We start from the raw sequence: 141,002 nt of genomic DNA on the forward strand, positions 1-141,002 counted from the left end.
CATGTTATATATGATGGTGTTGGATCTAGGCTCTGACTGCATGCATGTTTTGTCACTGCCCACTTTTTTTGCACAATCCAGTCATACATTATTTTACACCGAAACATCCTTTTTTCTTATCCATACTTAAAACTGACACATTATAAAAGAAAAATGAATTCCATTTCACATGAAATAAAATGAAACAAATATCTGAATAGCACAATAAAGTCAGAATATTTGACTCGCACCTCCGGGGTTGGGGTTCAAATCCTGCCTCTTCCATGTGTGCAGAATTTGCATGTTCTCCGTGTGCTTCGTGGGTTTCCTCCAGGTACTCTGGTTTCCTTCCCCAGTCCAAAGACATGATTGGCATGCCCAAAGTGTCTGTAGTGTATGAATGGGTGTGTGAATGTGTGTGTGATTGTGCCCTGCGATGGATTGGCAGACCATCCAGGGTGTCCCCCGCCTTGTGCCCCATGCTCCCTGGGATAGGCTCAAGGATCCCCACAACCCAGTAATGATATGCGATACAAAAAATGGATGGATGGAACATGCAAATTCCGGGCAACAGCGGGAATCAAACCCTCAACCCTGGAAGTGTGAGACAAAAGTGCTGTAAACCGTAATCAACAAGATTAAAGCAAAAAAAAAAAAGGCTTGAAATATTTCACTTTATGTGTAAAGAATAAAGTTGAATCCTGGACATTTTCTGAAATTTTGAAATCCCGGCCGGACGCTGTTTTAAGGTCTGAAAAAGAGGACATGTCCGGGAAAAAGAGGACGTATGGTCACCCTAACAAAAGCATTTCAGAGAACAAATTGTGTTCATTTCTACGAAATTAACTTTGCACAAAATTTATTTGCGCTTGCACCAGGGGGTTGATCATGTGAGCCACGACTGATAAGAGAGAACCAGAACTATAATCAAGCAGCTGTCTCTACTGTTATGTCAAAAGATTCATTTCTCTGGATTTAAATGGAAAAATGTAATCCTGATAGTATTCCCATTTTTTACAAAATGTTCCTGTAATCTGATTACTTTGTTTTTTGATATAACTGTCACATATTATATATATATATATATATATATATATATATATATATATATATATATATACACACACACACGTACAAACACCAACATTTATGATCACAAACACATGACCAGAGAAACAAACAGACCCAGCCACACACACACACACACACGCACACACACACACACACACACACACAATCTGGAGGTAATCCAGCAGGGAAAGTGTTGTCTTGGCTGGATCTAAACTGTAAAGCAGGCAGTCAAAACAGAAGTCTGATTAGCCGCTAATTGCTGCTGGCTCCATTAGGGGGTTAATGACCTCAATGTGCAAAAACAGAACGTGCAAAGCAAGAGTCGTGCCTAGGTACACTTTCACTGCCAGACACAATTTAGGATACCACATCAGATATGATCCAATTGAGCACCGAGGAGACGAGGACGACCTGCAAACGCCCCTTGACACTCTGCACACACACACACACACACACACACACACACACCAAGCGCCTCCTTTAAGATTCAGTGGGGGCAAGGCGATGGCACTCGATCCATCTGCTCCACATTGTCATTTGCATTTCATGCCTCCCGGCTTTTTTTTGAAGTGGCAATACTTTGATGCAGTCAGAGGGACACATTATCATTATTTCAATTTCCGTGCCAGAGCAGTGTGGTGTGGCGTGGTGAAGCCGGAAAGAGTCAGCGTGACACGAGGCTAGCGTCGAAAGATGCAGCCAGAAAAAAACAGCAACCAAAGAAATAGAAGAGATCTAGTTATAGTTTATATTAAAGGTGCCATTTGTAATGTTTAAAAGTGTTCCTAGAGCTATTATAATTATATTATATAATATAAAGATACCTTGCCAAAAAACCCCTGTAGTTTGCAGTATTGCAATATAATGTGTGTTCTTAGTTGATTTTTTCATTTCAGGTTCCCGCTTACACTTTTCTGACCCTGAATTAGCTCCACCCCCATCCTGCTCAGCTCTGCCCCCTTTTTACTGAAAATCACTCACAAAGTTATTTCACAAGTTGAAAGAGGAGCTTGTCAGCAGAGGGTGCTAAGCATCACCAATGGCTTCTTTAAAGCATTATTCCATTCAGGTCAAGTAAATAAATAATTCCTTTTTGCCCTGACCAGTTCAAAGGTCAAACAATCAGGCTCATATGATTGCTTTTAAAATGTTATAGTACCAAATCAACTAAAAGTGCAATAAAATTTCATACTTCTTTCCACCCACACCCTCTGACCTTGACCCCTGTTATGAAGATGGAAAGCTGAGATGAACATGACAATGGTAACAAACTGCAAGATTTAATACAATACAATAAATGCTCACTTGTTTTAGCACCCAAAGGTCTGAATCCAATATCAATAACTTTCTATTTCATCAGTTATGAAAAACGAATACAATTTGGTCAAATTACATTTCTCAAATAGAAATATAATTACCACAATCTAATCACTAATATAAATCAAAACATTCTGTACTTACTATATAATTGAATCCATAGTGATCATTATGTATAATGAATAACGGACTTTAATTAACACTCTAATTAAGACAATTACAGGTGTTAGTCATTAAGCAATAAAAATATTTAACACTGTGCGGGTCTTATGATTGAACTAAAATGTCTAAAATGTTGTGATTTTCACGTATACTTGAAATCCATACTAGAATTTTCTGAAATAACTCAAACAAAATGTCTGTTTAAAAAAAAAAAAAATTTAAATGGCATGATGCACAAATTCGCAAAGCAAATATACACACACATCTCAACCACTACACCACAATCACCCGAGCCTGCTCGAGTCTCATCTGCTGTAACCTCCATCTAGTGCCCTTCAATTAGTCTACTAAAACTATACATGTACTACCATGATAATATGCAGAACTTTTTAATCTTTTGCAGTTTGCTTTTTAATTTCTGCGAGGCTCATTTTGAAATCTATATGAGGGAAAAACAGGTCTTAAGGTCATGTATCTTGTTGATTTCAAGTCATATTTCTATCAATTCCATTCTGTCTTCGTCTCTTTCCAATTTATTTTGAGATCATCAATGAGCACGACAGCGCTGTTGTTGGCTCGTACTTATTAACTTAACCCACATTCTGTAAAAGAAAATTTATCCTTGAATTATTGACATGCCGCTTGTCTCTGTTTCTTTCACTCCAATATTATGTTATCATTTACATTATCAATTACAGCGTGTCTTACTGGAACAAATCTAAGGACAGAGCAATTTATTCAAAAAGTTGTCATGGCTGTAGTCTTTGAGCATGGAAATAGTTGCAAACTGAAGATTGAGGTTCCTAATATTTCTCATAATCCACAACTGAGTGAGCTCAAGGCACACTGCTTCTAACAGTCGTGCCAAGTGAAATACTATACCCTGACCTGCTGAAAAAGAGAGAGGTGTTAAGAGAAAAGCAAACTGGCTGAGAGAAATAGAACGAAGTAGAGATTTAATAGGACAGGCAAGGAGCTTCTGGCTAAAGCCACTCTTCAGAAGCACTCTGAGGCAGCCCTCTATGTCTCCCTCCTGCATAAATCCACTCCTCCAAGATAAGCCTGGCTGACCTTGCACACCGAGCCCCCACAGTGTACCCACTGGCAAACTACTGCCCTGCTGCTGGGGTCTAAAGGCCGTCCGGTGCCCTTCCAGGGCTCATGTGGTCCGCAAGCTACGGAACTGAAGCTGACAGTCCTGTCTGGATGAAAGAGGGGCTGGAGAGAGCAGCACTGAGGAGAGAGGAGAGGAGCCTGCTGGCTCAAATTCAGATTCATTTCATGCTCACTGAGAGAAAAACACAGAGAGCGAGAGAGAGAATCTGAGAGTTTCTGCAGTGATCCACTATAATCCATTGTAATTGTCAAACAATTTATGATCATTTTGTTTTCTTATTTCGGGGCCTGACATAACCACATTCTCAACAAAAGGTACTTCACCTTTGCTTGTCACTGAGGTTTGACCGTCATGTATCTTAAACATGAAACATGATCGTTTAGGTTAGCTTAGCACATTCACCTCGCACCTCCGGGGTTGGCGGTTCGAATCATGTCTCCGCCCTGTGTGCGTGGAGTTTGCATGTTCTCCCTGTTCGGGGGTTTCCTCTGGGTACGCCAGTTTCCTCTCCCAGTCCAAAGACATGTGCTGTAGATTGATTGGCATTTCCAAATTGACCGTTGTTTGTGATTGTGCCCTGTGATGGGTTGACACACCGTCCAGGGTGTCTCCCACCTTGTGTCCTGAGTTTCCTGGGATAGGATACTGCAACCCTGTGTAGGATAAATGGTATAGAAGATGGATGGTTGTGATTATCATAATCTTTTCCTATCTGCAGTAATTTGTACTCGAGGTATATTCAGAGTTCTGTCAAATTTAGCTGAGTAGGAGAATAGGGTAAATGCATAAAGACTTCATTAAATTGGAATCAGGACATAACGGTAATGTTATTCCATATCAAAAGTTTTTTTTCTAGCATGCAGCTAGAAAGAAAAGCACCAGGGGGAAAAATAATCCTGTGGAAAAGAAATATACAGTATGTCAACCGAATTCCAGCAGGAATAGAAGATGAGACACTGGCACATATAAAAATGACAATCCATTTGAGCTGAATTTGAATATCGTTCATTTCATTCCAAAAAACTTGACTCATTTAAGTGTGCGCAAGTCGACGTCACCACTACTTCAATTGTGACACATAGCAAGGCAGCTTGCTCTCTCTTTCAACCCCTTCAAAGTGCTCAGGATTAACCCACTGTCCTTCTCTTTAGCTCTAGTGTTAACATTAAGGATGGTCATAATTCTACACCACCTTCTGGACAGAAGGGCGGCTGCATCCACAGCCAAGTTTAGCTAGACAACAATCGCCATCATCGAGATCCACACAGTCCCTACTTTCCACCTGAGAAAATGAACCACCTTTGCATTAGTGATCAGAATCACATAGGAGATTGTTATTAATGTGTTTTTTTTTTTTTTTTTTTGCCTGTTTATATGTACCTCTAAATCCAGTCATCTAAAAGATGTATGTATGAAATGACTACAGGGACATGCTTTGGGGTTCAGTTGTTGTCAAGAACACACTGTTTGCTGATGAACAGCGTGACTGAGAATGAGGTACACAAATGTGCCCTAGAACTCAGTCAAAGCCGACATTTGGAAAGAAAAAGAGAGACACCCATGGGCCAAATCTCAGCACTGCATGGATGGAGGACTGCTCAGTGGCTATTGTGTGTCAGAGCTGTGGACCATGCCGGGAGGAATAGAGAAATAAAAACCTAGTGCAAAATAATCCTTGAAAGGAAGTCTTTATGGGCATTTAAAAACTTTTCCATAACCCTTAAAGCAATGGGAACAGCCTCATTCAAAAAATGAGCAGAAAGTGAGGAATCCTTACATTTCTTGTTTGTCTCAGCTGTTGGTCTTGATTATGGAGTTTGCACGTGTGCAGAGAATAGATGGTAGACAGCTCCCTTTCTGAACATTCATGTCATGTCCCAACACCAGGACATTTTACATGGAAACAGGGACGTTCAGAAAAAACAGACAGTTTGACTTCCAGCAAAGATGAACTAACCCATTTACTTCTTATATGGCACCAAAAAACAGTTCGTTGTTTTTGTTTTTTTTTAACTTGTTCTTACTTTTAAAGATTACAGCATCATCCTTTAGCAATAAACATTCTACGCGTAAGGAATAATTGACTCCGGTCTGTTGAATTATTAGAAAATAATGCACACCCTGAAGGGATAATACACCTCAGGTCTTATACCACTTATACCACAGTTATCACACCTCAAGACATTGCTCAGATGTTTTAGTTCAAGACATTTGTCAGATTTTTGTTCTCAAAATGCTTGTGTGTGGAACTAATTTATTACACATCCCATCTCAAGCCTCCATGGCTAATTCCAAAACGTCATTTTAGAGCTAGTAACGGAGGCTTGAGTCATTGACATGCAGTTATTGGAGAGAGAGAGAGCGAGAGAGAGACAGGGAGGGAGGGAGAGAGAGAGAGAGAGTCCTAATCTTTCTAGGCTATAAAGCAGGAATTTCCAATAGACATAAGGTGACCATACACACTTCCCTGTATCAGTGAAGCTAAAAGAGACTTAACAGGGTTTTTTTTCTGTTTCATGGTGAAAATTAAACAAAGAACATATAAGTAAATAAATATCAATAGGTTGACTTGTTCACGGGGTTTTTCATGTTTTACTACTGCAGAAAATACAACGAATAAAGAAATAATTATTTATATTGAACTATTGTTCACTGGTTTTCTGTCTCATTACTGCAATCACACATGCTCTCTCTCTCTCTCTCTCTCTCTAATAACTGCATATCAATGGCTCAAGCCTCTGATTCGCCTCGTGGCCGCATTACCACCTCGTGTGTGCTTTATTTTGCTAATAATTCAACAGTCTGGCTTTCTTACTTATATCTGGAAAATCGAAATTGTCTGTCATTTTGTTTGTTGTTATATGTGTGTGCTGTGGTGGAAAGTAGGCTAACTTTTCAGTTATTTCAGTTAACTCTAAAGTGACGTAGAACAGAAATGTGGTCCAGACCTGACTGGAACTACTTTAATTGCACACCTCAGAACATCTGTCAGTCAGGTTGAATCGAGAATTCAACAACACTGTGGTATAAAATTAAAACAAACTTGTCTTTATTAATAGAGACTTAGATAGGGATACTTATAGACCAACTTTAATCCATAACTCGTTCTGAACCAGGGCACATGACTGATCTAATGCTGCACAGCTCTTCACTCAGTGCCAAGCCTTCATCCTGCTTTCCCTCTATTGGACACAAGGCTGCAAAGAAAGAATGTAAAAAATAAGACTTTTTTTGACTGAAAAAGGAATCATTGTCCATAAATTCACAACTGTAATGGTTCTATTATTCAGAGGCAAGAATGAGCTTGCCTTATAGCTACAGTGGTAAGTGTTAATTAAGGAGGCTGAATACAATGCAGTGCAACTGGATCCTTATTTAATGCCGCCTGGCAACTCTAAATAGGGAGAAAATGAAATTCTCTCTCGGCCCCCAACTCCTCGCTACAGCCACTTTCCTGTTTATGGAGCCCCAATTACAAAAAAAAATATATAAAAATCACATAGCTGTTTCCAGCTGTAAATGTATTATTCTGCATATGCAATGATTGTTTTGGAGCAAATGGGATATCTCTATATAAGCGGTGGATGTAATCATATGGAGACATTTTTTATGCTTTTAAATTTGTCTGTTAGCACTAATGAAATGCAAGATTACCAAATCAAACTCAAGAAATACGCATAAGTGGTGTAAAGGGTAGTTTTGACATGTAATTTAAAGGCTGGTTAAATTTACAGCCAAATGAATCATTCATATGCATCTGGAAAACATACTGGTGGCCCATAAACACTCAAAACAGAGTAAACAAATCATTTTGAGTTACTTTATACATAACTAGTGTTATTATATTTAACATAGGGAGTGTGGTTAAATGTTTAACACACATATAGTCTAGTATATGTTTATAATCATTGTACAAGTATATTGACGTAAAATTGACATCTCCCACTGTTATATGTAAGGAATAAAACAGTCCCAGACATGCTGTTGTAGGAAAATGATCACAGTGACTTAGGGGTTAGCATGTTTGCTTTGCATCTCTGGGGTTTGGGGGTTCGAAACCCACCTTAGCTCTGTGTGCTTTTCTCCCTGTGCTTTGGGGGTTTCCTCAGGGTACTGCAGTTTCTTTCCCCGGTCCAAAGACATGCACTGTAGGTATCTCTAAATTCTGTAGTGTGGGTTGGTACCCCGTCTAGAATGTCTGGGATAAGCTCCAGGCTCCCCATAACCCGGTGTAGGATAAGTGGTATGGAAAATGGATGGATGGGTGGTGTTGCACCCTGACGCAAAGCAGATATACTAGTACCACCCTGAAGTTTATTATTTTCAAACAACAGTGCATCCCAAGTGTTTGATTCCTCTTGGACAACAGCTACATTATTATTTTTATTATTATTATATATTTTTATTTATTAAAGAATGACACATCATGTGTTTCAACCATTCAAAACAAGTTAGTTCCTGTTTTCCCTGACACTATAACAGCTATAAAAAAATTAAAAAAACCTCTTGTTCCCTCACTTTTTCTTAAAGTTAATATGACAAAATAAAAACCCGCTGCTTGTTACCAAGAAACTACAAAGTGCAACATTATTCATCATAACAATTTCTTATGGTCAAAAACTGCGTAACCTCTCACTGTTATAAAACATTGAAACTGGAGACTCCTTCCATGAATGTTAAAATCTTTGCAAAACAATTTTTTTTTTACCTTATTAATGATCATATGTACTTAAATAACATTTGTTTTTTGTTTTTTTAACTCTATTATTAAGAATGTGGCAATCCTAAAAGTGGTGGCTTTACTCTCTTCAAAATGACATGAATAGAAAATAAATAAAAAATAAGGTATATGATATAGAATAACTTAAGGAAAAGATATGTATTTAAAGAAATAGTCTAAAATTTATTCACCTCAGATGCTGTTGTGTAAGTAATCTGCAGAGACACAAAGATTTGGATGCTTCAGATTAGCTTGTAGTATAAAGCCACATAATAACACAAAGCAGCCAAAAGTCATGTGTTAAAGCAACTGGTGAAAATAGCCAAAGATTTCACCTGACTCAACAACATAACCTAGCAAATTTTAGTTAAAAAGTTTGAGGTAATGACAAGCATGATTTAGCTCCTAAAATGCATGTGTTAAACTCCAGGTGCAGGATGAGGCCTCAGTCTACCTGCTCTGTGTGATAATGGAGAGATATTGACTGCTCGAAGGATAAGGAGTTTATTGAGATGGAAAATGGCCACAAGTTAAGCATCGAGGCTAAGTAAATGAAATAAAGGGCAATCGCATCTTATTAAATGAGACTCGTTCCTCTCAGCGAGGCAAAGTAATTATAAAGTTCATTACTGTAATGAGTTAGGCCATTCTGGAGGAACAAGCCGGGGCCAAAGAGGAGAGAAAAGCTACCATTGATCAAACCGTCAGATCAGTCAAACTCGCAGAAAGCCGCTACAATGCCTCGGGCAGTGCAGTTTTGAGAATGAGCAGAGCGAGAACATGACATCATTTTGCATTTTCTGTTTAATCGACCCAAGCGTAGACTTTCAATCAGTGAAGACCATCAACTCTATGGCCTTCAACTATAGTTTGGATAAAGTAAATACACAAAAATATAGCTTTTGAAAAACCTCCACAAAAATACAGCGCTTTTATTTATTTATTTTTTATTTCTTCTTAATAAAATCTGTATCCAGCGGGGAAAACCTGATTAGACTAGATACTACACACTGATACCAACTGAATTATATCCAAAAATGTCTGCTGAAATGCAAGTAATTGTGTTTGGGGGGAAAAAACAGATAAAATGTTAAATACATTTTTTAAAATTCTTTCATATATCTCCAGGTATATTATATGAATAGACACCTCACAGGTAAATAAAGATTGAAATATATTCCAGCTATTCAAATATCAAGCTAATTTGTGTTGAAAACGGTGTGTGTCCATCAGGTAGTTAGACGACATCTTTTTAGTTTGTGCAAATGACCTCTGAAATGACTCTTGGATTGTGCTGTAGGTCTGGCAGGGACACAAGACTCCCTGAACAAATACACAGAGCAGCTGTTATGACAGTTATAGAGAGCAGCGAGGCTGGTGATCGACACCGAATCGATATGACTGACTCTCTCTCCTCTCCTGCCTAGTGATGACTGTTTTGCATCCTGGTCTGAGAGAAAAGGAAGGCAGAGAAGAAAAGTAATTCAATAAAAAAGACATATACTTAAAAAAAACCCCAGAAAGCTCTAGGAGATCATTTCTAAAAGGTGAAAAAATGGAATTAAACAAAACACCACCAAAAATCATGTAACACTTTTTATGAAGCCAAAATTCATAGATGATCACATCTGTGCGTATAATGCTTTGTAAGTTGGTAATGATCCTTGTGAGTAATTACAGACTCCAATAATGCTTCATAAAGCTTGAATACTGCTACTACCGATAAACTTACACTCACCAAACACTTTATTAGGAAGACCCCATAAAGCACATGCACAGTGTACACAGAATGGTATGAAAAACAAAAAAACATTCACTACAGCGACTCTGCTTACAGAAATGCCTTATTGATAAGAGAGGTCAGAGGAAGCTAACGTTGGCCAGGTTAAAGTTGACAGGAAGGCTACAGGAACTCAACTAAGCACTCTTCACAACTCTTCGTGGTGAGCAGAAAAGCATCTCAGAATGCACAACATATTAAACAAGGTGATGTTTTTCTAATCTTCAGCTGTCCAGTTTTGGTCAGTGGGTACTCACTGTAGCCTCAGATTCCTGTTCTGAGGAGTGGAACATGATGTGGTCTTCTGCTTGTGTAGCCCATCTGCCTCACGGTAGGATATGATTTGTGTTCTAAGATGCTTTTCTGTTTTTCAAAGTCACTGAGAGCATACTTTTTTCTTATTCTGCAACAGTAATATTTATTAACAATTACAAAACCATTAGAAACATCAATGAGTGCTTCAAGTAACGTGAACGATGTGTTAAATTATTCCTCATTATAAGTTGTAAGACACTATAACTTTATTTTTTGCAATGTAATATGGAAACACTTTATTCCAATTAATTCCAAAATCACGTGCAGATATTACAGTCATTATTGAAGTCTGACAATTAATGTCGAAATAATAAGGGCACATTACAATAAATATTATTGTACAATATATACAATATTATACATATATATATATATTTATATGTGTGTGTGTATAAATATATGTATATATATTAATACATACACACACACACACACACATATATATATATATATATATATATATATATATATATATATATATATATATATATATATATATAGATAGATAGATAGATAGATAGATAGATGGATAGATAGATATGTGATGGGTGGTGTCACATAAATGACAAATAAACTACATGTTGTTTGCATGTGTGTCCTTGTAATTTCTGGAAGCACTCAATGATGGCATTTTAAATATTTTAAATGAAATTGAATTTAAATTTTAAATGAAATGCTTTTATAATAGTTAAGAAATATTACAGTTACTTTAGAATCATTCACAGGGCATTATTATCCATAAATCATTATAACTGTATGTATGTATATGATTCTTTATAAATTTGAAATGATTCCCTGTAAACATGTTTATAAACGTTAAGAATGTCGCATAAAGCTTTAATACGCTGCTTATTTAAAAAATAAATAAATAAATAAGCTATTCAATATAATGCCATGTGGTGTAATAATACCTTGTGAATAATTATAAAGCAACTGTAATATCAATTAACATTTATAAAAACCATTACAAAAGAATTAGAGATGTTTTGTTCTAATAGATACACATATGTAGCACCTACTTATCCCTGGAGGAAAAGGAAGCTCAGTGCTTCTTTTTTGTTTGTTTACAATTTGTTTACAATATTATTCCAATTGTTACTATATATTACAGTTGCTTTATAATTATTCACTAGTTATTAATTAGTCAGAACACTATATATATATCATCATTATAATGAATAGTGACACTTGCGTTACCTGATTATAAGTTATCAAGAAATTATTTATAGCATATTAAGCACAGATAGAATTATTTATGTACATATATGGGCTTCATAGAAAGAGTTACCACAAACACTTTTTGGATGAGATGTATTACTAATCCTTCTCACCTAAAAATGCTCTGTCTGCTCTGAGCGAGGCAGAAAAAAGAAAGCAGAAAGACAGAATGGATGTAAGACTAAAGCTAGTGGGCCGGGGCAAGTGGGTCCCGCTGGGTGATAATCTGATCAGCGTTATGGAAACAATCAAAATAATTCCCTTAAATTAGCCTGACGCGGCACCCTGCCAACCAGGAGATTGGAAAGCGATCGCAGAGAGACCCATCCTAATAAGAGCGCTAACTGTGCAACCAGGGCAGAAAATTGGGTGCCTAACAGAGGAGGATTCCTTATTGGCAAACACACGGTGCTCAAATTAGCCACTGTAAATACAGGGGGTGGTATAACAAAGACCCCCAAAAGAGCTTCAAAAACCCATTGTCTTATTTGGCCTAATTCAGTTTGTAGCAGAAATAATTTTGTGTAATGTGACACTTTTCATTCATTAGCTGTAACAAGAAAACTGGAACAAGCTACTTTGTGAAAAATTTATATAGGCACTCAATTATACACATATGCAGTTATATACAAATTACTTTAGATTAGAAAAATGAATCATGGAAAAATTATGCATAAGAAATCGGAGACTCTGATTTGAGGAAGGTTTAAGATATTCAACTTTAGCATGCCGCTGGGAAAAGCCTAGCGCTAACATTACTATAGAGCTTACACCTTAGCAGCATAATGTATTAAATGTGACAAGCAGTTAACATTTTCACAAGTCAAAGCAGTTTGGAATATATTTGTCCAACTACAGAAGAAGTTCCACCTTAGCATATTTACCAAAACAATAGCTTGTTAACTGGACCTTTTTTTTTTATTATTAAAGAATCTGTTTGTTTGTTTTCCCCTCATAACATGATTTACTTCACTTTTTCTTGTACATGCAATCAGCAAGGAGAAGCTGAACATCTGTAATACACACTTGTTAGATTACTTAACATCATGGTTAGCTTATTAACGGAATTATTCAAATTTGTATCCATATTTGGCAGTTTTTCTGGGGCTATATTATATATATATATATATATATATATATATATATATATATATATATATATATATATATATATATAATTATATATAATATTATATCTATCTATATATCTATAGAGAGAGAGAGAGAGAGAGAGAGAGAGAGAGAGAGAAAGAGAGAGATAGAGAGAGAGAGAGATACAGTACTGTGCAAAAGTTTTAGGCACATGCAAAGAAATGCTGTAGAGCAAATATGTCTTCAAAAATAATGAAATTAAATGTTTCTACATTAACATTATAACAAAATAATAACCATTTACACTGATCATCCTGTGAAAAAGTTTACACCCCTTGCTGGCTCTTAATGTATCATGTTGCCTTCTTGAGCATCAGTGAATGATTGAACCTTTTGTTATAGTTGTGTACGAGTCCCTCAGTCATCCTCAGTGTGAAAAAATGGATTTCACCATCATATAGCCGGTGTTGGAAAGGGGTCAAATATGCAGAGGATGCTGGAAAAGCAAAGAATGTGCAGGACCTCGATGATTTTTCTGAAGAACAGTGTATGTGTGTGCGTGTGTGTGTGTGTGCATGTGCGTGTGTGTGGTCAGGTCAGAATATATCATCACTGTGATTGCAACTCATGGTGAAGTGAAGGAAAAGTAAAAGCTGATGTGATTATAATAATAAAAGATGACGATGACACAGGCCTGGAGATGATATCCTGGACATCCTTCCCCTTCTATCCCACTGGAAGCAGGATAAATGTGCATGTTAACGAAGTCGCTTTCTGCCAAGCACTAGGATCAGCAATTGGAGCTTAAATGTGTGGGGATCCCCACTGCATTTTGGCCTAGCCTGTTAAGCTTGATTTGACAGCGCTATAGCATCAACACTGTAATTTTCATTAGGCCGGCCCAGCCTTAGCTTAACACCATAGCCAGCTAGCAATTTAGAGTTTACAATTCAACCTAATGTGAGGAGGTTTGCCATGAACCATTTGTCATTTGCTGTTTGTCAGCACACACGCTCACCGCTGACTGGCAATGAACGAGCGAGGGAGTGTAGAAAAAAGACATAATCCACTTTTCGCTCACGCAGCCAGCTTCTTTACATGCGCAAAACAAAAACAACTGCATGGGAGAGCGAAGGCTAATTTAATAGGATTTAATTCAGAGAGAGGGAGTAGTGAGGGGAGCTAGAAGCGAGGCAATTGAAGGCAGAGTCTTTTTCATGTATGGCAGGAATACCTCACAAATTACAGAAGGAGGGACACAATGATGCTGATGATTACCTTTGAGGGCCACAAAACAAATCGGGCCTTTTCACATTCAAGGCCATGGTGTGTCTAATCAAATGAAGGCAAAAGCCAGTAATCCGAGCATTAGAGGAGAAAATGAACCGCTGCTGTCACCCATCCAGATTCACACGAGAGCATGAGGGGTACATGGAAGAACAAAAAAAAAACCTTGTACACACACACACACGCGTTTGTCATATTCTTGTGAGGGTCAACCATTGACATAGTGCAATAAGAATATATATATATATATATATATATATATATATATATATATATATATATATATATATATATATAAAGACAACCCTATATAGCTTCTTTCTTTTTTTGGTGTTTTATGATGAAAAAATACTATCATAATTCCAAATTCATTCGTAAATCCAACGTTAACGATTTCAGTATGCAATTGGTTCAAATAAACATTACTTCTTTTCTCTTTCTTCTAACTTTGTGAGTACTTGCAAAATAATATTAAATTTAATCCAGAAAAGTGAGTAAAATATACAGTATGAGTTTTGGCTAAATATTTACATGAATTCATTTAGCACAGATCTTAAAGCATTTATGTAATTCTAATAATCTGCTTTTTATGGTGTTAAAATCACAGATTTGTTTCTGTCATATTTACTGAACCATTGAATCAGTTTTTTTTTTAGTGCTGGCATGTAGATGGTGGTGCAGAGAGTAGCATTGCCGAATCGCAGCTCCAGGCTCCCTGGTTTGATCTTGAGATCGAGTTACTGTCATAGAGATTCACACGTTCTCCTCATGCCTGTGTGGGTTTCTGCCAGGTTTTCCAGTTTCCTTCCACCTCCCAAATACATACCTGTAGGTAAATTCTTCATTCGAAATTTCCCCGAGGTGTGAAATGAGTATGTAAATCTGCGTGTGCATCCCATTCATTGTGTACTCCAGCCTCATGCCCAGTGTTCCCGGGATAGTCTCCAGATTCATCCTGACCCCTGACCAGGATAAAGCTGTTACTGAAGATGAGTAAATGAATGAATGAATGAATGAATGAATACACTTGGTGTGTAAATGACGTATCTCAAATATGACTAATTAAAATACAGATTAATAATATTAATCAAGTGATGTCACATGATGAACTAAAAGGAGATGAAACAGAGGGAATGATGGCATTGTGTTGCATCCAGCCTCAAACTGAGCTTTACTATGAACAATGACAATATTAGAAGATACTCTAACCAAGCAAACAAAATCCAACAACAGCCCTTGGTTAAATGTGTTCAATTTTTCCATGACATCAGGATGCATGCAGTAATATATAGAATATAGTGGCAACATGATGTAGGCCTTAAACTTAATGTCGCACAAACAGGTGCTACGGGAATGTTTCCCTGGTCTCTGCTTGGCAGATAATGGAGGCTGTTTGGCTGTCCTTTCTTGTTGTGTATCAGCCGTGTCTGATTCAGGAGCCTGAGCTCTGGTTCAGAGGGGCAGATTAGGTCATCAGTTACCTGCAGTGCAACCATTGTGTCCCGGCGCTAGCTGCCTGCTTTGGGAGTCGTTCAATGTGATACGTGGCTAATATCTACACAGGGACACAATGGGCTTGGCTGCCTCTGCCAGAGCATTTGTCTTTGTACATGGGTCTTTTTGTTCACTGCTCCCATGCAGTGCCGAGGAACCTATCCGGCAAATTCGCTGTACAGTTATTATATTTTACTTCGGCACCCACTTTTCATAGTGACAGTTCTCTGAGAAAGAGAGAGCATTGTGGGAATCACATAACGCCCCAAATTGCCCACAGGAGCAAGAATAAACAATATACCACCTGCTCAGGAGACTAAAACACCTTTTTCCCTGCTTGGGAGTGTGCTACAATACAACATGGGAATAATCAGAATGAAAATGTTGTACAGAAAGATGGTTACTCCTCTAAACTCCAGGTCTCTTACGCCACATGTTCAATGGAAGCAGCCGAGATCACAGCATTTGAATAATACCAGCTGAAGGCACCTTTTTTACTAGCAGAAGGGATTAAAATTCCGAAATGTGTAAACGTCTTTAAGAGGCTGGCGCTCGGTGATAAAGCATGACATTCGTCTCTGAGGGAGAGAGAGAGAGAGAGTAAGAGGCATATGAGATGAGCGGAGAAGAAACACACAGACTTTGGCAAATGTGGTCTCTTCAGGATCTTCTGGGCTGGGCTATACCTTCACTTTGACTGCTTGCCCTTTTTCAGCAGCTGGTAAGCCTTCAATTAAATGACGGCTACCTTTTTCAAGTTAGTAATCCTCTTAGCACAGAGCCTACCCTTTTGCCATGTACGGTTTCAGTGCCTGGCAAGACAGTGCACAAACTCAGTGAGCAGAATTATACCACTCCATGCTGCTGACTTCAGCAGCCTTAGCACCGATAAACACATCACACACATATAAACACACCCTTTCACTATGTTCACACTAGGAAGTAACTGGCAACCATTCATTTTCTATGAATATGTGTGACACTGAAAGTGTGGTCAAACATTCCTTGCGTTCCCTACTCAAAACTTAAAAAAGAAAATTCCCATTTACTGTCTGACGCACAAAGATAAAAGAAAAAAAGCTTAAAACCGTGGTTTCATCATTTCCTGTCATATTCAATCACTCATTAAATGTGCATAGAGAAATTACTAAATCAAATAAAGCTTTGAAGGAAGTAGCAGAAATCTTTGGTGCCTCTGGTGAGTGATTGCTACTACAGTTAACTGTGTTGATTGGTTATATGATTAGCTTGGCTAATATGCCAACGAAGCCGATATGACATCTAGCTACTACCATTTCTCATCGAGATGCTGGATACAGGTGACAACACATCCACAAGCGGCAAAATAAATGTGACTTGTCACTTGTTAAAGTGAACATAGGGTTGCGTTACTTCCTCTGAATGACCTGATGGTGACCAGACAGAAATGTCATCATTAATGTCACAGTATATCATCACTAACCCATCATCACCATCATCAACAGACTCCAGGCCACTCTGTAATATAAATGAAACAAGATGTAATAAGGTCTTGGTGAGGAAAATAATCGAGTGGACCTCAGGATCTGGTCATGTGACAATAAGACATTCAGCTGCCCATTTTCAGACTGTACCACTCTCACCCTCTTGATGCTGTTTCAATGCTCTTCTGTCTCCACTCCAGAGAAAAAGAGGGCAGCTTAAGACTAAATTTCAGCTTGTGTGATTGGACAGTTCTGTAGACCTTTCCCTTTGCGCCAAATTGCCCTTCCAATTTCCACCCCTCTACAATTTAGCCAATCTGAGTGAGGAAAATTGCCATTGTTAAATATTTCATTTCCTTCCGTGTGAATTTGGTTCTATCAACATCTCAAGTTCATTACATCTAAGGAAATGGGTGGACCGTAAAAATTACATCAAGGCTATATATGCAACTCGATGTTCTTGGACATAATAGGGTTGTATCCATTATAGTAAAGAGTTCTTGCAAGTGTATAGCAAACCCTTTTCAGTTGGGTCTTGGTCACCTGGTCTAGGTATAGTCATGATTACAGCTCTCATTCACTTCAGATATGTCCTGGTGATCATGTCAAAATTGCCAACTGTCCACTGTTATAATGGTGCTCCAAACTCGGGCAGAAAGTCACTTCCTATGACAGCAGTCACAGATTTGCGATTCATCTGCTAACCTAAAAGGTGGCCAGTATTCTGGCTTTTTGTAACCCTGGTGCTACAGTATCCTGACAACCTGCACTGAAATCACAGCATGATTCCTAATACTTTTGACTTCATAAATAATTGCTAGCTTGGCCTGCTCCTGTCAGAGAAACTGGACGTTACTTTGCATGTCATCCTAATGATCACTCTGCCAAACAGGGTCGGCAAAAACACAGTGTATGCAGACTAAAATCACTGCAATATTGGCTTGGTCAAAATGGGCTAAACCACAGGGCAGGAGCGAGGGGAGGGAAGAGGGTCTCCGCATGAGAGAGCTTTGTCACATCAAGTCACAGAGCGTGGAGGAGCTGACACACGCTATAATCAAACATATTTACCTCCACACACACACACACACACACACACACACACACACACACACACGTATTGGCCCACGGCTTTCAACACTCCGGCAGCTTAGAGTCTGGGAACAATAACACTGGACACACAATACAAACACTCACATCTCAATGTTCAGCGTAAATACAGCGAGAGGTGGAGAGGAGGAAAAAGAGGGAGGGAGGGGGAAAAAGTGAGTGAAAGAGCATAAATAACAGAGGCCAGTGACCCATGTTTGGTGTGGCAGTGGAAGAAGAGGAGATGGAGATCTGCAGTAGTGACACCTTCCCAAACTCTCTTCCTATTGTTCAGTTAGGAAAGACCTTGGGAATTGTTCAAATGATTCTTCAACTTTTTCCTATTTTACACAGTCAGTACAGTCGATCTTTTTTGAATGCCACAGTCTAATAGACTCATTAGAGTGAACAGTGCAATTGGGAATACACTGGGAAGGACATGAAAATTTGATAGAACATAATGTAAATTGGTAATGGTGAATCACGGGAACAAGATAAGCCAGAATCTGACATTATTTCAGTTTCATGTGCATGAAGACAGGTTAAACTGGGATTCAGTGATTTACAGGACAGCTTTCTGGCTCCTTTGATTCTTTTTCAATAAAGTACGATTATATTAACACTCTGCAATCCATCCATCTTCTATACCGCTTATCCTACAGGGTCGCGGGGAACCTGGAGCTTATCCCAGGGAGCATGGGGCACAAGGCACCCTGGATGGCATGTCAATCCATTGCAGGGTATGATCACATACACATTCACACACATTCATACACTATGGACACTTTGGATATGCCAATCAGCCCACCATCCATGTCTTCGGACTGGATGAGGAAACCAGAGTCCCCAAAAGAAACCCCCGCATGCAAGCTCCGCACACAATGGCAGGAATCAAACCCCCAGCCCTGGAGGTGTTTCAAAAGCATTTCAAAGTAGTTTTCATCCTGTTTGTCCAACAGATGGGTCAAGACTGGCACGCTTAATGTGCAAACACACAAATCACTAAAAGCTAAACAGTGCTACATACATAAACATATGCAAGTGATCAAATCCAATTATTTATAATCAATACTGAATTATACTGTACTGTGCTATACTGCATACAGAGTCCAGACCGGCACAAGGCTTTAATTGAGTATTTGTTCTTTAATCTCTGAAAAAAGGTTTCAGTTTAAATTGCATCTGTAGCAAGCATTCACATTTCTATACTGAATTGACCAGAACATACCGAGGGAGAGACAATAAGAGGATAAAGAGAGGCCAAGTTTCTGTTTATTCAGTTAAAATGTATGGGTATAATATCAACTTGGAATAATGAAAATGCTATAAAGTTCTATTACAATGGTAGAGGTATCTATAGCAGAATAAAATTAAAGCATGGTAAGGTATAAAACTATAGCTGAATCTGAATATCCCTACAACCGTACTATACAGATGGCGAAAGGCATTACGCCAAAGGAGTAGTATGTCCGAATTTTCAGTATTCATAAAACAGTAGGCGTGAAATACCCAGGTGTCGTACTGCTCCTGCTGAGATTCTGCAGTATGGAACCAATGGACACTGCGCTCATAAGACAAAGGGACTGCCACAGTCAGAACCAAAAATGGTGGAAGGCATCAGGTCACCTCTTTTTAAGTGTAACTGCTACAGGTATTAAACGCTGTTCATTAAAATTAAATGACGTCATAGGTCACATGACAATGCCAACTTGGCAGATGTACAGTAGTCCGGATTGTATGGCCAAGCAGTAGGTACTGAATAGAATGCAGTACGTACTGTCACAGTACCTGATTTCGGACGCAGCCAATAAAATTATTTAGCTGGAATATAGTAAAGAGTTCAACTAGAAGGCTCAGGAGAAAAGCACACTTTGGTATTCATGGTGTTTCTGTAGGATATGAAATAGATGGGAATGGGAAAGGACAGAGGTGAGTTCCATTGTGTCAGGTTGCAGCCCCATTGTTCATGCAGAACCATCTTTCTTTGAGATACGGAATATGAGAAACACTGTCAGTGTTTAAATATCCCTACTTCAGACCGCTGCAACATTCCAACCTGCTACAATAAAACATGGCACTGTTATTTACAATCTGTGCACGGCTGCACCAATTAGCAGCAATTAACACCAGGCATGGAGCACCTGCAGCTTGTTTTTCAGTGAGCGCCGGGCCAATGTTGGTGGAGCACATGGTGAGAAATCCCTCCCGGCTATACCCGTCTTTCTCTTAAACATCTCAGCATGATCAGTGCAAGGAGCAAGGACTGGAGGTGTGTTTGTTCTACATGCCAATGACCAGAACAACCTGCAACAACGGGTAAAACAGCTGCGAAGGAGAGAGAGAGAGAGAGAGAGAGAAAGAGAGAGAGAGAGAGAGAGAGAGAGAAGGAAGGCATGGGAGAAGAGGTGAAGTGGATAAGATGAGAAGGAGAACAGATGAAAGAAACAGCTGTATACAAATGACAGGCGCATGTCACATGCAGACACCTGCTGGGAGAGGTCCGTGTGCGGTCATTGAGCAGCTTCAAAAGCACCGGAGTCAGCCGCAATGCACAAAGAGACTCGAACACTGTTCTCTGTCCTCTCCCTCTCTATCTATTTTTCTCTATATATATACAACATGCTGCCTACATACTGGCACTTGGTACAGTGTGGGGAAAAAATGCTGAAGGATCTGCAATATGAAACTCACTTCTGCACCAACAGGAAAATCCCTGCATTTTATGGACACCAGTATTGGGTAGAGTACAGGAAAGGAATGAGATATTGGATAAGAATAGGAAAAAGGTCATTTTAGTGTTGAAAAACGTTTTAGGAAACATGGGCATATCAAGTGACCTACATGTTTAGATAAGACTTCTGAAGCTTATGTGTATAGAACCCGAACAAGAATAGACACTACAGGCTGAAGGGATGAACAATCCAGTCTGTGCACTTTTACATCTCTATGTGGGAGCTAGATCACCTATTGTAATTAAGAAAGTGGTCCAGTTTCGCCAATGATGCCATAAAACGTGAAACACAACTGAAAGGACTGGAGTTAAGCATCAAGCATTGGGATGGGGAAAAAACAACAACAAAAACAACAACAAATCAAATACATTTAGAAAAGTTGAAATTGCAGCTTTCTGAAGTTAGCATTGAAAAGTTTACACGTTAAAACGTCACTTTATGATAAAGAAAACAACTCTTCACATAAACATGATTTAAATATTCTCAGTGATTCCCATCCTTCACATCACATGGAAATTCTCTATAGTTCACTATTGTTTTACTCTGTTACTATTATAATTATAATGTGGTACTTTACTGTCGCATCTTCTGGTAAACGATGTGGTGTTTATATCACCTGTTATAACATTTCAGTTCAGTTTTATCTGCACAACAGTCTTAGACATTCTGACTGCAGATTTATAGAAATCTACAGTGCCCTCCACTAATATTGGCGCCCTTGGTAAATATGAGCAAAGAAGGCTGTGAAAAATTGCTGTCTTTGTTGTTTAACCTTTTGATCTTTTGTTTTAAAAAAATTACAAAAATACTCTGCTCTCGTGGATATCAAACAATTGCAAACACCACGCAGGTTTATCAAAAAAAAAAAAAAACAACCTAATCTTTGTTAAATATAGGTGTGCAACAATTATTGGCATACCTATGAATTCATTTGACAAAAATATATTTGAAGTATATTCCCATAGATATTTAACATTTTTTTAGTACACCTGGGTGACTAGGAACAGGAACTTGTTCAACCATAACTTCCTGTTTCACAGGGGTATAAATATGAGGTAACACATAGGCCAAATTCTCTTAGTCATTCATAACAATGGGTAAGACCAAGGAATACAGCTGTGATGTGCGGCAAAATGTTGTTGAGCTTCACAGATTGGGAAGTGGCTATAAGAAAATAGAAAAGCATTGAAAATGCCCATTTTCACCATCAGGGCAATAATTAAGAAGTTCCAGTCAAGTGGAAATGTTATGAATCAACCTGGAATTGGACGTGTGTCTATATTGTCTCAACGCACTGTGAAGATGATGGTTCGCGTGGCCAAAAAATCTGCAAGGATCACAGCTGGAGAATGTCAGAAGTTAGTTGCATCTTGGGGTCAGAAAGTCTCCAAAACTACAATCTGAAGTCATCTACATCACCACAAGTTGCTTGGAAGGGATTCGAGAAAAAAGCCTCTACTCTCATCCAAAAACAAACTCAAGAGTCTTCAGTTTGGCAGACACTACTGGAATTTAAAATGGGATCGGGGTCTACGGTCAGATGAAACCAAAATAGACTTTTTTGGCAATAAACACCAGAGGTGGATTTGGCGCACACAGAGAGGTAGCCATATGGAAAAGTACCTCATGCCCACAGTTAAAGATGGTGGTGGCTCTTTAATGTTTTGGGGCTGTTTTTCTGCCAGAGGACCTGGACAATTTGTTTGGATACATGGCATCATGGGCTCTATCAAATATATCCAAAGCCTGACTGCCTCTGCCAGAAAGCTTAAAATGGGCTGTGGTTGGATCTTCCAGCAGGACAATAATCCAAAACCTACATCAAAATTTAATGAGTCTTTATTGGTCACATATACAGTAGAGCACAGTGAAACTGTTTTCTTCGCATACCCCAGCCTGTCAGGAAGCTGGGGTCAGAGCGCAGGGTCAGCCATCAACACAAAAATGGTTTACAGACCACAAAATCAAGGTCATTCCATGGCCATCCCAGTCCCCTGACTTGGGGAGAGTCCACCAGCATGGACCTTGAAATTTAAAGGTTCTGAAGATAGAGATTCTGTATGGAGGAATGGTCTCAGATCCCTTGCCATGTATTCTCCATCCTCATCAGGCATTATAGGAGAAGACTCAGAGCTGACTCGATTATTAGTATTATTATTAAAAACTCCACTGTGTGACATCTCTTAGAGGAACCTTAATGTGTAATATAAGGTATTGTAACCATACGTCATCATTTATACATCCCACAATCAATTGTATACAGTAATCTTACAATAAATCTGTTCAAACTGTTTACTAGAGGGATGACCTAGTGACCATAATAGTAGTAAAAATTATCACAGACATACCTTAGTAACGATTTTATGGCCAGGTTATTTATGGACAAGTATGGTTTTCTTTCATTCAAAATATTTTTTCATGAAGATAATTTTTAAAAAGATTCCTGAATAATACATGCTATATAGGAACATAGCGTATAGGAATAATGCATCCCTCCAAATGTAGGAGGTGATCTTAATAGAAGTTCACTATGTACCATTCAGCCTCTTTAATCTCATCACATTCGGCTGACCACGGCAAACAGGAAGACAGTCTAAAGCATGAGAGAGGGGCTGTTATTCTGAGGGGCACCACCACGGCAGAAGGAATTGTATTTGCTGTCTTGTGTCTCAGCACCAAGCAGTTTTGGATGTAATTCCCTCACCTGGAGTGTGGCTGGGTGGGGGGTATTTACCGGGGTTGTTGGGGTGTTGAGGGGGTGTCTGAGAGCTGAAGTGGGTGCGGGTGGTGTGGCTAAGAAGGGGGTGAGTGTTACCAGGAGAAGGAATCGCACCTTCACGACACCCCATAGTAATTACACACTCGAGTGGCTGGACTGTGGAGGAAATTGAAGGCCTGAGCAGGAGCCCAGCTGCCTTGCTCTCCCTCCCCATCAACGTGCCCGTGATTGAGGCTGCTTACACACACACACACACCCACACACACACACACACACCCTCCACTTCCCTCAATCCTCAGAGGAAATGCCGCTTTGTGTCCTGGTAATGAGATTCTCACACACCAACCTTATTTACCATCCCAGACAGGGGAGCAGCGAGCAGACGAGAACAGAGGAGGAGAAGAGAGGAGAGGGAGTAGTGCACTGCACAACTTTACCTCTCAATTACAGAGACACTAATCAAACCAGCTCCAGAAGTGTGCCTCTGCGGTCTCATGTCTAAAGTACAGCAAATGGAAAAAGAAGTTATTTCATAAAATACTAAGAAATATATAAATAAATATAAGAATTTAAGGTCTCAGTGTGGAGCTGCATAGACAGACTCTTACTGCAATGACTCATAACTTGACCACATTGTCATCTATGTCAGTGGCTGAGCACAGGATAGCCTAGCTTGAACAAAACTACGCTGTCCCAGCTAACATTATTTGAACATTCAGTAATGTGCTTGATGGGTTCTAAGAAGGTTAGGCTGAAATTTTACCATCATGTTGTTCTAAAAACTCTGGATGTAATACAGTTTCAAGAGTTCTTTGGATGGTTGTTTCAAAGTTTCTAAAAGGGCTCTACTTGGAAACATTTATGAAAGACAAACTCTGTTGTAGGGTTCAACATAGAAACTTTAAGGACTCCCTAAGAGGTTTTGCTTTCAGAAAACATTCCAAGTAAAACCTGTTTGATCACTAAAACCACTGACTATCCAAAGAACTCTTCAATATATTACTATATAAGACTATATTACATCTGATGTATTTAGAACACTGAAGGTTAGGTTCCCCATACAACGTTCTTGCATTGTACTAAAAACATCCCAAACCCCTCTTTTTAAAGATTGTATTGCATCCAGTGTTTTTAGAACATTGCAAGAACATTCCTTCAATGTTCTGAAAACATGGGATGTAATGGAGTGTTTTCAAAAGGGGTTCATCAAGAGTTGTTTGGATGGTTGGATTCTAGCTTTCTAAATGGGATAACATTCAACGTGGAACTTTTTATGAAAGGCAACCCCTGTTTTTAAGGTTCTGCTTAGAACTCCTAAGGGCTTCCCCAGAGGGACAAACTGAAGAAACATTTTAGAAGCATTTGTAACAGTTCTGATATGTTTGCATCTGAACGTTCTTAGAGTTAAAAGATATATTATTAAATTGTATGAACAGCCCATCCTTGTGGTATTTACCACTTTGAAAACTGAAATGTTGCTGTTTCCCAGTGACTTTCCAGAAAGTTCTCAGGAAATTCAGTTTGCGGTCAACATTAAGTGTACTTAGAATGCAATTTTTGTCTTTTTACCAACGTATCTGGGAAATAAGGTTGAAATTCCCAACCATTTTGTCTTGTTTCTGCTGTCTCTCTGCCTTTAAACTGTACATCCAGTAGAACACTTAGCAGCTTTTGTGCTAGCTAGCTAGATCATTAGTCATTAGCTAGCATTCATGCTAGGTGTTTGTCTTTCTGATTCCTACAGTGTTCTCACTAACAGTGTTCTTAAACAACAGTGAGTGTATCTTTTGTTAGCCTAGAGCTAAAAAATTTCAGCAACCTTACGGCGATATTACAGGAACATGCTTAAAACTCAACAGAAAGTTCACGAAAGCTACTGCTGGCATGTCACATTCTTGCTTTTTTTTCCATTTGGAGTGTATCTGTGATGAAATGTGTTTCTTCAAACTTTTTTGTCTTCACACAAGGTGAGTAAGGCAGCTCGCTCGGCCTGCCTGCCATTAACATGGTGACCAGCAGGCCTTCTCTACCGGCACAGTGTGAACACACACTTGTCACGGCAGCCTGGGAACGCACACAATTAAACACGTCAGCATGTGGTAACTGCCCCAGGCCAGCCGGGACATGGCTCACACTGCCGCCACGCTGCCCCTGGACACCCCTCTGTGTGAGAGTGTGTGTGTGGGTGTGTGTGGATGCACATTCAAGAAGAGTTGATGATTAAGCTAGTCTGCGCAATATACAAAACAAAGCTTGCCTGTGACCCCAATTTACACCACACCACTCCAAGACCCTGCAAGTCAAAAGTAATGGATGTACCAAGAAACCGTCAGCATCTGCATGACCCATATTTCTGACATCCCAGTTAATATTTTCACATCTATAGTGATAGAACTCTGTCAACTCTCAAGCTATAAGCCACAAGTTAGTCTGAGCGATTCAACATCCGACACCCACATGTCTGCTCGGCAACACGTGTTGTTTTTGTTTGTGATAGGCAGAGGCAGAATTACCACGATAATGTGCAAAAAAAAAAGTCAATTAAATTAACTGTGAAAGGCTATTTATTTTGACCTGAGGATACATTTCTTCTCCATTCTAAGAAATTATAGAGAAAGTAGCACAGTCCTTATATTGGCAAGAGAACAAAGAACGAGGCATTGGGTGAAGTTGTGCTTGCATCATACTGCCATCATGTGGGAAGACAAGGTAGCAAAGTGCTGCACCACTCTGTTGGCATCATCTAAACGGAAAAATATCCATGACGAGCGCCATAACCACTGCTGACATATATATATTTTTTTAACTATCATGTCACAGACTATCATAGGCCAAAATATTTTGTGTAGTAATATGAACTAATGCTGTAAAAGGGCTGTTGGATAGAAAAGCACAAGTATTAGTGTTTGCTGTTTTTGGCAGTCTCATAGTAATTTGGCTTCATGGGTCTCGAAGTGGAGTAGATGTATACTGTGTTAAAATGTGTTCAAATGTTTTTGTATCATATCAACAGCACTTTCTCATTTTATTAAAAATATAATTGACAAAATAGTTCCCGTAAGAACATCAATACTAGTTGATTGTGGTGTATAAATAAAAAATGACCAAATAAAAAGCAACAACAGACAGACAGACAGACAGACAGACAGACAGATAGACAGATAGACAGATAGATAGATAGATAGATAGATAGATAGATAGATAGACCCTGCTGTATTTATGTCATGAACACCTGGGTGTCTGTGATTGTATGCATGTATGCAGTGATTTGTTTGTATATGGTTGTTATTTGATTGTGTTTTTTATTTCTTTTATTCTGTTATTTTACTATTGTTTACAATTTTTTTCATGTATTATGTTTAAATGCATTACAGTGGAGGAGATCACAATCAACTAGTATCAAACTTATTATAGTTACTATAACTATTTTAGACAACTGGAATCTGACTGCGGGGGACACGGTGGCTTAGTGGTTAGCGGTTAGCACATTTGCCTCACACCTCTGGGGTTAGGGGTTCAAATCCTACCTCTACCTCTATGTTCTCCCTATGTTTTGGGGATTCCTCCCTCAGTCCAAAGATATGCGTTGTAGTCTGATTGGCATTTCCAAATTGTCCATACTGTGTGAATGCAGCCCATCCAGGATGTCCCCCGCCTTGCTCCCCGTCACCCTGTGTAGGATACGTGGTAAAGAAAATGGATGGCAGCTAAAGATACTTTTTATAAAAATGAGGCAAAGTGCTACCAATATAATACAAAACATTTTGTGTAACTTGCATGGGCTCTCTTGGTAAAAGGTTCCAATACAAAAAAAAAAAGCTGTAACAGCTCCAATTAATATGCTGATACACACTTGCCTATTGAGCATAACATTTAAATGTTTTATTTATGTTCATGTAATAATTCTGTGCTATGATATACACTGAAAGGAGTCTTAAGTCTGTTCTAGGTGACTAAATGTGGTCAGGGAAAAAAAAATCAACTGACAAAGCTTCTGGAGTGAGTGACAAAATGTCATGAATATTAAAACACCAGTGGGCAAGATGTTCAGAAAGACCTGGCTGATTGAAAACCATCATACACACAGTTCTTGGTTTTTGCTGCGAATCTCTAATGAACACACACATATGCAAACACACACATACAGAGTCATGGCTGCACACCGACACATGCTCGTCTGTACTGTTGGGGTTTACAAGGAATATCTTAAATGTGATTAATTAAATCCTTCAAATAAATGGAAGTACAGTATGGCACGGTAGAACGTTTTCTATCACAAGCACACAGAACTAATCCCACGGCACTGACCGTGCAGTCATACAGGGAGGAAAAACGCCTGGCTTGTAGAGTCTTGTTATCCGTCTACCTGCTGGCTGGAGAACTGGCAGAACAGAGTGAGAAAGGCTTATGTTGCCTCTCTCCTGATGGGCTGCTCTTCAGTCAGTCACACACACACTGCTCAGGATATCCTGCAGCTCCAACTGAGTCACACGTGCGTCCCACAGCGTCCTCATCAGCTTCCAAACCCTGGGTCTTAACTAAGAGAGAGCAAGAACATACACTCAAACACCCCCCCCCACACACACACACACAGTTATATATTCAGCATGTTCTATAAAGGTTCTAGCTAAATGTGATCAAATTATAAACATGTGTCGTGGAAATTAGACAGCACTCGCAGACTCGTCCTCTGAAGGTAAAAAGGTTTATTACAGAAAGATGGTTAATACAGGATAGAATAAAGCAAGATAGAATAATGAGAACCCTCTGAAGTGCTTGTGCTGAACCACTACTATATATATGAAAAGCAGCGCATGACACACTTCTGTGTACCGATAAGAAGCGGTTTGAGGCAGTTCAAACAGGCTTTGTTTTATGGTCTTGGAAGATGTGCAGATGAACATTGAACAGAAGAACATGTTTGTGTCTCTGTAGGCAGATAAACATTCTGTACTGATCTCAGTGACACTGACATGGCATTCTTAGGTGTTATCCTCAGATAAACAGAAAAAGAACAAAACTATTACAAAGAAAAAATGAGTAATTTCCCTCACATTTCCCCCATTTTATCATTACAAAATATTATAACTAAAATTAACAGAGAAATTACTAGGCTGTGAATACATCAGAACTTCAGAATCTTTTCACGGTACATCTGAATTCATCATGAAACAGACATGAAGGCGCTACAGCTGTTTTTGCAGATATAAAGTATCCTGTTGTCAAGCAAGCTTATTTTAGGGTGAAATGAGAATCGTCCTGGTCAAATGCATATTTACAATAGACGTGAAATGTATGTCAATGGGTCATCATCGTCAGTGTCAATGGCAGAATCTAGTTCCAAGTCAGGTTTAAGATACAGCTCAGGTTGGTCTTCGTAAGGGTCTTAGTCACTTTTTGTGGACGTTTTAATTAGCATCAGTGTTTGGTCATCAGTCATTGCTCTTAATGAGCGGAGAAAACACCCCCGCATGCAGGAAATTACACATGGAGCCATGATTAAGACAAGTAGAATGACAGTGACTATAGGAACACAAATGGTCAGTATCCATGACCTCCAGCCCCCAAAAACAGAGTTCAACCAATCAAGCCCCATCTCGCTAGTCTGCGGAGGGTTGCGTATCACAAACCGCATGCGTTCAATGATAGAATAACCATTATGTGTCTGCGTGACGAGGGGACGGGTGACGTGTGGGTAGCACTATTGGCAATGACAAAAGGCGATACAGAACGGTTTACAGAGGTGGCCAATATCTTGGCATAGGGGCTTTTAACTACTAATTGTCATACAATCTGAAGCAATAGTCTACTAAAGAACTTCACGGGCTTATGTGGGACCTATAGAAATCACGTCACCTTAGGCATTTTCGTCCTCCTACTTTGCAGATGTCTTCCAATGTCCAGGGTCTGTGAACTAGCATAGGGCATCCTTCTCTGGCCACTTCTAGCATTGGGGCATTTACCACGGCATGCACTGTCCCTTCTCTGTCCAATTTTGTTGGTCTGAAGCCCTCAGGCAGCAATGTTGTTGATCCCTTCACTTGGGATCTCGGATGTAACGCCACTGGTGAAGATGGACGGCTGGAACATAGTTCGGTGGGGGTTGGTGGCTCAGTTCTGACAGCTTCGGATGGAGTGGCATAGGCTGGGCTGCTTCATTGTGAGGAGGTGCCTCTGAAACTGCAGGTACCTCCCTCCTTACTGGCTGTGGGCGTCGCGGTGGGGCGGAGTCCAGGTTGGGATCGGCTTTCTGCAATTTAGCACAGTGAGAAACAGATGAGGGCCCTGCCTGACATTTTTTCTCTCTTTTTTGTGCCTCTCTATGCCATTCATCAAATGCCTTCCAGTCTGCTAAAAACTGCACTTCGCTCTTTGTTTTAGGGGTCTCTCTCTCTCTCCTTTGTCTCTAAATTAAGTTTCAGTTGTTCTAACTGTCTGAGACTAAAACTACCTTTTTCAGGGAAAGCACATTTTTTAACCCATACATCATATTGGTTCAAACATCCTTCCCCATAATTCACACGCATAAATGTGATATTAGGATCAACATATGAGCACCCCGTACATACCATAGCATGTGTCACAGGATGTGTTTTGCTACATTTTCCCCATATATATATTTTTTTTTCTTTATAACCATCTATAATTACATAACTTTCAAAGTCCATCTTTTTTTTTTTAATTATTTTTTATTTTTTATTTTTTATCTCAGTAAAATTTACCTGTGTGTTAAATTTGCCAAATATATCATGTACCGCTGATATGATGCAATGAGTCAGTTGGGCATGCCACTTGATAATAACCCGCCACAAAAATACTGCGCCTCTTGTGCTTCTTATTAAGTACTCTCTTTATTTATTTATTGCTCGAACCGGACTCTTTCCATTAGCAAATATTTTTACTGTTATTATCTCTCTCTCTATAGATACCCGTCGGTATATATCTTAGTTTTGAAGCTGTGATCTAAGAAACACCAATATCTCTGCCATCCCAGAGGCGAAGTTCCTGGAACTTCTTATAAGAAATTGCAGCATGTAATACTTCTCTCAACATAATACACCCATTTCTTATATCATTGACTCCCTTCCATACAGACAGTAATACACAATGACTTTATAAAATTCTAATTCATTGACTCCCTTCCATAGAGACAGCAATACACAAAAACTTCATAAAATTCTAATTCTAAATTCTTGATGATTCCTACCAGTCAGTGCTAAGGCTGCATCTGTCTTTCGCTCTGCACAACAAAGAGCAAACCGCCTGCGTGTCAACGCGGGCTTCAGGGTGAAACTTTTCCACGGGCGTCCTCCAGTTTGCTTGTTGTCCAGAAAAGCTGAAAAGACTTGTGCAGCCCAGCCAGGAGACTCCAAATTGTCGTGGAAATTAGACAACACTCGCAGACTCATCCTCTGAAGGTAAAAAGGTTTATTACAGAAAGATGGTTAATACTGGATAGAATAAAGCAGGATAGAATAATGAGAGCGCTCTGAAGTGCTTGTGCTGAACCACTACTATATATATGAAACGCAGAGCATGACACACTTCTGTGTACTGATAAGAAGCGGTTTGAGGCAGTTCAAACAGGCTTTGTTTTACGGTCTTGGAAGATGTGCAGACAAACCTTAAACAGAAGAACATGTTTGTGTCGCTGTAAGCAGATAAACATTCAGTACTGATCTCAGTGATATTACATGGCCTTCTTAGGCGTTATCCTCAGATGAACAGAAAAAGAACAAGAACAAGAACAAAACTATTAAAAAGTAAAAATTAGTAATTTCCCTCACACATGTTTATAATTCCTTTTAGTGTAATTTAAAATGAAATATGTATCAATAACATGCTGGACATGCTGTTATAAATGTTGATTATTTTCCAATAACAGCATGCCACAAAGTGTTTTATTCCTCTTACACCACTGCATTTTTTTAAATTAAAGAACATCACATCATATTTTTATCCATTTATAGTTATATTTAATGTTATGAAATGTCCACAAAAAAAAGCCTGTTATAACTTACATTAAAGCAGCTCCCAAACTAACCTCTCATTTCTCTCTCTCTCTCTCTCTCTCTCTCTCTCTTACTCACTCACTCACTCAAAAACTATGCAACTTGCCATGTTACTAGGAACCCTAAGAAAAAACCTCTCCATCACATTATGATTACAGCTTTACATCTGACTGTTACAGGATTGACACTGGAGACTCCTTCCAAAAAGGATAAACAAACATCCACTCTTAGAAAGCTTCACCATATCAATGACTGCACACATGGTTTTTAAAGTAAAATCTGTTTATGTGAAGCGTCTGCCATACAAGTCCACGTGTTGCCTATTACTATAGAAATGATAGTAAGTATGAGTACATTGGTATATCTGGGATTTGCCTTGCTGCCAGAACAAACAACGCTGTGGTATAAATACTAATATGAAATGTATAATTAAGACGCATCATGATTTTGACCTAGCCACAAAGTAAGACCTTTTACTGCTTCAAGTTCTTCTTCAGCAGAAATGTGACTTATGAAACAGCGCTGTGTGGTATGGAAATGAGGTTTACTGCACTCTGAGCATGTTAATGATGCTAATCCTGGGATTACTGGCACATTTTCAAGGTGCAATTACATCACCGAGTGTTTGGGATCACCACAACCAGAGATTCTGCTTCGGGGTAATCCTGTCACATTCATTATCAGGCCAGGTGGAGAAGCTGCTGTGAAATGATGCTGAATTAAACAGCTTTGTATTTCACAAAATGGATGTAGATCAACCTCAGATTTTGCTGGTTCCAAGAACATCAAACATTACAGGCCGTATGTTACAAAGCATATGGGTGTTGCCTCAAGCAAATTACCATTATCCATATAATTTGGGTAGAAGGATTTTTAACCAGTCTACCGTTTAATCCCAGTATACTCTACATACATTATTGACAGTGGTGAAAAGAGTACAAAACACTAACCATAAATGATGTGTAGGAGTAATAATTCACTTGAGTAAACATAAAACTGGTCAAGAAAATGACTCAAGTAGGAGTAAATAAGTTGTCTGGTGGAAAAAAACTACTCAAGTAATTACTACACAAAAGATAATGCTCTATATCTGAGGAACACATTTCGGAACAATTATGTTAACTAACTAGCTGTGCTGAAATCAACACCACATCCATTATCAAGGTAATATTAGCAGGCAAGTTACCCCTTAGACAAATGCTGTTGAGGTTTCTGTAGCTTGCTAGGTTCATTAGCTAGCTAGATCACATTAATGCATACATGTTTCTAGCTGAATCTAACAAAGATGCCCTTACACATTATCCTGAGGGTTTCATAGGCTGTAGCAGCATTTAGAGACATTTAACACAACAGGCAATCACTAACAAACATCAAAGCGACATCCTGGGATGGAGGTTGAGCTGCAGTAATACTTTACAGTAACAGTACATGAATACTTATTTAAATATGTACTAATGACGAGTTAAGGCATGTACTAATCGCAAACTAATAAAGAGCTGAGTCTTATGAATTCATGCGTGAATAACGATCACCTTAATTTTGTTGCTTAATGTATTAATTAACACGTAGGGCAAAAGAGCAGTGTCCCGGACCCTAACCACCCTGAGCATGTACTAGTACTACAGTGGGATTTGAAGAGAAATGGATGGAGAATTATGCAAAACGGGTTGAGATGAAATTATTGGTGTTTATTATTAGTGTCTTTTTATGTTTGTAAGGAGGATCAGTGTAAACTAATATTTTAACTAAATGAAATATTTTTGCATGGTTTTCTTTGTTAGTAAATAAGACCTTTTAGCTGTACTCATGTTCAGCACACGTCAATCGAAGAGGGCTTTGGCTGAATGCACGTTGTGATTATGTCACATGAGGCGTCTTGGCCCAAATCTGCTGGTAATTCTGAAAAATTGCAAGTTCCTCCGAATATTGCGGAGTTCACTTGATTTTGTGTTCATTTCCGCGATCACAAAATCCTGGAGGGACTGGTTAAGGTTAGCTCTTCATTAGTTTGTGACTGGTATATGCCTTAACTCATCATTAGTTTATATTTAAATAAGTATTAATTCAGGTATTAGTGCATGATTATTCATGTACCGTTATTGTACAGTATTAACTGAACTGCTGATATCACCACTGGTTTATGCAGGTCATTATAACACCATTTCATTTGCTCGATTAAAAATAATTTGACACAGGGATTGTCTCCACAGTCTCAGACATTGCTACTTCCGATTAAGCATTTGGCACCTGAAGTGTAGAGTTTCCGCAGGAAACTGCTTTATTCTAATTGGCTCTAGACATTTGTACATACATTGGCTTATGTCTTCCAGGTTAACTGTATTTATTTACTTTGTTACTGAGATCAAATAAACACATGTAGTGAAGCTAAATATATAATTTTAAAAAACTCCTGTGAAAAAACTCTAAGTACTATGATTTAATTATACCCACGTGAACCATGTATTCAAGCCCTGTAATGAGAGTACATGCAGTTTGCTATTCTTGTGTCTACACCTCTGATATTTATACACATTATTATCCTAGCACACCTTCACAAGAGAAATGAAAATGATTGAATGGACAAAATAGAGTCACTGAAGTGTTTTCTAAAAGCTATAGCAACACTATACAACACAGCAGCACTATAAGGGCAAAAAATACACACATGAATATGCAAAAGGATTGGCACTATCAGTCTATTTAACGTGCTAATCACCTTTCTGTTGAATTAACAGCTGTTATACACAGGGCTGGCCTTGTCATGTGGTGTTGTACAAACACAAAGTGCAGCCAGAACAGTGTGTTTATAAATGTCTCTGGCACATTTCAAGTCTGATTGAATTTGATCATATTAATACAATAGACTCAAGTTACTTAATGGCATCCCCACCATTATAAATATAATAGCTCGCAATAGAAACTGATCCAAATGCTTTCTAAAAATATCATTTAAGCCCTATTCACAGTGTTTGGTTTCTCAGGGTGGCATCTGTAATAAAATGTCTCTACTAAGAAATATAACATTAAATCCCTCACATAAACTAACATGGCATAAAACAGCTTCTGGCAGGTTTATTTCCCTATGTTTCATATTTGTGTCACATATGGATATATGATCATTTTGTTGATGGTTTCTGATAGTCATCCTTTTTGTTCCTATCACTTTTCAAAACAAAGGCAGACGTCTTATTGATGCATTTGGGTCTTAAAGGAGTTCAATAAATGATTTATATGGGGTGAAGGAACAAAACGATGCCCAAATGACTGCTTTTAAATAACAGTATAGAGCATTAGAGTTTGCTCTTGCCTCCTGATGTTGCATTTTCAATCCTTAATACTCTGCATATAATAATTTACAATAATAATTCAACAGAAAAATCGTAAAGACCAAACTGCGGTATAAATCAAATGTTTATTAATCACTAGAAATATAAGGTTTTCGAAGATGAATAAAGTCATTTTAAAGTTGCAAATTCATCTGTGATGTGCTCATACAAACAAATTGAAGGAAAACAAAAGAACCTGTGTGTAAAATGTGGCCAGATAACATATAAACACACATACACCAAACCTCAATGTGTTATTTTGTGTTGTATTTAAATTTTGGTAATGCTTTTCAGGTTTAGTGCTAGAAAATAAATAGATTTCCAGATATGACTGGCCTGGGTAAAGGATGTGTCGTTATTTTACCGCCTGCTTGAAAACTTACTTACTGATGTGTTCTACATATAAACATAGTGCTTGACTCTGATTGAGTGAAAGGTGGTGTTGATTAATTCAAATCATAGGTCTATATTAAGGCACTCGTAATAGTATGTTGTCATCTCAACATATTGTAACAACAGTCATTCACAAGGACTTGCATGGCAGACACTTCACATGCTGTAACAGAAGACTCATAATAAACATTTTTAAAAAGAAAAACATATATAAACATATAACGGGTGATATGGTGAAGATTTGTGCAAGGAGATGTCTACTTAACTTTCCAATTTCTCAGTAACATGACAAGCAGGTTGGGTGTTTTTTTTTGTCCCAAAAGTCTCCATACATAGGGATATTAACACTTTTTAGCAAAAGGTCTTCCAAAGATTTCCATACTTAGTTTATTTTATTTATTTATTTATTTATTGTTTCAGATAGCCTTTAAGAGTGCCTTTGGCAAAAGAAGAATGTATTGAAATCATTCTCATGGCTGGACCCGGGAAGCTGTCACAAAGTTCTGATGGACTTGAAAATGCCAAGCACATCACACATGACACTGCTGCCAAATTTATTAACAAATTCAAACAGACTGGGAGTGTTGCGGACCGACCGAGAAGTACATGTCCATGAACATCCATTGACAAAGGCACAACCGACATGGTGCTGGCAAACATAGTCCCCTATGTATGACTTTTCTTATGCATGACTTTCGGGACACCCTGTAGAGCGGTGTAGGAACTATAAATGGATATGAAATATCACATGTCCTTCATTAATAAAATTTTAAACTGAAATCCTTGGCATAAGAAGAACAAAACACTTCTGGACATGCTGTTATTGGAAAATTTGTGGTAGGAACAGCCCTCCTCTTCACATCACACCATCTCAGTGTTGATTATTTTCGAGTAACAGCATGGGTTTTCAGGATGTATAACATAACACAACTTTGCTTGCTGAGAAATCCAGCTTGGTCTGACCAGCTACCAGCTGCCAAAACACGGATCAAGTTGGTCAAACTGGGAAAACCTTTTTGACAGCTGGTAAGTGCTGGTGGAAAGGAAACTATATCTCGCTACATCTTGGGCAAGTTACTTTAAAGAAAATAACACAGCAGTAAGGCAACTTGAAAATCTCAAGCGTTTAGTGATCAAGTAATAAATAAGCTGGAAAATATCTTACCAACTGGCAAGGTTGCTCTACTAACTTGACCAGCTACTAAATAGACCAGCTACTAAATTGACCAGCTACCACACTGACTAGCTACTAAACTGACTAGCTACTAACTTGACCAGCTACTAACTTGACCAGCTACCAACTTGACCAGCTATCAACTTGACCAGCTATCAACTTCACCAGCTACTAACTTGACCAGCTACTAACTTGACCAGCTATCAACTTGACCAGCTATCAACTTGACCAGCTTGGCCTGTATTATGGTAGCAGGGTACTATCTCAGATCTTATACTATCTTATACTGACAGGATTCTAGTTTTTGTATTACATGTATTACATTACATTTGACTTGTAAAGACTATAAGCCACGCCACTCATGTCTAATATTTCGTTAGTGCAACAGGGGTTTGGGATGTAGCCCGTTAAATAGCGTAAGCGGAAGTGGGCGTGGCTTACGTTTAGTTATTTCGATGCAGGCTAGTCTATGTTAGCTAGCTACGTGACTTGGCTAGCTATCCAAATCTAACATTAGTAACACTGTCATGGTAACAAATGCTATATAAAAAAATTAACATTAATTAGATATATTGATAAAAGCAGAGTCAACACAACAACTACGACCAGAGAGTGATATAACAGACTTTCAAGGTAGGACCCGGCTAGGTAAACTAGCCTAACACTTAGCTAGCTAGCGTTTTAGGTATATAGTTTTATTTAATTTTATTAACGCCAAGAACATTTAACGGTCATTTAATTTCGGATATATCTAAGTCATAACCCGATGTACTCCTTAACATAAAAGTAACACTCTAGCTCATTTATTAGCACAGCATTTATCCTAGTTAGCTTTGTAGCTCACGTTGCTCCAGCAAGCTAGCACTATGCAGGTTAAAAAGTGTTTATCTTGATAATAGGTTTTTTATTCATTTTTATTATTACTACGGTTATTTTATTTGCCTATTACATGTCTATGCAGCAACTCGTAGTCCAAAATACATTTCTTTTCAGCGACAATAAAGTATACTTTAAAGTTAGGTATGATAGCTAACTTTTAGCATGCATGCTAAATAACAGCCAAGGAGAGGGCGGAAAGTTGAAGAAACCTCTGGAAAGAAGGCGACTGTTCTGCCAGAACTCATTACACAGCAGCCAGGAGCTGTATTCGTTCCCAGCTCATTTCTCTTTCACTTCAGAAAGTTAACTTCAGCAAAGCAGGTTGTTTTGTGTGTGTGTAAGTTTAAGTCACTAATAATTGAATGTGTTTCCTGTTCTTGTGGCTGGCAGCACCATGGAGGAGCAAGAAAATACCATGATAGATGTGACTGTGAAAACTCTGGACTCTCAGAGCAGAAGCTATACTGTGAGATCACAGGTGAGAGAACTGCTGCTTTCTTTAACACTGTTTTATCAGAGGAAGTCAGTTAGGCTTTATTGTCTTTCCTGTAATCACAGACAGATACAACGTTAATGGTGCTACACAATATTAGACGAGAGTACAAGTAACACCGTGGTTTCTCCAGGGAGCCATGAAGCAGAGAAGGGTGTGTGCGATGTTGTAGTTACTGTTGTGAAAACCACACGGTCATCAAACATATTCTGTGTATTTATGGGTTATTTTACATATTAGCCTGTTTGTCTGGCCGTTTGAATTTGAATGTGTTTCATCCAAACCTCAGCAACTCAAAACACAAATAGATCGATAAATAACGTCAAATTGTCAAAATGTGTCCTGTCTGTGAAAGCTTTAGGGGCAAAAAGCACTAGGGTTGTAATATGTATAGGAAATATTATCGTACATACTTAAATAATCTGTTTGAAATAAATCTCTAGGCTAGTGATGGCCTCTGTGGAATTTATTTTACTGTTAAAGGTGCATTAGGTTAGTTTTGTGAAAAATATGTCTTTAATGGTTAAATGGGTGGAGCTGAATAAGGTTTGAATGATTTTTTTTTTTTAACTCATTGAACCAGCCTCCATTTCTACCCATGTACACAAAGCTCCACTCCTAAATCTTATGGTGGTTCAGGTAGAGTTCGTATTGGTAAAGACTGTCATGACATCATTTTCACTGCAAGCGTGCAAATACAGCATACAATGACAATAAACGTGATTTAAACGAAAGCTTTTTAAGCAACTCGCACCAGTTTCCCCTGCCCCTTGCAGACACTGGAGCATTATGGATATAAACACAAATTTGTGCTCATGTATCACTGTTGTGCTTCCATGCTGCACAAGTATCTTCTTCACTGCGTTTGATATAAAATGCTCCCATGCATTAGAGGACTTGGGTTCCACACTTTATTTCCGCTGTCACTTGATTACACCTCTGTCTGATGGTGACTGTAGTCATGTTGGGAATAAAAGGTAAAGCTGACGTAAACCGTAAACGGAAGAAATTCATTAACGATGACTCTGGGTATTCTGCTAAAGCTTGCGGCGTCACATTACGTACGTTTGACGTCATGTCCCATCGCCTGGGAAACGGTTTATACTTCCGGTGAGTAAAAAACCGCTGGTGCTCCATTTGAGATGATAATACCCTTCTAAAATTCACACACTAGACGATAGAGTGCATAGTGTAAGAATATAGTACGTCATTTGGGGGACAACTTATCTGAACTCTCCAGTGTGTGTTTTCAGAACAGAAGTAACGCAGTGAGTAAACGTACCCCGTGCTGCGCACAGACCAACTAATTGATAATTGTTTTTTTTTTTCTTGAAGACAATTGGGTTTGAAATCAAAACATGAATATGAGACGATGGATCAGAATTTCAGTTTTTATTTCCTGATATTTACATCTAGATATGTTAAACAACTTAAAACAACTTATTTGTTAAGTTACACCTTTTCATTTTACTCCATAGATCACTGTGAAGGAGTTTAAAGAGCACATATCACCCTCAGTGGGAATACCTGTTGACAAACAGAGGCTGATCTACCAGGGAAGAGTGCTTCAGGATGAGAAAACTCTGGCAGAATACAGTAAGTGCATTCAGAGTTTGCATTGACAGGCCTGTTTAGAGTTAGTTTTTTTCACAGTTTGTCTTTAAGGGGTGTCCCAGATGTTGACAGCAAAAATGAACCAAATTTGACAGACTAACCTTGTTTGACTCCATTGCTAGTGATGCTACTGACATTAGAATATATTTGTGTACAGGATATTCAGTTTTCCTTTTTATCTTTGCTAAATCATCCGTTTTCATAGCTGGTGAATAAAAGCTCACTTGTTTTTTCATAGATTTTTATATGCAACACTGCTGTTCTGCTGACACTTAGCAAACCTACATTTTGTGATCGATATTTGTGTGTGGACACCTGACCAGCACACCTATGTGTTTGTTGAAAATCCCATTCCAGATTTCTTCTCCGTTTGCTGTTATAAAAAAAATAAAAATAAACCTCCGCTCTTCTGGGAGGACTTTCCACTAGATTTTGGAGCATGGCTGTGGGGAGGCTGTGGGGATTTGTGTCTATTCAGCCACAAGAGCTTTAATAAAGTCAGGCACAGATGTTGCCTGGGTTGCATTTGGCATGCCAGTTCATCCCAAGGTTGTTCAGTGGGGTTGAGGTCTGTGCAGGACACTTGAGTTCTTCCACTCCAACCTTGGCAAACAATGTTTTTATAAACCTCACTTTGTGCACAGGGGCATTGTCATACTGGAACAGGTTTAGGACAAAGACATCCTATATAATTGTGTGCTTCCAAATTTGTAGCAGCAGTTTGGGTAAGAACCACATATGGGTGAGATGGTCAGGTGTCCACATACTTTTGGCCATAGTGTGTTTTTGGCATATTGCCCACCACCACTGACAGCCAGGGTACACACCTTTTCTTTTTACTTTAAAAAAAATAATAATTTATGATATGCATACTGGAGCTCTTAGGACTGATTGATATAATGCAGATCTGTAAAGATGCTCTTATTTTCTTTCAGGTAACATTTTTTTTTTACTGTGAATATCGTGTATTTGCATCATGTATAAATAATGCATCAGTGAATGATGCAAATATCAGTCCTATACCGATGTACAATATCGGATGCACTTTTGTTTATAAACTCTTCTTAACTGCCAAAGCACACCTAACTCGTTGTTTATTTGCATTCTAGCATCAGGATTTTCTCCTAATGAAGTTTTGATAATATACAAAACAATAGCATTCTTTTTAAGATTTATTTGTAATGGCATGCACGGAAGCTAGCAGGTAGCTGTTGATTACTCAGGACAAATCTTCGTTTTCTTTTGAGCGTGAAATTTGTTATGAAAGCAGAACGCTTAACTCTCTGTCCCTGTGTTTGCAGATGTAAATGGTAAAGTCATTCACCTGGTGGAGCGAGCTCCACCCCAGACGACTCCGTCAGGATCAGGTTCGGGGGGAGTACCCGTGACTTCAGGAGGCTCACAGACCGGAAACACCACAACTCCTCAGGCCATGGCTCACGGAGCCACACATGATCGCAATGCTAATAGCTATGTTATGCTTGGTACCCTTAATCTCCCAGTGAACATCATGGACCCCCAGCAAATTCAGGCACGGACATGGGCTTTCTTTATTGGTCAAACGTAAAGATGTCTATTGTCTTTGTATATAATACGCACCATGTTCTACACACTGGAATGACTGCCTGTGAATAACCTCAGAAAAAATTGCCACGTTTGCTGTAGACATTTTAGTGTCTGAAACGTAATTATGCTGATGAAATTTTAATGTCGTTTGCGTATATCTTTCCTCAGATGTCTATCCAGCAGATAATGGCAGGCCTCGGGGAGGGTGTTAGGAATACACGAGTCAGCAGCAGTAATGGGGTATGAGTGTCATTTTAGACATTTTAAAATCACAAAGTCTTTATTGAAAGTATTGAACATAATGATGTGTATACCTTTCTCTGCTAGAACAATGGCTCAGCAAATGTGAATGTTGATATGGATCAGACCCTGCAGAGCGAGCCCAGGCTGCGACTGCTCCTGGCTGAAAATTTGTTGCGAGACACCATTACCCTGATTCAGAGACTGGAGGTACTGGAAGCACATTTCACATCATGCTCAGTGAATGAATAACTAGTTACCGATTTGTATTATGTCCTAGTTATTAAATTAATGTAGTTGAACAAATCCCCTAGGTTTGCAAGGTTGAGAATAGCTGACTTGTCAACTCGCACTCATTATCTGGTCTTACTGAGCTTATAGGGTCAGCCCATGGATGCGTCCTCAGCGCAGGAGTCTGCACCTCCTCCTTCTTCCTCCGCCTCTACACCTTCTCCTTCTGTCCATCCTATGGATACATCCCCACCGCCAACCAGCTCACCTCCATCATCCTCTACCTCCACTCAGACTGATAATGCACCTCCTCCTCCTCCTTCAGGCCCCAAGTAAGGATAGACACTGAAAAAGAATTGGTCAAAATGTGAAAAATATCTCTTGCACTCTTAGTTCACTTAGTTGTGTCTATTGCACAAATAGTTATTTCGAAATAGCCCTATTATTCCTAGTAATCGTTCTTAAGGTATTGGTTGCAAGTAAAAGTATATTGAATGAGTGTGTATTAATTCTTTCTTTTTTCAGTGCAGCAATTTCCTATTTTTTATTATGCATATTATCAAAGAAGTGTCCTACAAAGCCTCATGTATCACCCTCCTGTGGTTCCTTCCATCATTTGACCAACAATGTAATGTTAAAATGATCTTTCACTGCTGATGTACAGTAAACAAGCAAACTATATTTAAGGACTCTTTCAGATGTATGAACTTAAAATTGAGGACGTGCAATGAGACAAAAAATAGCATGAAACTATAGCATGATTAGGTTTGCTAACAAACTGGCAGCAAAACAATAGGGTTATATTTTTTTTTGTTAAGTGATACTTTAATTTAAAGTTTATGAAATAAATTTAGTTAAAGTGCACCTGTTATGCATTTTCAAATATTACATTTCATGTAGTGTGTTCTAGAGCTGTTTGTGAATGTAAAAAACTCTGCAAAGTTTCAAAAATCAAAGCACACGACAAACAGAGCCCCGCCTTCAGTCTTCACCGGCTCCTCGCGTAGTACAGATGGAGCTGAAACTTTTTAGGGTAGTGGGCGTTCCTGTTTGACACATGCTGACAGCAGTAGACCAATCACAACAGACTGTGACATCTGACCAATCAGAGCAGAGTATGCTCTTTGAAAGGAGGAGTTTAGAATGAATCATTTAGAACGGATCATTGAACGAGTCGTTTGTGACGTGGGGGTGGGGGGGTGCTGCAATTTACATTATGAGCAAATGAAAGTGTTTTTTGACCTTGGATGCATGTACATCTATTGTATGAGACCTTTAAAACAAAATTAGGCACGTTTCAAAACCATAGTAGGTGTGCTTTTAAGGCTGAAAAATAGGAAGAATCTGAATTTGTAATTGTGCTTAACAGATACTAATTGCTCATCCCTACTTGAGATGACATTTTTTTTGGGTGAGTTGATAATTTCCTGCTAGAAATTTCAGTTCTAGTTAGTATCTAGGTTGCTGTCTTTTCCAGACTTTTGGTTCTAGCTCCTGTGAGGGTATCTGAAATACTATAATCTCGTAGTGTTGTTTGAATTGTATATTCAATTTCCCATCAGCCACCCCAGCCCTGCAGTACTGGTCGAGATGTTAGGTGAGCTGAGAAGAGTAGAAGAGAGGCTCCAGCCGTTCATCCAGAGAGCTCACTCCATCCTGGAGGCAGCCACCACTGCCGATTACAACAATAATGTATGCAAGTGGTCGTCATGATCATCCAGTACACGATTAAAAGACTTTTTTAATTGGCCTATTAGATTATTAATTAAATTTACATCTGTTTTATGTTTGTCACATATAAGTTTTTATAATTTTTCTATATGAATAGATCAATAGTTTATATCAAAGCTCTTCACATCCTGGTATAATTATGAATATCCACAGTACATGCTGAAAATGGTGGTTGAGCTTACAGCAGTATTACAAGTTTGAGCAAAAATATAAAACATACTCTATCAATTATCTTATTATTATTATTATAATTTTATTTATTTATTTTATTATTATTGGGTCAGGGATGTGCTAAAGGGATATTTTTTCAGTGCCAGTTCCTTCCCATAAATAAACATTATTATCACTCGTATAACTGTCTTGCTGATTTCATTAATTAAGAAATGGTTTCTTTGCAGACACAGGAGAGAGAGGAGGACCAGCATGTTCTAAACCTGGTGGGAGAAGCTCTTCGGCTTTTAGGAAACGCTCTAGTTGCCCTGAGCGATCTGCGCTGTAATCTATCGAGTGCACCTCCCCGTCACCTGCATGTGATCCGGCCCATGTCTCACTACACTTCCTCTGTTCTGCCACCAGGTGGAGTGCCTCACATGCCTATACAGGTAAGTAAGTGTTCACACATGTTTTATAAACAAGAGGCAAAGCCTCCCCCAGGATTCTAATAACCACTGAGAGAAGTTAATGACTGAACAGGTGAAAGTGCTGCTGTTTGAAAGGAGTGATTGAGTGTTGCTACAAAAGTTGACATATCTGTACCACTGCTGTAGCATAATTCTGTCATAAACAAATACTATTGTGTATCAAGTTATTTAGTTTTTGTTGCCATATGCATATACCTCATACAAAATCTAAAAATAAATTGAAGCAGAATGTATACAGTATTGATTTTGAGGCCAGTGTGGTACTGGTTAGCTTTCAGAGCTTTACTTGCTGTATGCTGTATGTTTAGACAGGTTTTCTGTGTTCTACTTATAACAAAGTCAGTAGTGAGATGTCCAATCAAATATAAAAAGTAAACTTTCCCTTGATATCTGGAGAAACCTTGATGCGTAGCGTGTGTTTTATAATGAAGCATAAATCATCATCCTTTGTGTTTGAGTATAATTTGCCATTATATTAATGAATATAATTGCTTGACTCTATATTCTTATAGGTTAATTTGGGGACCACAGTGACCATGTCAACTAACGGCAGACCACAAGCTGAGAGTCATCCTCAACCTGCTGACCAATCAGAGCAACAAGGGCAGGGACAAACGCCCACCCCACAGCCAGGTATGGCCAATCAGCAGACTGGACAGCCAGGGCCCAGAGTGATACGCATAAGCCATCAAACCATGGAGCCAGTGGTGATGATGCAGATTAACATTGATGGTGGGTCTTTCGTGTGAGTGGGCATGTAGGTCTGTGTATGTACATGCACATATGTGCATGCCTGCACATGCATTACACAACACACACACACGTCCAACTTTAAAATATACATGTAAATTTGTGTTTCAGATAATGGAAGTAATGCCCATGCCCCTGGACAACAGAATGCTGCTGGTACTGGACAGTCCGGTAAGAGATGAACACTTTTTTTTTTTTTTTTTTTTCTTCCCCTCACAGCTGCATAAGTTTTTAATTAGCCAGTAATCACAATAAGGGTTTGTTTGCAAACAGTGCAGATTTTGTCTGTTCTTCTTGTATTTCCATCCCAGGCACCACTCCTATACAGATACCTGGTTTACCTCCAGAATTCATGCAAGCCATTGTAAATCAAGTTACTCAACAAGCTATGGCCATGGCGAGTGCTGCTGCTGCTGGTCAACACGGACAACAAATCCCAAGCCCTGCCGGCACAGGTCTTACCCCTGCTGGCACAGGTCCCGCCCCTGACTCTACAGGTCCCGCCCCTGACTCTACAGGTCCCGCCCCTGACTCTACAGGTCCCGCCCCTGACTCTACAGGTCCCAGCCCTTCCGCCACAGGTCCCAGCACAAGTCCCACGCCTGCTACCACAGGTCCTGCCCCTACCGGCACAGGTCCTGTACCGGCCGGCACAGGTCCCCCCCCTGCCGGCACAAGCCACGCCACAGCTGGTGCAGGCCCTACTCGTCCTCCTTTTCCTCCTCACCCACATCAAGCTAGGTTTGTATTCACCTTACCTTCCTTTCGTCACCGCATGGCAAATCCTCCCTTCACCACCAGAGGAACCACCATCAATATGCGAACTGCTCTTCCTCCTACCATGGGTCAGCATCCAGGCCAGGTTAGCACATTAACATTGAGTGTATCATAGAGAACAGTTACAAACCTGTAGTAACCATCAAAGAGGCTCTAAAATATAGAACATTTCTACTAGTTTACGTTTATAGTTCATATGCCAGTTAATTCTTTTTGTATGTATATTTCTTTCTTTCTTGCAGGCTACACCCATGAATCCAGCTGCTATTAATCAAATGATTAGTGGAATGATGGGACAGCTCTTGATGGGGGTTTCAAGCCAGATGAGTATGTTTTTCAATATGTACAGTTCCATACTTTCAAAATTAACTTAATGCAGATAACTTTTGCAATATGGATTAATACCTTTTTTTTTTTTCTACAGACAGTGATGGCACTACCTTCTCCTCATCCTCCTCGTCCTCTTCCTCCTCCTCCTCCTCCTCTTCCTCTCAGACATTCACGTTTTCCACCTCACCTTCCTCTTCCTCTTCATCTAATTCCTCATCCTCAACCTTTCCCCCAACATCTGAATCTACCACCAGTGCCTCAGGACCCACACACTCCACAAGCACCAATGCAAGCAATGCTCCCCAGCCTGGACCACCCCCTGCACCTGCTCAGGGGCCTCCCTTAATAGGCAACTTGGACCAACTTCTAGGCTCTGTCCTCGGAGGGGTGGCAGCTGCTGGCCAGGCTCCAGGAGCAAATCCTTCTGTTACTATGGCAATGCCAGGAATACCGGCCTTTATTCAGGGAGTCACTGACTTCATACAGGTCAGAAATCAGTTCAGTACTAAACACGTTTACCTAAGTAGTTCTTAGTAGATGATCTCTGACTATTTGGTGACCAACCGCATCAACAAAAGCAAGTTAAATTTGCATTTGGAGCATTCAGATGCTCTTATCCAGAATGACTCCATCAGAGAGCATATCTTCGTGCTAGTAAAATAGGTTAGGGTCTAACAATCCCATCAAACCAAGATAGCTATGGAGCTTCCACTGCACAACCTGTGCCATAATCTGATCTGTTATCATGGACCAAATGTTGAATGTGATTTTTAAATGTGCATATTCAGGTGGCTTCTATATGGTAATTTACGTGTATCTCTTTGTCAGGCCTCACAACAGAGCCATGTTCAGCCCCCGACAGCTCAACCATCAGGCCCCACTCCTACTCCTACAACTGCTGAACCACAATCAGAGCCTCCAGGAGGCGCGGCATCTGAAGAAGTCCTGGACCCAGAGCTGTTCACTGGGATAGTGCAGGGCGTCCTTTCCACTATGATGGGCTCTCTAGGTGCCACTCAGAACAACACTGAGAGCATTGCTCAGTTCATTCAGAGACTCTCCCAGACCAGCAACATTTTCACCCCCAGCACAGGAGAAGCCATGGGTGAGAGTTTGTCAAGCTGACAGTTTGCTTCTCGCACTACTTCGAGTGCCAGTTGTAGTTGCTGTTCTGCCATAATAAATATCAGATTTTTTTCAGTGATTGAGGCACAGTGGCTTAGTGGTTAGCATGTTTGCCTCGCACCTCCGTGGTTTGGGGTTCGAATCCAGCCTCCGGGTACTCTGGTTTCCTTCCCCCAAGTCCAAAGACGCGCGTTGTACACAGATCGATATTTCCAAATTGTCCGTAGAGTGTGTGTGAATGTGTTCGATCATGCCCTGTGATGGGTTGGTACCCTGCCTTGTGCCCTTAGTCTCCAGGCTTCCCTGCAACCCTGTGTAGGATAAGCGGAATGGAAAATGGATGGATGGTATGATTGAGATAATGATAGCTAATCCTTATATATCTTAGTTGGATGTATCAGAATTATTTTTGACTTTCATACATAGATTATCCCGTTTTAATAAATAGAACACAAACTGCATGTTGTGTCTTTTGCTCAATCTTTTTTTATTATTATTAAAATATACAGCACTCTAAGCCTAAACTCTATCCGTCTGTGGCATAAAAGCGAATATAGAGGTAAAAATTTGGGCGAGGATTAAAAAAAAACAAACTCTTGCCCCAAAACTCACTTTATAACGGACGCCTAAGAACACTTGTTATATTCCGTTACCATGCGTTTCAAATATACAGCTATATAATGCAAATTCAAAACTACACGATGAGATGGAGATGAGCGAATGTATTAACCAGTACTCATCTTATGATGTTTTTGAGCCACTGGTGTGATAGGTTTATAAAAAAAAAAAAAAAAAAAGGTATTCTGGTTGCATTTTTATGGAGAGTTTGTGTTATCCATGTGGAGTCAGACTCATACAGCTACATCAGTACCACATGACCACAAATTCTTCCCTCTATCTCTGAATGGACAGATTTCAAGCTTTAATGAATGCTTCAAAGATTTTGTCATTTAAGCATTCTCTAAAAAAAAAGGAAACATTTACTGAATGTCCAATAGTTAAATATGTTTCTAGTCAATAGGCTTTCCATTCACACAGTACTACATCACTTGAGAATTTCTTTTATAGAAGGCTAACTGTGTGTGGTGTGTGTGTATCTGTGTGTAGGTTTCTTTGGGGACCTGTTGACTCTTGTGTGCCAGAACTTCTCCATGGTGGACATGGTGCTGCTGCTCCACGGTCAGTCTCAACCACTAAGCCGTATCCAGCCCCAGCTAGCCCAGTTCTTCTCAGAACACTTTCTGCAGGGCAGAGAGCCCACTGAAGCCAACATAGCAGTAAGTCCCACCTTTCATCAGCAATATATCACAACGATTTCTGTCAGTACATTTCTTCACTCTTATTGTTCATTCTTCTCGTCCTTCTCTCAACCAAAGGCAGCTGCAGGTAATCTAATTGGGGAACTAGATGAATACATCACGGAGAGTTTCGTAAGTGAATCAGAGCAGTTCTGAATGTTACTGTACATGGACTCTTAAAATATTTATTTTGCCTGTCTTTTGTTCTTATCTCGGACTCTTTATCTCTCAGTCATCAGTTACAGTACGGGACGGGCTGGACATCACACAGACGAACCGAGCATTTCTAAGGCAGCAACTTATTGACATCGCCACGCACATTCTTCGATGCACCGGTATGTCTAGCAGCACTTAACGTACACTACTTATACAGTTCAGTTCTGTAGGTTGAATACGCCAATTCGAGTGAAATACTTAAAGTTGCAGATGTTTCAAAGTCATCCCAGAACTTCAACATTGAAAATGTGCCTCTGCCTCACAGAGGAGCTTCACAAAAGCCAAAGTTAGAATACAGAGAGATCAAAAAAGAATCTAACAATGAATAGCACAATTGTAAAACTCTTATTTCCAGCTACACAGAAAAATCAGGAATACTCCTGCTCAGTTGTCACCAAAGCCTGCAATCACACTGACATTGCCCAGCCTAGGTTTAAACCAAAATATTTAGCATCTCATACATTTTATATATATATATATATATATATATATATATATATATATATATATATATATATTTTAAAAATACACACACACACACATTTATACCATGGTCTGTCTGACTACTCGATTCTGATTGGCTAGAAGGTGTGGGTTCAAACCGTGTATACCATGCCGTAATTCACACACGCACAGTCTCTTTCTCCAGTCACTTGTCAGTGCAAGTGACAATGGTATAAGCGGGATAATCCACGGCTAGGTATGTGTTACACGTTTATTAATGCACTCTGCCGAGGCAACCACCCTCGGCTTTGCGTCGGGTGATTCTTTGCTCTGCGTTGTTCATTAAAATCGTGTAACACATACCTGGCCATGGATTATCCCTTACTTATTCATTTGGCAGATGCTTTTATCCAAAGTGATTTCTAGGGCAGAATATAATCCGAGGAGAGATCAGAGCAGTTGAGAATTAAGGTTTTGCTCGAGGGCCTAACAAAGACTCTCTGGCTGTCCTAGATTTGAACTCCCAAGTATAAAGAATAAACACTAGTACAGAGTCTTAGCCTTAACCTTAACTATTACAGATAAGAAACATGAATAATCTAAACATTGGAATGCAGATCCTTTGCTGTGATGTACGTATGCTTATGTGTTGGTTATGTTTAACTTCTTGTTAGATCACACTTTTGGACCACACTTGCTGCAGCTGTGTAACCGTGCACTATTCGAGTGTTTGGCCCTCAATCTGTACTGCCTGAGAGGAGAGCAGGGTGCCCTTACTGCAGTCATCAACAACCGCATTGTTCGTACTATGAAGTCTCTCTTCCACAAACAGTATATTTCCTTCAGTTTTATTACAATTGTACTAAACACCCTTTCACTCCCTCACCAGAGGACCATGTCAGCTGAAGTGAACCCCAGTGTAGTGAACTGGTTGACCAGTATGATGACTATGAGACTGCAGGTCATTCTGGAGCACATCCCAGTCACAGAGGCGCAAATCCTGCATTACGTTGTCCACGCTCGGGTGACTGTCTTATAACGCCAATACGCGCAATCATTTGTACTTGTACATGCACATAAAGCTGATATCCTGAAGCATCTTGACCTTTGTGTAAATGGAATACCCATTGTAGTATACCAAATAGCAAATACTATATTTATTTATTTATTTTTATTTTGTACCAAAAATTACATGTAGTAAGATGATGATGATGATAATGATAATAATAATAATAATAATACATTGCTGTTTTACAACATTAACCTTATTAGATTTTCTAGTGCAATATACTACCATATGACACGTGTTCATTTAAAAGTAATAATAAGAAAAAGCTATGCACAATCGATAAGGCAAAGTTTGAGTTTTGTTATCAACAACATTTGAACATGGAATTTCACATTAGAGTGAAGAAGCAAGAGAGGCACACGAGTCAGAAAGTCATCCTATGGAGGTATGTATATTTATACAGGTGGATAAATGTAAAAATGTTGTCTATGCACAAAACTTTATGATCAATATGACCAAACTGTGGTTTCTGATTACTTGAAATATAAGCTGTAACCTCTGTTTTCATCCTCAGATGGATGACACTCTCTCTCCCACTCCAGCTACCACTGCAGAGGAGGCCATGGTAAGCTCCCAGGAGGAAGGGGCAGTTGGAGGAGGTTCAGCTGGAGAGATGGGGGAAGCAGCAGGTGGAGAGGAGCCTGGAGAAGAAGCTGAGGCCTGGGCAGCTGCTTTACCTCCTGTAAGCCCTCCGTCCTGCTCTTTATTCAGTTCGTGTGATAAAAAGCATGAAAAAGCTTCCTTATTCTATTGCAGGAGTGGGTGCCCATCATCAGACAGGATATAAACAGCCAGAGGAAGATGAAGGCCCAGCCTCCTCTATCTGATGCATATCTGCAAGGGATGCCTGCAAAGCGCAGAAAGGTAACTTTTTTTTTTTTATTCCCATTATTTTTTTGTATGACTTCTCTCTCTCTTTCTCTCTCTCTCTCTCTCTCTCTCTCTCACTCTTACTCTTACTTCCCCCACCCTCTAATTTCACAACCATGCATGAAAAGCTTACTGATGTTTTGGTGTAAACAGTCCTGATAAGCTCCCTCATTTATGCATACACACACCAAACTAGGTAAATTGTGCTGTATTTTAGTATGTCCTTGTTAAAAATAGTTTTATATATATATATATATATATATATATATATATATATATATATATATATATATATATATAGAGAGAGAGAGAGAGAGAGAGAGAGAGAGAGAGAGAGAGAGAGAGAGAGATAGTCTCTCAGTTTAGATTCCCTAAAAATATTGTATGTTTTTGTGTGTTCAACAGACGGCACAGAGCGACGGTCCCAGGCTCACACTCTCTGAGGCAGTGAGCCAAGCGGCGAGATCAGTTGGTGTCGCACCCGTCACATCACCCAGTGCCTTACAGGAAGACCTTGAGAGACCAGAACTACAGGAGGCTTATGCACAACAGGTACAGTGCATAGTAATGGAAGTACTAGTCACGCTAGATTAGTGTCTTTAGAGTAAAGTTGAGGAGAAAGACAGATCCATGTCTCTGTATATTTTGTTTTGATCTGTTTTAAGTTTGTTTACATAAGTGACTCATTTTGATCACGAGTCTTTTCCTGTAAATTTGAATTTCGTCAACATTGATCTGAATTGATAAAGATTACCCAGGTGGTAAATGGTCGACACTTATATAGCGCCTTTTAAACTTGGAGGTTCTACAAAGCGCTTTACACATTCTCTCTCTCACACACACACATTCTCTCTCTCACGCACACATGCGCACACACACACACACACACACACACACACACACCAATGACAGCAGAGCTACCATGCAAGGCACTAGCCTGTCATCGGGAGCAACTTGGGGTTCACTGTCTTGCCCAAGAACACTTCGGCATGTGGAGTCATGTTGGCTGGGATTGAACCGCCAACCCTACGATTAGTGGACAACCCGCTCTACCACCTGAGCCACAGCTGCCATTATATCGTGCTGCAATACAATGCATTTGTTTGTGAAGAGTGTTTAAGTGCTTAGCAAATACAAAATCCAATTTTTTTTAAGCGAAGTCTTCAGAAATCTGAAAATGTAAAATGTTAATTTCTTGCTGCGTTCTCTGAAATTCATCTCCCACTTTCCTCATCAGATATATGTTCTGTTTTTCATGGAAAGTTTACTTCCCTGGAATGATGTTGATTTGTAATAACAGATTTGGTGCTAACAGACTTAACAGAACTCATTTTTAGCATTTGATTGAAACGGAAGCATCTGTTTAATCATTTATTCTTTACATTCTTAGATGAAAAACGACATCAAACAACAAGTAAGCGAGGACCCCAATTTCAGCTCTCGAAGGTTTCCCAACACACACACGGTCTTCTCACCAGACTCATAACCTGCATATACATCTCCTCCATGGCCCTCCTTCGTCTGCAGCATGTGTATGCTCTTTCTGCTTTCTTTTTAATTATCTGAGTTTAACAAAAGACCTAGAATTTTGAAACTATCAGAAGATTTTATGCTGTCTTATTGCTTACGACTCTAGTATTAAATTATTCGACAAGACTGCATTACGGATTGTCCAAGAGCCGAGTCTGTGACCGTTTTTCTCCGGTTTGTGGAAAGGACGCGCAGCTGGAACTTGGAGAGAAGACTGGGTAAAAGAGGACGATAATGTTAATGTTGAATGAATCCTTACCTTCTCTGTTTGCCAAGATCGTGATCAGGTATATAAACAGACATATCATTTAATTATGCTGAGTATATTACTGATATTTAAGTATAACTTGCTCCCATGTTTAATCTCTTAAAATATTCAAAAAATCGTGATATTGTTACAAAGGTAATTCCATGCAAATGGTAACCTTGAAGTCCCGGGGGGGGGGGATCAAATAAAACCAGCAGGAATGTCTAAAATGACCATTTCTGTTTGAAGGTGATATGTCCATTATTTAATGAGAGAGATCAAACCCCCATTACACATTATAACTTGTAGTTTTCCTGCTCAGTGTCCTCAGTAAGGCCGAGGTTAAATCCAGGCTGGAGGAGATTCTGATTTAATTCTTTATTCATTTTCTTTGTGTCATAGTAAACCATGCATCCAGCTGCTCTCTGTTAGTCAGTGAAGGGCTGATTCAAACCTCTCCCATCCATAGCACATGCTTTAACTTTACTAACGTGTGTGTATATACCAAATCAAGAAATATTTTTACGACTATAATTAATGTTTATTCAAGTCTTTTTAATACATGTACAATTTTCCTGTTGAAGTCTTTAACATTCACAGCATTTAAGTGCACTGCGTCTTCAATAAAATAAATAAATAAATAAATAAATAAACCTCATCAGGATTTAACTATATTCACAATAACATTTTCACGGATATGAGGTCAATATCAGTTCATATGTCAAATCTATAACGCTGGAATAACACACACCCCCCCCCCTTTTTTTCTCTTTTTTTCCTCTTTTTTACTTTTCAGTTGCCTGCTGTGTAATTCAGAGGGAAAAAGTCATATTGAGTTTTGACATTATGAATGTAAAATGCCTAAAATTAAACCGCTTTGAAACATAAACGCAATGTTGCTATTCATTTGAAGTGTGGAAATGTCTGTGGTGAAAGAATGTATTTTTGTCTTGGGGGTTATTTTATGTGGTCTGTAAAAAAAAATGTTTAATATATATATATATATAAATTAAATACAAGAAAACATGAGAGAGAAAATATAAAAAAAAAATATATATATACACACCATATAGGCAAAACTATGTGGACACCTGAACATCACTCCCATATGTGCTTGTTGAACAGCCCATTTTAGTCCCCATATTATTGCTGTTATAATAACCTCCACCCTTTTGGGAAGATTTCCACTAGATTTTAGGGTGTGGCTGTGGGGATTTGTGTTCATTCAGCCACAGGTGCATGGTCAGGTGAGGTCAGGCACTGATGTTGCGTGAGAAGACCCTGGTTTGCTGTCAGCGTTCCAGTTCATCCCAAAGGTGTTCGGTGGGGTTGAGGTCAGGGCTCTGTGCAGGACACTCGAATTCTTCCACTCTAACCTTTTGCAAACCATGTCTTTATAAACCTCACTTATTGCACAGGGGCAGCATCATGCTGGAACAGGTTTGGGCGTCTTTTTTTTCATTTCATTTTATTGCTATAGCATACAGAGACATTCTATACAGTTGCGTCCTTTCAATCGTGTGGCAAAAGTTTGGGGAAGAACCACATATGGGTGTGATGGTCAAGTGTCCACATACTTTTGGCCATGTAGTGTGTATCTAAAAAAAAAGTTTCCATTATATACAGTATATAGTTTACTATAATAGTTCAAGCACAGCTGTTGGAATACTGGAATGATATTTGAAAAAGTAAGTAAAAGTGTGAATAAAAGTCCTTTGGAGTCACTGATGATGTACTATTTAGCCGAATCAATACAAAAAAAAAAAAGAATAGTCAGAATATAAATAAGTAGTCAGACGAGTCATTGTTCAAAATGAGTGTAATTCAGAAGTGACTGATACACACAAAGTAATCGAAGAATAAATTTGTAAGACATTTTATTGCTTCTCTGTTCAGAGTGGACACTACATTATGTATAATACTATACAGGTAAACATAGAAGTCTCCCAAAACTGACTACTATACACATTTTAAAACCGCAGTGAAGCAGTGTGTGCAGCCTGATATGACATTACATATAGCTAATGTATTTTAAACAGCAGTTGGCAGTATACGTGTATCACAACTCATAATTAATTCTGAGGTTTTTTTTTTTTTTTTTTTTACCCCACAGCTTATTAGGCATTCCTATAGTTCTACCTATAAAAAGCTCATTTCCTCCTCCCTGATGGCAATAAACATTACTTCATAGAAAGCACAGTAGACACATTCAGCAGTCATCTGTGTTTATCTGGTTGGGTAAGATCTCCGTGCGGTGGCTCAGCCGTATCCAAATGAATGACGTAACAGTTCCTGGTCGTGTCCTGTTCAGAGTGCAACCACGTGGCCACTGATGGTGTGTCTCTGGGCTGAGGTCAAATACCTGCGTGCTAACTTAGCCAAGTAAATCAGCAGTTTCCACTTTCAATTATCACAAAAGACATAAAAACAACCTTGTTTTTCCATTTGGTTTTAGTTTACAAAGAAATAAAGTGTACTATACTTTCATTAATGGTTATTATTAGTTTGGTGTTTCACTAGTTTATCAGGTCAGTCCAGTTTAACACCTCCTTTCTTGGTGTGTGTCTTTTTACAGAGTGTCCATACCACAACACTATTTGTCTAACGCACACTTTTCCAAGTTTGTAATTATTATTGTAATAGTTTTTAGCTACTTAATCTTAACCTAATTCACTGATATGCCTTACGACTTACAAAATATTTTTCAGTTAAACATAGTTAAGCATATTAATTACGAGTTACATTTCCAACAATATAATGTAAGCCTAATGCAAAAACAATAGCTACTCAGTATTCAGTTTAACCACACTAAAAAATCCATTTAGTTGTTTTTTTTTTTGGGGGGGGTGGTTGGCGACAGTTCATGTAAAATATCAGCATAGGAGTCAAGCACTGTAAAATAGCAATTTGCTCTGTGATTATAAAATACTGAGCAGCAGCTTACTTATATGTACAAACTGAAAACAAGAACCTTCTTAAAGGAACGCATGAGGATTTAAACGAGGTTCTTTCAGATTCCTATATCTGTATGTTAACCAAACACCCAGAATCTGAAATGACAAAAAGAAATAAATTGTTGAAATAAAGCATAAAATATTATGTGGTTAGAAACTTGTAATAAACAATGAGGCAAAATATGAATAAAAAAAAAGTTATTTCCTATTCAAATCACACTTGATTAATGGAAAAGCAATGCACATGTTATACAGTAATAAGCATGTAAACTAAAACCCATTATTTGAAAGGCCATGCATGCAGAATAACAAGGATGCCGTGACTCACCTCTGTGAAACTGAAGAACAAACTCGTTCCTCCCACAAAGTGCAGTACATCATCAGCATACACCTGAATTTTTCCTGAACAAGGCTCGCAATTTTGAGCTAAAATACAGTTCTGTAGGCAAAGGAAGGCAAATAACACTAAAGCAATATAGTGAGAAAAGCACATAATACCAAAAAAAAAAAAGTATTGTACCACAGTGCTGCTGAATCCTCAATTCTGATTGGTTAGAAGATTGATTCATTTTCTATAACAGCAGCTCTGACAATAGTTCCAGCTGCAAGGTTTATATTAATGTGCTCGGTCTAAATACATTCTTGGCGCTATAGTAACAGCTTACACAGGGACTTGTATGGCACATGTTCCACATAAACGGATTTAAAAAATGTGTGTAGTCATTGATATGGTGAGGTTTTCAGTGAGGAGACTTTTAGTTAGCATTTCCAGTTTCAGCACTTTGGTACATACGGGGATAAATTTGTAACTTTCAGTTTTCTTGACTTTATGCTTTAAGGCATTTCAGTAACATAGTCATGTTAATAGAGAGAAAAAAGAGAGACTAGTGAGGGAATGGCTGCTGTAATGTACAGTAAGCGATAACCGGAGTGAACTTGTTTCAAAACTTTTAACATAACTGTAAACGGACACTGTGTCGATTGCTGGTGCTGTGGTATATGAACTTTGCAGTTCATGTCAGATTACGCCACATCACAAGATCACGTCATTAATGATTTCCCTGCCCTGTTTTATTCCTTACTGAACCATTTATTACGATGCATGTGAATGTACAGTACTGTGCAAAAGTTTTAGGCACCCTATTTATTTTAGTACAAACTTATAGTTTTAATGTTTTTATTTTATGACTTCTACATTATCGGGTCCGTATAAAATCATTTTAGATTCCCAAACATTTGTTTTCCAGCAGAAAATTAAATGTTACAGAACATTTTTTGTATGTTATTAAAGAAAGCAGTATATTACGTAAGAGACACTTTTCAGACAAAAAAAAAAAACACAATGAAGGCTGCTGGATTTTGCTGCAGAAATAAGAAGCGATTGTGACAATCGAAGTGTCCAGACGAACCGTAGTTGGTTTTGCAAGATGCTCAATAAAACTTACAGCTCATTTCCATATAAAACTGCATTAATTGTACCTGAGACTACTTTTTTTTTTTTTTTTTAAAAAGCCAAGAGGTGTCGCACCAAATATTGCTTTTGTTTCATTTACTACTGTTTACTGTTCTTTACAGTATTTATTTTAATGGAGAAACATTTAATTTCATTATTTTTGAAGGCATCTTTGAAGACTCTTGCACAGTACTGTATGTGCTACGATAAGCAAACTTATTTAATTTAAAATATAATTTTAAGCACATATATCCAAAAAAATGTAAACAATTACAAAATGTAAAAAGCCAACTTGATGCACATTATGGCAGCAGCTTCCTCAAGCTGACTTTATAAATAAAACCAGGCTACACCTACAGCTTCGCATGTTCCATTGTAGATGACCTCAGAGAAACCACAGCAGTCCAAGGATTTCTCCAATTCCATCTGCACGGCCTCAGACTTATTCCATCCGATCTCCATGAGTAATTTCTGCAGGAGAAGACACCTTGTAAAGTACTTTAATGCCCAAAATGTGGAAATGTAGAAGATAGAGCTGTATTAAATCAGTCAGACAAAAAAAACATCGAGATTGAAGCTCGAAAAGTAATCCAGCCATCAGTTTACCTGTTGATCCTTATTGATAGCCAGGCTTGCGCATGATATTGAGAACTGCACAATGAACACCATGAGAAGGATAACCATGTACTGTCTAAAGTTAAGGATGTTCACACTTATAAAAGCCACACAAATGAACTAGATTGGATACCATTAACATTAACCTTGTGAAAGACTCAATATAAACATCCATACATTTTCTGTACCGTTTATCCTACACAGGGTCACGGGGATCCTGGAGCCCATCCCAGGAGACTCGGGGCACAAGGTGAGGGACACCCTGGACGGTGTGCCAACCCATCGCAGGGCACAATCACACACACATTCACACACTACGAACAATTTGGAAATGCCAATCAGCCTACAACGCATGTCTTTGGACTGGGGGAGAAAACCGGAGTACTCAGAGGAAACCCCCAAAGCACGAGGAGAACATGCAGACTCCAAGCGGGATTGGAGCCCCCAAATCTGGAGATGAGAGGCATACATGCTAACCAAAAGCCACCGTGGCCCCCTGTGAAAAATGTGGAAGTTTTTATAAGGGTGTGTGATAGAAGATGAAGACGGTAAGGTTGGGTAAAAATTCTTTTAAAAGGAGCAGATTCTGAAGGATACAAAGAACAAGAGGACTTGGTGATGCTTCATAGCGCCACACAGACCCAGCATTGCTACGAAGAAGAGAAAAACACCCACTGCGATGATGGCAGCGACCACACGAAAGCTGGAGAACAAATCGACCCATTTTCCCCAGGCTGCTCCTGCTATTAACAGCAAACTCACCAACTGCATAGGGTTACAGAGACACCATCACTTTTATTATTATTATTATTATTATTATTATCTTTCTTCTTCTTCCTCTTATTATTATTATTATTATTAGTCATCAAAGTTTATCGATAATTTGTACATTATGTCAAGACATGCTTCTGGTGAAATGACACGCAACATTATAAGGCACAAAATATACAACACACACACACGAATATGATTTTAAAAAAGAAAGTATGATTAAAAATAGAATAAAAGTTAAAAAAGAATACAATATACCAATTACAATAAGTGGAAATAAGGCAAAGTGTTGCCATGTACTCAAGTATGGCATAAAATAACTGCTTTAAACTGCTGAACCTCACTTCACACAAGCAATACTTGTTTATTAATTATTATTTTATCTTCAGCATCAGTACATTAAATGGGCATGAATGCATATTCTAGCATAAATCATCATCATCATAAAAAAAATACTACAATACATGGGAAGTCCAAAGATCTATCAGAAACACGTATAAAGTCCATATCTAGGCAGCTCCTAGAAACCTGGATGCCTTTCAAATTCAATCCAAAAACGCACCTCATAAGTAAACAACACCTTTCCAGAAAAGCATGTTATTTGCGCATTTAATACTTACCATATAAAGAATGTTCAACGCTAAAAGAGTATATTTCGAACAAACAAATCCACCACACGCCATTTTAAAAGTGTAGTTCTGCTGTTTCTGTTGAGCTCCTGCTGTTGTTCCAGGTAAAGAGAACGGAGAAAAGCGAAAGGTAACTTACTGCGCTTTACCCATGGCGCACCTGCGCAGACGGAGCGTGATGATTGGTCACTTCCTCAACGTTATGCAAATAACCATAGCTCAAAAGGTGCATTACTTATGGGTGGGGGTTTCGGGCAACCATTGTCAGTAGAAATGACGTTGTAAATATATATTTACAACGTCATTACAACGATTTAGATCATAACATCTTGCTGAAGTACATCACATTATTGTTATTTAGTGTGGCGTCTACTAATGACAGGGCTTAATTAATAACTGTTAATAACTAGTTAAGTACACTGAATTAATAATAATAATAATAATAATAATAATAATAATAATAATAATAATAATAACGATTTCTACCAGGTTTGCCAGATCGTGTCAGACAAATTGGTAAAACCATAAATATTCTGCATTGGTAGCAAAAATAACCTTGTGCTTTTCTCAGTTTATGGTGGTTTGTAGTCAGTTTGGATTCAAAACCTCTATTCAAAGCCGGCAACCCTGATAAACAAACAAACAAACAAACAAACAAACAAATACTGTTAAAAAAAAACCTAACAGTGTATAAAGAGCTGACGAGGTTTTTAATTAGAGGATGTACTTTAAACTTATTATGAATTTTTAATGTTTACATTTTTAAAATGTAGCTTTAAAAAAATGTAATCAATTAAAGCAATGTTCTTACAATCCCAGTATAATGAACAAACGTATATTTAAATAATATGTCTTTATGAAGCGAAAAGAGAACTCCTGCTGATAAATCTGGGAGTCTGGGATGAATTTTCTAGACTTCGGTGGCCTAAACCACTACAACAGAGGATCTCCACTGCATAGCTATTTTATAATATTACTTAATCTATTTTTTTATGGCGCAACTACGTTTATATTACAAATAAGTGCCATTTTCGTATATATTTGAATGCAAAAAGTATCACCAGTGAACGCTGCAATTGGTTATTTACAGCTGAAAGTGGCACGATACACCCCTCTTTAGTGTACACATGGTACAGCCCACTTGACAGCTTTGGTAAAGCCCGCACGCTGCAGCTGCACTTCTTGCATATTGTCTGATATTCACTAGAGACCGCTAAGGCCACTACAGCAAAGTTATTTATGTAGGATTTTCAGATTGAAACGGCCGAGTTAACTTTATATCAATATGTCTGTTATAAAGAAAGGAGATTTGACCAACACTGAAAAGGAGCTACTGGAGGTTATTGCTGCAGGTAACAGCTAGCTAACGGTTAGCATGCTAGCCAGCTAATTTAGTTTTAATTGATTGGATGCTAATAACATTTTTAATCAGATATATGATATATGGCGGCAGTTTGTTTGATTTCACACGAATAGTTATTAAAACGTGCTGCAGTTTGTTAACTCATTGATATATTATTTCAAATGCTTCCAATGTTTAACCAACAGTGAGATTAAGAATTAGCCAGTGAGCTATTCCAGCTAGGCAGCAACCTGTTGTTGACCCCTTTAGTGATAGTTGAGATTTGTGCTCTATTAACACCTTAATAAAATATAAGGAATGAGACAGCATTGAAACAAAGGCTTGTTTGGTTTGTCAGTCATGGTGATGATTGGATGTACATCATTGTTAAACATGTGTATATATTTTATATCTATATTAAAAGTAGAAATACATGGCATGTTTAATTCCATGTAATAATGTTTAACAGCACTGGCATGTGAAGTAAGTAATGTGGCTGAACTGTTCTGTGTAGGAAATGTACAGGAAGCCTCAAGACTGCTGGGCTCTAAAGATGTCAGAGTCAACTGCCTGGATGAGGTAAGTGCACCGATTACACCTTTCTATTTAAAACATGTTTTTGTGGTTTAATAATAAAGAAGGAGAAGAAGAAATACCCAAATGAAACCAAGTGTTGACAGTTTTGTCCTGGTGTAATAATCAATCCCATCATGTCAGTCGAAGACCGAGGCGGATCGTTGCATCGTCCAACCGGCCAAAATCAGATGTCAGGGACACTTGGCTTCCACAGCAGCTGTTGTCCTAAATCAGATTGATTGCTTCGTCTATATTTGTTTGTGGCAGTTTCTTGTTCAAAAGTGCACCTTAAGGCTTTAAGCATTATGGGTTTTTTCATTTATTTCACTTATTTACTGTGCTTGCCGATATATTTTTTACTAATCGTTCTCTCAATACATCTCTTGCATCTCTTAATGAGTCCGTGTATTTTGGATTGATTAATATCAAACCCGCTGTGTTTTTTTGGGGGGAATCTTTCCTCAGTATGGCATGACTCCTCTCATGCATGCTGCGTATAAGGGCAAGGCAGACATGTGTAAGCTGCTGCTGCAACACGGCGCAGACGTCAACTGCAATGAGCACGAGCACGGCTACACCGCTCTCATGTTCGCAGGACTGTCGGGTAGGTCTCGGCACACGCTAGGATATTCAGTCCTTTACTTTTATGACTGTTACTTCAATCCCAGGTCAACATCATACGCTTTGGAAGTTTGTCATTTTAACATTGCTGCTTTCTTGTCACTCGTTTGTGTTTCAGGGAAAACAGATATCACCTGGATGATGTTAGACGCTGGAGCAGAGACGGATGTGGTGAACTCTGTGGGCAGAACAGCAGCACAAATGGCTGCTTTTGTAGGTGAGCTCACAAAACCATTAATATTGCTCAAAGCTGATAACTTTATACATCGACTAAGTTATTTATTTATTTATTTATTTATTTATTTATTTATTTAACTTCAGACCCATGTTTTCCATAGGCACATTTGAGAAGCTGGTGCTGCTTAGGGAGGTACTAAAATGTTTTAAATACTAATCATTAGAGATGCACCGGTGTATCGGCCGATAAAGGCTATTTTTCCCGCTATAGGCCGATAGTTTAAAAGCATCCGATGATCAGGGCCAATTATACCCCAACCCCCCCAAAAATATATTAGGACTATATTTTGATAGTTTGATGTTCAATTATGAAGTAGAAATGCTTTTGTTAGTGGTGAGTGAATGTGAAGCCAAACGGGAGGTTTTATAGAATTAAGTCAATTAATTCTGTTAAAATTAATTAATAACATTTAATAAGTTAAGAAATCTTACTTTAATCTTCAGAATTTAGTTAATGTGTGAATGTTAATGTGAGCAATGTGTTTTCTGTTTGAGACCAGTTACTGTGAAACAACTTGTTGAAATGGAGAGAATAAAGTTTTTATTTGCATTTCTTTCAGAATTGTGGAATTAATTATTATTCATTTAAAAGAAGGAATAAAAGGCAAAACTATCGTATCGGTATCGACCGATATCACTCTGAATAATCGGTTATCGGTATCGGCTGACAAATTTAGTATCTGTGCAGCTTTACTAATTATTACAGAGTATTCTAATGAACAGCCTAAAAATGACTGACTGTCAGTTATTTTTGCAAGTACATGTTTGAGCCTGCAGCTAAATCCTACAGTATCTACACAAGCACAAAGATATTTCCATAGACAACAATTGCATGCAAGATGAAATGTTTTTATAACTTGCAGCAAGGGTTAGACGTTTACAGTTCTAACCGTTACACATTGGTTAAACTTGATGCGACTGAGCAGTAAAACCTCTAAAAACAGTACATTCTATACTTTAAAGCCTGTATTTAATTGCAAATTATCTAACAAACATTGTGAAACATACCTTACACTGATGGAAAGTAGGTCATAACACTATAAACTAACACGTGAAATGTGTTATGATTTCACGCATGTGTGCTGAAGGGGAAATGAACTCTCCGGAGCACTATATAATATATCATTTCTGCAGGTTTGGTCCTCCATGTTTTTCTGTTGTTGTGTGTTGTTATGGTGCTTTCTTTTCTTTCTTCTTTTCTTTTATAGACATTTTTAAAGTGCGTGTGTGAGGTCATATCATACATCATCTATGCTTAGTGGTCACAGTGAATAAAGGGGAATAGTAGCACTGTTTTATGGCATTGTTTAATGCAATGCCTTTGACGAGTGCAAATATTGCTAATCGGCACTGCTTAAATAGAATTGCAGCGTGATGTTACTACTTTTAGCTCTTTATTCTATGTTTTATGGTTGCAGCGTGTAAGCATAAAGCAGTATAGATCCTAGTCACTGTTTTGCAGTTTCCACTAACAGTTGTAATAAGCTGAGAATGTCTTTTTATTTATTTATTTATTTTTTTATTTTTTAATCACAAAATGATTCGATGTTGGCTGTCGGCTCTGGCATGTTTTCTGTGAAAATGGTTTTGTACAGAAGCTATATAAGAAGCTTATTTATTGTACGGCGAGATGAAGAGACTATAGGAGTGTTCTCTCGTTGTCTGTTCTCTCTCCAGGGCAGCATGACTGTGTGACCGTTATCAATAACTTCTTCTCCCGGAAGAGACTTGACTACTACACAAAACCCCAGGGCTTGGAGAAGGAGCCAAAACTGCCTCCTAAACTGGCTGGACCTTTACACAAAATTATCATGAGCACAAATCTTAATCCTGTCAAGGTAGTTATTAATGAAATATATGCTTTGATTCACATACATCATGACTTGGCTCTTGATTTGATCATGTTTAGAAAACCATTTTATGTTGAACTGTGCACATCATTTAGTTTATTGAAAGCTGTTTTTGCACTGGTTGACGTGACTGCCAAGGTCTTGTCTTAAACATGCTCTCCTCCTCCTTCAGATGGTGATGCTGGTGAAGGAAAATCCTCTACTCATGGATGCAGAGGCTCTTGAGAAATGTCGTAAAGTGATGGAGCTGATCTGCGAGAAGTGCGTAAAGCAGCAGGACATGAACGAGGTGCTGGCCATGAAGATGCACTACATCAGTTGTGTCCTGCAGAAATGTGGCTCTTTCCTCAAAGACCGGGAGGATAAACTGGACGGCCTCCTTAAGAGGTACAGTATTTTAGTTGCTTTAGGGCTTTACTGACTCCAGTAAACAAAATGCGTTGGTCACTGATCGTTGATCTTGGATCTTGTCAAAATGGGTGCTGATTTGTTATTTTAGCTCTAAATATTAACCACAGAATTGTGGAAATCGGATTGTACCTCAACAATAATAATGGCGCAATGCTGATGTTGAACAGTGAACTGTTTTAAGACCCAGCTCACGTTTCCACCAGCTTTGCAGTTGAACCGTTACATTATATAATTGGTAGTTTACTAATGAATGGTGTAAAAAGTATTTATTTATATGTAATATACACATTTACATCCTTCAGAATCAGTTCATAGCATTAAAATGGCTACTTTGGTTTATTTTATTGTTTCTGACAATAATTTTAGCACACTGTCTATACCTCTGTGACTAATGGTCATGTCTTGCTTGAGTTGCCATGGTGACAGAATTGATGCTCAGATGTCCTTGGAACTGAACTGCACCTTGCCAGTGGAAAAGGTTTCATAAACCTCTCTTTAAACATATCTTTTTCTTTTCAGTCTACTAAAGGGACGAGACAGTGACTGCTTCCCGGTGTTCCAGGAAAAATTTATTCGGGAATGCATCCGGAAATTTCCTTACTGCGACGCTACTTTACTCCAGCAGCTTGTCAGAAGTATAGCTCCTGTGGAAATAGTAAGTAATAGCGATGATTCTGCTTCTGAGAATAGCTTGAAATTGAATTGCAGACTGTTATTCTAATTCAACGTTTTTCTCCCTCAATACGTTATATTTAACCATATGGACCTTTCATACAACTGAAACAAAAGCAAATGGAATGATGTGGGATATATGCATATAAAATAAACAGCTTGTGATTTAAAAAAAAATTCTTTCCCTACCTCTATGGAGAGACAATTTAAAGTGGTGCATGTTGTGTTTTGGTGCAACACTACAGTAGATGGTTATCATGATGGGTGCAGTAAAATAATACAAAAAAAAAAGAAAAAGTATTTTTACACTATTTTTCCCCCAGGGCAATGACCCCACAGCTTTGTCAGTGCTCACCCAAGCCATCACAGGACAGGTGGGCTTCATGGATGCTGAGTTCTGCACCACGTGTGGGGAGAAGGGGGCAGAGAAGAGGTGCTCCATCTGCAAAATGGTAACATTATTGTTCCTTCTGCTCAATCCATGTTGAGTATTGGTGTCAGAAGGCAGGTTTTCAGCTTGGGCATTTAATGTGGAAAAAGTGTAGCACTCTGAGATGTTAGATAGTGTAGGCAGTTGTCAAGAAGATTTTACAAACATTGACAACACGTTTTCCTGCTTGTTGGGTAAGGGAAAAAAATTATATAGTGTCATATTCTGTAAATTCCATTATTTAAAATAATTTTTATCAGAGTCATGTGGTGAGAAATAAGCTGCTGGAGACAAAATTAACATTTTATCATATTATGGGTCTAAATTAAGGTGACCAAGAGAGACATAAAACTACAAAACTTCCACAACACAAACCACACCCCCAACAACGCGAGAAAATTGAAAGAAACAACAACGGAAATGTTTCCTCACGTGATTAGACAAGGTGGAAATTCAGTTTCTACTGCCGTACAGAAAAACTGCAACAGGAACTGATGTATTGATCTGAAATACATGAATGATTGTTAAGCTGCAGCACATCTAGCTGTGGGGGTTGAGAAGTAGTTGGCCGTTATTTTTCTTCATTATTAAACGTGTTGGATACGTCACGATAGTAATAAGGTCTTATTTCTGTAAATCATGTAAAGCTTTTAAGATGTGGGCGTGATCGCTTTCTGTATCATTTGTTTAAATGCACTTTAAACAGCAACAGCATTTAATGCACTTCAATGGGAATTAAATTTTAAACACACCTCGTATTTAAACCCTCCAGAAAGTCATCAGGCACACCTTAAGCTTAACTTTATTCTGTTATTAACAATTTGATAGTCCAATAATTCCTCTGTAAGGAAACATTTCTACTACTGTTTTCCTAAATTCTATTGTATGGTTTAGATTTGATTGTTATTATGTTGTGTTGTCAGATTTTGTTTTGTGATAATAGTATAGTGTTTAAATTTTATATATATAATATATATACACACAAATATGGCTAATAATGGGTCACTGATGTATCTCAGGTTATTTACTGTAACCAAGATTGCCAGAAGCTGCACTGGTTCACCCACAAGAAGATCTGCAAGAAACTCCAGGAGCAGAGGCAGAAGCATGAGGCTGAATCAGCCAAGCGACTAGAGAAACAGGCCAAAGGTATTCTCCGCCTGTGGCTTTTAATATGTTCCTTTGATTTAACCACTTCAAGGCAGAGCCCTGCCAGTACTTTTGCTGTCACATTATAAAAAATCTATATGAAAAGCATACGACTCCAGTACAAGTGCCAGCCATTATTATTATTATTATTATTATTATTATTATTATGATGATGATGATGATCTGGGCTTGTATTTTCTACAGAATCCGAGGAGAAGAAAGCACTGGAAGAGACGAGTAGCAGCATGGAAAATCTTTCTCTCGAGCAGAGTGAAGTTAGCAGCACATCAGATGTTCAAATAGAAACCAAGAGCACCGACCCCATTCAGATAACTTCAGACTGAGTCATGCGGGTTAAACAGAGGCGACATTTAGCCCTGAATCATTTCCATTAATCACCGTCACACCCTGCCTCAGCCAGAACACTCTGACGTCCACGTTGTCCAAAATCTGGGGACCTTCTGAAGGTTACTGTCAGAGGAGGAGTTTTTGGAGAATGAGATCTGATGGAAAAGCTAACAGAGCTTTCAACACATGCACAGGCTTTCCTTCAACATGCGACACATTTTACTGTACTGTTTGTTCTTTTATAGCTAGCGTTATGTGATCATGTATCAAAATTAGATTTGGTATAGAGAGCATATATTTATGACCGTAAGTCTTAAGTTAAACCTTATGTTGCTATGTGATGTTGCATAGAGGATAAAGATGTTGAAGCCTATGCCTTAAATGATGTTGGCAAGTCTGTAGTTGTGACTGGGGATGAAAATCATTAATACAGTCTACAGCAGACTTAAGAATACGTCACTCTGAGTTGGTGTCTGCTTTTTTAGGAACCTCATAAGAAATAAAGTCCATTTGAAATGGAGTCACATATTTGAATGTTAAAATTTAGTGTGCCAACTTCCCATAACTAAGATGCAGGGAAACAGGTAACACACTGACCTGAATAATGAATTAAAACTGCTTATTTGCGTTTACTAGGTTTGAGATGGAGGTAAAGAAACCACACTTGGAAGTCGAGTGTATTATCTGAATTTGACAGTAAGGATCTTGGCTGCAATTGAACTCTGCTCCTCCAGGGGTTGCTGCTGAGCTCTTCTCACGCTGCTCCAGTCCAGAGTAGAGAACTGCATGATGGATCTCTGCATGGCCCTGCGCTCACAGAGGTCCTTGATCTCATCAAATGGGCATCTGAAAATACCAAAATACCTTGCTTTATCTCTGCATAAAGAGAATGGTGCAGCAGCGCTTTATTCCCTTAGTCTGTCCAGCTGTGTCACCTCATCTGTATGCTCTCTCTTAGATCACTAAGTAGCCGAGCTGAGTCTCTGCACGATTCTTCTCCATTGCATTCTGCATCTTTGAGTCCAGCATTTGCTGTCTCCACTACATCTCCATTGGATTCCCCATTAATATGGTGAGTGAGAAAAGAAGCTCTTGTGCTTCTCGGAGCCAACAGTGAAACCTGACTGTTATCCCTTATATCTGAGTGTGTTTTTTTATTTATTTATTTATTCCCTTCTCACCATTGTAACTGTGCTAGTAATGTTCCCTTGTGACATCAGAATCACACACAATATTAACTCCTACAGGGAATAATGAAAATACAGCACCAAACAACAAATTAGCACCAGAATCAATCATCACAAATAATTGCCTATAAAAATATTCAAATGTTTCATATTGTGTGTTCAGGGTGGAGACCTCCCCTTTATGTCTTTGCCGTAGATGTACTTACTTTGTGCGTTTTGTTTTGGAGCTCCACTGACCTGGAATAAATGGCAAAGGAGTTAAGTGCATCAGGAAAGGATACATGAACATTACTTCAGTTACAGACAATCGCACAGTATACAGTAAAATATGACTTTAGTCACGTCAGTGTCCATGTCCGTAATATTGCGACTTGGTATGAGGCAGATACAACCTGTATTTTTCAATGTTAATAAACATTTGAACCAAACGCATTCACGGTCATGTATACGGTGGAAGTCTCGGGACAGTGTAGCATTATGGGACTAATGCTGTTTTATTCAAAGGTGATTCAGTCACTGAGGTGCCATTTATGTCCCACTGATATTACATTTATAATTACATTCATAAAGTAAAGCTCAAACACATTTTAAAACACGGGTCAAGTGTCCTTCACAACAACACACAATGTACATATTTCAGATATATAACCAAAAACAATAAAACCTAGCTATAGCCCATTTTTGCCTGTTCCAGCCCATGATAACACTTCATTGTAACGTTGCATGAATCTATTTAACATCACGTGCTTGAAATGTAATTTTTCATAACTCATGCATTGTAGGTTACGAAAAACGTACATTTTACATCGTTCAACCTTTAGCTGAACATTTTCACGTTACATTTTGAACAGGAAGGCGAGTCATCCAGATTTCCTGAAGATCATGGGAAGAAAAAAAAGTCTGTCTCTCTTTTTTCATTATTTTCAATGATACTGTGATATTTACTGATTGGTCACCTTGCACGTACATCCTTGTTAACCAACTTATAGACTGAAATTAAATTATTCAGTTCAAAAATATTCATTGTAAGTAAATCAATAGAATGTTCCTAATGTCCTCGCGCCATTAGCATGGATATTACTCGACTCAAATTTGGTGTATTTGATCATTCTACGCTAATAAATGCAACCCTGTTGCTTATTTAACAGTAAAAGGTTGCATAGAAAATATATATTGCCTGATATTGGTTAACACATTTATTTTTAAATAGTTAAATGCATGTTTTCATAGATTCAGTGAAAATTTTAAAGAATGGTTCATTTTTAAAAGCTATAAGGGGTAAATGGCAACAGGAAAAAATGGAGCCAGCCATATTAATGACCTACAAGAGGGATGCACTTTGTATATAATTACTGATTTGTCAGCCTAAACCCTATCTGTAAGTGGAGGGAGAATACTATAATAGTGCTAATGTTATACATCTTATTTGGATGATGGATCATTCTCAGCACAATACTTACACTAACACAGTAGTTTGTGTTCCTGGTACAATTGTGTCAGGCAACAATTTTCATTAAAGGTGCCAATAATTCTGGAGTTGACTGTACACATACAGTCATATTCACACTTTGTGATGGATATGCTACGTGTTATTTATTTATTTTATTCTGTAGTGTTTCAGTACAGTTTTAATACCTCGCTGTGTCTCTTGAGTCATTGTCTTTTCCGCCAGTGCTCGTCTGCCGAAGGCGAGTCTGTCATGAATTGTCTGTCTCTCAGGACTGAAGAGTTTAAAGGCACGTCTCCTGTCCTCCTGTCTCACCTCTATCAATGGATTACATCGTTCACTCACCAGCTGGTCAAATAGTTATTAAAACAATTCCTAAACATGATGTATGCAATATGTATGTTGGCCAAAAGTATGTGGACGCCTGACCAACCATACCCATGTGCTTGTTGAACATCCCGTTCCAGATTTTGTTATAATAACCTCCACTCTTCTGGGAAGGCTTTCCATTAGAATTTGGAGCTTGGCTGTGGGGTTTTGTGTTCATTCAGCCTCAAGAGCATTAGTGAGGTCAGGTGCTGATGTTGGGGGAGGAGGCCTGGGGGTCAGTCAACATTCCAGTTCATCCCAAAGGTGTTAAATGGGGTTGAGGTCAGGGCTCTGTGCACGACACTCCAGTTCTTCCACTCCAGCCTTGGCACACCATGCCTTCATGGAGCTCGCTTTGTGCACATGGGCATTGTTGTGCCGGAACAGGTTTGGGCCTCTTCGCTCACGTGAAGGGAAATTGTAATGCTACAGCATACAAAGACATCCTTTACAATTGTGTGCTTGCAACAGTTTGTGGAAGAACCACATATGAATGTGATGTTCAGGTGTCCACATACTTTTGGCCATATAGTGTAGCTGAAAAGTCAGTACTCAATTACCTTTTCTGTCTAATAATTGAACAGATGGCAAGCGATGGACTGTGTATTCCCAATACAGGGGGTCTTGTGTAAAGGGATTCAGGAACAAATCTGAAATGTTGCAACATTGTAATATTACTCATCACTTCATTTATGTAGATTTTAGGAGTGGTTGCATACAAAATGTTTATTCATTTATAGGATAGGGAGCCATCCATAACACACATTCCCACACTCATTTACACCTAGGGGCGGTTTAACATAGGCAGTCCACCTACTGGCATGTTCTAGTGAGGAAACCAGAGAACCCAGACTAAACCCACACAGAGAACATTGTGAAACCCGAGCTCAAGATTGAACCAGGGACCCTGGAGCTGTGAGGCAGTAACACTACCTGCTGCACCACTGTGCTGCCCCAAAATGTTAACACAAAACTAAAAAAATCCTTTTGAAAATAACTTGGAGACTAGTTATGTAGGAAACATGTAGCTTGGATCAATTTTGTGTCAAGTTTATGGGGACTCACTGAGTGTTTGGAGTTGCTGCATGTTTCTCAGTTCAGCCACGGTTTCTTCCAGATTAAACAGGTGGTTATTGTGAAGCTGCAGCACTCGCAGACAGCTCAAGTGCCTCAGAGCCCCTGTAGGTGCACAGATAAACAGACAGACAGACAGGCAGACTTTATTAGTTGCTAGTTCTTTAGGTACATTTAGCTTAGTCTGTAGTCAAGCTCATTTTATCTGCTCTTTATAGGTGTATAGTTGCTGAATCTAGCCCAGTTATTTCTACACACAGTGTGTCAATCCCACTCTACTCCCTTTATCAATGATCAATGGAAGAGCACCATCATTGGACCACTGCTTACCAGATATTATATGGGTGGTGAATCAATCTCAATTCAGCAGTGACCCTGACATGGCAGTGTGTGTGTGGCACTGGATTCAGTGTACCAGATTCGGCAGTGTTGCTCAGATTTTTAAAGTCATCAGTGTCACGGTTGGGTTGGGAAACAACCACAAATATCTGGCTAGTAGCAGTGCTGTGGTCAGAAACCAACAGATCATTGGCTAATTGAAGATTAACACTAGGGTGACCATACGTCCTCTTTTTCTCGGACATGTCCTCTTTTTAGGACCTTAAAAAAGCGTCCGGCCGGCATTTCTAAATTTGAGAATTTAGTTTCATTGTGATGCGTTTATGGTCTAATACTGAATCATGTGTGCGCAAATTTGCGTTTCTTTAACCCCTATCTGTAATTCCCGCCTTCTTGCTCACCAATTGGTCGAATATAAAAGTCTTGCAGCAACTATTTGCCAAATTCCTGCCTCTCAACCATTAGCCTACTCTCAGAGGACGAGTGAAGGTCCTGAGTCGAAAAAATGCCCATGGCCAATAAGGTCATTTTTAATTTCATGGTATCACATTGCTTCGTATTACATGGTCATTCAAATGTGTAAATGATGGCAGAAGGTTCACTTGTGGCCTCTAATATTTAATTTTATTCCATGGACATTCAAAAGAATGTAGGAAAAAATGTAAAACGTTGGCAGAGTGAAACCAATTTTATATATATTTATGTGATGCTAATAGTGTGTCTTTTTCAGTGTATTAAAGTCTGTATTCAACAATAACTCTGTTTTGAACACTATTAAGGACCCCAACACACGCCCCCCCCCCCCCCCCCACCACACACACACACAAACAAACAACAATAACAACAACAACAAACAACGTGCTCTTTTCGGAAAACCAGAATATGGTCACCCTAATTAACACACTACCACAGACTGTGTTGAGGAAACGATCAGCTTCAATCTCTAATTGTGCACTTAGAAAATGACCAACAAGGATGGACCTGCTAGGAAGATAGCCAGTATGTGTACAAAGTAAAAAATTATTTTAAAAAACTAGCAAACACAGTAACATTGCTGTGCCTTATACACTCACAAATGTCACTGCTGCTGCTGTGCTAAAAAATGATCCACCACCAAAATAATGAGCTGATCCTTTGATGGGCCTTTAACATTATAGATGGGTTAGAGGAGAGCTGACACATTATCATCAGATGGACTACAGTAAAGAATGTACATAATAAAAATATCATATTAATGCAACATTTTCATGTATTGCTAAAAAGTATTCTGTGTGAAATGATGATGCTACCAGAAACAGTCATTCCTTCCCAGTTAGCACTTAGATCCTGGTTGTCATGGATCTGGAATCCCGGGAACACTGGGCAAGAGGCAGAAATACACCGTGTACAGCACTACACCATTCACTCACACCTAGGGGCAACTTAGTGTAGCCAATCCACCTAGCTCTCTGTTTTTGGATAGTAGGAGGAAACTGAAACACCTGGAGAAACCCCAAGACATGGGAAAAACATGCAAAATTCAACACAGATACCTAACTGAGCTTAGGATCAAAGCAGGGAACCAGGGCATTCACGTGTAGAATGTTATGCTTGAGAAATACCTGTGATTGAGCTGATCTCATTGTTTTGGAGGTACAGCTCTGCTAAACAGCAGTGAAACACAGGTCCATGAATGAGCCTGATCTGGGAAGAGAGAAATTAGATTTGAATGCCCTTCAGGAAAAGTATAATTATACAAAAACATGACATGTGTTGTGTGGAATCTAATCTTCAACTGAATTATTGACATTACGAATATCACGAACCCCACCCTGTTATTATTAAGCCAGATGTATCTCAGTTGGGTGAATCTGGACAAATCTGGAACATCTGTGAGCTGCCTGCGAGAGGAATAAAACAATATTACAAAGTTGAAGCTAATATTCCACTGATGTTCAATGTTGAACCTAGTCATGACCTTAGAAATCAGGGTTTCTCCAGGGTGGTCTTGCTGGTTAACATTTCTACTTGGAATCATTTCTATGTCTCTTTATGTGACTTTATGTTTTCAGTGTACTAGATTGTAAACGTTTTTTTTGTTGTTGTTGTTGTTTTTTGTTGTTTTTTTTTAAAAGAGTGTATACTGTCATGGTTTTCAAAAACATACACATCTGACAGAAGTATTACCTTCTTGCAAGATAAAGTTCGCTGACATGGACACGTTTTAAGCTGTGCAGTGGGTCACTGTTTTCCTGCAAAATATGAGGCTGACATGCCAAATGAAAATGAACTTTAAAAACATTTTGACTAAAAAAAGGATAGGTTATTAAAAGAAGATTGAACGCTACCTGGCTGCGTGACTCCATGTCTCACTCTGCCAACCTGTTGCCAAGACACACCATGCACATGGTAACAATGTTGAGTGTGTTCACAATGAGACATTCTAGCGTGAGTAACTTGACTATTAAGGCTGAAATTTCTGCTCGTAAGTGGACCATTAAACCCAGAGTTGGACCTGAATAAGAATAACGCCACTATCCGGTCCCTCCAGGATTTTGCGACTCAAGCGAACGCTGCAATATTCGCAGGATATTGCTCTTTTTAAAAATACAGAAGATTTTCCACAGATTTGGGCCAAGATGCGTCATGTGACATCATCACAACGCGCATTTAGTCAAAGTCCTTTTCGATTCATGTTTGTCAAACATGAGTACAGCTAAAAGGTCTCATTTACCAACAAACATCACTGCGAAAAGCCATTTAAAACAATTTCATGTAATTTCAAAAATTTATGCAAAAAAAGCACAAAAAAACTCAGCAAATGACATCGCAAATTTTTTAAAAAGCAGCAGCAAAATCAAGCATTTTTGGCTGCAACAATCACAAAAAAAACCTGTATCTATTCAATGCTCCAAATACAGGTTTCTGTATCCGTAATTGAATCAGTATCGGAATCTGTATCTGTGTTGTGCTCAAAATATTTGTATCTGTGGCTGTATCTTTATCTGTTTGTGCTCCAGATGTATTTGCATTTGTTTTTTTTTTATTATCTAAACTTGAAGTGGGCATGGCCTGAGAGGGAGAGGGGTGTCTACGTCCCCCAGGAAACACTGGAAAACACTGGAAAAAATCCCAGAAGCACTGTCAGCATGGTGTGTGCATTCTGGCTCTGACAGTTCCTCGACCTCAGCTACATCACTCGAGTCCATACTTGCTCTCATCTACAGATGTGCGCAAATTTAGTTGTTTCCATGTTTTCCTAAATATATACAAACTAGCAGCTGCATTTAAACCACAATAATCCTGACCAGGCAGTTACTAAGGATGAATGAATGGATGCTGTATGTCCACAGTACTTGACTCCATGGCACCCACACGAACATAAAAACCTCCCGCTCACATCATTTTTGTTGTTCTGTGAACCTTTTTGGCAAGCTTTTCAAAAAATAAGTGCACCTCCTATCCGTATCAGTATTTGTTTAGATCACGTTATCTGTTCATTATGAATAATGTCTGTAACTAGTCAGGTACATATTTATTTACAGTTTACACAATATTACTGCTGTTTGTTTTTGAGGTACTCAGGGATTCATTCACAATGAGATTTTATTGCCACAAGAGGGTGCACATTCCCCTCAAATACTAGTTGATTGCCACCACTCTTACAAAGATGATGATATACAGTACACAATATATACAGACGTGGACAAATTTGTTGGTACCCTTACAGTTCACTGAAACAGTGCTTTATTCCTCCTTAAAAGTGATTAAATTATAAAGCATTATTTATACCTGCATGCCTTTGGTATGTTATAGAGTAAAGCAAATAACGTGAAAAGAAATAAACGATTGCTTATAATACAAAGACATTCTAAAATGGCCTGGATAAATTTGTTGGTACCTCTAGAAAAGATGATAAATAATTGGATGATATAAATAATGATATTTCAAACCAACTTTTTTCTTAAATTAGTCTTCAATCTTGTAATCAGTCATTCAGCCTATTTAAATGGAGAAAAGTAGACACGCTGTTGGTTGGTATCATCGTGTGTACCAGACTTAACATGGATCAGAAAAAGCAAAGGAGAGAGTTGTCTGAGGAGATCAGAAAGACAGTTATAGACAAACATGTTAAAGGTAAAGGCTATAAGACCATCTCCAAGCCGCTTGATGTTCTACAGTTGCAAATATTATTAAGAAGTTTAAGGTCCATGGGACTGTAGCCAACCTCCCTGGACACGTTTGCAAGAGGAAAATCAACCCCAGATTGAACAGAAGGATAGTGCGAATGGTAGACAAAGAGCCAAGGAAAACTTCCAAAGAGATACAAGCTGAACTCCAAGGTGAAGGCACATCAGTTTATGATTGCACCCTCTGTCGCTTTCTGAGCAACAGTGGGCTCAATGGCAGAAGTCCCAGGAGGACTCCACTGTTGAAAGAAAAACATAAAAAAGCAAGACTGGAATTTGCTAAGATGCATATTGACAAGCCTCAATGCTTCTGGAAAATGTCCTTTGAACAGATGAGACAAAACTGGAGCTTTCTGGGAAGTCACATCAGCTCTGTGTCCACACACGAAAAAATTAAGCTTTCAAAGAAAAGAACACCATACCTACTGTGAAACATGGAGGAGGCTCGGTTATGTTTTGAGGCTGCTTGCTGCATCTGGCACGGGGTGCCTTGAATCTCTGCAGGACCCAATGAAATCTCAAGACTATCAAGAAATTCTGGAGCGAAACCTACTACATGGTATTCGAAAGCTCTGTCTCAGTTGCAGGTCATGGGTCCTCCAACAGGAAAATGAACCAAAACACACGGCTAAAAGCACCCAAGAACTAAACATTGGACTGTTTTAGAGTGGCCTTCTATGAGCCCTGATTTGAATCCCAATCGAACATCTTTGGAAAGAGCTGAAACATGCAGTCTGGAGAAGGCACCCTTCAAACCTGAGACAAGTGGAGCAGTTTGCTCAGGAAGAGTGGGCCAAACTACCTGTTGACAGGTGCAGAAGTCTCACTGAGAGCGACAGAAATCACTTGTTTGCAGTGATTGCCTCTAAAGGTTGTACAAAAAAATATTACATTATGGGTACCATCAATTTTGTCCATGCCATTTTCATTTGTTTAATTAAGTAAAATATTCTGTATTTTAATAACGTAAAGTCTGATTTTTATTAAATATGGAATAAACAATGATGGATGCTAATTACTTTTCTCAGATTTAAGTTATTCCAGAGAAAATTGTAGGTTCTTCTTTTTTTGTGGAAGGGTACCAACAAATTTATCCACGTCTGTAGATTGTACCCCAATACCGATGTTTCTATATTCATTTCCTCTGTCCTATCATTCTCTCAAAACCAACTGTTGTCCATTTACTGTGCTATTATCTGTGCTCCAGTCAGTATATAGTGAATCGCTATTAAAAAATGAAAAAACATGCCCACAATCATACATCATATACCGAACAATCCAGCTAAATTTGACTCAGATGCACCCTTACTGTCAAATGAGTTGAACATGTTCTTGTGAGAAGTTCGCCCTCTAAAATGTTCTTCAAGGAAATAAGTCCATGCTGGACCTCACACATTGTGTTGTTTTATTTATTTTTTTTCCATTCATTTTGACCTTCAGGAAAATCAAAACAAATGCAAAGCAGCCACAGTGTGTTCTTCATGAGAATGCCTAAACGCCAAAGAAGCCACATTGCATTGAACGTACACTCCTTGCTGATGATTTTTTTTTAACCTAAGGTTGGGCTGCTAATACTATAGGATTATTAGATTGGTCATGCTGTGTATGCAGAGGAACACACAGGGCGTGCTAAGCAGAGTCCAAACTGAGGCTACTTCCATTAAGCCTGTTTCTTTTCACTTGCGTGTCCCTTTTACCCTGCAGAAAGTTTCTGACAGTCCAGCTGTTAGTCATTCATTGAAAATCTGGTCTCAAATAAGTTTACTTCTTAATCTCAGACATATTTCCGTTTTTAGCTCCTATTGCCCTGAATTTCGTATTTTCTCCTTCTTTAAGTAAGAAGTGCTTTGGACACTGGAAAGACCTTGGCCTGTCTAAGATGTCAGGCATTTATCAGTGGAAAGTTTGCCACTTTTGAGGAGCTCCAGGAAAGTTTTTAAACTTTCCCAAATCTTGTGTTACTTTTATATTAGACTTTTATATTATTCAGACCTGAGCGATATGTCTGAGTTCCTCTTCTTGCTCTTGAAGTGTCTTGTTAAAAGGAGCAATTTCAAAACTTATTAAAAATAAGCAAAACGGTTTCTACTGAGTCTTCATGGTCACTCTGGGAAAAGGATCTGAATATGGCATTACAAGAGAATGTGTTGGACTCTGTTATACTGTAGGTAGGGCATGAACTATATTAGGAGTTCCCGTGTTATCCTGTTCGTCATTGCAGATACGGTGCCAGTCAGAGATTTCTGAACACCTGGAGTTGCTTAGCAGTTGCATGAGTTAAAAAAAAAAAGAGGCACAGAATGATAATTAAATGTAGAATAAATATTAAATGAATGCGTAAATATTTTAAATGATAGGACATGGAAGGCTTTATTTGAATGCATAGACAATGCACACAGTTCTCATATTCACTTGCATCTTTGAATTACTCAGCTTTTCTAATATAATATTTTAAATGAGCTCATGGATTGTGGATCAAAAGATTTTGGCATTGAATATTACCGAATATTACGGAAATACAGTCTTCAATGTATCACTTGCCGTTTTATTAAAGTTGAATTACTCCTGGTGTCAAAGGTTTAAAAGGCACATTATGACAATGATATACAGAAACAAAGTATTAAACAAGAGTTCCATCATATACCTAAATCTTTAGGACTTCAATTTTAGGATTTAATACCTGGAAAGCTCTAAGCTCTAATGGGACTCTAAATAAGTGCTTTACTAAATGCAGGTGGATTAAAGACTCATAGACAGTGCACACCCTTTTCTTGTTCATTCATCTACTACTTAGATTTACTCAGACAGCATTGTACATGAGCCTTAGTGTCAAAATATAGTTTTAGCAGTGAATTTTACTTCACTCTTAAGGAATCACCTTTAGCTTCATGGCGTGCTTGGAGGCTAGCTAATTTCATGCCTCTCTCAATTCTCCATACAAACTCAGTCCACTGAAGATTCAGATCATGTCACGAAAACATCCATATTTTTCATGTTTATAAAACAGTGGACTTCCACACCAGTGCACTAGGTAACGAAAGCTTTTCTGTTTTATCATTTGAGTCTTGCAGCACTTTTATAACTGTAAGCTCGATTAAAAGCTGCCACACGTGTAAGTTGCTTCGGATTTAAGTAAATGTGCTATGTTAGTGCCTTTACAGAGCTCCGTGTTAACAGTTTTCCTGAACGATATAATGTACATATTTCTCCTAATCCCTTAATAGTGCTTCCTGGTGTGTTGTAAACCAACATTCTTTAAGTAATCCACAGAGATGTACGTGCTCTCAGGTCGCATTTAGCCAGGAGGCTTGTTCTTTTGGACTGGAAGTCAGACCGGCAGTGGGTGGGTGAGCTACTGCATTCTCTTTCACTTGAAAAGGCAAAATTCACATTGAGGGGAGCTTCTGTATATTTCAATAAGGTATACAATTTGTTCTACATCTATTTTAAGGAGTTGGCAAAGATCCATCCTCAATTGTGCTTTACCCTGCACCTCCACTTAATTATTTATTTATTTTTAAAAAACTTTCTTAGTATATAGACTTGTGATGCACTGACACCCCATTCAGGGTGTATTACCGCCTCAGACCCAGTGTTTCCGGATGGGCTCCGGATCCACGTCAACCCTGATAAAGCACTTACTGATGATGAATGAATGAATGAAAGAAGGAAGTTGCTTGTCACTAGGACTACTTCTGTAAATTTAGTATGGATCCTTTCTCTGGAAAACTGAATGTAATGAACCTTTAAAGCTCATTCCTATCTACAATAGCTTGCATACGTATTCACCCTCTTGAACTTTTCCGTGCTACCACCATTAAAATGGACTTACACTCTTAAATATAAAAGTTCCAAAAATTTGTTTTTCAGCCTGATGCCATAGGGGAACCCTTTTAAGTTACACAAAGAACCATTTACTCTCAAGTTCCTTAGAGAGCCATCTATTTACTTGTGCTTTAAAGAACCCAGAAATGGTTCTTCACAGCAGTGCCACAAGGAACCATTTTATCATAAGTTCACTTAAAAAAAAATAAAAATAAAATTAATAATAAAAAAACTTAGTTAGTGCTTTAAGGAACCAAAGTAAGGTTCTTAAAAGAGTGATGCCAGGAGAACCTTAAAGGGTTCACTTTAACCTGTTAAGGATGTTAAGAACCAATAAACTGCCCTGAGGAACCAATAAGGAAACATAAAGAACTTCTTTCATGTCCAAAGAACCATATAGCTCAACTCAAGAACCCTATACTATGAAAAATGTATAGGGTTCTTTGCAGAACCTATGGTGCTGTAAAGAACCATTGAAGAACCTTTATTTTTAAGAGTGTTGTTGGGAATTTTATCTTTTGATTTATACAACGTGCCTAACATTTGAGAATGCAAAAATATTTTAATTGTGACACAAAGGTTAATTAATTGCACAAATATTAACCCACATTTGGTTACAAAAAAACCCACACCCATGACAACTCAGGTAGAGAACTTGCTGATATTAATAATGTGTATTAGAGGTTGGAAACCACTAAAATGTGCAGGGCCAGGGTTAGGAACCTGTGTCCTGGGTCAGTACAGTAGGTAAAACCACCTTTGGCTGCAATTACAGCTAAAGTCTTCTGGGATATTTCTCTAGCAGCTTTGCACATCTGGATCCTGATAATTACAAGGCACCATGCACTACCACTATCCATCCCAGGAGAAAATTACATACTAAAAACACAAAAGAGGTCCCCTTAAGGGTGCCACCCAAGAGAGAAGCACTGGTATTTAGTAGTTTAGTACTTCAGTACAATACCATAATGCTAATTGGAGAGTAAGGTAAAATAACCCCCAGATATGCTGGATATCTGAAGTGTGTTTATATGCGCCGTGATTTTATTTTACGCCACAATTTGCTGCTCCCATACATGACCTAGTTTTTACCGATTACGTCAAATAACCCAGTCACATCAGGCCAGATGTTACGGACGCGTCCAAAACCGCGCACGGTAGGTATCTCATGGTGGCGTTTTGTTTAGACGTCCTCTGAATTTCGGTTTAAGGCGTGGCCTGGATTCACCTCAGCGCGAGGAGCGCCGGAATCCGAGTGGGCGTGGCTGCGCGCGCAATACGTCGAGCCGTTATTCACCTGAGCCGTCGGGTATATAAAGTCCAAGACATGCCGGGGAAACGGTCAACTCCGGTCGGACTGCAGCTTCATCATCGTCATCCTCCTCCTCCTCATCAGCATCACTGGCATCTTGTCCAAGCGCGCGGCTGAATTCCTTTTTCCTAGAGCCATGCGCGTGCACAAGGATGAATCGCGCAACCTCTTGTTTTTGTTGTGCTTTTTGATGAAGACCAGTGCTGCTATAAAGAACGACGCTACGGAGATTGTGTATCCCCACATGGCGGAGGATCCCAGAGAAGAACCCGCGGATGAAGCGGCTCTGAATCGCGCGCGCGGTGGAGGTAGGGGGTCCGAGAGCGCGGCACGGGATCGAGCCGGTGAGTGCACGCGCGTCTCATCAGTGTGCTCTTCACGCACTCCTTAGGGCAGTGGTTCTCAAAGTGGGGGCAAAGCATAGCTAGGGAGGTCCGTGATTTATTAATTCTTTTTTGTTGCAATATGTATTATTGTACATGTATAGGCTATATTTTGTAAAATGTATTATATTTAGGGGTCCAAGCACCAAAATCAACTAAGACCTAATGTCTTCTATCAGAGGAAAGTTCAGGACTAAAAAGCTCTATAATGTTCAAGACACAAATCTACACTGAAGGTGTCTGTGGAATTTATTTTACAGTTAAAGGGGCCCCTGTCTATGGAAAGTTTGAGAACCACTGCCTTAAGGTACATAAGTAGAAAAGAAACTGTTCCTGACCTTGAAGTGGTGTAGATCATGAACAGTGACTAAGTCAGTATAAGTCATTTTAGTTATACGCCCAGCTGGTTACTGGAGTTGTATAAGTGCAACAACGCAAAACAAATACAACCAATGTCAACTTCAATTTAAATGAAATTTATATGATACAAACAGTTTGGAATCCACATTTTTTTGACGCAGTGTAACTGTTGGGATGACTTCAATAAATAACTGTTCGTATTTGCCTGTGTATCTAATGTCTGAACAGTTACATAACAGGAATAAAATAAATATGTGATGAGATTATGATTATAAAAGGTCCAAGGAATTTTTTTTTGGATGGGGTCCCTGGCTGCAGAGTTTGTGAACCTCTGTTTTAGGGTGCTTAGATTAAAAGAAAGGTAAAAAGAATGGAAGGAAAAACTACTTTGCTTAATTTAATTAGGAATACACAACACCAACACTTGTAATTATAATTATAATTATTATAATTAAGGTCTCACTCAGACAGTAAGGAGAAAGAATATATATACATACATAAATAATATATAAGAATATATATATAACATAAACAAAATATATAATAACTTTTTCTTCGTCCGAAATACTTAGATTGTAGTAAAGATTTGCTCTACATCATTAATCAGGGATAAGAAGTTAAGAGAGTCCAACAGTTACTTATGAACTAAAAAAAAAAAATAACCCTCCTGTTATTATGAAGCAACCTTCACTCATTTCCAATCACAACATTCAGTTTCCCCAACCACTTTTAAAGTTTGCCCATGTTGTCAGATATAAGGTGACAATCTCAGTGAGGTTCTGAAAGAGTGAATAAGTGTATATGGATGACACACTCTTTTGGCACGCACCCATGTTGACCGGCAAAGATGAGAGAATTCAGACCACAATACTTGCTGACTGAATCCTGTCAGACTGTGTGAATGGTGCTGCATCTCAGTTGCTCACAACGTCTCCGGTCAGAACCGTGTTGATCTTGAATCCCTGCTACCTGAAGCCGGGAGAAAAAAAAAAGACTCTCCTCTCCATTCATCATTCGCTGTCATAGAGAAGGGGGCTCATTGTTGCTGAGGTGTGTGTGCTTGGTGAAAGCAGCTTGGCTTGGGTTGCACTGTCAGGTGGTGTAGCCCGAAGGTAGAGGAATGTTCGTGGTATCAGCAGCGGCGCTGATCCAACAACGGATTAGACGTTTAGACAACATCCTTCTGTGTGTGTAACCATTTCATTATATGCTATAGAAAGGCATGTAGGTGGAGTAGTGATGTAAAGTGTAATTGTGCAATAAATACATTAAACTTTGTTCATAAGCATGCAACCACTTTATGTGTATAGGGGTAAATAAACAGCATATGTTTATTCAGATAGGGAACTGCTTGTTGTCATTGTGTGATTCATCTACAGCTATTCATAATATTGCATTATGAAGGACTTCATTTGTCATACAATCTGTAGGTATAAAATATCTAAAAAAAAAAAAATGCTACTCATTGTCTAATTCCAGATCCAGGTCCAATGGGCTGCAGAGAACTGCGCTCCACGAAGTACATCTCGGACGGCCAGTGCACCAGCATCAACCCCATTAAAGAGCTGGTGTGTGCAGGAGAGTGCCTCGCTGCCCAAGTGCTCCCCAACTGGATAGGAGGATATGGTAAAAAGCCGAGGAGCCGACGGGGCAGCCAGGACTGGCGCTGCGTTAATGACAAGACCCGCACCGAACGCATTCAGCTGCAGTGCCAGGATGGCAGCACCAGGACCTACAAGATCACAGTGGTGACTGGCTGCAAGTGCAAACGTTACCTGAAACAGCACAATGAATCAGCAAACAAGTCTGAGAGCATTACTCAACGTCAGCAGATCCACAAGCCCAAAAGCAAGCGGAAGCACCGGAATAGCAAGGTGAACGGGAATTGGCACGAGTCGGAGTCCTGAGGCTCTGAATGAATATTTAAAAAATAAAGACTCTGGACTACCTGTGAAAAAAGGACCGCAGAGAGCTCAGGAGCAGTGGACAATGATTATAAGGATAAAAAGATTGAATGGAAATTGATGGCTATTCCAGATGAAATGGCTTCAGACCAAACTCAGCCTTCAGCAAAGTGCCACACAATCACTGCTCGTGCTTCCTATACAATCCATAACGACTTTATGCCAGAGATTGGCATTTCAGTATATCGAAAATATCATCTGACCATGACCATCTCTCTGTGAGAAATCATATCACTGGCTGTAATATGCATCAAAAGCCAGATGACTCTGAATATCTCATGTTTGAGAACAATATAGCTGTGTAAATAAACTAAATACAGTCTCTGTGTGTAAATACATTGCATTTACATATGTAACTGCAAGATATTTAGTTATTGTTAGCAAGTATACACTGATGTAATATATTCTGTATTGATGTTCTCATCATGTGGTTCATCTAATCCTTCATATACATGTAATTTTATGCAGGCATTATATTGCACTATTTCATATGATGGCAATTTCACTGTTTTGACGTAAAAGTATTAAATGGTCATAATTTCGAAACACCTCTTTTTTTTTTGTCTGTTTTCTTTGGTCTCCTTTCCTTTTAATGTCTTAAAGCAGCATCCACACATTGTCAGTTTGTAATACATTAACTGTTGTCACTATGCATACCAGATCAAGATCATACACACTTAACTCGTTATACATTAATCTGAATGCGGCTTGTTATATATTTTCATACATCTTCTAGTTATTGAGAATTGACCAGCTATGTTTTCCTAAATACTTGTAGTGTTTGTGTATACTAGTAATCTATGGACTTTCACTCATAACTCAATTAGCTCTGATCCAAAATGGGACCACAATGTGTTATATTTCTGACAGTATCCTTCACATACAGGTTTTTGAAAGGGGGCAACATGGGGGAAAGAGCACACTAAGCACCATGTTATATCTGATCATTATTCACATAATAACATTACAGTGTTGGCTTCACAGTTGCTCTATAATTCATGATACTCAGGAGATTTGAGACAAATACCCTAAACATACATAATGATATCATTTATTAAGTTTATATGGGGTAACAGTGGCTTAGTGGTTTGTATGTTTGCCTCACACCTACAGGGTTGGGGGCCTCTGCCCCATGTGTGCGGAGCTTGCCTGTTCGCCCCGTGCTTTGGGGGTTTCCTGAACACTGACTGGCATATCCAAATTGTCTCTAGTGTGTGAATGTATGTGCGATGGGTTGGCACCCTGCCCAGTGTGTCCCCCACTTTGTGCCCTTGGATATTTACATTTACTTTTTATAGCAGACACGACTTACATTTATCTCATTTATACAACAGTGCAATTGAGGGTTACAACAGTGGTGGCTTGAACTCCTGACCAGTAACCCAGAGCCTTCAACCACTGAGCCACTACTGCTCCCCTGCAACCCTGTGTATGATAAGTGGTATAGAACACGGATGGATGGCTGGATGGATGGATGGCTGGATGGATGGATGGAAGTTTATATGATTTATCAGGAGTAATAGACCTCTGGGGTGGCAGATGCCACTCTGTGCCACCCATGTAGCCACGCCCCTTTGTTAATAACCACTTTGTAGCCAATTAGCACACTTCTTTTTCTCCGGCCTTTCCTCAAACCATTTCATTTCCATACTTGATTTTATTTGTATCATTTTATTTCTGTTTTATTCTTATTTCTTTTTGCTCAGTCTTTTATTGATTGTTGTCTTTTTTTTTTTTTTTTTTACATTTCTTATGTCTTCTGTAAAGCACTTTGTAATCATTGTTAAGCTAATAAATAAAGCTTTACTTACTTACGCCCCTTTAATTATTAATAGCACCGTAACTTTAATAGTCCTCTATCCAACTAATACACGGTTTGAGGACTAAGAGAACGTATTATTATTATTATTATTATTATTATTCCATTCCATTAAAATGGAATGCCGTGGCCTGAGGCGTTATAATCAGCTTCAGTGCTGATACCATGCTAAAGCTAAAGTAGCGCAGGCGTCTAAGTAAAGGCTGAATCCCAAATGGCGTCTTACTATCTTTATAGTGCACTACATAGGCTGTAGAAGCCATTATTTCATAGCCTCCGAAGTGAACAATTATAGGAGGTTCAGAGTTATTTGGAAGTCAGTGTTGTCCGTTCTTGTTATTTAGCGCTATTTAGAGTTTCTTTGCAGGCTGTATGATCTGGCTAACGGACTAGCCTCGAATCAAAGACGGGGACAGCGCCGGCCTGGCGATCCGGGGCTTTTCCTGAAATTCGAATCCGACCACCGCGAGGGAATGCTGGGGCGCGACGCCGTTCAGTTCCCGGTGGCTGTGGTTCTGCCGGCCGCTGGTTGCGGTGAAAGGACAGGGCTGTCGACCCCCAAACAGTTCTGCACTTTTCTCAACAGACCACTCATCAGCTTCACCATCGAAACTTTTGAAAGGTATCCGAACCGCAAACTATTATTTCTCATTCATACTCTGTCAGTGGAACATGGCGGTGGAGTGAATTGCTTTACAGATCCAGTGAACGCCCTGCATGTGTGAAACCGGTGATACATACAGCTAGATGAGGTTTCTAATGCCGGCGTCTCATGTCACGTTCAAAGAGTATGCCTATGAAACGAAAAGCACTGGTGTGTGTTTTGTTGTAATTGATACAAGCGCAATGCATTCTGGGTTATGTAGTCTCTACAGTCTTTCAGTTGAAGTCCACAAGAAGGAATGACTAAATATGGGTTAAGCACCCAGTCTTTCAAGATTCAAAAAGACATTAATGTAAGGTTTCATTCAGATTATTTGCTTTTAACAAGACCACAAGTGTCGCTCCGCCCATAACTGGTCTCATTGGTTAGTGGCAATGTAATGACCTTGACACCTGACCCTAACCCTTAACTTTTATGGCACATGTAGCCCTGCCAAAAGTGCAGCTCCACCCCAAAAACTTGGATTATTTTGTACAGGATCTGAACACAACAGTACCACCAATGGCCGTACACAGAATGGTATGAAGAAGGGTATGGTATGGTAAATACACAGAATGGTATGAAGAAGCAAAACTGAGGCTGATTTCTTTCTAGGCCAGATTGTAGATTCATTGACAAGTGATTGATTGACATGACTAATAAAACTCATTATCAATGGTGATTGAGAAGTTACACTTTAACGCTGGACACTTGATTTTCTTCTTTTCTTCTAACAGAATCCCGTGGGTTGAAAGCATCGTCGTTGTAGTTGCCAAGGAGAGCCATGAGCTCATGCTGCAAATCATCCATCAGTTTCAACATGCAAAAGTGAAAGTGGTTGAAGGGGGAACCACGAGACATAGATCCATCTTCAACGGTCTTCAGGCATTCAGCGAGAGTGCAGAGGGTCCCGTACTTCCCAGACCAAAGGTGGTCATCATCCACGATGTCGTGCGTCCGTTCGTAGAGGAGGACTTTCTACTCAAAATTACACTGGCAGCCAAAGAGCAAGGGGTTAGAACATTCTACATGCACAAATTTCCAACTGTGTGGCTCCTCATTTACTGTTACACATACACTCACTGGCCACTTCAATAGGAACATCTGTTCACCTCTGTATTCATGCACTTATTCAATCTGTCAATCATGTGGCATCAGCACAATGCATGAGATCATGCAGATACAGTGCATCCGGAAAGTATTCACAGCACTTCACTTTTTCCACATTTTGTTATGTTACAGCCTTATTCCAAAATGAATTAAATTCATTATTTTCCTCAAAATTCTACAAACAATACCCCATAATGTCAACATGAAAGAAGTTTGTTTGAAATCTTTGCAAATTTATTAAAAATAAAAAACAAAAAAAAGCACATGTACATAAGTATTCACAGCCTTTGCTCAATACTTTGTTGAAGCACCTTTGGCACCAATTACAGCCTCAAGTCTTTTTGAGTATGATGCTACAAGCTTGGCACACCTATTTTTGGGACAGTTTCTCCCATTCTTCTTTGCAGGACCTCTCAAGCTCCATCAGGTGCACAGCCTTTTTCAGATGTCTCCAGAGATATTCAATCGGGTTCAAGTCTGGGCTCTTTCTGGGCCACTCAAGGACATTCACAGAGTTGTCCAGTAGCCACTCCTTTGTTATCTTGACTGTGTGCTTAGGGTCGTTGTCCTGTTGGAAGATGAATCTTCGCCCCAGTCTGAGGTCCAGAGCACTCTGGAGCAGGTTTTCATCACAGATGTCTCTGTACATTGCTGCATTCATCTTTCCCTCGATCCTGACTAGTCTCCCAGTTCCTGCCGCTGAAAAACATCCCCACAGCATGATGCTGCCACCACCATGCTTCACTGTAGGGATGGTATTGGCCAGGTGATGAGTGGTACCTGGTTTCCTCCAGACATGACGCTTGCCATTCAGGCCAAAGAGTTCAATCTTTGTTTCATCATAGTCTGAGAGTCCTTCAGGTGCCTTTTGGCAAACTCCAGGCGGGCTGTCATGTGCCTTTTACTGAGGAGTGGCTTCCAGCTGGCCACTCTACCATACAGGCCTGATTGGTGGAGTGCTGCAGAGATGGTTGTTCTTCTGGAAGGTTCTCCTCTCTCCACAGAGACACGCTGGAGCTCTGTCAGAGTGACCATCGGGTTTTTGGTTACCTCCCTGACTAAGGCCCTTCTCCCCCGATCGCTCAGTTTGGCCGGGAGACCAGCTCTAGGAAGAGTCCTGCTGGTTCCAGACTTCTTCCATTTATGGATGATTGAGACCACTGTGCTCATTGGGACCTTCAATGCTGCAGAAATGTTTCTGTACCCTTCCCCAGATCTGTGCCTCGATACAATCCTGTCTTGGAGGTCTACAGAAAATTCCTTGGACTTCATGGCTTGGTTTGTGCTCTGACATGCATTGTTAACTGTGGGACCTCATATAGACAGGTGTGTGCCTTTCCAAATCATGTCCAATCAACTGAATTTACCACAGGTGGACTCCAGTCGAGTTGTAGAAACATCTCAAGGATGATCAGTGGAAACAGGATGCACCTGAGCTCAATTTTGAGTGTCATGGCAAAGGCTGTGAATACTTATGTACATGTGCTTTTTTTGTTTTTTATTTTTAATAAATTTGCAAAGATTTCAAACAAACTTCTTTCATGTTGTCATTATGCGGTATTGTTTGTAGAATTTTGAGGAAAATAATGAATTTAATCCATTTTGGAATAAGGCTGTAACATAACAAAATGTGGAAAAAGTGAAGCGCTGTGAATACTTTCCGGATGCACTGTAATGTAATCACAGTCAATGTTCACATCAAATATCAACCATCTCAGTGAATTTGACTGTGGCATAATTACTGGTGTCAGATGGGTTGGTATGAGTATGATGATCTGGGGCTTTCCTGCACAACAGTCTCTAGAGGTTAAACAGAATGCTGCAAAAAAAACAAACAAACCAAAAAGATCCAGACTGCACAGCACTTCTGCAGACAGAAACACATCGCTGATGGGAGAAATCTGATGAGAAATGCTAGACTGGTACAAGCTCAAATATACACTCTTTACAGCCATGGTGTGCAGAAAAGCATTGTGCTGCTGCCACAAGACTGGATAATTGCATGAATGAGCAAGTGTACATGTGTTCCTATTAAAGTGACCACTGAGTGTACAAGGCAAAGCTGATTTAGTAAGGCTTCATCTACCAGTGTTTGTGCTTTTTATGAATGAGGATGTACGTGATACGAAATTTTATTGATAACCGAACACTTCAGCACTTTTAACCCAAATCTCCATCTACTGCATCTATAAGAATCTCATTCCAACACATTTCTTTCTGTGCTGTTGAAAAACCAGGAAGCCTGTTGACTCAATACTCATTTATAATGGAAGTCTAGGGGCAGTTGTTGAGTTTTGTCAATTAATGTAATAAATACAGACAGGTGACAAAGGAAGAACAAATATAAGGTGTATTAATATGGTGCTGGGCCATCATACTGTTCTAATCTATCACTTGTCTGTTTTTCAGTATGTCACAATAATGCTTCATCACATTAATGGATGAAAATCACAGTCATTGAATGTGCACTTTTGACAATTTCCAGCCTTACTGAATGATCTTGCCCATAAATAAAGAAAGATGTTACTTTATTCAATGTTCCTATTGAAATACAGCCAGTCAAGCAGGCTTTGTGACTGAAGCTCCTCTATCCATGCCTCAATAATGAATCCTTTCTTCTTTTTTATTTAAAATTGAAGTCAAATGAGCCTGATCATTTTTTTTTTTTTTGTATCTGCCACAGAGCATTATAGGATTTTACTTGTTCAGTCGTATCACGCACCCCTGTCTGGAAGCATCTGTTCATTATCTATCTCTACAAAGTTATTTAGTTTTTCCTTGTTATCATCTGTATGTAACAATATAACGAAATAAATAAAAACAAATGAAAAATGAATAATTGAGGCTTTAGAATGAGATAGACATGACAGTTTTTCCTTAGGTGGTTTTAATCCTAATTTTAAACACTGGAACAGCCTTTCAGTGGTTTCAAGTTGAAACTGTGTATATGTCACGCTTATTGTATAAATACATTTGACCAAAAAAATCATGAAAACATCCTATACATCTTTCACATAACAGTTTATTGGCTGCCCCAACAGGTGCCCTTAGGCTTCTGTTATAAACAGGTTATATAAACAGATTTAATGTTCTTTTCTCAGTCTGGAGAAGCGTATCGGAATGATTGTCCATGGTGTTCTCATATATGCTACAGATGTGGTCGATAGACATTAGGTCGAAAAACAATGGGTGTTCCTAACCCTTTAGTTATTCGGATTTCAATGTGAAATCATTCAATGACTACACTAGAAGTAAAAGAAAAAGACTTGAAGTGAGTTGAACTGAAGTGGAAATATTATTATACAATATTTTTGCCATATTGTGGACCCCTGTTTACAGCATAATGCTGCAAAAATGTTAAAAGTATGCTGGTGTTTGTGTCCTGGTTTATCTCAAATCCAAAACAGTAATTTGGCAACACGCACATTGAGATTAATGTTTCGACTGACTTGCTGAAACAAACCACAGTCCCAAAGTATTGTGTCATTTTTATGAGGTGAGTGAGAACTGACCAGAAAGATCTCAGAAAGAAGAGTAACTGCTGTGGCTCACAGCTATCTGAGTGTCTGAGTGTGTGCTTTATAGAATAAAGTGCTGGTAAGGCTGTCACTTTTTAGTTTTAGTTGATTTTAGTTCTCTGTTTCTTCTACCTTAGGCTGTCGCCAGATGGCCTTCATTACCTCTCCATTAGTCCTGATTATACAAGAATGTCAGATTGAGTACAGAGTCATCCATTAAGCCTGAGCAACTTAAACAGCATTACTTTACACAAAACATACTACTTACCCACTCCTTATGGTGATCAGCTAAAATGGAGTAAATTATAAGGAGCATGCTTCCTTGTTGGCTTATGGGTGCCATTATTTACAGGGATGGCGATGTGCTTAGCCTTAATCCTTCAATTGTGAATTTCTAAATTCTTTCTCAAAAGCTGCTTCCTAAGGGAATCTCCTGGAAAAGAAAAGAAAAATAGTAGCAAACAGTAGTTCAAGTGCAAGTTCATGTCGTAGAAACCAACTTGACTGGCCTGGAGTTTTATTTTGATGGTGCTGTGAGAATCTGAGACTCATTACAGGCATTTCTATTATTCCAACAGGCTTCTGGAGCCATCCGTCCTCTGGTGTCCACAGTGATCGCCACTACCTCCGAAGGCTTCCTGGACCATTCACTGGAGCGAACTAAGTACAGGGCCAGTGAAATGCCTCAAGGATTTCTCTATGATGTCATCTATCAGGCCTACCAACGGGTAAGAAAATGTCTCACTCACATCATATTTGAGTACTTTTGTTCACACAGAATTGTACTATACAACAAAAAGACTTGATGATGTACTACTTCAGCTGTCCCATCATGCACCAGCACCAGGAAGGGACCTGGTGCAGTTAACGACAGACTTGCATTTGTGGTGCCGCTTCGGTCTCTATCTGTAATTCTTAATGAACTGTAGCATGGAAATTGAATTGTAAATGAAAAATACCTATAGTAGAGTGTTATGAGTTAGCTAGGCAATGCAGCCTGTCACTATAGTTTGTATGTGCATTTTTAACATCATCAAGTCGAATTACAGATTAATCCATTTTTGCAGTTGCGGTTTCCACATGTAGTAGCAAGCTGTAGTGATAACTAGCGAGCAGTCGCCGCACGGTGATGTCATATCTTAGAGTCACGAAATATTATTTAAAGTTTTTTTATTTTATTTAAACACTCTAATTACTTCTGTCTTTAGAAATCAGAAAATATTTATTTGTAATCTTAACTTTTAATATTGAAAAATATTTTTTGTAATCAGAAAATACTGAAACTTTATTTTTCAAATCATCTTGCAACCCCTTGAAATCATTCCCCCATGACCCCCATTATGAGAGCCACTGCTGTAGAGCACTGTACAGCGAACTTCTTACAGAATACTGAAAAACAGCACGAACCAGCAAATTAGCACCAGAATAGCTCAACATGTCACAAATTTTTCCATCTAAACATATTCAATGTGGTTCACTTTAAAATTTCAATACAGGTTATGGTGTTAAAAAGAAATACAGCTACAGTGCTATGAAAAAATATTTGCCCCATCCTGATTTCCACTGGTTATCGAGAATCTCATACTAAATAGTTTTAGATCTTCAAACGGAATACAACCTAAAACAAAGGCAACCTGACTAAACACACAATACAGTATTTATTTATTTATTTTATTGAAGCAAAAAAAGTTATCCAACACCGATCACACGTGAGAAATTAATTGCCCCCTTAAACTTAAAATCTGGTTGTGCCACCTTTAGCAGCAATAAGTGCAACCAAACGCTTCTGATAACTGGAGATCAGTCTTTCACTTACTTCTAGGACTGGGATTTACTCCTATGCTTTGGATCATTGTCTTGCTGCATAATCCAGTTGCGTTTGAGTATCAAGTTATGGACTGAAGACCAGACATTTTCCTTTAGGATTTTCTGGTAGAGAGAAGAATTCATGTTTCCCTCAATTATTTTGAGTTGCAAAGGCCCTGAAGGAGCAAAGCATCCCCAAACCATCACACTGCCACCACCATGCTTGACCATCAGTGTGATGTTCTTTTTGTGGAACCTGTGTTTGGTTTATGCCAGATGTAACGGGACTCCTGTCTTCCAAACAGTTCCACTTTCGACTCCTCAATCCACAGAACATTCTCCCAAAAGGTTTGCCTTTCTCCAAGAAGGCATTCTTCTATGGATGCCATTTTTGCCCAGTGTCTTTCTGTTAGTGGAGTCATGAACAGTGACCTTTATTGATGTAAGAGAGGCCTGTAGGTCCTTTGATGTTGTCCTTGCCTCTTTTATGACTTGCTGGATGAGTAGTTGCTGTGCTCATGGAGGAATTTTGGAAGGTCGGCCACTTCTGGGAAGGTTCACTACTGTGCCGAGTTTTTTCATTTGGAGATAATGGCTCTCACTGTGGTTCTTTCTAGTCCCAGAAAATATAGCTTTGTAACCCTTCCTAGACTGATGTCTTTCAGTCACCTTCTTCCTCATCATTTCTGAAATTTACTGGGTTACTGGGTAAGACCTCTTCATGCTGTTGAAAAAGTTCTATTTAAGTGTTGATTTGATTGAACAGAGTTTGCAGTAGTAATCAGGCCTGGTTGTATCTAGTTCAGCTGAACCCCATTATGAATGAAGCTTCATAGATTTGGGGAATTAGTAACTATGGGGGCAAATACATTTTCACACAGGCCCAGTTGGTATTGGATAACTTTTTTGCTTCAGTAAATAAAATTATCATTTAAAAACTTTGTGTGTTTACTGAGGTTGCCTTTGCTTTATGTTGTATTTTTTTTTTTGAAGAAGAAGATCTAAAACTATTTAGTATGAGATACACAAAAACAGAAGAAATCACTTTTTCACATCTATGTATTTTTTTTTATTTTTTTATCTCAGATAGTTCACCTTTACTGCTATCTTTGACTGTGGTGTAGAACATAAGAGTTCTTGAGTACTGATTGTCAAATTGCTTTATAAATGAGAATGAAAGTCCCAACATGTCTGACATAGTGAAGAGGTGTAGTCAGGCTATCGAGGTATGTACATGGCTGATATAATGCTGATATATGATATAACACTCCTGGGCCTTTTTGCATTCAACTCCTACAATGGTGAATGTATAGCTCTTTGCTTTTAAAACCAAAGGTAATATATCTTCCCGTGGATGACATGAAGTAGTCCAGACTCTGTTTTTGACTTCATTTTCTCATACTTTTGCTACTCAAGGTTACTGCAGTTTGTCTTTTAAATAAAAAGAGTCAGTGACAGATTTTTAAAATGTGGCCAAGGGATATGTGTCAAAGCTCTTACAGTGGTCCTTTCTGCTTGAATGATGTATTCACAGTGTGACATCCTTTGAGAATGATGGAGCCATTGTAGATCCAAAAGAGACACCCAACCCCCCGTGTGTTCTACTTTTACAGAAGGCCAAAATGCCAAGAGTTAAATGACTGCAGGACCTGGTGGACTTTTTTTTAAGATCACCGAACACTGTCTCTCTCTCTCTCGCTCTCTCTCTCTCTCTCTCTCTCCCTGAAATCAGGTCTCTCTACAGCCTACAGATGAAATTATCATATATATATATATATATATATATATATATATATATATATATATATATATATATATATATATATATATATATATATGCACACACAATGCTGTGAAAAAGTATTTGCCCCATACTCATACCCAATAATATTTCATATTAAATTGTTTCGGAAATATAAACAAAAAATACAGTTTTTATATGATAATGTTATTTATTAAACAAAAAAGTTACCCAATACCAACTGGGCATGTGTGAAAATGTATTTGCCTATTATGAAACTGCATTCATAATGGGGTTCAGCTGGACTAGACACAACCAGACTACCGCAAACCCTGTTCAATCAAATCAACACTGGTTAAAAGATCTTACCCAGTAACACACTATGCCAAAGTTGAAAGAAATTCCAGAAATGATGAGGAAGAAGGTGATTTAAATACATCAGTCTGGGAAGGGTTACAAAGCTATTTCAAAGGCTCTGGGACTCCAAAGAACCACAGCGAGAGCCGTTATCTCCAAATGGAAAAACTCTGCACAGTAGTGAACCTTCCCAGAAGTGGCCGACCTTCCAAAATTCCTCCAAAAGCACAGCAACTACTCATACAGAAGTCACAAAAGAGCCAAGGACAAAACCAGAGGACTTACAGGCCTCTCTTGCATCAGTAAAGGTTACTGTTCATGACTCCACTATCAATAAGACACTGTGCAAAAATGGCATCCATGGAAGAGTGGCGAGGTGAAAACCACTGCTAACTCAGAAAAACATTAAGGCTTGTCTGAATTTTGCCAAAACACACCTTGATGATTCTCAAACCTTTTGGGAGAATGTTCTATGGACTGATGAGTCAAAGTGGAACTGTTTGGAAGACAGGGGTGATAATATATTTGTCATCTCGTGGTATCGACTGTATAGTTGATGAACGAAAACAAGCATGGTGGAAGGTGAAGTTCAAACCCTAGACGAGGAAGAACAATTAATCCCCAAAAAAGGAGCTTCCTTGGAAGTGGTTCGGATATAGAAGATCAGATGTGAATCAAACGTCTGTGATTTAGAAAGTGTATCAAAAACAAAGGATGGAAATACATCAGATTTGTTCCACCACCTCAAACAAAAACACTGACCACTGTGTGCCGATGTGACTTGTGGCCAAAAAGATAGCATTGAGTCTTTCTATTTTCATATTGTCATTTATATCATTACCACAAAAAATACCATGAATTATTGTTATATCGTTTTAAGTCCATTCCTTCTGTGATGTGTCTGTGATCTCAGAGCTGTGAGCTAGACTTGTGAGCATTTGTCTGGTGTCCCAGTGTTCCCCTTAGAAAAAGAACAAGTCTGTGGGTAACTTGATTCTAATAAAAATCTCATTACATGTGGTCAAAAGGCAGCAAAACAAAACTCCGTGATTGACACAGAATTTTTCAAAAACTAGCATGCAACATGTTTGTGGTAACTCTGGTCTTGGAGTGGGTGAGTTTATCCATCCATGTTTTCCATTTCCTTTATGAATGGATGCTTAATCCGTGTGCATGTTTACCTTTTTCCTCTTCTGTGTCCTTCTCTGTCATCCATAGTAAATAATTTCACCATTTCATAAACACACACTTGGATCTGTTGTTGCTTTGCCTTATGTCCTGATTTCTCTCCACAGTGCAGCGAGTTTGACTTTGAGTTTGGCACCGAGTGCCTGCATTTGGCCCTGCAGTACAGCGGCACCAGTGCCAAGCTCATTGAGGGACCACCGACACTGTGGAAAGTAAGAGACGAGGCCTTTACTTTACTGGAATTTAATGCACGTCACATGTATTCAACCAGTCCACGTTGAGTGGATTTTTGCACATTTTATTTTTTTAAATTTGAGCTTTGCTGCTTTTCAGGTGACGTACAAACGCGATTTGGCTGCAGCAGAGTCAATTATTAAAGGTATTTATTTCTATTTAACGATCGCCCCAACATACAGCCCATGGTGGAAATCAGTGTGTTTAAACTACTGTAGTTTATTTCTTAGTAAGCCAGGATCGTGCCTCTGGAAAATGTCAGCAGCACGTTCTACCCCAGGTTTAGAAGGTGCTGTGTTTTATCACTGTTCAGTGATCGTTTGATTTGTGTGCATATTTACGTGATGGTGTTGGAACGATGCTTTAAGGGAAATTTCCATGCTGTCAGCCTGTCCCCCTGGCTCTTCTGCCCAGGCATTACTCTGCGCTTGGAGGGCAGCCCTGTAACATAATGCCAGAAAGGGTTTAGAGTGGAAAAACAACAAAAAATGCTTTAAGACCCCTTCCCCAGAGAGCTCACTTTCAGCTCCCAGTTAACTGCTTTCTCAGGTCAGCCATTATTGTGCTGGATCTGTGGCCGCATTTGATCTTTTCCGAGGAAAACAATTTACGTTAGGGCGGAATTTGCATGCAGTTACATTTATGTTAAAGCGAAAGGTTGGATTAGTCGGTTGCGCTCAACTCCGTCTGAATCCTGTGTCTGATTATCTACAGACTAAACTCTGACCCTTTGATATGTGGGAGGTATTTCGACCACAAAGAATGCTTGCTGGGTTTTATTACTTGACCCTCAAAATGTTTCTTTTCTACTCAGTCCTCGATTGCTTGCTTAATACTGTTGTTTAATGTTCTCTCAGAACCCTGCGAAGATTGTTCCCTGCATGGATCTATGCAGTTGCTTAATTGACATTTCTGAATAAAATGATAAAAATAAGCGATGGTATGGTTCACATTCATTAACTAGATATAGACACATTTCTGTAGGATTTTGCTTTTCATAGGTGTGTCAAGTCTGAGTTTCTCTTCTGTTTTGTATTATTTAAACTCCACATTTGAGCCTTTTCTCATTTCCAGAGACTCTCTCGCTGTCAGCATGCCTCATCTCAGGAGCCATGGCAGAAACCATTGAGCTTTCCAACAGGCTCCAGAAAAACCTGGAATCCAACCATATGGTAATGAGAATGATTTTGTAATATGTCAGGGTACAATGATTATGATCATAATGTCTATATGACCTCATCTCCCTGCTCAGCAAAAGTAGCGTCTGCTTGGGTGGCCTTGGTGTATCAGATGTTCCTAGGCTAATGTATAATGCATGGAATCCCCCTCCCCAAAACACACACCCAAAACACACGCTCCGAACTACAGTCTCATTCCCACACTCGGTGCAAATCCACACTGGTATAGACAAAGCTGTAATTACATCACCTGCAGACATCATGCTGAAATGGATACGTTGACTTGTGAATGTCAGTCAACCTCCCTCCTATTTGTTGGACTTTAATCCTGGAGCCACCTGAGGTCCTCGACATTGTACTGCAAGATGTGGTTTTCTTGGATTTTGGATTGGATTTTTTTCACCTTGTCAGTTCATATTGTGAACAGGTCGTTCAGAATGATTGTATTTCCATAATCTTCCATTAAATTGCAATTTAATTGTAGCATTTTTGTTTGTTACTGTGCATGCTTACATGGTGAAAAATTGTGTAGTGGTCGGAGATCAACAGTCTGACGTCCTGAGGCTGAATTCTACTTTAAGAAATCCATCAATATCTTTATCCAGACTAATGTAAAAATGTTGTTATTAACTTGACTAGGGTTTCAGTAAAGACCATTAGGTAGTAGAGCTCTGCCATATTGTATTGTCCATGATATACCATTACAATTCCTCCCCATGATAAGAATTTGTCATCCCGTGATACTGAAGATATACTTGATAACGTGTTTACGCTCTGCAACCTGGGCATCTCACACGTACAACGAGAACAAGCATGGTAGAAGGTGGAGTTCAAACCCTAGATGAGGAAGAAGAATTAATCCCCAAAGAAGGAGCTTCCTCCATAATATGGAAGTGGTTCAGATACAGAAGATCAGATGTGAATCAAACGTCTATAATTTGAAAATTGTGTCAAAAACCCGTATGAACAAAGGATGGATGAAACGCATCAAATTTGTTCCACCACCTCAAGCAAAAACACCGACCAGAATATGAGGAACGCCAGAAGTTGCATGGGGAGAAAGCATCAACATGTTGCCAATCTGAACTGTCAAGAAGGAGGGATTCAGTCTAATGGTCCAGAAAATGGACTGTAGATACAACATGTCATCAAGGAAATAGTTTTCAAAAACAGCCCTGCCAGCTATGTAAGAAGAGTGTCGTAGTAGGCTACAAACAACACTGTCTAAGGTGGCATTTTATGCCTCAACCACAGACATGCGGAGCCATACATTAGCCTCATGGTCATTTTCACACTCTCAAGCTTTGTACAGCTCTCAAGACTTGTGGCCAGAAAGATAGCGTTGAATGTTACTATTTTCATATCACAAAAAAGACCATGAAATTTCGTTATATAGTTTTAAGTCAATATATATATTTTAAGTCTACGTATATTTAGATTTTATTCAGTGCATTTCTAAATCAGATACAAATGTACAGCAGTTCCTTTTAGGAGATCAATACATTGATTGTTTATACATTTACGGCATTTGGCAGACACCCTTATCCAGGGCGACTTACATTTATCTCATTTATACACCGGAGCAGTTGAGGGTTAAGGGCCTTGCTCAAGGGGCCAGCAGTGGCAGCTTGTGAGGTGCTGGGATTTGAACTTATGACCTTCTGATCAGTAGTCCAATGTCTTAACCACTGAGCTACCACTGCCCTTACCTTACCACTTATACTAAGATATGTGCAAAAGAGAATTTTTCTGTTTTGGAAGCCTGTATTTTTCAAGTCTACATACAATGTAGTAGAAAATGTCAAAATGACACAATGTGAAAGATTTTCCCAGGCTGCCCTGCAAATAATATTAACCAATAATCTAAGCTTCTTTTCATATCCACTTCCCCTGAGTGTAAACAATGACCCTGTTTCATGTTACATGCAAAGAATGTGTTATGGTTTGTTTAACTTGCCAGCATCTGCTATTAAAGAAAAATCCGGGCATCATCGGTATGGCCCTGCACCTTCAAGTTATGTGAAAGTCGATCCTCTTTTGTAATGGTTCCAAGTTTTAAATCATTAGAGCCAAGCGCACATCCTCCTTTTGATGATATCGCATACTGCACAGATCTTGGTGTCTAATAACAGATTGGCAGCAGAACCGGGATGCTCCTCAGGTAGTGGTTTGGAGTTTCGTGTCCTCTGTGTGGCCATGATCGTTGATGTGGTCCTCAGGACTCCAAACAGATAAAAGGAGGAAATGGTGGAAGAGGAAGTGAATTTCTCTCAAAGCCAGCCGTGATTTTAATCCACGTTAAGTGATAGTGTTTCTCTAGTACGCGATGTGATCCGGTTCTCCAAGGGCAGGTGGTGTAATGAGGAAAGAGTTGAGGTCATAATATCATATTAGCAAACTATGTAAGGAATAAAACATGACCGGACATGCAGGTGTAGGAGAATAAACAACAACGGGGTTGTTGCAAAGCGGCTTCACTGTTAGCACACAGAAGATGATATTCAGAAGTGTTTTATTTCTCTTGTATCAAACAATTTGCCAATGATGACAATTTTTGTATTATTATTATTAATGAATGGCACTTCTTACTATTTAACCATTTATAGTTCCATTAAATGTTTATTTGCTTTTTCGATGAACATCATATAGTTGCATTATTTAAATGTTAACAACTGCTCTTAGACTTATTATACGTGAGTTTCTCTGTAAGTGGGGCTTCTTTTCTTTTCCAAAAACAGTATAATATGTCAAAATAATATGTCATTGGTCATCTGTTATATGGTACAGATGTGGTAGATGGTAGCGATTAAGCGATATAAAAACCACGGCATATTCCTTTAAACAATTTATTGTCCAATTTAGCTAACAGATATTTGCCCTAACATGCTATCGAAATGAAATCAAATCATTTATATATCTGATTGAACATCAGTCAGAAACCAATCCTTATAAGACCTTATAATTATTTTCAATACTTTTAAATTGTACAACTATGAATATTGCATCATCTCATTTTTGTGGTGTAAGTGCTGCGGTGTAACAGCCCGTGGCCAATCCGTAATTAAGGAGGATTTCATGTCTAACATGGTTTAAATCAAGTCAGCACATTTAATCTCAGAAGTCTACAGGGAAGATTGAAATGCGTTTCTGTGTCACACTTAAATTAGTTATATTTCAAAAGGGTTTACGTGCCCACATGTGTTTCTCATAACCATTTCATATCTATAATTTATTTTCTTCTGTCACTGTTGAGTTTGTACCAATCACAGCCTATTATAGAGTTATTATTTTATCTCTGTGTGTTTCTGTTGACATAAAGTGTAAGAAATGTCTTCAGGTTAAGTGTGTGCGTGTCCAGGTTAGGGTTAATCATTATAATTCTCAGTAAGTAACAGAGGAATTGTTAAACTGTAATCATTGTAACTGAATGCTGATCCTTTTGTGTTTTGCAGGCAGTGGATGTTATCCCATGCACAAAGGAAAATAATGAACTGCTGCTGAAGACCAGGAACTTCATCCAGATATCTGTACTGAAATATTGCACTTAATATTGTTTGGCAGAAACGTGCATTGTAGTTTAGATATACAGAAACTAATCCCGCTGTTACGTAAATGAATCATAATGGGGCTTAATACAATACATTACTTTTTTTGCAGACCAGTGGTGCAAGTTTATCTGAAACCGAGGAGATGGTGAAGTTTTTTGAGGAGTCAAAGCATGCCCTTTTGTATCCGGTTGTTATTGTATGGGTGAGTATCTATACACATCAATGACTGTTTAACAGACGCTGAAGGTTTGTTGTAATTTTGAATACATTTGATTAAAAGTGCATGCAGTTCTGTGATGTTGTGATTCAGTATCCTTAATCTTACATTTGAGTACTTTGACTCCATATTACTATGCACAAAATGTATGATGTCTTATTGCATTAAATTAAGTCTTAACCGCATTAATTGAAATCTGAAAGCTTAAAATCAGGTTCCACATAGTCAAGTTCCAAATTGTGCAGAACTGCTAATCCGCGATGTACGTAAACAGAAGGTCACTATAACTTCTGCTCAAGCTTTTTGTCACCTTTGTAGCCAGATGGCAGCAACAGGAGCTGGAAAAAAAAAAAAAACCCTGGCCAGTTTGCAGCCTGTTCTTTTCCAGCACGTATACTTCAAAACAAATCTGTCTTAATCTTTGGAAATGTCATCTCATCGAAACGTAATTAAATCCCCACTGTGATTTGTGAAAGGCCTCTGAAACGTGTCTTAAAAACACCCAACCATTTGAATGTGACTGTGGGGCACAATGTCAGTGGATCTAAGGTTTAGAGAATGTAAGTGTGTGTTTGTGTTTGTGCGTGTGTGTGTTCTCATTACAACTCGTCAGTCTGTTTGCGAGCATATGGCACCTGCTTGTCATCACTTTTCAGTGCGTTTCATTTCAAATATGTGACTGTTGGCAATGTGACTGGCCACTTGAATTGAAATAAATACCTGACGTTCTCAGACCACTGTACCCGTATTGTTACTTTGGAAGATCCCCCTTTTCTCTATATTTGATTTGAATTGAAATCCTACTTCATCTGTGATCCAACTAGAATATAAATAGCTTTAGTCACAGTGGTGGTCCAACATTGTTTGTGGATTATAGCATAGAGATTGTTGTTAGGACCTGATAAGCATACGTTTTCTTTGCAAAGCCAAAGGGCATGCATGTGAAATGGTTAATCAGTTTCATGGTAGTGGTAAGAAGCCACTGTAGTAAACAGTCATTTTTTTGATTGTAGTGTCATTTGGGGTTTCTCTGTTAGTCATAGCTTATAAGATTGAGTACAGATGAGTTCTAGTCTCCTATAAAATCTGACATTTTGAGACGAGCATCCAGATTTTTAAAAGACACAGCAAACAATGAAGCGAGCCCATGGAAAATACAGCAGAGGTTTAGTCACAGAATCCCAAGTCCTGTGTCAACGGCATACTTTTTAGTTAGCGATTGGGTGCAGTGGAAAATTTACCGAGAATTTTAATTGCTGTCTTTGAAGTGGTTCTACTGTTTACATGAGCACCCGGCTTTCTGAATAGGAGGAGGATACTGTTATACATGCTGAAATGCCTTCTCTTGGAAGATGGATTATAGTCTAGACACTGCAACCACTTATTTGTGTTCTGCGTTGGTGGGAATGCACATTAACACATGGTTGTTCTTCATCCTGCATTGTTCAATCACCAGATACTGAGTCTGTTTAAATAACGTTGGTTTTTGGTGTTTGTTATTTAGAAAAGTAAATATGTGTGGTATCGTAAACCCTGCTTTTAACAGTTCCTCTTCTCCATGTCTGTAGGTTCATTTACGTATGTCAGATGAGGCATCGGATATCCAAACGACTGATGAGCTGACGGCCATCATGGATCTCTCCATGAAGGTCAAGCAGGGGAATATTTTACTCTACAGTGTGCGAATTATTTACTCTAAGGTAAGCCGGATTTTATGAATTACATGTTATTTCATATAAACATGTTCAGGTTATTCAGTCTCCTCTGAAAGTATTGGAACAGCAAGGTATATTTTTGTATACACTGAAGGCATTTGGGCTTGAGATCAGAAGATAAATATGAGACAATAGATCTGAATTTCAGCTTTCGTTTATATCTCGATGTGTTAAAAAACTTACAACAATGACACCTTTGGTGACAGACCGAACAGTTTTTATATGAGCATAAATATCGGCACAGATAGTCTTATAGTAAATAACACTTGATATTTGATTACATATCTCTTGCAGTAAATGCATCAAGCCGATCACCGACTGACGTTACCAAACTTCTTCTTTTGCGATGCTTTTCTATGCTTGTACCGCGGCTTCTTTCAGTTGTTGTTTGTTTTGGGGGGTTTCTCCCTTCAGCCTCCTCTTCAGGAGGTGTAATACATGCTCAATTGGGTTAAGGTCTGGTGATATACTTGGCCAGTCTAAAACCTTCTACTCCCCCCCCCTTTTTGACGTTTCAATACTTTTGGAGGTGACTGTAAGTTCCTAGATTTTAAACATGAATCATGTTCTTTATATTAACTTGTACACCAGTGCTGTTGAATTCTCGAGTCTGATTGGTCAAAAGGTGTTGGTGCCGGATGATCATGCCGGATGTAATTCATTGTACTTGGGTCTTCCTCAGTCATCTCTTGCTCATCTCCAGATGGTTCAGAATGCAACTGCAAGGCTGTTGACCAGGGCAAAGGAATTTGTTCTTGTCACCCCAATTTTAGCATCGTTCCATTGGCTCCCGGACCATTTTAGGATTCAGTTTAAGATTCTGTTTATTTTTAAAACTCTTAATGATCAAGCTCCTTCTTATCTCAGAGATCTTCTTATCTTCATCTAACAGATTTCTAAGATCTTCTGATAGGTTTCTTCTGTATGTCCCTCAATCCCGGTTAAAAACTAAGGAGGATAGAGCTTTTTCGGTCGCTGCCCCTCGTTTATGGAATCAATTGCCACTGGCCATCCGCCTCGCACCTTCAACTATCAATTTTAAGAAGAGGCTGAAAACATATCTCTTCTCTCAGGCGTTTTAATAATTTTTTTTTTTTTTTTTTTTTACTATTGTCTATTGTCTGTCTTAATTTGGTTTTATTCTGTTTTCTATTTTACTTTTCTTTACTCTGTTCAGCACTTTGGTCAGCTTCGCTGTGTTAAATGTGCTTTATAAATATAATGTACTTACTTACTTATGAAAGGCAAATCACAGGTTTATATTAATGCACTCTTTCTAATATGTTATAGTCTCTGTAATAACTACATACACAGGCACTTGTACAGTGGACGCTCCACAAAAACATATTAAATACGTGTCTGTTTGTTGATGTGCTGAAGTTTCCTGGAGATATTTATGTAGCATTTTTGAAGTAGTCTCCAGTATCTGTGCTGTGTAACACTCAGAGGTAAAGCTGTAACTTTGTTTTCAGACATGGGAAAGTCTTAGCGCTTTACAGTTTCTCGATAACGTGACAAGCTGCATTTTTGCATTATTAACTTCGAGAGAGACGGGAAAAAGAGAGGCTGGTGAGGGAATATGACGTTGGTTTTTTTTAATAATCAGAAAATAATCAGCTTTAGGCTGATAACTGTAACTCTGCTTCATGTCAGGCTGCATCACACCAGTCCCACAGTTGATTATTTTCTTATAACAAGATTCTCTGTCATGTTATATGCCCTATATATTAAATCAGCTAAAACATGAGCTATAATATAATCAGGATGTTTGTTGGACTTGAACTGACCATGCTGTTCTGCATGGGAAAGTCCGTATCACATCACCCTGACTATGAGAGCAGTTGGGAGCTGTTCATGATTAGTTAGGTGTCTTTAGACAGAGCCTGAGCTGGCCAGGATGTGAGACTGTGGAAGATGGAGCACTCGCTGCATGTGACGTCAAGGTGGAGTGTAATTAAAAAAACGCTCCACCCTACATTTGTCATTGGGAGGCTTGAAATGTCCTTTCACTTCTGAGCATTCCTCAGTCCAGAGTTCATGTCCTATGGAGCGCTATCACCGTTTTCCCTCTTCCAGCTGCATTTTGGAAAAGGTTAAAAAAGGGAGTGGACAGAAATGATGTGTGCTCGACGTGATTGAACACATCGTGCGCACATCATCGCATGCAATAGTGGAAGGGTGTAAATCCTTCATGAAGGCCCTGTAATAATTAACGTGATTCTTCCCAGATGCTTCGCAATGATAGTTTCGTGCCTCTTTATTCTGTTTGTATTTTTTGTGCCACCTTTATTTGCGAACTGGTGTCTGCGTCTTATAAACTATGCTCTGAAGTGATCATGAGAAGGACGGAGAATATAACACGACAGGAAGCAAAACAGTTGAATAATCTGTCATGAGAACTGTTAAAAGACAATCCACAGTGTTTTTCCCACCAAGCCAAATGTTTACACAGGAAGCTGTCCAGTCCTCTAGATGTCATGCTGTTTTCCATATACATGCATTTGATGAGGATTGCTTTTCGTAAATACATTTTTTAAGAGTCTTGTTAAAAACATCTTGCTCTTTGTTTTCTTGCGTCCTTGTCTTATTGGGAATTCAAAACTTGCATCATGCCCAGTTTGTTTCTCGGGAGAGATGTGTTTGCTGTATCTTGTAGATGCTGACGTATTTCATTATTCCCATGTTTCAGCAACATTGTGTTCTCAGCAAGGTTCATACAGATGCTGGAAAGTCTGCTGCAAGTAAAAACGCTTTGAAATGTGTTTTTAATAAACAACTAGCTCATCACTCTGTTGACTTTATAATTGGACTCGGTGACATTTGGTGAAGAACAAAGTAATTTAGTATTTTTATATTCTTACATCATTAAAATTCTATGTGTGGTAATTTATTGATGATTTAAGTTGTTATGTTGTGCATTTAACATTTAACTATTTTATAGTGTCTTAGCACTGGGTATAAAGCATGTCGTCATATGTCTTTTATATAAGTATCGAACAATTACCTGCTCGCTAAAATTGCACTATTACTGCTGGCTGGCAGTTTAACTTAAACTGTCCCAAAACAAAGTAGAAAAGAAAAGTACCAGCCATGGTTAGCGCAGGGGCTGAAAACACTTTCCAGAAGCACATTGGAAAATAGCTTACAAATGTGTTATATCACTTCTGGGTATCAAAATAGAATAAGGTAAATTAGCTGCTTTTTTCCGCTCTTTAAACTCTCCCATTTATTGGATGTCTATTAAGCTTAAATATTTATCTAAGTTATATTGGAAAATGGCTGATTTTTCTACCATAAAAGTGCTTGAATTTCAAGACAAATCCTGCTTGTAGCTCAGCTTGCTAGCAACTTCTGTGTCATAGGTTCGATTCCTGTATATTTTTAGAAATTCATACCTACACTTGGTTTTTAAGGTTCTGAGCTTGAAGGTTGAGTACTGTTAACCTTCAAGTGCTTGAATTAATTTTTTTTGCCATTTTTTCCCCCATTCTTCAATCATTTACCCATGGCATGACAGTGAATGTATTTAAAATCATTCAAATCTACAGACCTCAAGCCACAGCTCTTCATGAAGGCTATAGGAAAAGTAACTGCCAACAAATGCACATCTAAAGCACATCCAGTGCTATGACTTCACACCACCTGATCAGTGAATTTGATGATTTTTTGACCTGATCAATGATTCCAGTGGTGACAGGAAACGTCACCAGATCCTTATAGCTCAGGGTCCTGGTGACTCTTCACTCACTGAAAAGGGTTGTCACGATGATACATGGGCACGCTAATCTCCTCAGTGAGAGCCCTGGTGTTTACTCTCCCTCTGCTTCCTTCTCCTCAAAGAGCACGGCGAAGGAATCCTAAACCTGAGAGGAGATTATCTACCACTCCTTAAAAAAAGAGAAAAAAGTGAATAAGGGGGGGCTCTAAAGAGCCATTCTTTTAGGGTTTCTGATCTACCAGTAAATGGCAGGTTGTGAAATGGGACACTTGGAAAGTGGGGTCTTTTCTCAGGAATGTGATGTATTTTGTGTTTGCCAGTGTATTCTCACAGGGTTTGCTTACACTGTCTGTACTGTATATACTGTATACATACATGCACCGTATACATACATACATACATACATGTGCATATATATGCTTCAACTTTCATGCTAAGACTTCCTTAATTACTATTTCACCCGTCAACTCTTAGATCGCAAACTAGTCAAGCCGAGTCTCCACCGTAACTCGGTACAGCTGCATCGCATAGCTGCATTGCATTTCCAGAATGCAGTGCAGCTATGTGATGCAGCTGCACAGAGTCCAATGAGTCCTTGAGTCCAATGTTTGTTGTTTCCACTACTTCAGGGTTGGATTTCAAATTAATATGACATTTAACATCACTGGAAAATTGGAGAGTGAAAAGAAGCTCTTGCTCTTTTGTGTTTAGGAGATGAGATCGAAACTTGACCATTATCCCTAATGTGTGATTGGTGAAGATTTTCTCCTATTAAACAGCACTGTAACTGCATGAGGGTCACTGAGTATTTTGATGAGGATGAAAACAATGTAAATGATATGCTATGGCCTTCAGTCACTAGATGCTATGGCCTTCAGTCACTAGAATGATATGCTATGGCCTTCAGTCACAGTCACTAATTTTTAACCGCATTAAAAATTAATGGAAGATTTTGGAGACACCTGCTAGACAGCGCTCTGCATCCCTATCATCAAAACACCATCTGAGAGAATAACTTTTGGAAAGAACGGTGTTCATCCCTCCAGTACAGTTCCAGAAGCTGTTCTGGTGGCTCATAGTGGGCCGACACTTCACTAAGACACTTTTTTTTTTTTTTTTTCCCTCACCCATCTGTATATAAAGAGAAATATTTTTTGCATGTATAAATTTACATTGCATTATATGTCAAACAAGTTTCTTTGTAAAGTGACTTACAAATGAGGGAGAATACAGTCCAAGCATAAAGCTGAGTTTATGTTTTTGCCCAAGAATGACGGGTAAGCGGTTTAAAAAAACTCTTAATACTCAAAAGCTTTCCAACATATTTTTTGAAAGCCCCAATATTTAGTTATTAATGTAATCAAATATTATTCAGTAGTTACAGTGAAATAAATAGTAAATGAATAGTAGTGTTTACTATTCTAGACCCACCAATGAGCTTTGGGTTTAAATAAGTACAGCAAAAAAAGTACAGCAAAAGGAAAAAAAAATGTTGTGCAACAAGTTAAATTATCTTAAACTATAAAGAATGGCTCGTTTAAAAACTAACAAAAGGATACAACATGCTAATTTGTGGTGTTCTGTTTATAGCTTCAGATGAAGCATTGCCTCTAATTTTCAGATTTCTCTGGTATTTGGTTTATATCCCAATGGCCATCCTCTATTCCCAAAAATATTGCTGCTTTTGTATTTGGGCCTCCTTGTTGCACATTTGTTTTCCATCAGTTGGAAAAGCTAGATAAACCTCCTTGTTTTCCCTGTTTGAGGCTGATGTATCCATGCTGACAGTCTCAGAATCGGCCTCCCGTTCCCTGATGTGTTAACCTGGTGTTAAAGGAAAAAAGCCACAGGAGGTCACAGAAATCCATGGCAACTCGTGCTGCATATCACGCGTGATCTTTTTTATGCCTGCAGAGCACCAGATGTGCACTGGCATGTGCAAATGTGAGTCTGCGGGGAAAAATGTTACTCACTGAGCTGCTGTTTACCCAGCTTTGATTTGACAGATTACACAAAAACCATTGATGCTCATCAAGCAACTTTCACGAATACTTGTGCTGAGACTCAATGTGAGACAATATTCTGACAAACAAACGGTATGTTATTATGGAAGACAGGTCCTTACCAGGTCTTCCGAATTGGTTTGTAAACAGTAAATCGGTAAAAGAACTGATTGCGATGTGTTTGATCCATAAGCCTACACTCAGGGAACACTTGGTTTAAATTTGTGGCGACCACCCAGTCTGATGCTTTGCGTGTCCATTTCTTTGTCAGAAATGAATTAAGAGGTTCAGCATTTTAATGCAAGATGTGCTTTTGGATCTTCAGAAAGGGTTTTGCTTTCACTCGACACTGACACACAACTGACAAAATGTCAGGAAAGAGCAGGGAGATTTCTTGAGTCAGATTGGGACATTACAGATGAAGCAGCATTACTACCCCAAAGTTGGGCTGGATTAGTGGTTAGTGGTTGGGGTTTTGACTCCTGCCTCTGCCTTGTGTGCGCGGAGCTTGCATGTTCTCCCCGTGCTTCGGGGGTTTCCTCCGGGTGCTCCAGTTTCCTCCCCCAGTCCCAAGACATGCACTGTTTGCTGATTGGTATTTCCGAAATTGTCTATAGTGTTTGAATGTGTGTGATTGTGCCCTGCAATGAGTTGGCACCCCATCCAGGGTGTCCCCTGCCTTGTGCCCCGAGTTCCCTGAGATAGACTACAGGCTCTCCCACAATCCTATGTAGTGTAAGTGGTATGAAAAATGGATGTATTGAAAAATCTGCATCTTATGAACCTTTTTAGCTTTATAAGTCTCTGTGAATTAGCCATTAATACAGTAAAGATAACATATTGGAACCTTCATATAGCATATATATAATCCTGTGATTTGAATTACAGCCAGCACTATTATCACAACTGTGCTGCTATAGAAAATGAATTAACACTTTCTGAAAAAGTCTTTCCAAATGTGTCTTAGGAGTTAGTGAGCATTGATGGCTCAGCGGTTAAATCTTTGGGTTGAGATTAAATCCCAACATGACCAAACTGCAACTGCTGGTTCTTGAGCAGGGCTCTTAACCCTCAATTACTTGAGTATATACTGTTTTAATTTAAATCCTATTTTAAATAGCTTTGGTTACAACTGTAAGCCAAGTGAGTTTGAGTATGAGTATATGTAAGGACAAATGAGGATATGTAAATGCCTAATTCAGCTCAGCTCAGACAGTAGTTCTATAGTCACAACTTACACAGAGACTTGTGTAATGGATGGATAGATTAAAAAAAAAAAACAACAAGGAAGGAGTTTTTTTTGGAAGGAGTCTCCAGTGTCAGCATGTTGAAACAGTCACAGGTAAAGCTGTAAAAGCAAAGTGTTAATAGTTTGACAAGCTGCATTTATTTATTTATTTATTTTGCCTTTTTAACTTCAAGAAAGAGGAAAAAATATTAGGCTGGTGAGGGGACAAAAGTTTATAGCTGCTGTAATGTAAGTTATAACAGGAATGAACATGATTTGTTAATTTTCTTAATCCACAACATTATTATTCAACTCTAAATTAATAAAATTATTGACGTGTGGTTCCTTAATTAATTTAAAATTGTAATTTATATTATATAATTGGCATAAAACACTTACAGACATGCTGTTATTGGAAAATAATCAACTTCAGGGTGGTAACAGTAACTCCACTTTGCATCGAAGCAACTCACTGTTGATTATTTTTCCATAACAGCATGCCCTAGTGTGTGTTCATCTAGAATTTTTTGTTTGTTTGTTTCATGTAGTCCATACATCTAGTAGTTTCATTTGCCACAAGTGGACTTAAACTGCTGTTTCTATACATTCTTGTAGCTTACTGTACTGCTTCTAATCTTGCAGCAGATTACTCAACAGGCTCTTAGCATCATTCGCCCTTAACCTGTTAGTTCACCCTGTATTAGGTATTATATTGGTCATGTGTATCATTTCTACTCTGTTTTGACTCTCGCACTTTACAGAGACTGGTTCCCATTGGGCGTCCTCTTTCGTACACTCTGACCTCTGGTTGTCTGTTAATCGCAGTTGTTTAGTCTGCGTTCTAGGCTTGTTTTGACATCCATGTAAAAACATGAACTGTATACTTTTCTGAGGTGTGGGAGCTCCTGTTTTGTTGTTCCCTGCAACACCATACAAGACGGTCTTTCGGCACGTCTTGAAAAGTTTTGTCACTTACGGAAATGATATACGTGACCCTGTTGAACCCTAATGTGATATTTATAGCCCGTGGTCCATTGAGATTCCGAGCTGCGGAAGTTTTGTGTTTCTATGCGGGCTTGGGGATGTCATAACACACATTTCCTCTGTTCCTTCAGACCTGCGAATGTAAGAGAGCATTGTAGTCATTATTGTTTGCAGGTGGGTCTGTCGCCAAGCCACATACAAACACAGTAATCACTCACTTGTTCAAATAGAAATGCATTCACTCGTAATGCAACCAAAGCTTCCTGTATTTTCTTTGCTCCGGTGCTGTGTGTGTGTCCGATTATGATTAAGGTGCTCTTTAGAAGAAAGAAGAGGATATAGACCCAGACAGCACAGACAGAGCTTTGTGGAATTGTGTTTAGTTAGACGGGGAAAACTCTATAGATAACTGCGTTCTTTTCAAACTCAAAGCGGAAACTTGCTTTATCGCTTTTTTTTCTTCTTCTTCTTGAATCTGAGTTTATCTGAGCTACTCTTAAATCAACATTGTGCAATGCAGAGTTTCAATAGAAATGCTGGCGAGATTGAGGAGAAGCACTCAAAAGGAGAAATGCTCAGTCAAACAAAACAGGCACCCTCTCTATGAAGTGAGTGGGATTAGGCATGACAGGGTCCTCATAAGTCCACATATTTTCCTTTCCACAGGAAAAAAAAAAAAAGGTTTTGTGCAGAGGAAATTAAATAGGTGCAAATTAAAGCGAGTAAAGTGAATAGCGAGACAAGTTATTTAATCTTTATGTTGCCTAAGCATTGACCTGAGGCTGGATTCTAACTTGGAAGGTGTTATAAAAAAACTTGTTGATAATTTATGAAGTCAAATTAATCAAAACCACTATGACAACACTGCTTTTTTTTTTGTTCTGTGGCAAAAGGCTCTAGTTTCAGTTTTATGACAAAAATATAGTGAGTCCCTAGCGGCTGGAATCAATCAAAACCACGTTTGACAAAACAACTTGATTTAAGATTCTTTGTCATGTTCTATTCCCCAACGCATCAAATACGAGCTCCAACCCTGCGTGACCCAGCTAACGTCTGATTTGAGCTCATCCATAATGAAAATAGCCATCTTGACATGAGAGGACACTTCACCGAGGATGACACTGGGATTTAGGCCCGTATCAAATCTCTAGAGCTGATGGTATATGAGCTGGAGATTTCTGTCATGGTCTTCCCCTCCAGCTACTGTCCACTGAATGGAGGCTGGAGATGGAAAGGGGGGGTCAGTCTGTACCCAGAGCTATCATAATACCCTAAAAGAAATGCACTGTCAGAGCAAGAAACGCAATACTGCTTAGGCAGAGACAGGACTGCTTTTAAGTCTATTGTGTTGTTGGGCTTTCGCTCTCATGACATAGCTTAGAAGGACGAAGCGGTATATGGCTTTATGATGATGTTTGTGCAAAGTTTCACTTGCAAATGATTTTAGAATCCATCTGTTCTCAGTTGTTTACTTCTGACTGATCTGAATGGTCATGCTTGCACATTTGTAATAATCTGGGCAAATTAATTTGTATTGTACTAGGTATTACTTAATTTCAATCACAAACATTAAGGTTACGGTAAAGGGCAATGTCAGCAGTCGTGACTTTATTTCTTCTGGAATGGAACGACATCCAAACATTGCTCTCGCTTATTCAAATTGGCACATGTTTTTCATGAGCTGCAGTTCGCTAGTATTTTCATTCACTAACATTGATCCGATTCCTGTGAAGGTCAGATTCTATTTTGTAATGCTGGAATTTTGCAAGACGTTAAGTCTGGAAATGAGAATTGAGTTTACAAATCCAGCATACAAAAGATTTCAACATGCATAAATGGTGAAATAGTAATCTACATAACAATTTCCTGTAAACCATTGTTTTTAATGCTTCTTTTGAGGTGGTGCCCTCTTGTGGTAGTTTGGAGATATCACTCAAACACACTTGCTATCCATTCGTGAGTGATTTAGCCATTTGAATCAGAGAACAACTGCTCAACTTATTAAGTATAGTCTCTTTTTTCTCATCCATAGAACTGGTGTCTGCACTTGCTATTATATTTCTTTCCCATTTTTTACCTAAAGGTGATGTTAGCAAAGGCGATGAATCTGGACAGGGAGTGGTGCAAATTGTCAGTGTAAAGTTCCTAATTGCTGAGGCTCCGTTTTCAAAGCGTGCACTGGTGCAAGACAGCGGTGGGTCGCTTGCTGCTGATGGAAAGGTTGATTGCAGCTCTGGAATTTCCAAGGACAGTTAGGCAATGGCTTCTCACTGTGTGGTCTGGCTGTCATAAGGGCCATCCGTTTTCCTTCAGTGAATTTTCCTTTCTCAAACAAAACCTGTCAAATGTGTGCCACTGCATTTTGGTTATTGATTGAAACAATGCCAGTGTGATGTTTTTTTTTTTTGTTTTTTTTTCTAACTGAACTTGAAGGCAAGACATCAGAAATGATTGGTTTTTCACAGAATCTGCCTTTCTTAATACCTTCTTTTAAACATGAGTAACGTCCAAGATCAATTGGAATTTTAACTTGATAGTTATGTATTTTAAAAGACTGACATTGGGAAAGGGATCAAATACATACAGTCCACCAAACAAGTGGCAAATCTAAAATCAGTCCTTTCACTAACCCTTTCACAATCATATAAGTAACAGTAATATAAAATTGATGAAAAGGCAATATATTATGTATTCCTGTGTTAATATGACCAAATTTACATGTATTTACATACATGCAAATTAACTTTTCCATTCAGTTGTAGTTAAATCATACGTGCATTCATTTTTCTTCTGCGGAGCCAACATGCTGAGAAGTTCAGTCCAGACTTCTCTATCCCCATCTACAGATTCCAGCTCCTCTTGGGGATCCCCAGACATTTCTAAGCCAAAAGGGAGATTTCTCCAGTGGGGGGTCTGGGGGTCTTTGTCAGCCAAGGGGGACATGCCTGACACTGTTCGACATATTGGGAGGTATCCTTATAACAGTGGTCAGCAACCCTGTTCTTGGAGATCTACCTTCCTGAAGACTTTAGCTCTAACCATAATCATGCCCATCTAATCATTGCCTTAAAAAGTTCTTGATCAACTAAAACAGGTGTGCTAGATTTTGGTCTTAGATGCAACCTGCAGGATGGTAGATCCCAGGGAAGAGGGTTAGTGACCACTGCCTTATTTGCCCAAACCACCTCAACTCACTCCTTTCAATTTGGAAGAGAAGTGGCTCTATTCTGAAGCCCTCCCTGATTGTCAAAATCCTCAACGTTAAACCTTGGGGAAGAAACTCTTTTCTGATGCCTGTATTAATGACATGATTCTTTTGTCACTACCCATAGCTCGTGACCATAGGTGAGCTTGGGGATGTAGATTGACTGGCAAACAGAGAGCTTTGTCTGCAAACTGAGCTCCTGCTACAGCAGTAACTCTGTTGCCACTGACCCGATCCACTGGTCAATCTCACAATCTCTTTCTCTTTCCATCACCTGTAAATAAGTTCCCATGATACGTCAACTCCTCTGGCTGAGGCAAAGTCACACCCTTCACCTGAAGGGAGCTTCTTTCTCTTTTTGGGGAGAGAACCATTGCCTCAGACACATAAAGACTTGATTAGCATTCTCCCCTGACCTCTCACAAAGCTGTGCAAAAGTAAACAGCAGGTCCAATGTTCCACACCCTTGGCAGAACCTGCATTGTTCCTGAATCCTAGGTTCAGCTACTGAATGGAGTCTCCACTCCATAATTCTGGCATAGACTTTTCCTGAGAGGTTGAAGAGTGTGATTCCCCTGTAATTGGAACAAACCCTCTGGTCCCCATTTTTAAAAATAGTGACCACCATGTTATCTTTCCAGTCCAAGGGCACTGCCCCAGACCACCATGCAACATTGAATAGGTGTGTTAACTAAACATCCCTATCCACGATAAAGCAGTTGCTGAAGATAGATGAATGAATGACTGACTGAATGAATGAACATTATTCATAGTTAACTTTAGCAGATCTCACATGTAGACCCCCCCCCCCCCCCCTGCCTTTTTTTTAAATATTTTTTTTAAAAACACAAAGTTTTGCCTCCCAGAACCTATGGTGGCCAAATTTATCCTCTTTACTAACATCTTGATAAAGCAGCTCCCAGGCTTATGCATGCTTATTTGTTTTAGTTATTTAAAAATGGAGTAATTTCTGTAATGTGCAAAGCAAGAACACAGCCAATCAACAAATTTATTTTGATTATATTATTTCAACAATTAGATTTGATCATGTTCCCCAAACATGTTAGAGCAATGAAAATATTGACCAGTGCACCATCAAGTTTTGCTAATATAATGATATTAAGCATTATTTAGATTTAATCTTGTTTCCTGCAGGAATTTGTACTGTTCACTTACTAAAGTTATGAGTCTGAATTCCCAGCTGAATCAACCTGCACTATAAGAGGACATGTGCCCCAGCTTGGTGCTGCATGGAGCACCAGTGAATGTTTTATCCATTTTATAAAAAGCTGGAAAGGACACCAGGTATCAGTGGAAAGTTCTCTCATTACAAGTGACAAGTTATTACATCTGCTAGTTGGAGATTTTAAGAGGAATTAAGATTGTACATATTGCATTCCCTCTTTTCTTTAAGGGTGAGCCATAACAATAGACAGAGTGGAGCTCATTAGCCGGGTTTCTGCCGCTTCCTCTGGACGGCTGTCAATTCACAGTGGAAACGTAGTGAAGCATGAGAGTATTGGGTGCTTCACACATCACTTCTTTTCCAACTCTGACTGATTTATGGGGCACTGAATTCTCAGTGCTGGGTCATTTCAGATTGGAGTGTTTTTCTCCACTAGCACGTTTCTCTGACTCCTGTGGGCTTTGCGTTTTCTTTTATAATGTAGTAAGGCTTTATGAGAGAACCAGTGTAGAAATCCAATTTCTGTTATTTAACAGAATGACATGAGACCATTTGATCATTGTGAAAAAGTACACCTTTAAATTGGAGGCAGATAAACATAAAATATTGGCAGGACAGAAATACTTTACTTTAAGATGTTCTGGCTTGTTCTCAAGAGCATTTTTATATTTTACTTTTTACTGTGATGGCTTGGTTAGTTTACAGCAGAATTACAGCAATATTGTTAAAGGAACCGGGCATTTTAAAGGTCAAACTATTACTTTTTGTTTACATATAATTAATAAATTGTCATGGGCCTACCATTGAACCCATCCTTAATATATTCACTGGAAAACTAAGGCAATAAGGTAAAGTCATTCAAAAAGCCAACTTTGAATGGGAACCAGGAAATTCTTACTTACTCTGACCTTTTCTCATGATATATGATTCATATTCCACCATCAATATTCCTCAGTGGAAACCGTTCAATATAGGATCTTATGCAGGCGTGGAATCTTTGATCCTCCTTGGTGATCTTTTGCTGGCTTTCATGACTTGACTTAGTTTCATTTTTTTTTTATTTTAATTTTGCCAGTGTTAATGCCAATCCAATAACAAAACCAACCACATGAACAGTTTTGTGTTTAGCTGCGGTTAATTTTTGCAACATTATAGACAGGACTGAAAAACTGTTGCGAGTGGGCGGAAAGCATTGCCCATGCAAATATGACAGAAATTTGCAGTGCCCTATTAAAACAGTTCTGTAAATCAGATTTCCCTCCATACATGTTTGATGCATGGACATGTCTTGAGTTGAAAATTTCAAGCAGTTATAGCTGTCAGATATAGAGACTGGGTAAAGAGTTTTGAGGTAAGATGGCTTATAGTGTATTGAGATTTTCTGTTGACTGCACACAGATGTGGTGGCTTCTTAGCCAATGCTTTAAAAAAAACAAGTAAAAATATAGTGACTGTTACATTTGTAAGGAAAAACAGGAAACCTTTTGGACAATTATTTTTATATCAGTGCCAAAAGTAAAATTTAAACAGTGTTGCATTGCATGAGAAATGCTGGGATTAGGTTTATGATTTCAGATCATAATTTGATGTGTTTAGAGAAAGCAATACTTTAATCAATAAGTGAGTAGTGAATCATCTGCAAGCTCACAAACAGACCCTCTTGTGGAAAGTCTCTGTCATGAGGCATGGATTTTAGGTCATGAAGAGAATCTGCTGTAGGTGCATTTGCTACTCATTTAGTTCCCATTGTTTGTTTTAGAGACAACAGAGATCAAAACCCATAACTAAATGTGGTTGTGAGTGACTGAACAACTTCAAAACGACAATGTATGGGTAGTAGCTAGATTTTTACCACCATGGTGGTTAATGAACAAAAATAAATACAAATGAATATAGCTATTATTATTATTATTATTATTATTATTATTACATTATACAAAATGTTGTACTTTGTACTTGTCATAGCGTCTACTCAGGCACAAACATTAATGTGGTGTGTGATGTGACACCACCGCAGTGGCAAACTATCACTGCGGTGTTGCGGTTGTCATGACCACCGTCACGACCCTAGTAGTAGCCCAATGAAATGGTGTCCTATCTTATTTGCAAAGGGATGGTGTGACTGCAGGTTTTCTTTTGTTTAATCAATCAGTCTTAATCTTCAAGTGATTCAGTGTGGCTTCTATCTGTCCGGGAGGACAAAATCAGCAGCCCAGTCCAGGACAAGGAGATTACATGTCTGGGCTATCACTTTTTTATTCATAGTTGCTGACAGACAAGTAGGCTGAGTAGGCCAGTGGTCAACAATGTTTTTTCTTCTCAGATTTCATAACCAGAGAGAGAGAGAAAAAAGACTCACTATTTGCTTTTGATAAAACAAGTAAGTTGTTATTTATTATGTTTAAACAAAATTAATTTCACTGTAGTGTGACATACCTTGATGCTGTAACTCATTCTGAATCGTATGAACTACCTTCTGAACTACACACATCACATTAGCTCTTACTAACAATATCGGTGGACAGTTCATGAGTTCATGTTGAAACTGTGGCGAATTTCCTGATTACACAGTCGCACTTTTTGTTTTATCATGTAGCACACAGTTATAGAAGGGAATTATTTATAATTACACTATCCGGTGTCACCCAGATGAGGATGGGTTCCCTTTCGAGTCTGGTTCCTCTCAAGGTTTCTTCCTCATATCATCTCAGGGAGTTTTTCCTTGCCACTGTTGCCTCTGGCTTGCTCGCTAGGGATAAATTTATCAATTTAAAATTTAGATCTGAAATTTATCTATTTCTGTAAAGCTGCTTAATGTCCATTCTTAAAAGCGCTATACAAATAAAACTGAATTGAATTGAGGTAATCGGTTTAGACTGCAGGGATGATTATGACTTTTACAAAATGGCAGAAATACAATTTTTGTGTGGAAATACAATAAAGTTGTATAACTCTCCAGCTAGCACAACAAGCAGAAACCTTGCAGTTAAGCATATTAAGAAAAATTATTCTAGGCAGAATTTTGCTTGCTGAATTTTTGCCAAGGCTTCAAACATAATGTGCTACCTTAAACTATTTATTAGAAAAGGATAATAACTATAGCTAATGAGTCAACACCCACACAGGGATTTAATACTCGTTTGAGGCTGCAGTAATACATTTAAATAGCTAACTAGCTCGCCATGCTTTATTACATTACGTTAGCTACAGTGCGACTGGCGGTTAATGTGCTCATTCTAACATATTATTAGTTCTACAGTAATTCACAGGGACTTGTATGGTCGACAATCCACAAAATCTAAGACTAATAATAAACACAGCCAATCAATTTTACTGTAACAAGACAGCTAAAAGGGACCTTTTTTCCTCCCTGAATTTTGAATCATGGCCATTGTACCGCTCTCTTTTTTAACTTTCAGTCTCTCCTTATAAGCATCAAAAGACTTAGCAGTTACTTAGGCTTTGAGATCAGCAGTGTCTGCCATTTTGTGCCGAAAAGCAGCTAAGCTGCTAGCTAAAGAAGAAAGTGAAAGAAGAAAGTAACTAGCTAGTGGGACTTAAAATTGCGTGTACAATGAGCGTTAATCTTTCGTTCCATTTAAACAGTGAGTACACAAACACCTAACAGACACTAATTGAAGCACAGGCTTCACTGAGTGTTTGTAAGCACTGTGTCTGTCTAAAATAGTTTGAGTTAAATGATTGCACCATGCAATATTGCAGTGCGACATTTGATCATTTGATTTGCTAAAATATTGAATTCCACCAAGATCAATGAATAATATAGACACTTTGCCAGTCATTTCATTGGTGCATTTTAATGAAATTTTAGGGGAGCTGGGCTTCCCGTGTACTCTTAAATTTAAGCAGTTGCCTGTGCTACCGTTGTTAGGCTAGTGAATCGGGATTCTGGGAAACCAAAACATGAGACGGCAGCACATTAGAGCCTTCACTTGTCCGGTGGAATAGTTAATACATTTATGATTAATCCAACCCTGATCTATGGATAAAATTTTAGGCCCCTGCCATAGCAGATTGGCAATACGGTTGGCAAACAATATGTTATGCGTTAAATGTGTAAATCATGTCAGAAATGGAGCTATTTGCTATATGCAAACATTAGAGTTACTGCGTGCTGTTTGGAATCAATGCTTCGGCGTTCTTTGAAATCGAAACATTAGTGTCAGAAGTGGGATTTCCAGCTTGAGACACATGAGACGTCACACAATTGGAATTCATTAAAAATAAACTACGGCAGGGTGATCTAGTTTATTCCTGAGTGAAAGTGACTTTCCCTTTGAGTTCAACCGAATAGAGAAAGTATATTATGTGGAAAACCCAATATTGTATCCAAATGGAAGTTCCATTTGATTTCTGCATTTTCGTTTTGATTTCATTTCCACACAGTAAAGCAATTCAGGTGACAAATTAGGAGCGGGATTGACATTAGTTGTTGCATGCCAATTAGCAGCTGGGGCAGAGCAAGTAAAGGCAAAGGAGCGCTCATTAAAAACACACGTCACATGAAATAAGACTAAGACAAAAGATAAACGCAAACACTAAGAGACCATCAGAGGAGGATAAGCATTTTCAAGAGCTTGACTGACTTAAAGAATAAAAGCTCTTTTGGTGTCTTTGATGTGTGGTTTTTCTTTGCTGCCTAATATCACGGGCTGTAAATTGTTAAGAATTCCGAGGAGCTATCGCATCGGACATCTTCTAGATGAAGGCACTGGTTAAACTAAATATTAAACATGTGTGTTACAGTAATGAACCTGCCCAGATTATGTAATAAAGTACATTCCCCATCATTTTAACTGCTTTCTTACAGTAATGGGGTGGGTCCACTGACTCATTCAGGCTTTGTGCAGGACTCTTTGGTTATCCATGCAGTTTTTCTGTTTTGTTGCTGGGTTTTTGTGTCTTTTATATTCGTGACTTTCTTGTCCTGAACGGAACTCTCTGTTTACACCCCATTTATTCTTTGCTGAAGGGCTGTTAGTTATGACACCTGTGTAACCTTTTGTAATAAGTGTGTGTGTGTGTGTGTATTTTCCTTCAGGTCCCTGAGCTCTGGGAGAGGTCTGTAGCAAGACTATCAGAAATCACAGAATCTCTTGTGAGAGACAGAAACCCAGTTCTTACTGGACAGATGCTACAAGCCTGAGACACCAGGGTCAACCCCCCCCCCGCCCACACACACACACACATATGCACATTTGTAATTCTCTTTGTGGGGTTTTCCAGTGACATACGTGTTATTGAAGCTAAACAATGCTATGCCTACACCTACAGTACACACAACCCCCACCTTAACCTCAGTAACCCAAAGGAAACCTTTGGCACCAGCTAAATATCTCCACAATGGCAAACCTGTCACGTATACATTTGGTCCCCACAAAAAGATTTTTTTTTTTTTTAATGGCCCACACACAGCACCACCTCAGCCATGGACTTAATCCACTGTACATTATTTTAAAAAAATGACACATTATAAAACCCTGATGTGTAAGCTGTTTAATAAAAAACAAAAAACATTTCTATATTTTTAAACTACTTTTTGTCTTTTCTTGACTCTTGATGTTTCGGCTAGAGTTTAACTAATGAATCACATTAACGCATTGTTTATAGCTTTACGTGCTCTATGGCTGATCCCGGCTAAATTGCACTTTCACATGCTTGTGTAATATTCGTGACACAAACTTGTATTTTCCTCCTGAACAGAACTGTGTAGGTGTGTCGGATCGAGTTATGATCAGCGATGTTGTTTCCCCAGGCAACCTAGACAACCCAACAACAGTGACAGAAAAGTCAGAGGGATGAGTGTAAGGTTGCCACTAGCTTTTGTGTTCAAGTCAAAAACAGCACTAGGTGCATTTTGGTCTGCATCCAGCTAGATTAATACGCTGCCATGATTAGCAGAGGAATTTATTGATAGCGTCACTTCAATGCACAAGTAATGTGGCCAGTGCTTCTTGTTTAAAATGAACTTTTAACAGTCACATCTAACTGCCTGCTATTACACTGATGGCAGGTACAGGATAATTAGGCCCCCAGGCACAGGTTTGCCATTTTACAGCACACATCTTGACTAATAGACATCAGATTAACTTGTCGTAGCAGACAATTTGTCTTCCTTAAATTTAACAGCTTCATTTTTTTAAGGCCAGAACTACTTGCATGATAGTAAAGAATAATAAATATGCTAAACTCCTTACTCAGTTAAAAGTACTGTTACTACTTGGATAAGAAGTAGAAAGTTACTTAAGTAGTTATTCACTAGGTATTTTTACGTTCACTGCATTACATGTTTACACAGAATAATTCAATTCAATGTATAGCGTATTCAATGTATATACATTCAATTCAATGTATATAATTTGTATAGCGCTTTTTACAATGGACATCGTCTCAAAGCAGCTTTACAGAAACATATAAACACGGGATACAGATTTGAAATGTGTGGATTAATCCCAATTGAGCAAGCCTGTGGCGACGGTGGCGAGGAGAAACTCCCTAAGATGATATGATTTAAATTTTTCAGAACAAGCAGCAGGGATGATGATGTAAATAAATGGATGCAAAAATCACAAACTAATGAATCAACATATGTATTACATAGTGTACTTTAACATTCTTTGTAAAATCAGGTTGTGCATAACATTTACTTTTTGCTAACTAACCCAGTGTTTCTCAAACAGGAGTCCCCTTGTGGTCCATGGCATAATTACAGGGGGTCAATGGGATTGTTTCTAAAAATATTTGAAATATGTAAATATGGTATTTTTTTTTATTAAATATTTCAGAATGCAGTACTGTGCAAAAGTCTTAGGCACCCTATTTTTTTTGTACAAACTTTGTGATAGATTTTTATTTTATGACTTTAGTTTTCTAGCAAAAAATATGTTACAGAAAAATGTTTGTATGTCAGTAAAGAAAGCAGCATATTAAGTGGTAAGAGACACTTTTCAGACAGAAAACATAATGAAGGCTGCTGGATTTTGCTGCAGAAATAAAGTCAAAGTCTCCAGAAGAACCGTGGCTGGTTCTGCAAGATGCTCAATAAAACTTACAGCTCATTTCCTTATAAAACTGCACATATTGAACCTGAGACTACTTTTTTTTTTTTTATAAAGCAAAGGGTCATCACACCAAATATTGCCTTTGTTTCATTTATTACTGTTTACTGCTCTTTATAGTATTTTTTTAATGGAGAAACATTTATTTTCATTATTTTTGAAGGCATGTTTGCTCTACATCATTTCTTTGCATGTGCCGAAGACTTTTGCACAGTACTGTATACTTTAAATAAATTTTTTGTCTCAGTAACTCATGTCATTATTAGTGCAAGGTTTGCATTTGTGTCCAACAATCAAGTTGAGTTGATTGTTGTTAACAATAAAATGAGTTTTACTGTTCATCCCTGGCTACAAAAACTTCAATTTTACATTAGACATTGATGGGTAAAATTAAATATGTATGTCAATACACAGTCAGAATATGCTAGTGGTTGAAAACCTCTAAGCTAATCAACATGGCCATAAGGTTAGCTTGTGCTGTACACAATCACTATCCTATGTCTGTCGGTTTTCTTTAAATATTGTATTGCAGAAAATGATTAGTATTCAAATACATTCTAATAATAATGAGTCTATAATTTTCATTCACATACAGTAACATGCATTCATATCACATAACCAGTAGAAAGTGTATAACATCATAAACAGGAATATGTCTTTTTATCCTAAACTTTCTTATTTGTGGTGCCATTTTATTTAACCAAAGTCATGCACCATCTTAAACTCATCTTCCTTCTAACATACTGTAGTTAGGCCAAATCACAAGTAATGTTCTATTCACTAGATACATGTAGATACATTCACTAGATGCTCTGGGTTACTGATCGGAAGGTTGGCGGTTCAAGCCCCAGCACTGCTAAGCTGCCACTGTTGGGCCCTTGAGCAAGGCCCTTAACCCTCTCTGCTCCACGGGTGCTGTATCATGACTGACCCTGTGCTCTAACCCCAACTTCCTGACAGGCTGGGGTATGCGAAGAAAATAATTTCACTGTGCTGTACTGTATACGTGACCAATAAAGACTCATTATAAGTATTCTTGATGTGACCTTTTTAAAATAGTGTAGTATAACAAAATGGCACCATTTGTGATTTAACCACAGAGAATTGTGTCCTTAAACATGTTGAGTAGCCCCATTAAAACTACTCTTACAACAATTTGTTTAGAGTTACTTAAGCAAATGTAACAGAATAAATGGAGCATGTTACTACACACTTCTGGGCCCAAAGTGTGAGCTGATAAGAAATCACTTCAGTTTCTGTGGGAAGAGTTGAGCAGGAACTGACATAAGCATAATGTAGAATTCTACACCCAACCTGCCGACGGAAATGACAGAAAAACACCTCCCTGATATCTCTCAGGTAAAAGACAAACAACACTTTCACAATCAGTCAGTAATCAGGTCACTAGAGAAGCTGTATTTATGAAAGTAAGTGTCAGGAATTATTACCAAAGTGTCTCTATATTTCAAAGCAGTCATACTGGACGGTAGGAGTTAAAGAAAGTAATGAAATACTGCCCTCTTGTGGAACACCACGAGTTATTCTTTCTCTATTGCTACACTGTATCATCACCACTAGGAGCAGTATGGTCATTTCTTTACAGAAAGATTGCAAAGTCAATTCTTTAAGACAGTGACATAGCAATGGCCTCTTCTTTACTCACACTCGATCATAAAAACACAATAGCCCTTTAAGTGCACTTCAAATTGTGTGTGCACTTTATTTGAAGTAACCTGTTCTATTCACCCATTAAGAATCTGAATGGTCTGCTGTCCTTACCAAAAAAATAAATACAAATAGATAAATAAATTAGTAAAAAGGTGATTTTTGGACAGAGTGGCCTACTCCATTGTTTGCAGGTGCTACTCAGTATTTATTTATTTTATTTCTGTCGGGATGAACTATGATGTTTTTTTCCCCTCCTCAATCACAGATAATTATAGACCAGATTACATGCTGTTTTTATTTCTTACCAGTTCTGTGCTAGTCTGATTATTTTAATCCCACCCAGATAGACACCTGTGATTTTGCAGACAGATGCTGCCTCTTGCTTTGAAAAATATTTTTAACAGCTGATACACGTGGTATTTAGTCACTTACCGTACATATCCATACATATCTAAACAGGTCCTGTTATGAAATCAGAAGACTATGATCCTGCAATCATGATTAAAAGGGATATTATAATGACAGCTACAGGCATTAAACCTGTGGGATATATTCACATATCCCACTATATCACACAATTTTTTTTTTTTTTTTAAAGCTTTCTAGAAATAGAGGAAGAGCAGCAGTCGCATTGCTAAGTGTTTGCCATCTAATGTTAAATAAAGCAACATATGAAACATACAGCACTGTGCAAACGTTTTAGGCACATGCACAGAAATGCTGTAGAGCAAAGATGCCTTCAAAAATAATGAAATTAAATGTTTCTATGTTTAAAAAAATACTGTAAAAAGCATTAAACAGTAATAAATGAAACAAAGTCAATATTGGGTGTGACCAAAAATGAAAATAAAAATAGGAGTCTCAGGAAGAATTAGTGCAGTTTTATAAGGAAATGATCTGTAAGTTTTATTGAGCATCTTGCAGAACCAGCCACGGTTCTTCTGGAGATTTTGACTGTCGCACTTGCTTCTTATTTTTGTAGCAAAATGCAGCAGCCTTCATTGTGTTTTTTGTTGAAAAGTGTCTCTTTATATGTAATATGCTGCTTTCTTTACTGATGTATAAACATTTTTCAGTAACATTTAATTTCGTACTGGAAAACTAATGTTTGGGACTCTAACATGCATAAAATAAAAAAATCTATAACAAAGTTTGTACTAAAAAATTAGGGTGCCTAAAACTTTTGCACAGTACTGTATGTGTTTGAAACAAACCTAGGTTCATAGACACTCGCTTGTCTTACGTCACCCAGAAACACTAAACCTGTCCCAAAAAGGCTAAAGCCTAGTTTTAGAATATATATATATTTTATAATTAGAGTTTGGTTTTAAACTTGTAGCATCATTACTTGTTTAAAAAATATATTTTAAACCACACTTTCTATGTGTTGTTGGGTATAAATGCTTTGCTTTTATTTCCATTTAAAATATTAGTGTCAGAAATGGTGTTTTGCCTCATAAGCCTGTGATACCTCACACAGTTGGCTGTTTTTTCTAACTTTAGACTGCTCTGATGACAGCAGGATTCTGGACTAGCCCCTAAACTTGTGTCTGCACACTGGGGCCATGCAGGGACTCTCGTTCCTTCTGAGCCAACCGCTGATTGCTAATTGATTAAGGCTTTGGGTTTCCCGTCGGCCGAGCCAGAGTGTGAGGTAATTATGGATGGCGTGAGGCCAGGAGCTCTTATCCTACCCCACCTCTTATCCCTCATACACCCTTATGCTTTAGACTACCCAGGGGAAATAGCCATGAGAACAAAAAAGGAACCAGAAACAGACAGGGTTTAGGACCCAGACCATGCATCCTTTGGTGTACTGAGAGCACTTTAATGGCTATAACGTGGTCTCAGAAGTCACTTAAATGCCTTCTGTTTTATATCAGAGGCCCTAACCAACGTTAGCTTGGGGAAAACAGAATCTTCATTGCTCAACGTTAATGCCGAAACGTTCTTATGTTCTTGGTCAGCCCGTGCTCCTTCACTGACTCAGATGTCAGATTGGTCAGTTGTTCTGTGTGCACAGGTTTAATTTGTTCCATATTTCCATGTGACACGCATGTGTGAAGTGCGGTTTTTCTTGCTGTGGTCCTGGGACTCAGCAGGATTTGGTGAAAGAAGAGAATGAGTCTCGGTGTGAAGCCACAGCTCATGATTGAGATTGATTAAGCAGTTCTAAGAAGCTCTGCTTCATGAGCTGCTGAAGATTCAGGGTTTCTGCCAGTATCAGTATCAAAACTTAGCAAGGAGTTATTTTATTATAATTCAGCACTAAAGCAAACGTTCAAACAACTGACTGCAAATGTAGAAGGGAAGGTTTGCATTGTAATGGAGCAAATATAAACTACATACATATATATATATATTTTAAAAAACTGTGCATTTAAGTAAATCATTCTCAGTGTTATTGCAATCACCTGCTGAGTAGAAACGTGTCAAAATCCTGTTAAGGCAATCTGATTCCCATGTTCTCACATTCCCCAGCTGTGTGTTTTTTTTTTTTTGTGAAATTCAGTGTGATAGCTGCTAATTGAGAACAGCTCTGAAGCGGACGCTGAGCTGCTTGTGATATTTATTCATGAGAGGCGCTTCAGTCATTTTCTAACGTTAGAGCTGTGCCAATGTAAAATGCATGGTGTGCTATAGATGAAGTTCAGTTGAGGTTTTTACTCCCTGTGGACTGGTACGTTTCACCTTCAGCTGTTTAAATTCATTTATAATTTTGCAGGACCTCCTGCAAAATAAAATGATATATTGTATATGTTATACAAGCACATACTGTAGAAACTAGTAATGTATAGAGCCATATTTGATACCAAGAGCCATATTAACATGTGATATTATTATTAAGCCTTAACTTTTAAGTGAGGCCTCACAGCTCCAGGGTTCTGAGTTCAATCCTGAGCTCAGGTTACTGTCTGTGAGGAGTTTCACATGTTCTTCTCGTGTCTGTGTGGGTTTCCTCCGGGTTCTGTGGTTTCATTCCACCTCAGAAAAAACATGCCTAGGTGGATTTGATATTCTAAATTGTCCTTGGTGTGAATGAGTGTGTGAGCGGTGTTCCATCAAGCATAATTTGTCCTTTTTGGGATAGAGTGGTGAGTAATGGTAAAATGTTAAAAGCATTATCAGACATGTTTACCTTTGTCTTCTCATGTATTTATTAAAATGTTTAGTAGTGCGTATGAATAATATGTTATTTCTTAGCATTTACAGTATTTGCTTACCGTTAAGTTGCAACTTTTATTTCTACGTAAGTGCTACATTTTTACCTGCTAGTAATTATTATTTGTACAGTAATTATTGTTTTGGAGCACCTTGGGGAACATATACTTTAAAATCCAATATCTAAAGCATGCACAAGAAATGATTTGCCATAACCACCTACATACATAAACAGCTACATTCCATACTGTAAAATCTAGGAGTGTAAATACAGGCTTCCACTCTTCGTCCTGACACGTGCATTTTCATAAATCTATGCTTCGTGGTACTCTCTTTGTCTGAAATATAAAAATGTGGAGCAGAGCACGTGTGGAACAAGAGGCTGTGTGTATGAGAGATAGTCTATGTGCAGAACATGACCATTTCTCCGTGCTTGGCAGCCTCCCACAATTCTGCTGGAATGATTTATGACTGAGAATCACTCACACTCACCACTTCCTCCAAGCAGAATCTGCAGAGACATCACTCACGTTATGCCATATTCTCTGCACACACACACACACACACATGCACACTTACCCCCTTTTGTTGTTTTGTCCGGTATTTCAGCACACTGGATTTGAAAATGACTAGGTTAAAGTGCAGATTGTCAACTTTAATTTGAGGGTATGTACATCTAAATTAGGTGAACCATGCAGGAATTCTGGCTCCTTTCCACATACATTGCTTCACTATGTATGTGTGAAGCAATGTATCCGTAAGTGTCTGTAAGTAATCGATTACTGGCTCCTCGGCTGTTTCTTGGCCTGCTTGGTGTCTTCAGCTCATGAACAGGAGAGATAGCAATATGGTTAAAACTACAGGGTATCCCAAAAGTCTCCATACATAGGGTAAATATGTCTTCCAAAATTTTTCATACTTTATATTATATATAGATTTTTTTTTTCAGATAGCCTTTAAGAACGCCTTTGACAAAAGAAGAACGTATTGAAATCATTCTCATGGTTGGATCAGGAAGCTGTCACAATGTTGCGATGGACTTTTAACAGTAAACACGGCGAGCACATCACACACGACACTGTTGCCAAACTTATTAACAAATTCAAAAAGACTGGAAGTGTTGCGGTCGAATCGAGAAGTAGACGTCCACGAACATCCACTGACGAAGGCACAACCGACGTGGTGCTGGCAAACATAGTCCCCTATGTGTGGAGACTTTTGGGACACCCTGTAGATGCAGTATGTACATTTTTTAGGCAAGATGAGAAACAAAGACGTTAATTTCATTCAAGAGCCAAGGAAATTCTACATAAAGTAAATCAAATCTGTATTGTCAAATTTTTTAAAAACTCTCAGCCTCTCACTTGTGTGGCTCTATGTATGTGACCTTTTCATGATGGTCGAAGTTTCATTTTGTAAAGATTAGATGTTAGCACCATAAAGTTGATTCTTTTCTCACAACTACACATGCTGAAGTGTTTTATTCCTCTTACACCACAGCAATGTGCCAACGATAACAAGTTTTTGTTTATTAAATAATGACACAGCATATTTTATTTATTTCATTTATGTTTAACATTTAATGTTGTGGAATGTCCTTGGGACAAGTTAGTTCCTGTTATCACTTTCCTGTTAAGTAGCTATAAACTGTCATTCACTCACCCTTCTCTTTTCTGGAAGTTAATGAGACGAAAACACACGTAAAAAACTCCTCTGTCCTGAAGACTCTCATGTGTTGGGAAAAATGACTGACCTTTACAAAAAGCTGACACTGAAGACTCCTTCCATAAATGTTCAGTAAACATCCCCTCACAGAAAACTTGACCATATCATACAGTTTCTATTTTTTCCCCACAAATTTGTCTCATATGTTTTTCTTTTGTTAAATAACAACACGCTTTATTACTGTTTACTGTCAATCTTAGATAATGTGTGTCACATCCTATTCCACCTTGGAGCCAAGCCAGTCCAGACATTAAGACTCTCACACTCACCTAAAAACTAACACCTGTTTCTAGCTTGTTCCAATCTTTCTGTCTGTTTACACGTCTCTCAATCATGTGTTCATTGCAAGGTTTTGGTTCCATGTTTGTATCATGTTTATTTCAAGGTTTTTGACTCCCTCCATTTTGTTTCCTGTATCCGATCTGGTTTTGTTTTCCCTGTTTGCTGTATGTGTGTTTGATATGACCCTTGCATGTATTGATTACGACTCAGCCTAACGACTTGGATTTGAATGAAAGTGTGGTTGCACAGACATCCACCTGTCTCTGCTAGGTGACAATGTGCATCACCCACACTACAAGTCCCTGGGAATTACTACAGAAATGATTACATGTGATAAAGCAAGCACATTCATATAAACCTGTGATGTGTCTTGCAGCCCAACTATTGTTAGAGCTGATATTATAGAAAATGAATCAACACCTTTTGACGAATGACATTTGAGAATTCAAAATCTAGGTCCCTATCTGTGAATAACCTGAACGCATTTATATAATTAATGATTCATGGAATGATTTACATGTTAGTAGAATGTTAGTTTAGAGAATCTTAATAAACATTTAGGAAGGTTTTTAAACTCACTCATAACGTCACAATCATAAAACTCTCATGTGAGTTGTACATTTGCTCATTTCCTTTATTCTTTTACTCCAACACAATCAGTGGTAGCAACACATGTCCATTTCTCCTATTCCTGAATTTAACACATTTGAATCCCATTAGAAAACCATCATATATCTAATATCAGTTACACATCATCTGCTAAACCATTAGATTAATCCATGTACATCTAGTTACACATTGATACACACAAAAAAAACTGCCTATGCCAAATTCAAACAATAAATAACAGAACAAAATACGGTTCATTTAATGTTACCACTGCTTGCATTAAAAATTCTAATTTCCTTTAATTCTTACATAAAAAATATTTTGTCCTACAGGTGTACAATGAACAGTTTTTGTGAAATTTGTGGAAAAGCCTAATAATTGCTCAATTATGCACTCACCATCAATTATACCTCAATGTATTCATGCAGTTAACCAATCAGCCAATCATGTGGCAGCAGCACAATGCATAAAAACATGCAGATACAGGTGAAGAGTTTTATTTAATCGTAACACAATGGTGTGAAAAACAAAAAAACATCCAGTGAACAAGGCGATGAAAGAGGTCAGGAAAATAACCAGCCTGGTTCGAGTTCACAGGAAGGCTACAGTATCTCAAATAACCACTCTTTACAACCACGGTGAGCAGAAAAGCATCAGAATGCACATGTTGAAACTTGAGGCTACATCAGCAGGAGACCATATTGAGTTCCACTCCTAACAGCGTAGAACAGAAATCTGAGGCAATAGTGGGCACACTGAATCTGGACAGTCGATATATCAGGTGATCAACTCCAGAGGACGATCCTGTTGCCTGTCACGACACTGTTTTCTCTGATGATTGGAGAATGTCTCTATGGGCTAAGAATCTAGTGCTGTTTCTTAGACTACATTAATGTAGCAGTACATTTGGAGCAGCAGTACATTCTACTGTATCTTGGTCACCCTCTGTCAGCAACTGAGCATCCTAACCCACCATTCTGGCCTTGACCTGGCCATAAAAGCTCTGCCCGACTATACCATTACCAACCACCATGCGCCATAAATCCTGGTGAGGATTGGCACCTTCATAGAAGTGGTTATGTCAGCACACAACTGGGTGTAACAGACTCCTATCTGACCGCCATTTAGGTCATTTCCTCTTTTTAAGGCTCCATATTACAGCTCTGAGAAGGTAGGTCTTGCCCAGAGCGGAGCCCGACGCAAAACGGAGAATCTGGGTAATCTAATTAGAGGCTGAGAATGGAAGGCCATGAGGCCTGAGGCCCGGGTGAAGTGGAGAAACATAGGCTTTGAAAGTATGCACCGCAGCCTGGGATGTGGTAACGTCTGAGGGGCTAATTCTTCCGCAGGACAGAAAACAGGACCCTCGTTGGCTGGAGAGGACTGCCTTTTCACGTTGTGTGATAATGCACAGAGAGAGAGAAAGAAAAAAGAAAGGGAATAGTGATAATAGTGTGAGATGGAGCAAAAGCGACAGACGGAGAAAGAGAAAGGCTGAGGGCAAAACAGCGAGAGACAGGCGTGATTTATGCCCTGTGATTGAGACACAAAAATAAATGCAGGCCCCTTGGAGAGGAAAGCACAGGCCATAAAACAAAGTACACACTCAGGCATTTTCTCTCGCTCAACCTCAAATGACTGCAATCCCTCTCCATGATGTCAAAGTCAATCATTTTGGCTTTTGTCACAAGGGCTTTTATAATAGCGAGGAGGGCATTGTTTTGCCTTTAACTCAACTGTGGTACAGAGTGAGTAATTACAGATTTGGAGAGTTCTCAGAGCTTTATCAGAACTTCAGCAAAAGTAAAGGAAAGCTCATTGAAACTGTGCCTACTTGCCATCATTCTTCATTAAAGGGTCTGGTTGCTTTTCTTTCCTCACTGTAAGCCTTTGCAGTCCAGAATTGTGTTTCAGAATGATGCTGAACTGTTGGAATATTAATGCATTTGGACGACGAGGTCTTTTCAGCTGTAGTAATCAGAGAGAAGGTCCATCAGTCTTTAGGTAAACATGGTGGATGGGCAGGATACAGCCCATTTAGCAGGAAACTTACACATCAAGGCTGTTTGATCAATGTTATTTATACGACTCACCACAAGTGTGGCATCGAGAGTTTTCCAGGCTTTCATGTGCTAGCCGACCTTAAACACACACGCATACGCATGTAGTCAAACACACGCTCAACATCTCGCTTTCTCACTTTTAAAGAGTTTATTTATCGCGGAAGGAAATGTAGCAATGTCCTGATTACACAGTAACAGGCCTGACATCATTTTTCTTTCTTTAATGCCATGAATGTGGAAGTATGAAGGAATTCCTAAATGAATCCACACCTGGAAATGTGTGACAGTCCGAACACTTGAAAGTGGAGCATAAAATTCCGCACGAAAAACCTGTCAAGTGATTCTGCTTCATTTTGTATACAATTGAGTACGAAAGTTTGCATAATCTTGGCACTGGAAAAAACAGACAAAGAAATGCACTTTACAGCAAGATGACATAAGGAAAGAACATCTGTGAAAGACACTAACACAAACGTAAATGATTACATCTCTCTTTCTGAATACGATAGAAATATGCTGTAATAATTTGTATGGTCACCCTTTGCCTTTATATATACCTGACTACAACCTCTTCCCTGTCCTCAGTCTTTGGATACTCTCAGTTGTAATAATAACCACAGTTTTCCTGACAGCTCTCTATTGATTAGTTGGGTACTCTTTGCCCAAGACGATCATTGATAAACTATTACTATTTTAAACCTTTTTTCTTATTTATCTCTTTTTTTATTTGTTGAGGAGTGAATCAGAATTGTTAATGAGCCATGTTTAAATGTTTATGTTACATGTTTAAAGGTGCAGTAGGCATTATTTTTTTTATTTCTTATTTATGCAAATAACCTGGAGAGAAAAAAAATGGCTTCAGAACAAGTGTATTATGTGGCTGATAGAATTGTTTGGAAAAATGCATTATGGTCTGGAGTGTTTGTTATGGGCCTCTTGTCAATTATAGAAACTTGCCAATGCCCCTTCACTCCACCCCCCTTTCTCAGTCTGAAATCTGCATGTGCACAGTGCAGCCAAATAATTCTCCTGTGAGCAAACACCATACTGTGCTTAAACCTTAATGACAAGAAGTGCAGTAAAGCCAGAATAAACATTGGTAACACTTTTCCATGATGATGTAATTTATTACTTGTGAAGGGGATGAAGCTGGACACTGGACAGATATGCAAATGCAATCTGTATTAAGTTTTGAATTGTTTGTAGGACTGGCTTTATGTAAATATCCATCCATACATCCATTTTCTGCACTGCTTATCCTACACAGGATCATGGGGAATGACAGAGTCGCAGGGAGTTGGACGGGGTGCCGACCCATCGCAGGGCACAATCACACAAACACTCACACACTATGGACAATTTAGAGATACCAATCAGCCTACAATGCATGTCTTTGGACTGGGGGAGGAAACCGGAATACCCAGAGGAAACCCCCAAATCACAGGGACAACTTGCAAACTCAACGCACACAGGGCAGAGGTGGGAATCAAACCCCCAACCTGCTGTATGTCATGGGTTTATGGTGTTATAACTTCACTTTCAAGGAGCTGAATGGCCTATTGTGTATCTTAAAGTGCTAATAATGTTAATCCCAGAGCTCATTACGAAGAAAAGCAGGGCAACGAAGGCACTCTTGACTATTCTCATCAATCACTAAAGTCATGACAGTCCTAGTTAGCATGCTAACTCTACTTTAACCACCATAGGTTCTGGGGACGTAGCTTTGTATACATGGGTAAGAGTGGGGGCAGGCTCATCTTGCCTAATGCATCTTTTTTTAAAAAAAAATTTCAACATATATGTTTATGGATAAATTGCAAAATAGAGTTACATTTTCTTCTTTTCGTCCCGAAATCATGGGAAAGCAAATGCACTCAACTCTGTATGCTATATTCTACAGTATATCTTGATGGAACAATCTGGATTAAAAAAAAAAAAAAAGCTTATTGATATAACCAACATGAATCATGACATTAAGTGAGGTCTATAAGGAGTAGCTATTTAGCAGAGGAGTCTGTTTCAGACTGTAATAACAAGCTAATAATTACAGGAGTCTTACACGAGCCTGGTTTCTATCAGTTTCGATACTGCTTGATTGTAAAAGCAAAGTTAAATAGATTCAATTAGTCTCAATTATAGGCATTATAACATAGCCTGCAAATAATCTAAAAGTGGCACAGAAGGGAATTGAAGGTGATTTGTTTTCACCAGTTGAACTGGTCAGGGTCTGTACAGCATAATGTTAACATTATTTCTGCTATTAGACTGTTCATGTACAGTATGTTTATCACTGCACCATCGCTGATAACTGCTGTGCTCAGATACTTTTGGGAAATCAAGATAAAAATCTGGTACATCATTTTGTACAGTAGAGTGATTTGATTTTGAACAGCTTCCCTTTAACACTCTCTTTCTCTCTCTCTCCTGCTCTCTCTCTCTCTCTCTCTCTCTCTCTCTCTCTCACAGACACACACACACACATAAACACACACACACACACACAGAGAGAGAGAGAGAGAGAGAGAGAGAGAGAGAGAGAGAGAGCCTGTTTATATTCCTGCAATTTAATGTACGGTGGCTTGCATAATATTCACATTTTTACTGGTGAAAATGCTTTGCGTTCATTTCTAATTGAACATAAAAGTTTAAATTACAAATTGTTATCACCAAAAACCTAGGTGAAAAGTAGTATCTAAGAAATATTTACATAAATGTCAGAATTTCTTAATATTGCATCTGAACAAGTGCTTAACTGGAAGGAATAAAACTCAAGGAAAATCAATGGGTTCCTTTTGTGCAAAGGAGTTAACATGATCAATATGACAAATGTTTTTAAATGTAAACAGATAATAACCTACAAATAATGCACAATCTTGAATATTAAATACTCATAATACTGAATATTATAACATAACGAATGTCATAACATTTCCTTACTGTTTTAAATTTTTCAAAATTCTTAAACTTTGTTTATTTCCAGTTTTAAATAATAATAATAATAATAATAATAATAATAATAATAATTATTATTATTATTATTATTATTATTATTATTATTATAAAAAATCCCAGATTTTCAATGTGGTCATAAATCTACAAAAAATAGCCCATAATATTGTAAGGGTGATCCTGGCTGCTTCTCTGACTAATGCCCTCTTTACCTATATTTTTTCTGGATGTTTTCATTGTGATTGTGCCATATTATTTCTATATTTAATAATGGCTTTAATGGAAATTCCATGGAATTTTTCAAAGTGTAGGATTTTTTTTATATATATAATCAAACCCTGATTGATACATGGAACTTGGAATTTGTTGAAACTAGATTCGTTTTTATAGCTCTTTGGGATTTCATGATGCTGGTTTTTTCAGGTATGTCCTCAAATAAACTCAGGGGCCTTCCAGTAACAGGTGTATTCATATTGAGATCATGTGACACTTTAATAGCACACAGGTAATCTCCATTCAGCTAATTATGTGACTTCTGAAGGTGACCAATTAAGGATGAATACTTATGCAACAGATTTAAAAAACAAACAAACAAACAAACAAAAATGATTTTCCTTCCACTAAAAATTGTAGGCTGTTTTGTGTAGATCTATGACACAAAATTCCAATTAATTCCATTTCAGTTCCAGCTTGCAACACTACAAAATAAGAAAAAGTTCTGCAGAGGGAGGGGGTGTGAATACTTATGCAAAGCACAGTATGAGAAACTGAAGCCAATGAGGCAACACACTCTTAACCCTTCCAGCATTCTCTATTCACCTCATGGCCAAAGCTGGCAGATGATTGTGGGGACTTTCTTGGAGACACCAACGCATTTCAATATCCTTCCATTGTCCTGCGGCTACGTCATAGCCTGAGCATGTGGATGGAGGTGGGCTGAGGATGGAGCTGCTTTTCTGGTCCAGGCCTGATTAGGGGCTGATGGGATTGTTGTGGAGCCGTGTAGGGAAATGCTCCAAAGTCTTGCTTCCCACTGTAAGAGAGGGAAAGGCCAGTGTAAAAGGCTCCCTTGAGCAATGTGAGTGTGTGAGTGTGAGTGTTTGCGTGACCCCAGCCAGTAAAAAAATGCAGGGGTCACTGAGTTCTGTTGGGTTGCATCTAAATCTGACTGACAGCGCGCAGGGCAAAAATAACCATTTTAGCTTGGCTCATTCCTCACAAGCCATTACACTTTCATTTGATGGAGCTTATTTTTGTTTCACATGCCAGATGCATATATAGTGCTACTGTATTACACTATAATCAGTTGACATGTATATTACATCTCATAGATCCTATCATTCAGATATTACTTTTGTAAAACAGATTTAGACACAATAACATACATTTTACAGTTAATGCTAGATTACAGGTTACTGGAACTAATTTAATTGCAACTTTATTCAAATATACAAAACATTGCGTCTTTTTTCTTAGAGACAGTGCGGGCATTCGTAGTCTTCGTAGAAACAGACTGTAATGTGCACGCTCAGTGGCATTTAACTTAAAATGGAGTAATCCGAGCTGTTTCTTCCACTTTCCACCAAACTTACTATTACTACAGCACTGATAACGACTGTATAATTATTTGGCATGCAAACAACCACTTATAATACTAACCAATTAAACCTACAGTAGCTTATTACTAAGACAAGTATTTGTATATATTAGAGGATGTAACCAAATGAACATATGTGTTCTAAGGAAATATAGGAGAATAGAAGCACACGAAAGGTTCACATAGGATCTGGTTGAGAATAGGGGTGTGCATTGGGACTGGGATCCTCTGAGACATGCAACACAAAAGTCACACACACAGAAGGTTTTTATTTTCTCACAGGCAGGAGGTCAGTGTACCTACAATGCTGTAACAGCAAAGCATTTATGGTGTTTATTCATTCATCCTTGGTAACTGCCCGGTCAGGGTCAAGATGGTTTAAATTAGGTTACTAGTTTGTTTACACCAAACAAATTCATTAGAAAATGTAATGTATGTATCCAAACAAAAATACTAACTGCACAAGCAAGAATAAAAAACATTCCTGCGCAAATCTAAAAATAAAATTAAATAAATAATAATTTTAAAAAATCATAAACCATTCTGGTTTAGGCCACACCCCCTTCAGGTTTATATCTGAATACAGATACGGATACAGATACAGTTGGAATTGTGTTACCACACTAACACATACATTACTAAAATGATTCAGTGGCTACACCAGGATCTTCTAACACTTATTATTTTGTACATATTGTGCATTGCATGCATTTTCAATATACTATGCAATTTACTATTGTTTTTCATTGACTTATAAGTGTATTGATAGTCATTTTTTTTTTTCCTTTTTTTTTTTTTTTTTACACGGAATTGCTTTTGAAGGAAAATCACACTGCTATATAATGTATTATTTAATATATTGTATTATTAAAAGACATACATGACCATTCAGGCATGCACCGTAATGTGAACCAGATTTGTACTATGTTGTAGATGTAAAAATTCAGTGTAGTACACAAAGTTTCTAGAGAAACAAGACATTATCAGCTACGATCCAGTCTTTTTGAATGTGTTAATATGTTTGGTTGGCATGTTTCCTATTAAAGTTCATCACAACCTTGTGACAGCTTATATATATATATATATATATATATATATATATATGTATGTATGTATGTATGTATGTGTGTCTGTCTCTCTGTGTGTGTGTGTGTGTGTGTGTGTGTGTGTGTGTTTCAATGTTTCAATAGTCTAGCTTTCTCAGTCATTTTGGAATCACCTGTTGCACATGAGGGAATGAACTATGAATTTGGAGAGAGTTAGGATATTTTGGCATGTGTATCTACAACAAATTGAATTTGAGATTGAGATTAAAAAAAAAAAAATACAAACGAACAAACAAAGAATTTGTATAGTATTGCTAGTAAATAAGTTTGAAGACCTGACAGCAAGTGGTAATTGATTCTCCATTGTGACTTATTAAGATGAAAGATTGTTGGCTTACTGGACTCTTATATTGCTGCAGATTTCAGAAAAGACAAGATATGCAGTTTGTTTGGTATTTCAAGTATTGATTTAATCAACAGTTTCCTGTAAATGTCTGGAATGGGACACACACCAGTAGGTGTCCATGCATACTCACTCGAGAAGAAGAAGATGCTAATGATTACTGAAAGAAAAACAAAAAAAAAACATTTAATGATTTCCAGACTCTTTAAAATATAAGATATAAGATTATTGGGGGAAATTCAATATTTTTTGGCAAAATAATATAATATGTAATCAGTTTCATTTTATTTGCTCAAAATCGGCAGACACATGAATGAAACGTATGTTTCAAAGGGTGACTGCAGGAAAACAGACGTTGTGAGATTGGATTTTCTGATGAAGTTCTACCTCCACATTGAGAATCCATTAGGCTGCTATTGGAAGGAATGTCCCTCGCTCGACATCCCACGGACTTACACTAAGGGACTAAAGGCACCAAAAGAGAGAAGGAAGCCATTAAATCATAAAAAAGTTGACTCCACTTTTCAAACTGATTGGCCTTATTAAAGCAGTATGGTGGGGAAGCAAAAAAATAAATGGCTCTGGTGATGCAATTACCTATTGCTGTATCATGAGTAATGGCTGCCTGTGGGCACTGTAGTTAGCTGTACTGTTTGACAGACAGCATAAAGACTAGACTATGAAGCTGCTTAATGCCAGCGTGGGCAAGTACCTGAACCTGAGCCTGGTACACTTGGCTTTTATAATGGAGCAGTTGAGTGTATCAATGATTACTCTGGGCTGCCAAGTGTGTGACGTGTGTATAGAAAATATTTCAATTTCATGCTCATTATAAATCATTCATTGTGAATTACCAAATGAATGATTGTCGTTCTACACATGAGCAATGTAAATAAATATGTATTTATTGCGTATTTATAGTAAATATAATACATATAATAAATTACGTATTTTCACGTATTATTATTATTATTATTATCCATGCATCCATTTTCCATACTGCTTATCCTATACGGGGTCATGAGGAGCCTGGAGATTATCTAAAGGAACTCAGGGCACAAGATGGGGGACACCCTGAACATGGTGCCAACCCATCACAGGGCACAATCACACACACACACCCACACACCCATTCACATACTACGGGCAGTTTAGAGATGCCAATCAGCCTACAATGCATGTCTTTAGACTGGGGGAAGAAACCGGAGTACCTGGAAATCATGCAGACTCCACACACACAGGGCAGAGATAGGATTTGAGCCCCCAACCCTGGAGGTGTGAGGCATACGTACTAACCATTAAGCCACCATGCCCTATTATTATTATTATTATCATGATGATGATGATGATGATGTATTCTTTGTTGTCAGAGTGTTTCAACTGTTCTACTAGTTGTAGTGATTCAAGACATTCAGCAAAATGTTTACACAAGCTGCCTTGATATTTTCATTCAGACACTTCAAAATGTAATATATGAACAATATAACTGAATCAAAAGTTGTATACCTTTATTTCCTTTGGTATTATATAATTCTATAATATAATCTTCTCTTAAAATACTATTATAATCCTGTATTTCCTATAACTATATCCTATATCCTATAACTTTTATTTGACATAGATTAAAATACCAGAAATGGTCTGAACAAAATAAAATATTTATATTTAATATTTAACTCGGCCCATTTTCATACAAAGATCACAGCTCCTAATTAGAAAGTCAGATATATACAGCAATTCTATGAGGGAGGACCACGCTTTACAGATTGCTGTCCTGTTAAAAAACCCAACATCTGTAACACATTCAGACTTAACCAAGATATACATATAAAAACACATATAGAAAATATATTATATATGCCATGTCAGTATGTAATTATTTTAAAAATTATTAGTAAAAAAATCTTTAAAATGTAAACAGGGTCACTTAAAAATTAAGTATAGCATAGCATAAAAGTCACATACAGCAGTCAATGTTTTTTAATGGACAATTTCTTAAAATTTTTGTGTGCTCAATAAATAAATAAATAAATAAATAAATAAATAAATAGGCATACACATCGTATATGCCTTTAGGTATGTCTGAGATAAATTTTGATTAATTTAGTATACTAAGTCGTATCATTTTTACGATTCTAAATAGTAAACTATAAATAGTAAACAGTTTGATGTTTAGACTTTAATGTAATTATTTGAATTATTTTTTACTTTGTTTTATGAATGATTAAAAAATCCAGTGGCTGTTCTAAGTACATAATCAATTCCTAATTAAGTGCATTTTTGAATATTTTTTTTTTATTATTTTATTTTGTACAATGTTGCAAAACCTCTTCACAACCCTGTTATCAATTTAAGTCTATTTTTTATTCCAGCTTTTCGTTATTCAGTCTTATAGACCAGCAAACGTGGGTGTGAGAGTTTAAATGTGAAATCCACAGAGAACCAAGAAGCTTTCTCATTGCAGCAACACAAAACATTTCAGAAAATGGAAAATGTAATACGTTCATGTTTTAGCTCCTATTTGCTATTTAAATCTTCAACAGCAGTTGGCTGTAAATAAAATCAGACTAGAGATGAGCCTTATTGGATGTCAGTGTGCTGATTTCTATAAGCCTACATACTGTTCCACAATGCACCACACCACACAGACCGTTTAACATTTCTTTTGGATAAGGCCATCAAAACTAATATACACAGGTCTTTCATTTTTATCCCTAAACTGCAGGTCACACGTCCCGTTGCATGCTGGGTGCATTAAGGTTGTGTGCTGAATAGGAACAGGCCCACAGACTGTACTCATTGAACACATACGCCATGCCATGCGGGAGCAATTCCACATATTAAACCAAACCGTGTGTGTACCAAGTGTCCCCCATTCCAGCTAATCACAATAATTAATCGACAATAAAATCAGAATTCTGTGTGTACTCACCTCGGCTGTGTTTTCGCAGCGCATCGTAGCGAGGTTGCAAACTGAAGGATGATCTTCTGTCCTCTCTCTTTTCTCCCTCCCTGAAGCCTGGGATCGTGTCTCTCTCCTTAACGTCTGCTAAAGCCATTTCCCCAAATACAGCATTTTATTTCCTCGTTCTCATGAACAGAAAAGACACTCAGTCTCTGTGCTGTAGTCGCCCACGCGCGGGTGTTACCATCGATAGGGAATACGTTCAGCGCTGTGTGCTATCAGAACAGACTGTGTGATTATTATTTACGTGGGAATATTCTTATGGTCAAATTAGAGCAGTCGGTTTATAAGTGTAGGATTTTTATCATTAAATGAAAGAAAAAGTAAAAAGAGAAAAATAGATTACGAGTGCAGTGTTTTAGGATTTCTGGTCCACAAGTGATCAAGACATCTTACTGTAAATGAAATCGCATTCACATGGATGATGATGTCACTGTCATGCTCTTATGTTTGAATGCTTGCAGGTGCTTTTCCTTTACATCACATAGATATGTTTTTAATCACATGTGAGTAATATGTGATCACATAAAAAAAAAAACCATGAAGTACATTTATAGCACATATGAATTCCAGTGGACAATAATATTTAAACACACGAAAAATAAAAGCACATGCTCGACATATAGAAAATAGATGAATTGTAAAAAAAAAAATAAAAATAAAAAAATCACTTACAATAAAAACACATGCCCTACATTTGAAAACTTAAAATGTGAAAATACATTAATTAAATGAAAATGTCAACTGATAAAAAAACACAGAGAGTAAAATTAAAACTAACACTAAAACAGGCGAATCATGTGAAGAAATTCCATTGTGTTAAAACAAATGCACTACACATGTGAAAAAAGTGTAAATGAACAGGTGATCTAGCACCAAAGCATCTAAAAGTTGCATATGAATCATGTGAAATTCCTTCACATGCACATTTTGTGCATTTCAGCAGAATGCCCTGAATTTGCACACATTAGCTCAAGTAAACAAGGGACATTATGTTGTAATCACGTGAATGATCAGTGTGAGAAAATCAAATTTGAAAAATTAAACATTTTTTAAAT

At 38.5% G+C, this 141,002-nt stretch overlaps 6 protein-coding genes and 1 long non-coding RNA gene across 20 annotated transcripts; 4 read left to right on the top strand and 3 right to left on the bottom strand.

Annotated features, from left to right (window-relative positions):
- Window positions 1-26,109: 26,109 nt before the first annotated feature.
- Window positions 26,110-30,686, bottom strand: LOC128621191 (uncharacterized). 5 transcript variants are annotated; one of them, XR_008388236.1, is made up of 4 exons: window positions 30,278-30,686; window positions 27,922-29,805; window positions 27,083-27,226; window positions 26,110-26,298 (listed from the first exon to the last, which is right to left on the bottom strand). It is a non-coding gene; the product is annotated as an uncharacterized LOC128621191 (long non-coding RNA). The 5 variants fall into 5 exon arrangements; XR_008388237.1 differs by having other exon boundaries at window positions 26,288-26,298; window positions 27,089-27,226; XR_008388238.1 differs by lacking the exon at window positions 27,083-27,226.
- A 79-nt stretch (window positions 30,687-30,765) lies between these two features.
- On the top strand, window positions 30,766-53,400 carry bag6 (BCL2 associated athanogene 6). Of its 6 annotated transcripts, none has more exons than XR_008388233.1 (26): window positions 36,881-37,093; window positions 37,730-37,817; window positions 39,311-39,428; window positions 40,748-40,977; window positions 41,181-41,252; window positions 41,340-41,462; window positions 41,634-41,815; window positions 43,046-43,175; window positions 43,613-43,816; window positions 44,368-44,587; window positions 44,717-44,776; window positions 44,917-45,467; window positions 45,625-45,709; window positions 45,807-46,198; window positions 46,541-46,817; window positions 47,945-48,114; window positions 48,214-48,267; window positions 48,368-48,470; window positions 49,470-49,594; window positions 49,685-49,819; window positions 50,202-50,249; window positions 50,379-50,546; window positions 50,621-50,728; window positions 51,140-51,286; window positions 52,125-52,551; window positions 53,308-53,400. XR_008388233.1 is itself a non-coding variant. In XM_053646779.1 (26 exons), exons 2-25 carry the CDS (start codon window positions 37,734-37,736, stop codon window positions 52,218-52,220), a joined length of 3,882 nt encoding a protein of 1,293 aa, XP_053502754.1. In that variant the 5' UTR covers window positions 36,881-37,093; window positions 37,730-37,733; the 3' UTR covers window positions 52,221-52,266; window positions 52,371-53,400. The 6 variants fall into 6 exon arrangements, 5 of the variants coding, with proteins under 5 accessions (XP_053502753.1, XP_053502754.1, XP_053502752.1 ...); XM_053646779.1 differs by having other exon boundaries at window positions 52,125-52,266; window positions 52,371-53,400; XM_053646778.1 differs by lacking the exon at window positions 36,881-37,093 and adding an exon at window positions 30,766-30,973 and having other exon boundaries at window positions 52,125-53,400.
- Window positions 53,401-54,363: 963 nt separating this feature from the next.
- Window positions 54,364-59,174, bottom strand: tspan13a (tetraspanin 13a). The gene is made up of 6 exons (XM_053646782.1): window positions 58,925-59,174; window positions 58,131-58,298; window positions 57,525-57,605; window positions 57,276-57,389; window positions 55,794-55,904; window positions 54,364-55,561 (listed from the first exon to the last, which is right to left on the bottom strand). Exons 1-6 carry the CDS (start codon window positions 58,985-58,987, stop codon window positions 55,487-55,489), a joined length of 612 nt encoding a protein of 203 aa, XP_053502757.1. The 5' UTR covers window positions 58,988-59,174; the 3' UTR covers window positions 54,364-55,486.
- An 855-nt stretch (window positions 59,175-60,029) lies between these two features.
- ankmy2a (ankyrin repeat and MYND domain containing 2a) lies at window positions 60,030-70,514 on the top strand. 4 transcript variants are annotated; one of them, XR_008388295.1, is made up of 12 exons: window positions 60,030-60,285; window positions 60,790-60,854; window positions 61,317-61,455; window positions 61,591-61,689; window positions 63,387-63,547; window positions 63,732-63,946; window positions 64,490-64,625; window positions 64,966-65,094; window positions 66,092-66,221; window positions 66,426-67,390; window positions 67,528-67,641; window positions 68,608-70,514. XR_008388295.1 is itself a non-coding variant. In XM_053647547.1 (10 exons), the coding sequence occupies exons 1-10, from the start codon at window positions 60,219-60,221 to the stop codon at window positions 66,563-66,565; spliced, it is 1,281 nt and encodes a 426-aa protein (XP_053503522.1). In that variant the 5' UTR covers window positions 60,030-60,218; the 3' UTR covers window positions 66,566-68,598. The 4 variants fall into 4 exon arrangements, 1 of the variants encoding a protein (XP_053503522.1); XR_008388294.1 differs by having other exon boundaries at window positions 66,426-67,641; XR_008388296.1 differs by lacking the exon at window positions 68,608-70,514 and adding an exon at window positions 67,920-68,598 and having other exon boundaries at window positions 66,426-67,641.
- LOC128621744 (leucine-rich repeat-containing protein 72) lies at window positions 67,250-73,330 on the bottom strand. The gene is made up of 8 exons (XM_053647703.1): window positions 73,313-73,330; window positions 73,152-73,216; window positions 72,796-72,865; window positions 72,587-72,668; window positions 70,638-70,751; window positions 70,133-70,222; window positions 67,963-67,993; window positions 67,250-67,415 (listed from the first exon to the last, which is right to left on the bottom strand). The coding sequence occupies exons 1-8, from the start codon at window positions 73,328-73,330 to the stop codon at window positions 67,250-67,252; spliced, it is 636 nt and encodes a 211-aa protein (XP_053503678.1).
- A 6,990-nt stretch (window positions 73,331-80,320) lies between these two features.
- Window positions 80,321-84,431, top strand: sostdc1a (sclerostin domain containing 1a). The gene is made up of 2 exons (XM_053647021.1): window positions 80,321-80,635; window positions 82,514-84,431. Exons 1-2 carry the CDS (start codon window positions 80,428-80,430, stop codon window positions 82,939-82,941), a joined length of 636 nt encoding a protein of 211 aa, XP_053502996.1. The 5' UTR covers window positions 80,321-80,427; the 3' UTR covers window positions 82,942-84,431.
- Window positions 84,432-84,456: 25 nt separating this feature from the next.
- Window positions 84,457-120,446, top strand: crppa (CDP-L-ribitol pyrophosphorylase A). 2 transcript variants are annotated; one of them, XM_053647019.1, is made up of 10 exons: window positions 84,457-85,439; window positions 86,198-86,474; window positions 90,667-90,816; window positions 95,288-95,392; window positions 95,514-95,559; window positions 96,489-96,586; window positions 100,045-100,119; window positions 100,250-100,342; window positions 101,926-102,057; window positions 119,459-120,446. In XM_053647019.1, exons 1-10 carry the CDS (start codon window positions 85,291-85,293, stop codon window positions 119,561-119,563), a joined length of 1,230 nt encoding a protein of 409 aa, XP_053502994.1. In that variant the 5' UTR covers window positions 84,457-85,290; the 3' UTR covers window positions 119,564-120,446. The 2 variants fall into 2 exon arrangements, with proteins under 2 accessions (XP_053502994.1, XP_053502995.1); XM_053647020.1 differs by lacking the exon at window positions 119,459-120,446 and adding an exon at window positions 116,720-116,778.
- Window positions 120,447-141,002: the final 20,556 nt, after the last annotated feature.

The sequence above is a fragment of the Ictalurus furcatus genome, chromosome 17, assembly GCF_023375685.1.
Source record: "Ictalurus furcatus strain D&B chromosome 17, Billie_1.0, whole genome shotgun sequence".
NCBI lineage: Eukaryota > Metazoa > Chordata > Actinopteri > Siluriformes > Ictaluridae > Ictalurus > Ictalurus furcatus.

What these genes read in the sequence shown, in the direction of transcription:
- bag6 (XM_053646778.1), top strand. Translation starts at nt 37,734, where the DNA reads ATGGAGGAGCAAGAAAATACCATGATAGATGTGACTGTGAAAACTCTG. An exon ending in TGGGTCAGCATCCAGGCCAG is followed by an intron (nt 45,468 to 45,624) that starts GTTAGCACATTA and finishes TCTTTCTTGCAG; the next exon opens with GCTACACCCATGAATCCAGC. An exon ending in TGCCTGCAAAGCGCAGAAAG is followed by an intron (nt 50,729 to 51,139) that starts GTAACTTTTTTT and finishes TGTGTTCAACAG; the next exon opens with ACGGCACAGAGCGACGGTCC.
- crppa (XM_053647019.1), top strand. Translation starts at nt 85,291, where the DNA reads ATGCTGGGGCGCGACGCCGTTCAGTTCCCGGTGGCTGTGGTTCTGCCG. An exon ending in ACCATCGAAACTTTTGAAAG is followed by an intron (nt 85,440 to 86,197) that starts GTATCCGAACCG and finishes TTCTTCTAACAG; the next exon opens with AATCCCGTGGGTTGAAAGCA. An exon ending in TGGCAGCCAAAGAGCAAGGG is followed by an intron (nt 86,475 to 90,666) that starts GTTAGAACATTC and finishes TTATTCCAACAG; the next exon opens with GCTTCTGGAGCCATCCGTCC.
- sostdc1a (XM_053647021.1), top strand. Translation starts at nt 80,428, where the DNA reads ATGCGCGTGCACAAGGATGAATCGCGCAACCTCTTGTTTTTGTTGTGC. An exon ending in CGCGGCACGGGATCGAGCCG is followed by an intron (nt 80,636 to 82,513) that starts GTGAGTGCACGC and finishes GTCTAATTCCAG; the next exon opens with ATCCAGGTCCAATGGGCTGC.
- LOC128621744 (XM_053647703.1), bottom strand. An exon ending in TCTGGCTTAATAATAACAGG is followed by an intron (nt 72,669 to 72,795) that starts GTGGGGTTCGTG and finishes CTCTCTTCCCAG; the next exon opens with ATCAGGCTCATTCATGGACC. An exon ending in GCAGCAACTCCAAACACTCA is followed by an intron (nt 70,223 to 70,637) that starts GTGAGTCCCCAT and finishes GCAACATTTCAG; the next exon opens with ATTTGTTCCTGAATCCCTTT.
- tspan13a (XM_053646782.1), bottom strand. Translation starts at nt 58,987, where the DNA reads ATGGCGTGTGGTGGATTTGTTTGTTCGAAATATACTCTTTTAGCGTTG. An exon ending in CGTTGAACATTCTTTATATG is followed by an intron (nt 58,299 to 58,924) that starts GTAAGTATTAAA and finishes AACCCTATGCAG; the next exon opens with TTGGTGAGTTTGCTGTTAAT. An exon ending in CTATCAATAAGGATCAACAG is followed by an intron (nt 57,390 to 57,524) that starts GTAAACTGATGG and finishes CTTCTCCTGCAG; the next exon opens with AAATTACTCATGGAGATCGG.
- ankmy2a (XM_053647547.1), top strand. Translation starts at nt 60,219, where the DNA reads ATGTCTGTTATAAAGAAAGGAGATTTGACCAACACTGAAAAGGAGCTA. An exon ending in CATGTTCGCAGGACTGTCGG is followed by an intron (nt 61,456 to 61,590) that starts GTAGGTCTCGGC and finishes TTTGTGTTTCAG; the next exon opens with GGAAAACAGATATCACCTGG. An exon ending in ACTAGAGAAACAGGCCAAAG is followed by an intron (nt 66,222 to 66,425) that starts GTATTCTCCGCC and finishes TATTTTCTACAG; the next exon opens with AATCCGAGGAGAAGAAAGCA.